Genomic DNA, 144179 nt, shown 5'->3' with positions numbered 1-144179 from the left:
ACTGGAATTAATAAATGTATGCAACATATGTTGTACATATACTAGTTTAAGTTTCTCTTCACGCCATTCATATGGGTTTGGATGGTGTTTATCATAAAAAGAATGAAAAACAAAAAGTGCACAATAAAGAAAAAAAATAAGCATAGAACAAAAACTAAATAAGAGAGAATAGTGAATGCTGAAATAAACACATTAATAAAGAATAGATGAAACTGGTTTTAAAAGAGTTTTAAAAATAAAGAAAAGAAAGGACCCCTCCCCATCCAGGTCCTCATACATTTGATGATACAATATTATTTTCTTTTTGTAATGCTCAAGTAATTTTCAAGTTATTTTACTGTTTTCGAAATGTTATGTCATATTTTTCAGGTAATGAGGGAAAATTTAAGGATTATTGTTATACTACACATACAGCAAACAATATCCATGTTTGTTTGACAACACAATGGAGCAGAGTGGAAAAGTGTTCCTTATAGAGCGCGGCACATAAAAATCATTTTGGCAGATTTTGAACGAATCATTAGACTATTTTGTAAAGATTATTTGAAACTAAATGACGTGATTATTTTGACAGTGTGCCATCTGAATCATGTGACAACATCTAGCCTGTTTCCTATATGCGACTTTGCTGAACACTTGGACGTGTTAATGGTACCCTCTTAGACTTTTCCATCAAGAAGACATAAAGCACTAACAGTTACAAGACAGTTACAAATCAGATGTGAAAACTTATGTCTAACTGCAGTGATATAATACCACCAGACAACATTCAAAATATCAAAAGTTGAAGGTAGTGTCTAGATTCACAATAATTCACATGGTAGATTGGCGTCGTAGAAGACCTGTGTCATACAAGATCAATGACACTCAAAACAAAGGATGTCTTAAGGAGTTGTCTTTTTTAAAACTTTATCTGTTTGGCGGTTCTGTATTCTAAAGTGCCTTAAACAAAGAGGAGAAAGTAAATCCAAAACTGAAACAAATCTGAAGACTTTGTAGTTTGTGATTAAAATAAATATTGCAAATAGTACGTTGTAATTTTGATATACATTATAGTGATTTAACAGTTTCATTAATTCTTCTTTTTTGGATAATATTCACTTCTTGGCGCACATAACTTTGATTCTTGTGTAACTAGATTATATTAATATGATTTTTATCGAAACACATATCTAATAAAAAACAGTAAAGGTTAAAGGGATACAAGGTCAATATAATGGATTGTTTTTTTGTGAATGTCACACAAGTGAGATTTTTAACTAGCTATACGACGAAGTTAAACTCACCGTTTTCTACCTTAGAAAATATCTGTTCCAAGTCATAAATATATTTTTTTTTAATTTAATTCTTTATTTATTTAAAGAGGATTGCCAACAGCCAGAGGCTACGCGTGGATCTCCTCAACATAGATATATACAGATTCACAATTATCAAAGTATTTGAATACAAACATGTTAAACACAAGACAAGACAATATGTACAGGACAAGACATACAAATACTACACACCCATCCAATCACTCGCTCATTCTTACTCACATGCACACGAATTAACAAACATGTATGATTCAGTAATATAAAATAGTGATTAAGTTGATACGGAATTTTAATCATAAAGGTCTTGGTATCTTTCTATTATTCTTTTAGAAACAGGACGAGGCGATTTTTGACATTAACATGGCTCATCAACTTTCTGCTCAGACACGTTGATGTTTTATTAAGTCTGAGAGCAAGCTCTTGAATACCGAATGAGTTGGGAAAAGTATATCCCATAAGCTGGTTAAGTTGGCATATTGCTGCTTAGGCGGGGAAAGTTTATATTTTCAAAATTAAAATCGTCTTGCTCGTCATAGATTCTCTTATTGAGATGACTACGTATGTCAAATTTAAGGTGGAAGTCTAAAAATGAGTTGGAGGGAAGACTTGTCTGTTGTGTCTTTAACTTCCATTATAACGATTACAATTACTACTAGGATATTGGACAATAGAATAAAACAACACCAACAATCACGCAAATATATAAGAAACAAAAAGACTTGATCCTGATATCTTTATGTACATGGTGCAGGGACATGATTTTTTTTTGGGGGGGGGGGGGTCCTTTCCTTTTTTAACCACTATAAGTTGGACAAACAATCAAAAACCTTGAAACAACAAAAGTGATCAGCAATACAAGATCATAAAAGAGTATTTTGTCATGCTTTTAGTAAACTAGTTTGGTTTTCAAAATCTGTAAAGGTATAGGACTGCTCTATTTCTATACCGCCAGATGTGTAGAAACTGTATGACAGCTGCCTTTCAACCGTCATCAATGGTTCTCAAGGGTCTCACTAATTAGCGACAACAAGCGACAACAAGCGTCAACAAGCGACAACAAGCGTCAACAAGAATTATTTTAGCGACAACAAGCGACATGAAGACTATTTAGCGACATTATTAAATATTAGATATTAGATATAAAGAAATTTGTATGAAATGTTGTTTTTTTTAAATTTACGAGCAGATATGTCTAAATAAACAAATAAAAAGATGAAAACATTCACATTTCAATTTTCTTTTCCTCTTGTTTGATTTCAGTTCTTTGTATTTCACAATTTGTATCAATATTTTCAGGACAATGATGCACAAATAATTCATTTTGCGAGCTTAATATATATTGCACGAAAAGAGTTTTAAAAAACAAATTATAAGATAAATAATATGTTCTAAAACACAAGGAAAAGTAATCTCATAATACAATAATAAAACGTAATACTGGCTGTTATACATAATAGATGATAGAATAAATATGTAAATAATGTTTCATTTTTTTCTATCAATTTTAACTTTCTTGTCGCTAAAATTATTTTCTTTTGCATATTCTTTTAATATTTATTGCAATAATTAATTTCAATTAAAAAAATATGTTTTCTTGTCGCTAAATAGTTTCTTGTCGCTTGTTGTCGCTAAAATATTTCTTGTTGTCGCTTGGTGTCGCTTGTTGACGCTTGTTGTCGCTAATTAGTGAGACCGGTTCTCAAATATTCGCATATAAATTCATATAAAGATTCACGACTCGGATATTCAAACACGAACCTTTCTTATAGAAGATATTCACAACTTAGTAGTTAATGTGAATAGAATGATTGAATTTCAAGTAGTATCAATAATAAAATCTGAAGTTAAAAACGATGAAGTTACTTTTGCAATGTTCTAGTTTTTCTATCAACAAAGAGACGATTGTCAATGAAATTACTCTCCAACGAAGTTCAATTTGGGCTATTATAAGCTTTCAACCCTGAAAATCTCATGTTATGAAGTCTTCCATAAAAGGTCCGAAATTTGAAATCTATAACAATTCAATTGTGAACCCTAACGGCCTTATTTATTAACTAGAATAATATAATGTGGTACAAAGACATTATTACATTTATGGTGAAATGTGTGTGCACGTTAATTGGTTTCCTCTAGATTTTAGAACATGATTTTAGCTTTTCCAGTCTTAAGGTATCAATCCAACGGATGTCGGGTTTTCTGGTTATAATCTATAAACCAAAGACTACACACAATTGCCATCATGAGGGTCGTATACACAGAACTACACCTAAAGGACGTTTCATGATTTAGATTACAATAATCATCATAACATGTGGTCTTCTCCACATCGGCTCCTCCTGTTGAGCAGCCTCTTATGATAAACGTGAAAACAAAATTATTTAAACCGTGTAGTTTAAATTATAAAACTAGTTTTGCCAAAAAGCACTGCAGCATGGTAACCAATATGTACAGATGCGCTGAATTTAAGAATATCCGTAGACATGTTCATGTTTTATTTGTTAACCTAATTATTCCCGGTAAACGCTTGCTGAAGAACGTTCAATTATAAAAAAAAACACAGAATAACTGCAAAAAACGAAATCCTACACACAAAAGTGCATAAACAGAAACAAAAAAGTGCTTAAAGTAACTAATTTCTTCTTTGAAAGGGTATCTACTTTGGGGATTATATAAGCGTGTCTGGTAGATGCGACATAAATCGATATATACATGTAATAGAAGTTAGATCAATCTTTTTAACATATGACTGATATATCACGATTGGTTTTATTGCACGTACAATTTACTTGTATTTAAAACTGTGTATGCCAGTATCTCATGTATCTATATTGCATGTAAAATAAACATATCATATCTCTCCTTGATATAACATATCTAGATAAATTTGCATTGATTAAGATATAGTATTTTGATAGATACCTGCTTATTCCCCTAAATCACACAGCTTATTTTCCTTTAATATGTAGATATCAATTAACAACATGCGCAATTTCTGACGATTGCCTGCCTGATCTGGTTTTTTGATAACCTATTTTAACTAGAGTTTCAATTTTAAAAATTTTACCCATTCCTTTACTTGATAAAAATATTCACGAAGGACACGTTTTATTTACCCGTTCTGTTTTCTATAATTCGTCTACCGTCAAAATCACAAATTGGTTACTATGCATGACTTATCGTTACATACCTTTCGACATAACTACAATCCCCTCCCCTTTCATGGATGGAGGTGACCTACCGAATAAGACAATTTACCGGATTTGTTATCACATACATTTGTAAGTAACACGACGGGTGCTACATGTAGACCAGGATCTGCTTATCCTTCCGGAGCACCTGAGATCACCCCTAGTTTTTGGTTGGGTTTGTGTTGTTATTAATTCTTTAGTTTTTTTTGTAGTGACATTTGTGCTTTTGTTTGTCTGTTTGTCTTTTTCATTTTTAGCCATGGCGCTGTCAGTTTATTTTCGATTTATGAGTTTGACTGTCCCTTTTGTATCTTTCGTCCCTCTTTTGCAATGGTGAAATCTATATTTGTATTTGGCAAAACTTTTAGGATTTTTTTTATCCTCAATGCTCTTCAACTGTGTGTGCTTTATTTGGCTTATTCATCAATTTCTGATTCGAGCGACACTGATGAGTTTTCTATAGACGAAACGCATGCCTTGCGTAAATGAAATTTCAATCCTTGTATCTATGATGAGTTTATCTATATGTGTCTGTATTTTTTCACATATTTCTCAGTGTTATTTATATTTTTTGTCTCGCCTTGATGAAGCCAAAAAGAAAGACATAGGTATGCTGTTTCCGGTGTCGATGTCAACAATGTATAAGTTACTGATTAGGTCTAGTTTATGGTGAACCACAAGTGGTAGGTCATTCATATTTGGTATGCATTTGTATAAACATTGGCACATCACATTTACATGGAGATCATTTAGCCCTACCCCCTCAGTCATGGTCTATTGACTTTTTTCTAAGTTATCATGTATTAGATTGTGATTAGGTCAATTTAAGGGGAACCATTGGTGGTAGGCCAATGTTAATTGGTATTCAGTGATATAAGCATTGGCACATATTTCCATGGATAATATTTGGCCTCGCCTTTCAGTCACAGTCTAATGACTTTGAAACTTATCTTAGTTTACATGTATTAGTTTGTGATTAGATAAGTTTAGGATGAACTGCTAATGCTAAGTCAATGGTAGTTGGTATGCACATTTATTGACAATTGCAAGTATTGTTCCCATGAATATTATCTAGACCCACCCCTCTTCATGGTTCATTGACTTTGAAACTTTATTTAGTTTACAAGTTAATGTTTGTATTTCGGTTTGTGAAGGACTTAAAATAAGTCAATGGTATTTGATATGCAGTTATTTTAGCATTTGCACATCTCATTTACATGAAGATTGTTTAGCTATGTAACTCAGTCATCATGGTCATGGTATATTGACTTTGAATATTTGCATAAGTCGTGCAAGATGTTTCTAGTTTGATTTCAAAATTTGCATACTAGTATTCAAAATTACAAAAAGTCGAGACAAATCTCTGTGATAACAGTCTATGTACTGTGGATATATAGTAAAACAGTTAGTACCTGTCACACCGTCATGATCAATTCCCATCATGAAACAATCATAAGAACACCAAACAACTGGAAGATATTGTAGGGCTTCATGCATATTAACTGTCGTGGTACACTGATTATTCGTCGAACTAGTACATTTGAAACATCTCATACCGTCTGAAAAGAGAGCACTTGTTTGTTTCTAAAATCTACCAAATGCTTTGTTTCACATTGGCGAATACAGAAGGTTTTTTTTTAGAGGGGGAATGTAGGGTCCAGTTTTGTTTTTATTTGATACGATCTGGGTTTTTTTCTTTTCTGATGTGTTGTTACGTCATCCATTATGTTTGTTTGGAGCTGGAGCACCTAACTCAGACTAAATTGTGCATAGTTCTATCTAATCAAGACATTTTTTTCAAATATGAGTTATAGGTTCGGCTACGAATTTATCAGCTCAAAATATGGGATAAATACATACATTGTATATATTTTATATAATTCATGATAACTTATAAAGATATATAAATCATATTTAAGACGTAAAAATCGAACGTGATTAGAAATCGCGGTTATAATAATAACTGTATATCCTACTAAACACGATTTTTGTATAAAAGCAGTCCATATATTAAAATAAGAAGATGAGATATTTTTGCCAATAAAACAATTTTTCAACAAAGTTAAAATAAGGTGGATGTTTGCAATTATAGGCAATCGTACGGCCTTTAACTATGAGAAAAAAAACATCGTATGATTGGGTAAAACAATGCAACAATTAAATTGAAAAAACTACTGACCTAATTTGAAACAAAACAATTTCCAAAATTATTGAAGAGACATGAACGAACGACTTCTACTTAACTTCAGGCTTCTGACAGGCATTTAAAGAATTATGGAACACATTGATAACTTCTCTCGTTAAATGATTTAATACCGAGGTGAGTGTAAAGTGACATGGAAGGAATTTTAACGTTGCGTCGTTTATTTTCTCTTATTTTTAAGTGTAAATTCACATTGCGATAAGACGTGTCACAGTACTTGTCTATCCCAAACTCATGTATTTGGTTTTGTTGTAATATATGTTATTCTCGTGGGATTTCGTCTGATGCTTGGTCTGTTTCTGTGTTTGTTACATTTTAGTGTTGTGTCGTTGTTCTCCTGTTATATTTAATGTGATTCCTCGGTTTTAGTTTGTTACCCCGATTTTGTTTATCATTCAAGGATTTATGAGTTTGAACAGCGGTATACTACTGTTGCCTTTATTCATAGCCCAGTTACTATCTATGTAAATATTTGAAAATCACGAAAAGGGAAGAAGGATGAAAAGGTCGTTGGTCAATTTACGAGATAAATTACTTTTTTAGGTATATTACCTTTCGGTGTTGTTGTCGGCGGAGTAGTGGTCACCAGGTTCGCATTATATAAAGTAGGGATGCTGTTGGCAGTCAATATCGAGAAGAAGACTGAAATGAAATATTTCATAAAGTTGATAATGCAGATAAAAATCAAAACAAAACTACAGTGCACACGAGGTTCTTCGGTGAGAAACAAAGGCAGGACATAAACTCACAACTGCTTTTATCGCCTATATAGCGTTTTGCAAAAAGACCCAATTGAGTAAGATATTTATCAATCGGATTTTTTTTAGAGAATATAAGTACGTTATCACAGCTTAAATGGATAAAAGAAGAATTCGAGTTAGGAAGATATATAAAAGTCATGATATTTATCCGTTGAAAATTTAGGAGTTTTGAAGTAGATCAAATGTAAAAATGGTGAGTAATAAACTGTTACTGATATGATTTATATATTATATGCCACGCATCGTCTATTTCTAACTTCATTGTCGTAGTTCGTTGGTCAATATGAGTTTTTGTAGATTGATTAGCGTCTTTGATACTTTATACAAAAAGTCAACTATATTGAAGGATTTAAGGTATACAAATATATCTTCCGGGTGTATCTGACCTTCACCTTATTTTTATCGACCTTTGATAGATTAAGGCTTTATGTGAGTCTTTCACTAAATGAAATCAAATGTTGTTTTCCGCTGTACAAAAGTTTTAAAGCGATTAAACGAAGACACATCCGGATAACAAACTAAAACCGAGGAAAACTATGGAAGAACAGAAACACTAAAGCGCCAAAGTGACAAAAAGGGACATAACAATGAACAACTGCTATATTCATGACTTGGCAAAAGACATTTTAAGTGAACATTCTAAGTTTAGCCTGGTTTTATGTCTAGCCAAACCTCCCGCTCAGGTGAAAGAAAACAGTATACATAAATGACAGAACACCGAGAACAGAGAAATACGTAAATAGAAAAATAACAAAATATCGAAATTCGAGAAGTTCAAAACGGAAATTCTCTTATTAATACACATTTTTTTTGTCATTATTATAAAACTAGGATAATTGATTCCGCTACACCATACTAGTAGTATAGATACGTTTGTTGTTTTATTTAGATAGTTTGATCCGATTAGTGATAAAGTTATAAAAGGTTTATAGATTAAAGTATGAACAACAAAATGTCTTTGAATGTAAAATAAAGAGTATGGCCAAAACTACTTTTATTACATGGCCGAACTGTTACATGGTCAAAACGACCTAGATCGAATCAACAAAGGCAGAATCATCTTCATGGCCGAAACGACTTATTTTCGTTTTACTGATTGTATGCCATTCCTGATTGTGAAACTTGAACTGAGTAGCAGTTGAAGTTTGCATAACACAGGACAAGAACTCAGTTGACACAACCGGTTTGATATGTTTTTATTATTAAAGCTTATCTATAAGTATAGTAGAAATTGTTTATTTATTTTCATCCTGAATATGCATACAAAATTTAAAAAATGGCTATAAGCATTCATAATTCTATCAAAACACAACATGCGTTCTACTATTAGTATCTAAAAAACGAATTTAGATATAAATAAAACAACCTAATAACATCAGTCATTTCTGGTGGGCCTGTTATAGCTGACCGTTATTCATTGTTGTAGGCCGTACTGAAACCTATAATTGTCAGTTTTATAGATGTTTCATAACATTAACATTAACATTAAAAAATTGTTCTTCACATTGACAACTATATCACATGTTCGTATTCCTATGTACAATATTATTGAGTTTCGGTCTTTGACCATATGCTCTCAATGTTCATGGTGAAGGTAAATCCACAGTTGCAATTGTTTTATTATTATTAGTCGATGAAAAAATTAGTCTAGTAACTAGATTATTATTTAATAATTACATTAGATGTATGTTTCATTATGATACTTTATTTTGATTGACAAACTGCACATCACGTGTTATTCTGTAAGCAATTGCATCACTCAATAAAACTTTTCATTCATGATAACACGTGGTCCCACAATACAGTGCACAGGTGAATAAAAATATTAAATTCGTGTTTTCATGTTCATAGCTAAAAAATGTAATTATAAGTATTGAATGCTTCTTTTTGTAACTTTATAGAGTTGTAAAAGCGTTGACCGTGCGCACATTTTTAGTATGAAGCGCTTCCGCGCTTCATACAAAATGTACTTCGGTCAACGCTTTTACCCCCCAATAAATTTACAAAATGAAGCATTCAATTCTTAAGTACTAAATCAATATAAAACATTCATATGTTTTAAAACGTCTTGACAATCAAGTCGTGCTCTACTTTATTGAAAGGTTTTAACAATTATTTCATAAACGAAAGTCTGCACAAAATTGCCATAATGAGCGTCGTGTATACAGTACTAGTTCTAACGGAAGTTCCATGATTAAGATTACAATAATCTTTAGTACACGTGGTCTTCTTTGCTTCGGCTCCTCCTGTTGAGCAGCCTCTTATGACGTCTGAAAAATTATAAAGCTAATATGAATGTTAAACATTTTATTCAAAATGAGTATGATTTGTAGAAATTAATTATCACCAAACGACAATGCAACATGGGGAACAACAGACATAATGAATTGTATAATACTCGTAACAATGTTAATGTTGTATCTGTTTTATAACTTCATTAACTGTTATATCCCTTTTTAATTGTTATCGTATGCTTGTCAGTACTTGGGTTCGTAAGACAGTAACATTAGTAACATGTATTGTCGAAAAGCGCATCTGGTGCAAGAAAATTGGTACCGTTTATTAAATTACTACCACTGGGTCGATGCCTCTGCTGGTGGACTATTAGTCCCCGAGGGTATCACCAACCCAGTAGCCAATACTTCGGTACTGGCATGAAAATATGGATTTTTGTGTTATTAAAATTTGCTGTTACAAAAGGATAGAATTTATTATAAATTAAGGAATGTATCTCCCTCATGCAAAGCTCTGATTCCTTCATGGATTTGGCTATACTTTTAGGACCTTTTGGATTATAGCTCTTCATCTTTTATATAAGCTTTGGATTTCAAATATTTTGGCCACGAGCATCACTGAAGAGACATGTATTGTCGAAATGCGCATCTGGTGCAAGAAAATTTGTACCGTTTATTAAATTACTACCACTGGGTCGATGCCTCTGCTGGTTGACTATTAGTCCCCGAGGGTATCACCACCCCAGTAGCCAGTACTTCGGTACTGGCATGAAAATACGGATTTTTGTGTTATTAAAATTTGCTGTTACAAAAGGATAGAATTTATTATAAATTAAGGAATGTATCTCCCTCATGCAAAGCTCTGATTCCTTTCATGGATTTGGCTATACTTTTTGGACCTTTTGGATTATAGCTCTTCATCTTTTATATAAGCTTTGGATTTCAAATATTTTGGCCACGAGCATCACTGAAGAGACATGTATTGTCGAAATGCGCATCTGGTGCAAGAAAATTGGTACCGTTTATTAAATTATATCCCTTTTTAATTGTTATCGTACGCTTGTCAGTACTTGGGTTCGTAAGACAGTAACATTAGTAACATTGGTTAAGTACAAGATCCGACTTGTGCGAAAAAGGTCGTAACCTTCGTACCTTACTTCCTATATGGTATTTACAATAATTAAATAGTGCCTATAGAAAAAGAATTCTCAAAAGACAATAGTATCTATTTAAATGTTGTACTTTTTGTCAACACATTGGTCATGTTGGTTCAGTTTTCATTGATTTCACTAGTAAAAAATGATAAGTACAAAAGCTTATTGTGAAATACTAACAGTCTTTAATAAACAATGCAATATACAGACTTTTGAGCATTTAGGATTATAAAGGTGTCGCTAGTAGATACGTGTGTAATATTGAAACCACCATATCATTTATACTTTATTTACCTCAAGTAGACGTTTTCTACGTGACATTTATAATACAAATTACATGATTGATAACTGATAATTCCTCAAAACAAATAACTCATAAATCGTGGTTTGATTTTATTACACCTATAATCTACTTGTTTTTACTGCTTCGTATATAACATGTATAATGAACTATTTTTTCGTATCTCTCCTTTGTAAATACGTATATAGATATCGTTAAAATCATATTGTTGTAGCTATTTCAATGCAACCTACCAAATCTTCCTTAATAAGGATTTTTTTTCAATTTTAGGGAAATGCTCGATTACTGACGATAAGAGCATGAACGAAATGTTTTTTGTGATAACCTCATCTAACTACAGTTTTAATGTTATTCACTATCTCAAGAATATTATCTAAAAAAGAAGGCAATTTTTTTCAAATGACTCTATCTTGTCCTATAATATTACTTTTGTTGTTGCATTGTTTAAAGTAATGATTTCTCATTTTATACTATTTAAATCTAGTACTTGCGATTCTTATGATTATCAATTTTGACGTTGTTTGAACATTAAACCGACTTTTGTAAGGATTGATTGTTTAGTCTTAGAGGCATGATTTTTTTTATTAGTTGTTAGTGTCTTTGAACTAGCTGTCAGATAACTGCGAGTACTCTCAGATCTGTTCATTGTGTCTTTATGTGTCGGGATGTATAAGTACCCGGCCACGTCCACTTGTATTTTTTTTTTTGTCTATCTGTTGAGTTAAGCCCTTTTCAACCGATGTTTATGGTTCGTTCTAATGTTGTACTGTTATACCACTGTCCCGGGTTAGGGGAGGGTTGGGATCCCGCTAACATGTTTAACCCCTCCACATTATTTATGTATGTGTCTGTCCTAAGTCAAGAGCCTGTAATTCAGTGGTTGTCGTTTGTTTAGGTGTTACATATTTGTTTTTCGTTCATTTCTTTTACATAAATAAGGCCGGCAGTTTTCTCGTTTGAATTGTTTTGCATTGTTTTATCAAGGCCGTTTACAGCTGACTATGCGGTATGGGCTTTGCTCATTGTTGAAAGCCATACGGTGACCTGTAGTTGTTAATGTTGTGTCATTTTGGTCTTTTGTGGATATTTGACTCATTGGCAATCATACCCCATCTTCTTCTTTATATTTTGAATAACGAACCAATATCATGATAACCACGTAAAAGCATCTGTAGTGATTTAGGATACCCTGACTCAACATAGTTTTAAATCAACCCGTCTTAAGTGGAACTAGTCGGCAAGCGAGCTTTTTCGCCTATAAAAACTATGGGTGTCCTTCAGGTTTTTTTTTCTTTCATTAGTGTTTTCTATTTGATTAATGCAAGTTGACTATCAGTAAACTACTTTTGATTCGCGGGATTATATTGGTTTATGTTTTAAACAGTATGTTATATTGAAAAACCATATCATATTCACTTTATTATATACCTCACGTGGATGTTTGTATATGACATTACGTCATACAACTTAGGGTGAGATACCGCCTTCTGTTTTGAAATAGTTACTGACATCTATTTTATGACGTCACACGTACAGTTAGAGTAGTGACAAAGCCTTTGGTAAAGTTACTGATATCGTGAGCGTCACAGATGAGTCGTATGAAGATGAAAAGCGCGTCTAGCGTATTAGATTATAATCCTGGTACTATCATCACGAATAGCTGATACAGGAGATTGCGTTGATCGTGGTTTTTTTTTTTTTTTTTTTTTTTGGCATCCAATTTATCTGTTTTACTACTAACTATATACATGTAATAAACTAATTAGTACCTGTAACACCGTCGTGATCAATTACCATGGTTATACAATTCCCAGAACACCAAACCACTGGAAAATGCTGCAACGCCACAGACAAACTGACTCTCTGCGAACAATAATGGTTCTTCCAGCTGGTACATTTGAAACACTTTATTATTCCTGAAAAGAGAATATAGGTTTTCTCATTGTTTCTTACATCCACTTCATTTGATCTTCTATTGATACCTTTAATGGGTGTTTCTGTTTATTGTTCGTGTCTTCCTTGGATTTGTATGTACCTTGAACTGAAACGCCATAACCGGATTAAAACTTATGCTTAATTCTAACCAATACAAATAGACCTGATTTTTGTTATCAAATATGAGTTTAAAAAAACAATATGTGTAAATTACCTTCTTGCTGAGGAGTTGTTGCCACATTAGCATTTGTTGATGTATGGATGCTGTTGGCAGACAATGCTGAGAAACAAACTGTAAAATTTAAGAAACATAGTACTTTGATAATAATTGAACAATATATTGTTTTAAATACTGAATTTAGCAAAATAAACATTTTTAAAATCAGGTTTGTACCAACGAGTATACTAAGACTAACACTTAAATGTGACTATGACCAGACTATTTATCATTTAAAAGGCAAAATTAGGAGGTTAAATTTGATGTATGCCATTTATGTGATTCTTTAACATATTTGTCTCGTTTTTTTTTATCAAAATTATAACACAATGTTGACTGCTATATCCCTATTTTTATTGTGTCTGTTTGATTTGTACACGCATAGTTCTTAATATAATGGAATTTGATGCGACTGTCATATAAAGGAGAAGTTTAGCTAGCTATAAGACCAGGTTCAGTCCACCATTTTCTTCACAAGAAAATGCCACCATTTTCTTCACAAGAAAATGAAGAAAATAAGAAATGCCTGTACCAAGTCAGTAATATGACAGGTGTTATCCATCGATTGATGTGTCTGTCCAAACCGACCGGCATTTCTAATAACACTACTAACAATGATACCTCTGATATTGCCTCCATCTAAAACAGTCTTCAACGAATATTCCAATAAAGGCAACACTAGTATACCGCTGTTCGAATTCATTGATATAAAAACTTATCAGGGTTACAAACAAAAACTGAGGTTAACACATCAACTATAAGAGGAGAAAAACGAAACAACAAAAACACAACACTAAAATCAAGACACACAGAAACGAGCTATATAACAATGGCCGTTTTTCGGACTTGGTACACACTGATTTACTGGTCTTATTACTATTTTCATCAACTAATATTTGTTGTAACATTATAACATACAATTTACATCTCCAATTTACCCCGTTGTTCAATTACGAAACAAAACAAAACAAAAATATAGCCTACGTATCGTTTGTTATTTTCTTGTAATTGAACAACATTGGTATTTATAGGTATAAATTTCAATCAATTTCCGTAACAAAATATATAGATAAAAACGGTTTGTACTTTCATATATAGTTACTCATTAACATATGTTAATTTTCAATTGAGAATAGACTGAATTCCTTGGCACGTGACACCAATATACAGTATACCGTATAGACCGTTTATAATGAATTTCGAAATAATATTCATGGAAGTGATATACTCACCAAAATTAAAGAAAAGCATAATCTAATTAATATACTCACCAAAATTAATAACAAACATAATCTGATTAATATACAGAATCTTCATATTCGTGATACAGTTTAACATTAGTATTCACTGCCTCTAATCTGCTACAATAGATATGCGTATTTGAATTATCCAAAAAGTTATTTTTAATATATATATATATATCTTGAAAATTGTCGAGCAACTCATAAATTTTTCTTATCAGTAATTGTTTGGTCGTAGTTTTATAAATCATTGTCCCGATAGATATATAGAAAATGATGTTATTCATGAGAATTCATGCCAAATTGCATCAAGATATATTTAAATCCATATAAAAAGTAAACATGGATTTGCCTTTATTGTGTTACGCCGTACTTCCTCAACTACAATCTTGTAAATATATACAAATTTGATAGATAGACTCACATGACTCATCATATATACTATATTTTTAGTTCAGTATTTCAGTAAAATTATCTCGTGTCCTCTGAAATTGACATTCATTTCATTATGAAATGTTTCATTCCTGATACCTCCCACAATGAAGTGCAAAGGTTAATTAAAGAAAATTTGATAGAAATCGTGTTTTAATGATCCTTGCTAAAAGATGTAATTATAAGTATTTTAATTTCATAGGGTTGTAAAATCGTTGATCGTGAGCACTTTTTATAGAACGAATCGGTATCAACAATATCACACCAGAAAGAATTTTCAAAAAGAAGTATTTAATTATTACAAGAAAAAGAAGATACTTGTACATAAAGAAAACACTCAAAAACAACTACATGACGACGGAGGACAAAAATACTGCGAAAACAAAGTTGTTTACTTTGATTATAACTTAGTCTTTTATTTTAGTCGGGAGTCACTGATGAGTCTTTGAAGACGAAACGCGCATCTGTCGCCAATATCAAACTGCAATCCTTGTATATATGAGTTTATTTATAGATGATATGATAACGCTACGATATAATATCTCATCTGACTCAAATAGCAAACCTCGGTAAATTGTTAGATCACAGAACGTGTGACAAATGATGTCTGACTCAATCGGAAAACCTCGGTAGATCACACTCCCCTGCAACAAATGTAAGATTGTTATAGCTACCGACAGTGATGTCTGCCTGTAATTACTGTTGCACTCTCTGCCTTAAATTCAGAATCAATTCCGGACAGTTCGCTTTCATTTAATAAAAGGCAGTCATGTGATTTTGTATAGAACCTGATGCAACTAATTTTGAATTCATAGATATTATTTGCCTCTGACTTAAAGACAGGCAGTATTATGGCAATGCGGTCGACTGAAAACAACCGTGATGATTTGAATAATGAAATGATGATTACATTCGTGTCACCAGCAATTTGAAGTAACTGTTGCAAATTTGTTTTTCACTTTCAGACAACGTTACGCTTTGGCTACACAAATATATAAACAAATCTGAAGAATTTTGATTTCCAAATCATGGACTATTGTGTTTGCATTTTCAAAAATTATATTCTAAAATAAAGGCAAAAGATCCTTATGTAAAATAAAAACGAATGAGTGTGATAAAAAAGACGATTGATTGATTTACTAGTATTGATTGGCGTTTAGCATCCATTTAAACATTACTGTGCTATTTCGTGGCGGTAAGTTGTTATTGGTGGAGAAGACGGAATGCCCGAAGAAAAACCATCGAGCTTAGAAATAAAAACTTATTTGTCAATTTCAATTGCAGTCGAGCGCTTCTGCAGCTTGCTTATGTAACAACGGCGGACGTATTTGCATTATTTTTCTCTAATTTGCTCAATCAAATGTAATTTTGCCAAATCGAATGTTCCTTTTCAAATCCTCCACGGAAACAATTGATCAGTAATGGACTTTAATTAAAATATATAATGATATTGAAAAGACCACCAACGGAGTTCTACGCAGCCAGAAAATTCGGCGGCGGGATTAAGGTGGCACTTTAAATAAACAGTACGCGGCCACGTTCGCTCTGTGTTTTTGTTAGTTGTATTTTTATGTGTATCCTTCTGCTGAGGTAAGCCTTTTTCAACTTATTTATTTAGTTCTTTCTTATGTTTTACTGTTACATCACTGTCTACTGGTTAAGGGGAGGGGATCCAGCTAGCATGTTAAACCCCGCCACATTCTAAATGTATGTGTCTGCCCCAAGTCAGGAGCCTGTTATGCAGTGGTTGTCATTTGATGGTGTGTAACATATTTGTTTTGTAGTTAATCTTTTGTACATAGATTATACCTTTAGTTTTCTCGTTTGAATTATTTTACATTTTAAATCTGGTTATGCTGTATTGGCTTTGCTCATTGTTGAAGGTCGTACGATGACTTTTAGTTGTTAATTTCTGTGTCATTTAGTCTCTTGTCGAGAGTTTTCTAATAAGCAATCGCACCATAACTTTTTTTTTACAAAATGAAAAAAAAAACATACATGACTTACAAACCAGAAGCTGGTGACTTAGGATAGATGCACAAATAAAATGTGGCGGGATATAACATGTTTTGTGAGATCTCAACCCCTTCCCCCTTATACATATACTATGCAGAATACACAAACACACAGTTATACGTCTGTTAAAATCAGTTTAAAAAAGTCTGAGGACGACGTTAGGAATCTCAGAAAAATGACAATAATGAACATAAATTTACAAATACCACACCTCAATTAAACTGATTGAAGATAATGTCTCATGCAAGTTATAACAAAGAATGACTAGAGCAACTGGACGTTAACGATTTATTCGAGTACTTGAGTGCTCGCGAGTATCATGACCGAGTATCCGAGTTTTAAATTTCAGATATTTTGCCATTCCTAATTGTGATGTAACAATATTGTTTCAGATGAGGGTGATAGATTAGCATTAAAAATCCGATGCAAATGTTTGCACCTGTCTTAAGTCAGGAATCTGATGTTCAGAAGTTGTCGTTTGTTGAGATGGTTTATAAGTGTTTCTTGCTTCTCGTTTTTATATAGATTACATTGTTGGCTTTCCCGTTTGAATGATTTTTAAATGGTATTTTCGAGGCCCTTTATAGCTTGCTGTTCAGTGTGGGCTAAGGCTCCGTGTTGAAGAGTGTACTTTGACCTATAATAGTTTACTTGTATAAATTGTGACTTCGGAGTAGAGTTGTCTCATTGGCACTCATACCACATCTTCTTATATCTGTTACAAAGCCTAATGTATGTCTCTATCTACGAGACTCATTTATAGTGACTGTCTAAATTTCCCCTACCTTCATCCAAGACGGTCTCTTTGGCAACACCTTCATATTGTTTGTATTGCTAATTTGTTCTCGTCTTCAACATATATAAATAGTTTTCTATTGGACGTGAACCAACCAACAATCAATCGTGTTTATACAATGCAATTTGATCATCAGTCGTTAGTTTTCCATTTACAGTTTTAAGTTTTCGTATATATTCTTAAGAGGTTTAAATGACCAGTTTAGATCTCTCGCCTCCGTTTGAAATTCGAATAAATATTTGGAAATAAACAAAAATATTATATATTCAAGATATTTCAAAACGATTTTCCTAGGTTTTTTTTTAAACTTGCATAAAAATTAATTTGACACCTAGTAAACAGGTGATAAAGAGTAAAATGGCAAACACAAGATATCAAAGAATGGATAGCAACTGTCATTCCATCATTTGGCACTATACAGGCATTGTTGTATGTGGAAAATAGGTAACAGAAAAATAACATAATATTATTGTTATTATTCGGAAGGGGATCTCATACATAACTCACATATTTTGTTATGCGGCATTATTTTGATGAGTTGATTTTTTATTTAGTCTAATACAAAACGAAAAAGGTACACAAAATTGCTGTAATCAGAGACTTATATATAGTTTTAAAAGAAGTTCCTCGATTACAATGATCCGAGTCACATGTGTAGTCGTCTGTCTCGACACCGGTCGAGCAGCCCCTGATAACACCTGAAACATGACAATGTTTAAGTTAACAAGGATTCGAGATTACATTTCAAGTCATATTGAAACAAACATGTATTGCAAAAACGATATGGATAGGAAATATTCGACCTCGGTCCGGAATAAACTATTGGATTTTAGATTGGCATTATAAAACGCAATATGAAACGCATATATTTTCCCTTAAAACAGAAGTGCAAATAAACCGTATAGTCATCGTTAGATATTCGAAATTGACATTAGTACTTCCTTTGCTGCAGCTCGGCAGATTATAAATTTTATGTTCCGTGTCAAGTTTTGCAGAGGTTTATCAATTCATAGTTGCTTCAATTTAAAAAGTGTTCATTTATTCTAAATCGTACCTGAATTAAGTTGTTTGAATCACAAAGTGTATTTCATCAGGGTCAATTCAAAATTGGCATATTTACGAAACAGATCATAACTTTAGTATGGTTACAAAGATAAACAAAACAAAATACACAACATGTTTCACTATGGCAACAGAAGTATTTTGCACTTTAATTTCATCCAATTTTGACGCTATCGGGGTTTTAAGGAACGTTTATTTTCTTTTTGTTGACCGCGTCATCTCGATAAAAGTATGTTTATTCGAACATGGATTTTCTTTCATTCATGAAAATTGCTAAATGCATGTACCTAATTCTCCATCTAGTTTTATGACAAGCTTGATGCAATCGTCTGAACAGGATACAACCGGAAACAAACGATAAGCAGTTGCTGTGTAGACAGATAGTCCACATTCAGGAGTATCCCAGCTGTTACATTTGAAGCATCGTATCCCCTTAGATCCTGAAAAGACTATAACATTTTATGTATGGTGTTAATATTGAAAATCTGTTGGTTGGGATTATAAGCAATTATTTCAAATTTAGTCATGTCGGGTTTATACTTACTAACCGATACATCTTATTGCTTATTGTTGATGATTGTACGCTGATCCACAGCATTAGGTTTTTTTTCTTTATTCATTGATTCTAGGGAGAGTTTTATCCATTGTATTGGGTCTATTATCTGGTTAATATTCAAATAGGCTCAAATGCAACCGTAGCATCTAAAACGTTTCAGTTCAATTATTATGTTTACTTTTAAACTTGTAATGTCGTGGTATTGTTTAAACAGGTAACGGAATTGTCTTTTACTTTGGTTCATTTCGATACTGTTGATATTTAAAAACAAAAATACCTTAATAGCTTCTATTCTCTATCCTTAACTCTTAACTATTCAAAACTTATAAAATAATGTTAACCTTCAGGGTTCAAACTGAAATATTTAACCTTTCATTATCTCTTTTAAGACGCATGTACGTATTAAACGTGTTGTTTACAATTTTTACTTCACTGGGTCAATGCCTCTGCTACTGGACTATCAGTCCTCAATGGTAACATCAGCTCGGTAGTCTGTACTGACATAATTTATAAATTGTCCGTTTATAAATTTTGAATTTATAAAAGTAACTAAGGTTTCAACTCCCTCACGCAAAGTTGACCGTAGGTGAATTTGGCTATTTATTTTAGGTATTTTTGTCATATAGCTCTTCAACTGTTTCGGTACTTATACATCTTCGGATTTCAAATGTTTGGCTTTGAGCGTAACTGATAAAGGTAAATCTAGAAAAACGCTTCGGACGAATGAGTTGTTTTCATTTTTTTTATTATTATTATTAAATTCATAAAAAAATATAAATATCAAGTTTAGAACAAATAAAATTAAATTCAATCATGTGTACAGCGTTTTACACTTCGATGATTATTTTTTCTTTTAAATTAAAAACACAAAATAGAGGCACATTGGTTAAAAGTCATATGATTTTTTACCAAATAATTTGAATTCAATAATAATTGTGCTTGGGAAACACATACTTTTTAATGAAATAAATAAAATAAAAAAGTACTCACCAGTTAATAACACTGCTATTATTTGGATAAGTTTCTTCCCTTCCATTATTTTTTCTTTGCATTTATAAGAATCGCGGTCAAAACTTACTTGTTTAAACAAATTGTCATTGTGATTTTTCTGAAGCTGGTATGGTAGTTTGGCCTTTTATGTCCCTTTTTTAAATTGGTAATTTTGGGGGAAATTACATTATAGAGGATGTATGTCAAATTTCATCAAAATGTTAATAGAATTCTAAGAATATCATACTATATTTCACGAATTTTATGTTGGAACAATTAGATACTTCCTTGTTCTAATAATTAGACAATCCACAAAGACCTTTTGAGGTGAATAAACTCATCATAGATAACAGGATTTAAATTTTATATTAACGTGTTAGACGCGCGTTCCGTCTACAAAAGACTCAGTAGTGACAGTCAAATCAAAACATTTTACAATAAAGTAACTACCATTTGAAATTATGGTAATTGTCGCCTTTTGCCTGTACAGACTTAATTTCAAAATTAAAATCAAAAACACATATATTATACAATAACAATTGTCATATTCTTGACTTGGTAAAGGCATTTTCTTATGTAAAAAATGGTTGAACAGTTCTGGTTTTATAGCTAGCTAAGCCTTTCACTTGTATGACAGTCGCATGAAATGTCATTTTACTGACAACGATGTGTGAACAAACTGACATAATAGGTAGAAATGCCAAAACTATGGATACAGTAGTCAACCAATATATAAAACGTTAAAACGAGGTTGAATATCAAACATAAAATGAAATGATGATATTCAAATAAAAATTATCAAAACTAAAATTTATAGATGCAAAATAGAAATGGACACTTTTGAACTTTTTTTACAATAGCGCTGTGCTAAGAAACCATCATGCTGTACCTCTTTAACTTGTCGAGCTTGAGCGAGTGTCATAAATTTATGGTTTTTAATATCAGTAATGGCATTCATCACGAAAGAGCAAATGATATATCAATACTACTATTTAACAACGTGTTACATTTTACACATTATAAATACACATTGAGCAATTTAACACAAGACAAAGGATATATCAGATGGAATAGACAATTCTATATTCTTTGTCAATGTAATACGCATCTCAAACAAAGAATGATGATGTAATCTTGGGACATTCTTTCAAGTGGAATGTTGGCTAGTGTGAACAAACATAACTGCCATGTAATGCAAAATAATAAAATAGTACACAGATATTTTGTATGGGTTCTGTACTTTTGAATTATAGACAAAATCACGCGAGTTATGGGGTGATAAATTTAAAATAAATGCAACATTCAAGTTGCGCGTGATTTCAATAATATCGTTACAAGACAGAAGATGAATATTCATATTTTGGGCATTTAATAGTGCCATTTGATGATGGATTTCCGTTGTGATTTTCACTGGGAGTTCGGTATTTTTGTTATTTTACTTTTTTAAAACAAATCAAATAAACAACATCGCAATACTTGTAAGTTCATTTTTTAGCATCAAAATATAATATTTAGAACATTTGCTTCTTTGATAGTTTTGTAGGGGACGAACATGTTTTGATCATGCAATGCACATTTTGTTTGAAAGTTTTGAACAACAGAACTGTTTTATGTATGACTAAATGTTAAAACCTGCCATTTAAGAGTTTTAATAATCAAAAATAACTTTTATTAAATTAATCCAAATTCACAATAAAATAGAACTTTACAATTATTTGTTATTTCTCAAAATGTTAGCATGATGTTCTTTTTTCAAAAACATGGTTTGGAACTAAAATCTGGTTTTAGCATTCGGCCACATTTAAATAAAACTGGATCATGATACCTTCAGCTTTTTAGTTACTTTGATTGAATGTTCTATAACATTGGGTTTCGCAATGAGCGCCTCTTTCATATGTTCCCAAAAGATTCAAAGTACATTATCATGATTAGTTTGACTTGTATCGTTTGGCTTGTATGTTTTAACAGACTGAAGCAGATCGACCCATGAAGGGTGATGCATCTAGACCAGGAGACGCTTATCCTGTTAATGCACCGTTATTTGTCTTTTCTTGGGATTAATTCGTCGGATTGCAAAGACCAACTAATTTACGTGAGACGGTGAAGACGAAGATAATCATATATTTGCATGACAACCAAAAAGTAAAATCACAAAAATACTGAACTTAGAGGAAAATCAATTCGGAAAGTCCATAATTGCATGGCAAAATCAAATAACAAAACACATCAAAAACGAATGGAAAAGAACTGGCATAGTCTTGACTTGGTACAGACATTTTCAAATGTAGAAAATGGTGGATTAAAACTGGTTTTATAGCGCTAACCCTCTCACTTTGGTGACAGTCTCATCAAATTCCGTTATATTTTCAATGATGCGTTAACTAAACAGACACACTAAATGAAATAGTCAAAATATGGGTACAGCAGTCATCATCGTGTAACAATTTTAAAAGGAGCAATTTAACAGAACACAAAAACATCTATCTACAAACACATTCATCCTGTTATGGCTAAATATATGCTATAGAGGGGAATTTTGTTTGGATGTGGATGTATTATATTTATTCATTTAAATTAAGTTACCAACAACACATCCCATTACCATATTTCATTCCATTATTGGAAGAAGTATTTTTTTTAAAGCAATGTAAGGCACAGACAAAAAGACAGGTGATATTCACCACTGGGACCTGGCTAGACAGTAAATGCTGAGAGGAGCACATGCTATTTAGATATAATGATACGACGTTACAAATTTGAATGCACCAGATTCGCATTTAGATAAAAAATGTCTCTCCAATGATGCACGAGGACAATGTATTGGAAATTTCAAAACAAATATCAGAGAACTGATTTGACCAGATAGAAAGTATAAGATGTCTGTGTAGCTTATCTGCATCTAATTTCCTCTTTAATTATCATTAGACAAGAGAAGCATGCTTGACCAATATTTGTTTACTTAAACAAATGTCGCCAATTTTTGGTTTCTCTCTATTTGCTTTAGATTTAAGGACTATAATTCCTGAAGGGGTCATCCAACTTTTTGGTCATATTAGAGCTGAAGAATGATTTGGTGTGACTTAAAAACTTTTGTTGTTTAGTTTATTTATCATTTCTATCTTAGCATATTATTCATGAGAAGAAAAAAAATATCTAGTGCTTCTGATAATTTATGCTGTTTACAATTTCTCACCATCTACTCCAGTTTTTTCTCAGAACGCAAAAAAAAAATCCAAAATAAAATCCATCATCTGAAGCCTAGCTGGCCAGTCTTTTGTATTACTCATTATTTAAAGGATGTGTACTTTTAAAAAGGAGGAGCAAATTCCAAATATGAAATATCATGGTTAAAACCACTACGTCCAATGCTCAAGGCTAGCACACTACCAAGAGACCAACGATGTGGCTAACATAAAATAGAAAATTAAATTGTCAGCATGGCCCCAGGACGCATGGAAGTTTTTAACACCGTCAGTTTTATTTGGTTCTCTTTATTAAGTCAGCTCTAGATTGACTAGTACTGCTTGTTCCCCTGCCAAAACCAGGTGGTACTATGTAGATACTTTTTCTAGCTCCACCAATAACAAATCGCCACCCTTATACAGCTAAGTATGAAGAAAAATGAAAGCAACACGTTGTAAAAATTATGTATCCAAAGCCATTTTCTGTTTTTTAGAAACGCTCAAAGCCCAATATTTGTAAGACAAGGATGTATAAGACCTGAAAAGCTTAAGAAAGAAAGTGTTTAACACAAGATAATTATCAACCAAGCTTCATGTTCTTTGAACCGTTATTTTCTAGCATATATCTTTCTTGCTCAAGATCTTTGCCTTTAACATTGCTGTTTTAAATTCTTTTATCAACATACTACAATGATATTCAAAATATTAAATAAAGCTAGATGACAGATCGACAAATAACAGTAGATTGTAGGTCTTGACAGAGTTTCTCTCAGACATCTCTGCCTACCAGTAGAGATTGACTATTGTTTGATAAATGGTTAGTGGCACTTATCTAGAGCATGATAGAGGATAGGCATCAAACCAATCAAGCTGTAACAATCTTGGTGCCTTCAAATTTGTTTAACACCGCCATATTCTGTATGTGCATGTCTCAAGTCAGGAGTCTGTAATTCATTCATTTGTTGCTGTGTAACATATTTGTTTTTCGTTCATTATTTAATACATAACAATTGGTCTTATTTTCTTGTTTGAATTGTTTTACATTTGTCATTACAGATCATTTTATAACTGATCGTGTGGTATGGGTTTGGTTCATTGATGAATGCTGTACTGTGACCTACAGTTGTTAATTTCTATGTTATTTGGTCTTTTGTTGAGAATTGTCTCATTAGCAATCATACCACATCTTCTTATTTTTTATTAGTAAAAAAATAACTATTCCTGATTAACTGCTGATGTTGGAAACAAAATGATAATGAATACCAATATCATCGTAATAGCTGTCCAGCATTCAAAGATCTGATTATAATTGGTCTTTTACAAATGTTAAATAAATACCAATTTATTAATATTTTTTATTTTTCTCTCATAAATATTTCGAGGTATAAATATTTACAAATAAATATTATAAATTAAAAACATAAAAATATATTTGATTCACAATTTAAAACACATTAACATAAAATAAAACAAAAACAATGAAAATTACAGATCTTTAAAAGTAAAATGCCGCTCTAAACTTATAGAATATAATTTTTTATGGATTTTTTTTCTTTTTAAGATAAAACAAATCAATTTACAATTAAAATGAAAGATGAAATGTTCCATGTTTGAAATTTGTAGAAGAAAAAGGAAAAAGGAAATTCAATTAAATTTTTTTAATAAGAAGAATAAAATAAGTTGGCAGAAAAATGAACCAAGAAAAACTTCCACAGAAATTAAAAGGAAAGTAATAAATATTGTTTTGAAAAAACAAATGTTATCATCTTGCGATGGTTATTTAAGAATTCCAAAGCATCTCATGATTATTCAATATCTACTATTTGAAAAGTTAAATAAGATTATGATAGTTACATAAGTGAAATGTGCATAAAACAAGTGCATGTATAAATGTTCGTATAACAAGTGAATGAGATTAGTATCCTATTAAACATGTATGATCAGGGCGAAAAACGAAATGAAGCTACCAAAGTCAACAGGACTCTAGGGTCATTCTTCCTTGTCAGTCGTGCAAATGATGATTGATATGAAATTGCACTTGAACTCAAGTTTACAAAATTTGCTTTTATAAAAAATCTTGACTTTAAAACAAATTTAATTCTAAAATGTTATTCCAAGATAAATTACCTGTTTTAACACTTTCCTCTTTTACTAAAATACAAAAAAAATAGAATCAGTTTTAGCGGTGGTGTTTTAAAAGAGGATTGTCTTTCCAGAAAATTAATATATCAATGGGAACTTTTCAAATGTATTTTGTGTCCTTAAATGTGCACACTTTCAATTATGTATTAAACACAACACCCTAAACCATCCTTTACATGACTTTGGTAGCAATATAAATGATCATTATGTTATGAGGTGATTTTTTAAGATAATTGTATTTTTTTTCTTATTTTTCCAATAAAACACAAATACCAAAATCAGAGATTCCTAAATATCAAACAAATAATTGTGACAAAAAGATATGAAAAAAAGTAAAGAAAATAATGAAAAATTTAATTTTTAAGGTAATAATAACTTTTTTCTTAGAGGTAAATTAGTAGTACTGAGTTTCAATAATATCTTATTAATCCAATAAAATAAAATATATTTAATGTTTTTTTATGAACTGAATTCATGATGGAATCATGTAATTATTAGAATGTGATCTGAATCATTATTAGAATGTGATCTGAATCAGAAAATAAAAAAACAATATAATGGACGGATAAAACTATTAACATTGCATGATCATAAAGACATGAAAGAAATAATAAAATATGTCCATTTAAATGCATAATTTTACAATATCTGCAATATCTACAACTACATGTTTGTCTTAATTCAGTTTCAAAACTGCAGAAATACCTGCAAATCCTTTCCTTTTAAGAATAAAAATTAATGCTACCAGCAAAGACACATGAGCAAGAAAAATAACATCTGAAATAATATATAGAAACCTTCCGAAAATAATTTTTGGCTAGGAGATTGATGTTTCATTTTTCTCTTCAGCTGAATAAGAAATAAGACATTGGATGTAAATTAAAAAAAATTAAAAAAATTAACATTCATTTGAATAATTTAATTTCCATCAAATTTCTTGTACTTTAAACTGATATTAAATTAGAGTTAATTTAACTTATTTTTTTTCAGGAGAAGAAGCTTATTGTATACTGGTATAAAAAAAATCTTAAATAAACTTAAATCCATTCATGTGAGTATAAAATGAAAAAAGAAATAAAAGAAATTTGTCCATGATGACAGTTTTTAACACAAGAAGATTTATCTGTTTTTACAGAATTTGAATAAAATATTTTGACTGAACATAAGTTGTAGATATAACAGAAGTTTTTATAACTACATTAATATATTTGTACTGGCATTACATAATAAAAACAAGCATTCAATACTTTAGCAGCATCTACAGTCCTATGGAAGCCTCAAACATATTAAACAGACTGGTTCAAACAGGAGTTATCTTCCTTAGTTTAGTCACCCAAGAGTTTTCTTAGTACGTTTACATAAGAATTACCCATTTTTCACATAATTTTAATTTTCTATCACAGATATTTGTTAACTTGGACACACAATTTCGTTGACTGATTAGAAGAACAATACTACATAAATTTAATTTCACAGAAAAATATTTCAGAACAAAAAGAGGTTGGTGTAAAATCATTAATTTTGTGGTTTCTGAGTTAAAATGTTGACATACTTTAAGTGAATTCTTGAATCAAAATTACATTTCTAAATTAATCTAAGAAACACATTCCTTTAAATAAAATTTGACAAGGAATAGCCTTAATAATAAAATGTGAATGTTTATGGTTTTCAAATATGTGGTCCAAGTTCAAAATGGCAATAATACTAAAACTAAACAACACCAGAAAATTGTTCTACTAGATTCCTAACTGGTTTTGTCTTTGTTCCCCCGTGATATCTGTTAAAATCTCTGTTGACTCTTTCCTGGCTGGACATATTTTCCTCTCTCTCTAAACTCAATGGCGCTATCTTCCTCCTCAGTCTAGGGGTTCCCATCGGGGATTCCCCTGCATCATGGGCTAATTTTTCAGGGGAGGGATTAAATTTTCTTGGTGACCTTTCCAGACCAAGATGATGGAGTCCAATGTCTACACTCAATGCCTTTTGATTTCTGAAGGCAGTATTGTTTATTGGATAAGATCTCAAGTCTTCTTGGGATATGCTGCTATTTTTAGCTGGTGAGGTAGCGACAGGGGTTTTCCCCAGGGCATCTCTCAAGGACGTGTATTTATAACTACCAAGGCCAGATTCTCTCAATGAAAATGGCTGTTCGAATCCAAAACCTAACTCTGGTTGTGAACGAGCCTTGAACAGTGAACTTTGTTGGTGACTTATTGATGGAGTTGTGTCCCTTGGTGACAAATAATCACGAGGAGTACGGTTTGATGTAAATACAGGCTGAACTTCTGGTGAAGACTTTTTACTTGTCTGATTTGGGCGAGGATCAAGTGCAGAGAATTTTTCTTCTGCATCATTCTGTGCTTCCAATGAAGACAAATATTCTCTGGAAGCAGGGTCACCGGAATGAACGGAATCAAAATGCTGAAGGTTGTTCGTACGAGAACTATGACCGTTTTCATGTCTTGATAGATTTTTACTTAAATCCTTTGTAGGGGTGAAATGTACATTTTTGGAACTTTTTCTAGCTGTGGAACTTGGTTCATGTCTTGAAGACTTTCTTTCATGTCGATCTACTCTCGACGGATCTTCATGTCGACTTCTTCGCGATGACCCACTTGTTGACCTCTTTTCATTATTCTCATTCATAACATACACATTTTCCTTCCCTTCATTTCTTCGTGAACTACTGTAAACATTTTCTTTCCCTTCATTTCTGTGTGAAGAACTACTATATACATTATCCTTCCCTTCACTTCTTTGGGAAGAACTACTAACAGGTCGATCATAATCGCTTTCACTCCTTCGTGAAGAACTACTTGTTGGTCTATGTTCATAACTTTCTTTGTCCGTATCACTTTCTACAATGCCACTTCTAGACAACTTCTCTTGGACACTGTACAACACATCTCTAGGTGACGACTGACTAGTTAGCTCCCTTGGGGACTTCCTTCCAAGATTTGTCTCCCTTTGGTTTCTATCTCGCACAGTAATATTAGCTTCAGCAGGGGAATGGTCACCAGATTTAATATTGGATAAAATGTTAGGTTTGAATTTGAAGCCGTTTTCTTTCTCATCATCAATGTTTATGTCAGAAACCCTATAGCCTGAACCAACAGGAAAACGCTCACATGATCCTGCTATCGAGGAAGATCTTGGAGTTGGGGTATTTGTCCTTGAAATCTCATCTCTAGGTGTATGTGACCTTGAACTATTGACTGATATCATTTCCAAAGCTTGCTCTATGTCTGACAGCTTAGATTCAATGTTTGCACTGAAAGTAAACAAAAACAAATTAATCTAATTGCGAAAACAAAAATCACATTTCATAGGTCAACAAAAGCAGATTAACCTGCATTAAAACATTTTAATTAAATCAATAGTGTTATAACATTGATGTGTATTTTACACAGAATGCCTGAATAAAATCGATCACTTATATGAATTATCACGTGGAGTATATCTTTTTCATCTCCCCCTGGTGGGCAGTCACACTTCATTTAATTCAAATTTAAATTATTTAAAATGTTAATCAAAAGTTTAACTTGTGTTTGTGTATGTTAAGATCTCTTAATCAAAAAAGAAAATACAGTTGATACAATCATGAAATTTTTCTCATTCTATACCAATTCCAACAGTGGCCACATAAATTGGACAGCTCTAGTTTATATGTGCCAAAAACAGACTGCAATATTTTCATTCTTGATGCAAAGATTGCCTAAATGTTACCCTTCTGGCTTCATGTAACATAAAATCAATTTTGAAAAAATGATTCAGACCATTTTTGACATGCTCTTCAATCAATTCAAAGTAATATTTGTCTGTGTTTCTTTTTAAGTTTTATTAGAAAATTATTTTCTACTCTACTTAAACTTTCTTTTTTCCTATTAATATTTTTTTTTACTATGTGTCGATAATGTACAAGACAAGAAAAAAATATATCAAATAAAAGTGTTTTTCTCATGTACTCAAATCCTGTTGTATAGGCAGTGAAGAAGTGAAGTAATACTATCCTAGAAATAAATGCTGAAATACTGAGAAAAAAGTGAAAATAGTGTGATCACAACTAAAGCTGACAGCAACACAAAAACTAAACTGAAAATAAAGGGGGGTTCTGTTACATTTGAGCACACAGGTTCTGGTAAAAAAAAAATCTGTAAAGACCAGAACATGAAGAACAAAATATATCAAATATGGTTGAAAGTGTGTTTCAGTTTGTAAAGTGTTTTTATTAAGTACTCAAATCCTGTTGTATAGGCAGTGAAGAAGTGAAGTAATACTACCCTAGAAATAAATGCTGAAATACTGAGAAAAAAGTGACAATACTGTGATTACAACTAAAGCTGACAGCAACACAAAAACTAAACTGAAAATAAAGGGGGGTTCTGTTACATTTGAGCACACAGGTTCTGGTAAAAAATCTGTAAAGCAGGCATATATAACCATGTATTGTCAAAACTTTTTTTTATAAATATTTTATTTTCTTTCAAATATTTTTGAATCAGTTAAGATAATTGTTCAAATACTTACAGGAAAATTTGACAATTTCTAACTAATTTAGAAAATTGTGTTCAGTTTCCATGAAAAACGTCAAACTGAAAACTTCTAATTAGTTGTTTTTTTGTTGTTTATTAAATCTTACTTTATTGAATGCCAGAGATAATATCAATTCAAAAATATTCTTGTGTAAAGATTTTTTCCTAAGGCATAACATTACATTGCACAAACATCATTTTAAAATTATTATTAATCAGTTAAGGATTTTACAATCTTTCAAAAACAATTGACTGGCCTTTAAATAAAATCATATACCACTTATCAAATTAATGATACGGAAAAAAAAAGTATACATGGTTATAATATATGCAAGGTGAAAGGTAAAAAGGGGGAGTGGCAAATCAAATCAAAATAATGAGTGACACGACACACTGGTTGTGATTTATACCGGTACTCTTCAACTGTTATGTATTTAGTTTTCCCATCCTCTGATATTCCATTTAATAAACTGTAATGGTCATATAAAATGTTAATCATGATTATGTTCATTGAATACTATCAATTTTATCATGATTATATTACTCAATGCTATAACACTCATGTGTTCATCAAGGTTCAAATTGTATCCTGATTATCATGATTAAGTACATTATATGCTATAGAGACTATGTTTTATCGTGAATAGGTTCACTAAAAACTGTTAAGTTTATCATGATTATGTTCAATGAATCGCAACAAGAGTAATGCAATTTGAACAATAATTTCTTAGTGCATTTCTTTTGGTGATTATCTCAAATAAAATAGTTTGGTGTCCTGTTTTGCTTTATATCAAATTATTTGTAATTATTTTGTACATAATTGAGGCAATTACATTTTTTTTTAGTTTGAATTGTCATTTCAAGGTCTTTTATAGCTTGCTGCAAAGTATATTGTTTGACATTTGCTCATTGTTGAAGTTCAGTACTGTGTCCTATAGCTGCTTATAGCTGCTTATTGCTACGTTATTTGGTTTCTAGTGGTTAGTTGTCTCATCTGTAATCATACCACATCTTCTTATTTTCATAAATAAATCCAGTTTCTTACGGCAACCCTTTATTTGCCCCAAATATAATCTTTTTTTGATAATTTGTGTTCCTTCTATTCACAAATGTTAACTTTGGAAAGGTAGATCACACAAGGTAAAGTCAATACACAAAAGATTTACCGTTGTCAGGAATGTTTAATGGGTATTCAAATAACAAACTTTGAACTGAATTTGAATTGAAAATCAATTGGTTTTAAAATTAATGTAATGACTGAATTGGACTGTAATATAATGGTTGAAATTAATGAAATTTAATGGTTAAACTAATACATGTAATGATTAAATTAATGTAATTCAATGGTTAAATTAATGTAATGCATTTGTTAAATGTAAATGTATGAGGACGATAAGAGGCTGAACATCAAAGGTGGAATGGATAAGAGGTTCACAATGTTTACCCCTTCCAAATACCTTCTAATCCAGAGACACATTAAACGCACTGTTTCTGATTAATAAATGATAAAAAAAATTGTAATGAATTGCATATATATAATTATATACAATGTGCTATTGAATGATGCAAATATAAAATACCAGGTCAGACGAAATCCAACTTGAAATGAGCTGACAGTAGTTTTTCTATGAAATATATAGCAAAATTTGTAGGTTACGAATACTTATTGCATAAGGTATTGAACCACTAATTCCTGCCCGGACAGATAGAACATTGACGAAACAATTACTTTTTTAAGCAAATAAATTTGTTCAATCCAATTCAACACACTATCATTTAGTTTTATTTTCCTTCTGATCAATAGATTAAAATACTTTACATGGTAAACAATTTTAGTTGATTCATGATTATTTTTTTTTATATTTAATTTAGTTGTTTTATCTTACATACAAGTCGATCTATGAAAGTTAATATCCAACAAAATATTAGGATTCCAGATAGAATTCTATACTAAGCACACAATATTTCTATTGTACAAGAATCTAAACCTACCCAATAATCTCATTTTGTAAGACTTTCCTAACATTATCCATATAGATCTGTTTCAGTTGTTTTAGGGTAGCGTTTCTTTCCTTTAACATTTCACATCTAACTGTTTCTGCTGCCCTCATGTTGGTCTCAGTGATGTGTTTCATAACATCCTCTAAAAAAATACAAATATTTAAATTAGGAAACAGTTGTTAATGAAATTCGAAACTTCTAAATCTGATTTTCAATACTGACTAAAAATTTATATAACTGAATTGGGGTAGGCATTAGTTTATGATGTCCACCTTCATAACTCTTCATTGTTTTTTTTTGTTTGTTTTTTATTTTTGTATACATCCTGCTTCTTCATAAACTCGCCTACCTCACTGTTGTTGTATGTTAATATCTCACAGCAGCATACTACTGTTAACTGTATTTATTCACCCCTTATTTTATGGATTTTTTAATTTAATCATTCATTGCATGTTCACTTGTGTTAATATGTCTGATGAGTTAAGCTATTTCAATTGATACAGTATAGTATGTCTTTCTATGTTGTGATGTTACACTATTGTTTGGTGTAAGGGTGAAGGGGATCAGTGTGTATTTAATCAAATATCTTTATCTCACCTTTAATTTTGGTAACAGTATCTAAGTACTGGCCTCTGATCTGCATCACATTTTCTTCATCCAAATCCTCAGAATCAGTCTAAAATAAAATGAGTTGACAATCGAAATGAATATTTGTATTCAGATATCGCAGATCAAATTTATTCGTTCATTGTGTAATCATACGTTTTTTGATTGAGTTAAGTCTGCCAATTGATATTTTATCGTGTGTTTTTCTATGTTGTGATGTTATGCTATTCTTTCAGAAAAAGGGAGAAAAACCTATAATGGTTTACTTTTTAAATTGTTACTTGGATGGAGAGTTGTCTCATTGGCACTCACACCACATCTTCCTATATCTAATTACCAACAACCATCTCATATAAAATGCATATTATTTTAAGTGATGCTAAATAACTGTCATGTCAGCGAGTTTTCAACAATTAAAATGAATATAACAAACAGTATTGTATTATGGTCTCTGACACATAAAATATTCTTCCAAAATAATTTTTTACTAAAGAAATCAATTTGGTAAAGCATTTTTATCTTGTTGATGTATTAAAACAGATTGATTTTTTTTGTGTCGGGTAATCAGAACTTGACATGTTTTATTAACACCTGTCTACTGATGAAGTTTGTATGTTTGAATTTTTTAACTGTTTCATTGACAATTATACCACATCTTATAAACATTGCTCTCTAAAATGCCTATAGAAAATTCAACTGTGGTAACATGAATGTCTTATCAAAAGAATTTGTCATATTTTCTTAGAGAAACATTTACCTGTACTTCTGTTGAATTCAGACTCCTTTCTCTCAGATTTTTCACTTCATTATTAATCCTTGTATATTCTAACTGGAATTGCCTTTTCATGCTTTCCAAAGTTTTCTTATGGCTGTGTTGCATGTCTACCATTTTGGATTTCATCGTATCCATGGCGCTATTGTTTTCTGTTTCCAGACCCCTTTTGATTTTCTCCATTTCATTTCTATAGTAACGTTTAGTTTCATGATAAGCTTTTTCAGTCTTTCTCAATTTTTCGTTAACTTCATCCTGTTTTTGTTTTTGAGAAGCAAGATCCTTTTTGTATGCTGTCTCCAAGTTACGAATGTTGTCAACTAATTTCTCTTTCTCCGTGATAATGTTCAACAGTTCCGACCTACATTTTTCGTACTTTTCACCTTGATTTTTCCTCTGTTCTTCAACAGCCTCCTGCTCAAGTTTAATTTGTTCTGACGCCTGTCGTAAAGTTTCAACTTCCTGTTTCAGAGAATCTAGTTCTTTCATTTGGTCCGACTGACTCCGTAACTTTTCATTCAGTTCATTAATTGACTTTTTATAGTTTTCTGCAGCTTCTGCTGAATTCTGGGAAACTTCCTCTAAAGAAGATTTGACAAATTTATTTTCTTCTTTTAAAGTGTCAAGGTCATTTTTCAAATTCTTAATTTCTTCTGTATTTTTCTGATTTTCTTCCTTGAATCTAAGGCTATCAGCTTTAGCTTTTTGATTATCTAACTGAACTTTTTGATTTTCGAACTTGACCTTTTGATTTTCTCTCACGACCTTATCAACCTCTGACCTAAACTTTTCAGTGTCTGTTTTCAACATTTCATATTTTGAGAGCACCATTTTATTTTCTTCCTCTAAATCTTTGTTCCTCTTTTTCAACTTTTCAACATTGGGGTCCTGAAGTTTCAATTTATTTGACTCATGATCAAATTTCTGCCGTGCAGTATTAATCTCAGTCTCAAGCTTAGTCTGATAAGCTTTCTCAATTTCTGCAGTTAATTTTTCTATTTCATGAGACAAATGGCTGTCAGCTTTTTCCAACAATGCATCTCTTTCCTGTACTTCCTGTTCCAGATTGCTTTTCTCCTCCTCCCACTGCTTTCTCTGAGATTCCATGTTTCTTCTGAAGGAATCATTTGCCTGAAATTAGAAATGACTAGATTATGATTTGGATTAATAAAGTAGAAACGATGTGTAAGTTAGAATCCATATGAAACACTGACTTTAATTGTTGCCTTTATGCAACATTTTGCGTATAATTTCAAGGTACTTGCAAACAATGTATTAGGAGTATACCTGAATAGCTTATAGTTATATACTTTGACTAACTTTGTAGAAATGTTAGTATTTTAAAATCATCATCACCTTTTATAACTTTTAGAAATTTAGATATTAGTGTAGACTGTGTGGTATGGGCTTTGCTCATTGATGAAGGCCGTAAGGTTACCTATAGTTGTTTATGTTTGTGTCATTTTGGTCTTTTATGGATAGTTGTCTCATTGGCAATAATATCACATCTTCTTTTTTATATCTATTCATTGTTGACTATAGATGATGTGTAGATGTCTATTGGTTTGGGTTTTTATTAAATTGGGTTGCTGTCTAATTGGTGTCCAAACCCCAATTTCTATGACTGAAAGGCGTGAATTTATAAATTTGAAATTGAAAAACTCTAACATACAGTGTCATCTTCCTTCTGTAAGAGTTCTCTGTACTTCTGGATTTCTTCCTCATGGCTTTTCTTTAACTCATTCTGAAATTACAATCAAATGTTTCATACATTTGTATGGCGTTCATTATCACTGAACTAGTATATATTTGTTTAGGGGCCAGCTGAAGGACGCCTCCGGGTAAGGGAATTTCTCGCTTCATTGAAGACCTGTTGGTGACCTTCTACTGTTCTTTTTTTATTTGGTCGGGTTGTTGTCTCTTTGACACATTCCCCATTTCCATTCTCAATTTTTTTTAATATTGTTTTGAAATTGATGCGATCACTATAAGTAAGAAATATATCAAGTTGGCTTCATTTGAACATCTTGTGAGAAAATAGCATTTGCACTTGCTTTAAATAAAACATTATTAATAAATAAATCAAAAAATATTGAAAATTTTGCAGTTTTTCCATAAATTCAAATTGTTTAATGGCTATATCTATAAGTTTTTATAATATAAGATATTTTTTTTTTAATTGTTAAGCAAAGATTGAACAGTTAAATCATGGATTAAAGCCTGAAGTTGCCATATAGTATACTAAGGGAAAATACAGTATGACCTATGGTAGAAGTGGGGGCTTTATGTTTTCTGGTCTCTGTCATTCTTCTGTTAATAGGTTAATGTTTTTAAGGTACTGTAAATTTAGAAATTATTTTGAGTTTTTTTAATGTGAATACTGCGACTTGGTAAGTATTGAAATAGTAAGAACTAGCATTTTCGTTGTTTATCTATAATACTAAAATTACTAGGTCCAATTTGTCAGCCGTCATCATGTAAAAACGAAGAATCAAAGAATTCAACTTTATATATAACTAATATAGTACAAAGGTATAGATTAAAAATTACACCACTCCAGGCCCTTTTGTTTTCCACGTAATTAATATTGCCAATAATTAAGAAGTTCCTGGCCGAGTCCGATACCGATACCAATAGGATATTTACCTGTTACCTATTACCTTATCTGTACGTTCCGCATCTGACAGGCGCACCACCAAACGGTGTATTCAGGATAAATATGCATAATCACAGGGTAACGTTGACACTACTAAATTGTCAAATTGTTACCTATTGTAGTGTTTTAATCAGTAAGACTTTCTAAGATAACAATACGAATACTAAAAATCTGTACTGAAAATACGGCGCATATGTACAGTTTTCAATTTGTTAGCGGGCATGATGAAAACAGCAAATCAAAGAATTCAACTTTATTTATAATTTATATAGGACAATGCTGTTGATTAAAAAATACTCCATTCCAGGACCTTTTGTTTTCCAAATAATTAATATTACCTGATTACCAATAATTGATAAGTTCCAGTTCGACGAGTTCAAACAAAAAGATTTGAAAACAGAGAAAACTGTGTATCTTATAATCGGCATGACTTTATCAGAATACAAAACTAATACTGAAATAAGGCTTGCGCATAGTTATTTACTTTAATTCAGTTCTAGTATAAAGTTTAAGTATCTTACCACTTCTTTGAAGAATTTTTCTCTGGCCTGTTTCAAAGCCTCAGTCAATGTCTCATGGTTCTCCTTGACCAGTTTGTCATGTTGGTCTTGTAACTCTGATATCTCCAGTTCTAATTTCTTCTTAAACTCCGCCTCCTTCTGCTTAGTTACTGCCTCTTTCTCCGCCTTCCATTGCTCCTCCCTTTGTTTCAACTTGTCAATCAATTCACCATTCTCATCTTTCAAAGTTTCTATCTCCTAAAATTTCAAATCATATGATAATTTGTCAATTAAATAAAATCTAAACATTTCTTATATTTTTTTTTTTTTATCTTAAAGTTAAATAGTATTTGGAGAAAAGGGTTTTAATTTTAGATCTATAAAATATAAGAAGATTTGGTATAATTGTCAATATCTTTATGTCCAATTGCAGAACTTTGTATTTTTAATACCAATTTGTTACTATAAACACATAAGGAAGTGTTCCAGCAGGAGAATTAAATTACTTTTTCTGTGATCTTTATTTCACCCAGAGGTTGCTCATGGCAAGGTGGGTTTGACTCTGATCTTAATTGTGAAGCATTGCCAGATACCACCTTTCACCAGCAATAAAACTAGCTGCCATGAAATTGTTAAATGGGCTGAAATTTGAGATAAGCACTAACAACAATTCAATCATTTTTTCATTGGTGTACTGTCAACTATGCTTGAATACTGCTTTTTCAGTGTTGTGATGATGAATTCAATACTGCAATCAAGTACCTTACAGTCATAAAAATAAATCTAGTGGAATAAAAAATTTGCAATAACTCAAATAGAAAATGTACATTGGTTCTTATAATTATATAAGCTAAAAAAAAAAAGAAGTACTAAAAATATTAAACACTCTGTGGATTGAGTAACATAAACATGCTGCTAAATTACTGTGACTTATTGTGATAAATTAAAAATGTGAAAATCAGAATAGAAAAAGCTAAAAGGTATGGTCAACAAGGTCAAAGGTCAATATAATCAACTAAAGTTTAGCAAGCTTTTTTATCAAAGGTTTTCTATTTCATTTAAGTGTGTTTTCTTGAATTGTGTGTTGTGTCATCATAAAGGCTTGTCCCAGCAAAACAAATCATGCAGTTCATTTAAATAAAAATTTAATATTTTGATTTGTCGTTCATATCTTCTTTCTTTTGATTTTTTTATACCCTTTTTTAGGGTAAATATGGAGAAAACATAAATAAAAATTTAGCAAAAGAAAATTTAATAAAAAGCATCTAATTGAAACACAGAACACAAAATACTTACTCTTTTGTCATCTAAATACTTAGGAATCCAAAAAGGGAGATAATTAATGTTTTTCTTCCTCAAGTTTTTACTAGTGTAAGGGAGATAATTATACATTTCCTCTAGTTAATGTAATGGAGATATTTCCTATAGATCTCTGTCTGTCTTGTTTAGAGTTGTCTAGTATACGGGAGATAATTATATATATCTTCCAAGAACTTTGTCAAGTATAAGGGAGATAATTATGTATTTTCCAAGAGCTTAGTCCATTTCGTCTATTGCAAGGGAGATAATTATGTATTTTCCAAGAGCTTAGTCCATTTCGTCTATTGCAAGGGAGATAATCAAATTTCCTATGGGTCTTTTTCTAGTGTCAGGGAAATAACATATTCCTTATAAATAAAAGGCTATTTTTCAGGAGATAATTTACATTGTCTTGACAGAACGATTATTTGTAAGCTGGTGATTCTATGTTAGCTTGTATCAAAATTTAATGAAAACGGCCGGGCAACATTTTTCCTTTAAAAAGTATACATTTGATGTAAAAATCTTATTCATGTATTCCTATAATGTATGGTCCAGGCTGCCAGTACAATAATGAATTTGTTAAGAACATGTATTTAACACATTTAAAAGTACAAGAAAAGATAGAAATGTAGAAAGAAAGAAAAACACTACTTTTTTTGGTTCAGCATGTGTTAAAACTGTGTATGCTATTCACACAAAATTAATCATTACAAGTTATGACATGTGAAATGTTTATCTTATAACAACTTACACTCTGTTTAAGTTTTATCCTCTCCTTAAAAAAAGGTTTTGCATTAATATGAGGTGTGTGGTTCTTTTTGTGTGCTTTGCTTTTTCTTCTTTTTTTATTCCAAAGGAAAGATGGTCAAAACAATTCAAATGAAGTAAAAATATATATTTTTAATCAAAGTTGTACACCAGTTTCAGTGCATTATTTATATGGCGAATTCCATAGTTTAAATGTAATATTTTCAGCAACTATGCAATGATTAGATAATTATACAAATAGAAAAATATAATGAGATAATCTAGATGTATATATATTTTTCTACTTAAATAAATCATTTAAAATAAATTGTGCCAAGACTGAAGAATTAATTATTTTTGTGATAGTTACACGTGTTGTTTACCTCATATTTAAGATTATTCTAAAATATAAAATTTCCAAACTTAAATATAATAAATAATAATTATTTACCTCTTTTTAGGAATTTATTAGATGTGGAACCAAAATAAAACAAAATATTCAGAATTTTTATAATTCAAAGGGCATCAAAAATAAAATTTTACACAAAAATAAGTCTATGAAGTATTATTTTATGATTTTTGAGAAAATTGTAAAATAAGAAATAAAATTATAAGATCGATAAAAAAAAAACAAAAAAAACTGAAGAAGTGTGAAGAGAATGAAATCTCATAAATCAATTTAATGTAGCTCTTTTCGGTCACATCAAATGCAAATTTCTTTCATATTACTATGGTAACAAGTTCCCTAAATATCTGACATATTAAATGATCTAAACAAAACTAAGAAGCATTTAAAGATCTTTTCTGGAATAATATTTCATCTAATTCAATCTTATTTACTTATTTTCATGTTAAGCTAAGTCACATAATTTAAAAAAATAAAAAACACTACAAAATAAACGCCGAAAAAAAGCAGTAACCCTATAGTAGAATAATCAGACTGGAGTAGGCTGCCACCTGATAAAGTTAAACATGGAATTGTATCCCTTTAATTACCTCTTTTATAACAGACAGACTGAGTTCCTCACTAGCAGACCTTTCCTTTTGTTTTTCTTGTAACCATTCCTTTCTAGCCTCATCTATTGCTATGGAAACCTGAAAGAAAATAAACAAGATGTTATATGACAATAAAGTGAATAAAAATAAATAAGATTATTATGTCCACCAACATTATGGCAAGCAAATTTATTTTCACTACAGGGAGATAACTCTGTAAAATCAGCTAAACGTTTTAATTACGTCGCATTGTTGAGGGAATATTAAGCTTCTCAGTGATCAAAATTGGTGTTTGTCAAACTGCTATATAACCAGTGTATTTTTTCTGACAAAACTGTTGGTTCAAAATTTTTGAAATTTTTAAACTTTTATTAAAGGGTCAAAGTAAATACTTTGACAAACTTTAATGAAAATTAAACGAGCCAAATTAATTTTAGTGAAAGTGTTGGGTACCTGCTTAAAATTGCAAAGTTTGTTAAAATGAGAATTCAACCAAAATACTGTAAATACAGATTTTAATATTTGTTTATTTATTGGAATAATTTGACTGGGTAATAAATGATAGTTTTCCTAAAAACGCAATAATCTCTCATTTTTGTAAGTTTTGTTGAAGTGTTTCGGGTCATTAAATCTACTCTTCTGTGAATTTCTTTGTTTTTGTAGTTTAAAAGACATAAAAAATCAAAAAATGACAACTTCAATCTACAATGCTCTATTGCCCTCAAACTAACCTCAGCAGATATTCTTTCCTGAATCTGTTCCTCCATGGAATTCTTTATCTGCTCAACACTGTACTCATGCGAGTCCTCCCATTCCCTCCGAGCATGCTCTATAGCTTGCTTCAAATCCTTCTTCTGCTCCACCTCTCTCTGCTCAGCTGTCAGTTTATCCTTTTCCTCTCTTTCTCTTGTCTGTTTCTCCAGATTATTCTGCCATTTTGTTCTTTCTTCCTCTAGAAGTTCTTTTATTTCTATATCTTTTTTTCTGTTCCATTTTAGTTTCTCTTCATGAATTTTCTAAAAATGTTAAAGAAACATGTTATATATATATATGTAAAACTTTTCAAAAATTATTGTGTGCATTTATCACTGGTAATTTTATGAAGACATGATAAAAATGTAACATAAATCTGCTTATGTTAATATATTAGAATGTGAGTTTTCATTAACAAAAAGCAAGTAACAATTTTTTAACTGACATTTATCACTCATTTTGTAGCTTTTGCTTGTATCTATGTTTCTTGATCCTAGAATATTTCACATGTATATTTTTGATAATTTCTGTAATTATTTTGTACATTTATCAATGCAAAACACACACAATCAACAACAATGCAATCATCATCTATATATATAGATGTAGTTTAGTATACTGTAAATGCATAAATTGTTGGCTTTGCGTGTTCCTCATGTAAAGTTACTTTTGACAAAAGAAATTAATAATCCAGAAAAGTGTTTCAGATGCACAAGATTATTAACATTTTATTTACATTTATCATATTTTTAGTACAAAATACAGCTATTTTGTATATCTAATAAAGGTTGTTTTTCCAGTCTGTATACCTACCCTGTATCCCATACCCCGTATCGTATGGTAAAACCCTTATCGCATACCTTTTTTTTTTTGTTTTTTTTTTTACATAAAGTAAGTTTTTTTGGGTTTTTTTGCTTAAGAAAAAATTTCCTCAAAATAGGTCATTTTTTTTAATGACGTCATTGTTTGGTATGTAATGTCACGAACGTCAAGTTTTCATATTGAAGGTGACGTCACGAACGTCAACTTTTCATATTGTATGTGACGTCACGAACATCAAGTTTGCATATTTTTTGGCACACTAAATGCAACTATACAAAATACAAAACACTCAAATATATACAATAATAAACAAAATATTTTTTAAAACAGCAGCAGGCAAATGGTAAGGTAACCCAGGTGCTTTGTATAAGCAGTTATTTTAAGGCTTTGAAACAAGACAAAAGCAGAACTGAAGGTAACCCAGTGCTAATCTATAATGGATCAGAAAACAGTTCATATAATATAATACTCTTCTGTTGAAATATATGATAAAGCGTATAATACATGGCAAAATCCGTATCACATGCCGTATCACCCTCGACCAAGATCATCCCTCGGGCCTAAAGGCCCTTGGGCTGATATTGATGTCTCAGGATGATACGACATATGATAAGGATTTTGCCATGTATTATTCTCTATTTATCATTAATTATTTCCTTTTACCTGTAAAACATCAATTTCATTGTTCTCCTCCCAATCTGTCTTCTCCTTCTCCAGTCTAATCTCCAGATCCTTCTCCATCTTTAATTTCCATTTCTCCTCCTCCTTCTGTACTGCCACTTCTCTATCGACCTCGGCCCTGTTGGTAGCCCTCACTCTCTCTTTCTCTACAGCCTTCCTGACATCTGAATCTTTCTCGTTCTCCATCTCCTCTCTCACTTTCTTCAACTTCTTTTCAAATTCCGTCTCCATTACTATTTTGATATTCTCTTTTTCTTTGGTCAGTTTACTCTGAAGTTCCTTGTCAAATGAGGTCTGTCTTTCTTTTGTCCACTGTTCTTTTGCTGTAATTTAAAATCAAAATTTGAGATACGGTGGATTCATTTATTTTCATGGGTATCAATTTTCGTGGAATTTGCTGAAAACTTGCATATTCGTGGATATTTGATTTGATGGTTTTGTAGATCTCTGTATATAAAGCCTTTTGAAAATAGGATATTCGTTGAACAATTGAATTCATGGTTCACCTGTACCCAAGAAAATAGATATCCAAGGAATAATAATGGATCCACAGTATATCAAATTTGCTGAACAATTCACTTGAATATGTCATAAAAGAATTTTTCAGTTACAAAGGGGTCTTTAGAACAGTATCAATTGTGGGTTCATCATGATGACAACAATTATGCAGCTTAAAAAGCAACAACTATGTCTTCCCTTCCAAGACTTTAGCACCAAAATAAAGAGCCCTTTTTTAATCATCTAATTTTAGGAATCTGATGTACAGTGGTTGTTGTTTGTTTATGTAATTTATATGTGTTTCTCGTTTTTTATATAGATTTGACCTTTGATTTTTCCATGTTGAAGGCCGTACATTGACCTATAATGGTTTACTTTTATAAATTGTTATTTGGATGGAGAGTTGTTTCATTGGCACTCATACCACATCTTCCTATATCTATAAATCACTAATTTTCATTGTTAACTGCTCTCTCACTGACAAAATATATCCCATACAGAAGATTTTTTTTTGTGAGTACCATTTTTTATGATAAACTTACAATGTTACATGCTGGTTCATATTTGTTTTCATGATTTTGCCGAAGTTTGCATAGAAGTTCATAGAAAATTTGTCATTCAATGAACGTTTCATTTTGAAATCGCGGAAAAATGGCATCCAACAAATAATAAACCTAACTATACCTTCTGTCACACGAATGTCAACTTCTGTTTCGAGAGCTGTTTCCAGTTTAGATTGCCACTCAGATTCGGCGAGTTTCACAGCATTTTCTACAGCTGTCTGTTTGGCAACTTTCTGTTCTTCAAACCATTTTACTTTGGCCATAGCAATCTAAAATCAAGATATCAAAATAAAGAAAGCATGGTTTTAATAAAAATCAAAATAGATGTATTGATACACATACACCTGTTTGTAATTCAAATTATGGTCAAAAAGAAAGTAGTAAGATCTGAAAAGTGCTCACGCATTACAACTTGCCACTGCCAAGCTGATGACAAATTAAAAATTTGTTCTGTTCAGCAGTTTTTAAGAAACTTATCAATGTCAAGCATTTCATTAAGGTAGCACAATGATTTTTCATCCCCATTCGGACATCTTTAAACTGATGTAATTCCACTCATCTTTCTTTAAATCTTATAAATGAGGTACCAAAAGAAAGAAGATTTATCTTTTAAATATAATTAATTGTTATGTAATATTAGTTGCTACATTGTGATGTCCATACTTGAATGAATTTAGCTTCTTTGTTATTCATAGCATCCCAAAATATTTCATAGATTCTTGCACACAACACAGTTTGACCACTAAAATCATGTCTCCGGTAAGAACCCTGACAATCCTAGTCAATTTAAATTGGAGTCAAGGGCAACTTCAAGTTGCAAGATTTAAACTCAGATCCTCGCTCAGTATTGGATAAAAGAACGGAAAGAAGAACCAACGAGACCAATGCAATAGATCCCCTTAACATGTTTAACACCGCCACATTATTTATGTTTGTGCCTGTCCCAAGTCAGGAGCCTGTTATTCAGTGGTTGTCGTTTGTTTATGTGTTACATATTTGTTTTTCGTTCATTTTTTACATAAATGAGGCCGTTAGTTTTCTCGTTTGAATTGTTTTACATTGTCTTATCGGGGCCTTTTATAGCTGACTATGCGGTATGGGCTTTGCTCATTGTTGAAGGCCATACGGTGACCTATAGTTGTTAATGTTTGTGTCATTTTGGTCTTTTGTGGATAGTTGTCTCATTGGCAATCATACCATATCTTCTTTTTTATATCCACTCCTAGATTTTCAGACATCAAATAATTGCTAACATGAGAGAAATAAATAGAGGTGCCATTATAAAGCAGCATTTATACATACACCTTTTTATTTATTTAACCTTAAAAATTGTATTCTTTTATAATTACCCAATCAGACAAGATAATAACACTATTTAAATACCCAAATTATGGCTTTTATTTTTACCTGCTATGTCCAATTTAAATGCATTTAAATCCATATTCACAATTAAATTCAACACTGAGTAAAATTCCCTTATCTTTTTTGTAAGAAATTTACAATACCCTTGTGTTTTACAAACTGAAATATTTTAAAATTTTGTACACAAATTTTTCACCCTGGCTACAATATCAAAATTCATTGCTGAGATCTAATTTTCCAAAACAAAAGCTTTTAATTAAGAGGTGTATTTAAAGATCACTCAAGCATGTCTTTGAGGAATGCAATGAATTATTTAAATCTATATTTATCAAAGGTATGATCCCTTTAAATGTAATAAACTGATTACTATTCAATTGTATATTATCAATAATAAAGATATTCATAATTAAAATTACATTGTATATCTTTAAACATTACAAAGAGTAGGTTAAAGCTGTTAAAATACTTAATGTGTTATGTGATAGGATAAAATATAGACAACTGTCCGAATATTCACAATATCAGTCTTAAATGATAAAAGACAAATCAATAAAAACTGAATGCAAATTGTAACCATGATAACCAATTGTAAAATATTCAACAGATTTGAGGTTGATACAATGGGTGGTTGTCAAATATTTAATGTGTACAAATCTCTCTTCCCTTGGTAGGATGCATGATTTAATGAAACATTCTTTCTTAACGTTGAATAAGGGGTAAACTATGTATTGTTACGCTTGGTATTACTGCTTCTTGTCCACCAAAAACGTGATTATAAAAAAGCAATAATTTTCAAAAGATTATAAAAAGACCGTTTACACGCATTTTAATGCATAAATCACACACTAATTTAAAAATTGCTGATAATAAGTTTGTATGTGGTTCAAATTACAGATTTGACACAGTTGTATACAATATCAAATTTCGCCAGGTATTTAAACTAAGGTCAAGGTGACACAACACTAGCCTATTTAATAATAGCAAAACTCTTCTTTCGTGTCTTTATTGTTTACAAATATGTTGAATTTATGTTTTTGTGACTGGAATCAAAAAATTTTCTTTTGCTTTTAACTGGATAATCCTTGATACTCTCTAATTCTTAAAAAATGTGAAAAATGTGTTTTGCCCTGAAAAACAAATTCTTTGCAGTTTCTGAAGATTTTTGAAAAGTTTCACCAGTAAATACTGACAAAGAACTACTTTAAAAATTACTGTAATTTTTTTTCAGATTTTTACAGAACATTTGAAAAGTAAACAATATAATTATCCGGTCTTAACCAAATATTCATTGGAAAATTCTAATGAAATTTTTGAACAACTAAAAAGTATGAAAGCTATAAACAATGCTTTGCTGTAAGATACTGTAAGAAATAAGTTTAAACCAGAGTTAATTAAGTCATTCTGTATAGAAAAATCTTCTTTGACCCAATGATGATGCCTCTGAAGATGACATTTTTCTGTTTAAATGTTTAAAGTCTGATGGATAGATAGAAACAAGGAACAACAGTTAACCAGTATATCCCTCCCTCAAAGAAGGGGGTATAATGAGGAAAGATGTCTTGCAATTCATGGAATTTTATGTGACTGTCATACAAGTAAAAGGTTTAGCTAGCTTTAAAACCAGGTCTAATTCACCATTTTCTAAATAAAAAAATCCCTGTACCAAGTCAGGAATATGACAGTTGTTAATAATTCGTTTGATGTATTTGAGCTTTTGATATTGCCATTTGATTCAAGACTTTCTGTTTTGATTTTTCCTCAGAGTTAAGTATTTTTGTGATTTTACTTTTTTTTAACAAACAAATCAGGAAACATTCCACACCAATACCTACCTCAGTTTCTACAGTTTTCTTTGTCTCCACTTCAAACTCTTTCTTTAGTTGTTCCCTTATTTTACCGTTCAGTATATCATTAGCTTTAGTGCATTCGTCCTTCACCTCTTCTCTCAATTTACTGACTTCCGATTCCTTTTCCTTCTCAAGGCTTTCTTTTAGCTGTAATTCCAAAGTTTAATTCATATTATTCAGTTGAAGAATAGGTGGCAGAACAAATGGTACGTAAAATGCATTCAGATTCAAATCAAAACACTATTTAAAGTCAAAGACTTCAATAATATACAACTCTGGCCCGTTGAAGAGGTGAATATCCAAAATTGTCAACACGAAAAGGTTATTTCATTGAGGGCGCAGCCTGAAGTGAAATAACTTTTGATGAATGACAATTTTGGATATTCATAGATTCTAAGGGGCCACAATTATTTTATCATACCAAACTAACAGTGGAAGGGCATTTCGAACACTTACTATATAGTCTTTATTTTTAACATAACACACAGACTGACGTTTGAAAATACATGTGTTCGTTTTTCTCGAATTTACAACAAAAGTAGAATCTTTTTGAAAAATATTGATGGCCCTGAAAAGGACCGTTTATAAAAGATATCATCGGCTGCTGGCACTCTCAGCTCTATTTATGTCCAAAGCCATATTTCCTCGTCTCTCGATAGGCTTAAAGTGTAACGTGAACGCTGCCATTTTGTTTATTTACGTCTGTGACGTCATTTTCATGGGAGGTGACTCAAGTACAAATAAAAAACTCAAAAGGTTATTCACCGTTGAATAATAGGGTTTTTAGGGTTATTCATCCTTCCTTGCAATATGAATGAAAATTAACTGAATTATTCCATGTCACTTGATTACGTTTCACCCAATAGAATTGTTTGAAATATATGTAAGGTATAATAATACATTTTATACCATTCTGTAAACCTAAAGGAACAATCCAGATTAAATTACATTTTGGAAACACGAAAAAAAATTTTAGACTCAACTGCCGATAACACAAAATTTGTACATTATCTTTATTGCCCAATATTTTTCTATATCATGGACAGGACCTGATACAAAAAAATATAAAGCAATGCAGTTATGTTTAGGTGCATTAACTTCATGTGCTCAAGTCCATCCACTTCAATTCATCAATGAAATGAATTCATCTTCATTCACACAACTGAAAAACCATCCCAATGTTTTGAACATGTAAAAGTAGTTTTACTAAGGGACGAAATCAAAAGATCGATGTAAGATAAAAAAATTAAATCAAATAGTTTGGGGTGGTTGGTTTACATTGCTGCAAGTTTTGTCAATCCAAAATCGATTTTACATATATCCATGTTGGTCATTGGTCAATCAATTTTTCCCAAATTAAGTTTAGAGGGGGTGTGGGGTCAGTGAAAAAACTATGTGAATTAAGTTTTTTATCCTACATTGAACTTTTGATGTCTTCCCTAACTATTTCATTTTACTTCAAAATCTTACCCAATTCTATAGTATACAGTGAAAACAAAATGCAAATAAAAAGAAAAAATGGCTTTTTATTTTCTTCATACAGATTTTATCAGCATGAATATCAAATCGCCTTTATAACAGACTTGCTTGATATTCTTGATAAGTCAAGAACAAAAAAGTGATATTCTTACAAAATTCATATTATAATCTAAAGTAGAGAAATCATACTTTGTTTCTTTATAGTACAAATTGATTTTAATTATTATCCATAAACTTTATCTGAAGTTGGAAATGAATGAATTTATATTTTCCAAGTTATCATTCTGTAACTGCACTAACCTCTAGACACTAACCAAGAACACAATCAATGTAGGTTTTTGTACTTTTTACTTTCAGTTACTATAAATAGACTTACCGTTTTAAGTTTTTCAGAGAGAGACTCATCCATCTGTTCTTTCAGTTTCTGTTCTAATTTGTCTTTCTCCTCACAGACTTTGACATACAATGTTTTACAATCATCTACTTCTTGCAGGGCATTGTTCAAGTCATTTCTGTAATAAATATAAAACAATTATCAAATTTTGTGTTTGGTAAATTTCTCTGTGCAATGCCTTCTGCAATCATAATGAAATTAGTCACACATTTTATTTCCTTCAAAAGAATTTAAATGTATTAAGTAGTATAATATCTTTGTAAATAATTAAGTAAAAAGAAGATGATAATTGTTATTACAGATTAACTAAACCCTCTGATATGAAACTTAATATATTTCATAATAAAAATTGTTGAACATTTAATTTTCAAATTTCTAAAATTGTATGGCAGTCAGGGTTGTGTTTTTTTTTTAATGAAACCAGAACACATACAAGTATGAAATTTAATTCTGACTCATTAAGGGCTACTTCATGCAAATATGACAGCGAAGTTAAGGGACTTTAAAATCACCCTAATTGCTTTGCATCGATTAATTGACCTCAAACAAAAAAATCACCCACAGACCAAATCCAGAAATAATCTTTCTTCCTATCCCCAGTGTTCTCACCAGCGCATTAAAGCACTGTAGCTATCTTGGATGAATTTATAATAGAATGTATAGGGGCCAGTACTTTGTTAATTTCCATGGTAGCCCAGTGTAATATATAGGTGTGCTGTAGCTTCATATACGATGAATTCATTTAATTGCATAGATCAAAGGAAAATGGCATTTTTTTTAAAATTAATAATTGATTCCAGGCATATTCTTGGGGCCCTTTATAGCTTGTTGTTTGGTGTGAGCCAAGGCTCCGTGTTGAAGGCCGTACTTTAACCAATTATTGTTTACTTTTTAAATTGTTATTTGGATGGAGAGTTGTCTCATTGGCACTCACACCACATCTTCCTATATCTATATATTCTGCATGTAAAGCAATAATATAGTTGTTTTATGAATACTGAAATTCATGGTTCATCTGGATAACAGAAAGAAGTTACCCAAATAATACTTAAATCGCTGTATTCTTAATTTCCCATTACTGATATTCAAATTCTGGCTAACTTCTATCACCTCAATATCTTACCTGAGTTTATTACATTCAGTTTCATATTTCTTTATAAGGTTGGCCTTCTCTGAAGAGAATTCTTCTGAAAGTTCCTTTCTTAGGTTATCCCTCGTCTTTTCATGTACAGAGTCACTGGCCTTCTGACACCTGAAAAAGGTCAAAGAATATTCTTAAAATTTAAACATTTAATATTGAGGGCAGAAAAGCAGAATGATAATATAAAATATGCAAATGATATCAAATTCAGGAAAAGATCAAAGGGTATTTATAAAATTGAATATTTAACATTCAAACTACAATTGCTGCCAGAAAATATATATGCTTTGCAAATATAATCAAAATTCAGGAAGAAAGTCCAGAGTTAATTCTATAAAATTTAACATTTAAAATTGAGGGTACAGAAGCTGAAAGGCATTATATGTGCCTTGAAAATGAAATAAAAATCTGGTAAACATGGTAAAGATAAAAAGTTATTTATTAAATTGGAACATTCAACATTGACACTACCTGATCAGAGGTAATATATGTACCGTGCAAATGAAATCAAAATCTGGAATAGGTAAAAGGTTATTCATAACATTGAACAATTAACATTGACACTACAGTAGGGAAATCAAATTCTGGAAAAGGTCAGAAGTTATACATAAAATTGACCATTTCATATCATATTATGGGTCAACAAGCAGAATAGTAAGTGCAAATGAATAGATACAGGAAGATGTGGTGTGAGTGCCAATGAGACAACTCTCCATCCAAATAACAATTTAAAAAAGTAAACCATTAAAGGTCAATGTACGGCCTTCAACACGAAGCCTTGGCTCACACCGAACAACAAGCTATAAAGGGCCCCAAAATTACTAGTGTAAAACCATTCAAACGAGAAAACCAACAGTCTAATCTATATAAACAAAACGAGAAACGAGAAACACGTATACATTACATAAACAAACGACAACTACTGTACATCAGATTCCTGACTTAGGACAGGTGCAAACATTTGCAGTGGGATTAAACATTTTAATTGATCCAAACCTTCTCCCTTTTTCTGAAACAATAGCATTTCATTCTTAGATTGGACAAAATTACAAGGGAAGTGAGGGCTAAGCCTATCAATCCTGATTTTACTCTTACAATAACATCAGTATGTAAATCAAAGAAATCAAGAATTTGTTCCTAGTACATAGATTCCCCATCCGCACTATCATTTTCAATGTTCAGTAGACCGTGAAAATTGTGTAAGATCTCTAATTTGGCTTTAAATTAGAAAGACCATATCATATGGAACATGAGTTCTAAGTTTCAATTGATTAGACTTCAACTTCATCAAAAACCACCTCAACCAAAGACTTTAACCTGAAGCGGGACAGACAGACGAACGGATGCACAGACCAGAAAACATAATGCATAATAAACGGGGCATAAAGTTTACCTTTCTAGAGCCTCTCGTTTATCTTGATCATAATCTTTGACCATTTGTGATATTTGTTGATTCAGATGATTGTTTATTTCAGTCAACTTCTCCTCATTCACAACAGCTTCATTTAATCTTTTCTTTAATTCCTGAAAAAGTTGGAAAAATTCAAAAGAATTAAGAATAAAATCTAGGAGTCATATAAATGGTGTCAAAAAAATATTTAAATTTAAAAAAAACTTAATATTTTATCCTCACAGAATTTGCTTTCTACAATTCGTTTTTAAGATAATGAAATATTAAGACTCTCCATAAATAAAAGAATAGAAATAAATTAATCTAAAATTTTAAGGAAAAGATAATGTTTCTCAATCTGTAAATAAATAGATTGTTGGTTTTCCTGTTTGAATGGTTTTACACTAGTAATTTTTGGGGCCCTTTATAGCTTGCTGTTCAGTGTGAGCTAGGGCTCTGTGTTGAAGGCCATACTTTGACCTATACATGCTATAAAGGTTAACTTTTTTACACAACTTGGATGGAGAGTTGTCTCATTTGCACTCATACCACATGTTTTTATATCTAATAAATTTGAGAAAACACACAGATGACTTACATCTATATCCTCGTTTAGAATGACTTTCTCTCTCCTCAAATTTTCTGCCTCCTTCTTCAATCTGGTTTCTATGGCATTGGACTTGTCCCCTGTTCTCAGCAAATCTTCCCACTCTTGTACTTTACCCTATACAACAGAAAAAATCTTTTTATAAAATATCCTACTTATATTTCATTTTTCCAGAAAATTTAAATACAATCTGCCATTGAAATAAAAGTACTGTACATGCTGTAAGTATACAATTTTAACAGAAATCTTGTCAAGTCAGCTTTGATGAGAAAGTTCTTTCTTTACTAAGGGCTATTCCAGAAAAAAATGTATGGTAGGGTTGGAAGGCAGTTTTTGTCAGCACCCGCCACCCATACAATTGTAATTGAGAATTATAGTGCATTATAGTGTGAAAAGTTGCTCTGATACCCATCACCAATGTATTATTAATACAATGTGCCTTCCAACCCCCCCATACATTTTTTTCTGGAACAGCCCTAAAATAGAAAATCTAATTTTACTGATCATACAACATTGACTGATTTGCTCTATATTTTAATATTAAAGTTCACATTTGCTCGTCTTCATCTGACAATAGTATTCATACTGCCGTTAAGGCTAGTAAAGAAAAAAAATACACCTACAGACGGTTTGACATTATTCTGTTGGAAGCAAATACGGGATGATTACAATCATATTGCATTAATGAGGGACGGGGTATAAAAAGAATACCCCTTAAAAAATTTCATCTCATCAATGCATTTTTAGTCAGTTATTTTCTTTTCTAAGTACATTATAAAAACTTCACAATGTTTTAAATATCAGTCTAAATGTCTTTCCCATAAACAACCATACATTTGAGTTTGTTCTCATTATCAATCATAAAACAATGTATCCGTTCTTACAAAATGTGAGTTTTTTTCAATGATTAATGTGTTTTGTTTTTAATGATATACAATGATAACTATTACTGTTGTTAATGCTTTAATGATAAATGTGACTGTTCTTGATAAAATAATGATTGATTTTATTGTTGGTTGCTTAACGTCCAATTAAATAATATGACTTTTAATATCAATACATTTGATAAATATGTCAGTTTCCTGACGTTACCTTATATTCCTCAGCAGTTTTCTCAGCTCTCTCACACCTGATCCTGTATTCTCCCATCTCCCTCTTAAGCTTTCTTAGTTCTTCCTGCTGATTGGAGACTTGGATCCTCTTCTCCTTGTTACTGAGTAGACATCTCTCTAGCTCACACCTCAGACTGTGGACAGTTCCATCATCAGCTGCTGAGGCATTGGCACCAGTTCTGATATAAATGAGTAATTTTAATATTAACAGAGATATATGACAAAAACATTATGGTACACATGTTGTGTAGAGTCAATTTTCTAAAGTCTATACCAACAAAAATATTGGTTTTTTTTCTTATATCACAAAACTTGATTAATGTTTCACATTTTAACAACCTTTGAAATTGTTCAACATTTTAACAACCTTTGAAATTGTTCAATCTTTTGAAAATTGTTTCAGACTTTTAAGTCAAAATACAGATCTGCTCACAAGGACAACACTCTAAAAATCACTACATCGGGAAATTAAATTTTTAAAGTTGTATATTTGTGGGTATTGTTGGTACAGGTTAACCACAAATTTAAGTGTTCAACAAATTAATAATGTTCTATAGACTTGTACGGAGACATTGGTAAAAGCATGAAGTCAAGTATCCATTAAAATTGATAGCTACGAAAAGTTGAATCCAACGTGACTTCTTTGTGATTTGGTCTCTGGTGCAGAGTAGCCCCATTGGCAATCCTCTTATTTTAATAATAACACTTTTAACACTATTTCAGTCATTTTTTAGTTACTTACCTAACAGAAGTGTCGGGTGTCTGAAAGTCCAGAGTTTTCCTGATGCCCAGGTCCGACAGTGAGTCATTACAACTATCAACTTGCAATGTGTTAGAACTAAGGACACCCAGAGCTGAGGCTGCCTCAAACATGTTGAGCTGTTCCTTCAGGTCTTTGACTTCATCTTGGTACGTCTGACACATCTCGTCACCAATCTTCCTTGAAGCTAAGGCTTGCTGTAACTGTATCTTAACCTGACTCAACTCATGTGATGAAGCTGAAAAAATCAAAACAAGTTAAATAGAAATTCAGTTTCACTTTTGATATCAAATTTCCCCCAACCCATCCTACATGGGAAATAATGCATTAAGATTAAGATTTTGCATATAATGCATTAAGAAACTGATGACTAATGATTTAAAAATCCTGTTACTCATTTTACAAATAATCTTACAAGAGAAAATACTTTTAAGTCATGAACATTTCTGCATAACTTGCAATTACCTTTTATCATAATTATTATGAAAAGAAAAGACCCCCAGATAATTTGAACTTTTGTAACAATTTCATCATGTGATCTTTCTTTATCTAGCTATGGTAGTATGGTAGTATTCCACTATTTTGCATCACCAACAAGTGAAACTGCGAGCTACTGCTCACTGATGATACCCCCGCCGCAAGTGGATAATATTAATAGTGTAAAAATATGCAAGTGTTCGGTAAACAGGAAGTTGACGAGTGATGAATCTGAAAACGCATCACACGGTATAGCTGACTTATATAAATCCTGAAACCAAATTTCAGAAATCCTTGTATTGTAGTTCCTGAGAAAAATGTGACGAAAATTTTTAACTTGGCTATCATGTGTAAAATCATACAAGTGTTCGTTTAATAGGAAGTTGTCAAGTGATCAATCTGAAAATGCATCACACGGTATAGCTGACTTAGATAAACCCTGAAACCAAATTTCAGAAATCCTTGTATTGTAGTTCCTGAGAAAAATGTGACGAAAGTTTCATGGGACGGACTGACTGATGGACGGACTGACAGACAGAGGTAAAACAGTAAACCCCCCCTTTTTCGGGGGTATAATTACTTCTTTTGATTGGACCATATTTTTTGTTACAAGTCAAAAAATTTAAGTGCAGAAATTTACATATGGTCTTTTTACAATTGAATTTTGTAATAGTTTTATATAATGGTATAACTTTTTACAAATTCAGAATATTTAAAACTTTGAAATACAAGTGCAGTAACCTGTATTTGTTTAAAATTGTTAATTCCCCATCAACAGAAAGTTAGTAGATTATAGAACATACTTGATTCAAGTAAGGCCTGACATTGTTTCTGTGAGTCCTCCAGACTTCTCGTCAGTCTATTTATAGTTTCAGCTCTGGATATCTGAGCATTCTCCGCTGCCTTGTAACTCTGGTCTAGTTTTAATCTCAATGTCTCATTTTCAGAATTCTGTAAAATATCAAATACATATTTGAATATAAAAAGTTATATAATTGCAACCAACCCATTACTAAACACCATTTTTCTCAATTATGTATTATTTTAAATCATTTTCAACCCAAGAAAACTTCATTCTAAAACTTTATTGAAATTCTTTCAGAACTTTTAGTATTAAAACTTATGATAATTGTTTCATCTATGACTTCAAAACTTTCAGCTCAAAGTGTTTATTAATGACTGCAAAATCAGTAAATTTGATTTTCAACTAAATAGTTGAAGTCAGAGGGAGAACATTTATGTATACCCATAAACTATGTGGTTGCTGTCTTCTTGACACATTCCCAATTTCCATTCTCAATTAATGGTCCTTTTAAATAAATGACATGTATTATATGATTTGTTTCTTCAGGTCACTTACAAGATCATTGATTTTTCCATTTAATTCATCAATCTTTTCATTCTGAACTTTGATTTCTTTGTCATACTTCTGCTGTACACAGGCAATCACTCTTTCATGTTCATGTCTCGCCCTGGCTAGGCTGTCTGAGTTACCCATCTCTGTCAGCTGTTGTGACATGGACTCTATAGTTGATTCTGTGGCCTGTAGCTTCCTCATCAACTAGAAAAATAAAAATAAAATCATGAGTTTGAATGAAAGGAGTTGTGGGTATAAAAGGGGGATGTGTGACACCAACAAACAAAAACAAAATACAAAAAAAACAAGAACTGTAAATTAATTATTTTTTGTGGATGGGGAATTTACATTTGAGGAAATTTCAATTCTTGGTTAATAGTTATCAAAAGTACCAGGATTATAATTTAGTACACCAGACGCGTGTTTTGTCTACATAAGACTCATCAGTGACGCTCAGATCAAAATAGTTAAAAAGCCAAACAAATACAAAGTTGAAGAGCATTGAGGACCCAAAATTCCAAAAAGTTGTGCCAAATACGGCTAAGATAATCTACTCCTGGGGTAAGAAAATCCTTAGTTTTTTGAAAAATTCAAAGTTTTATAAACAGAAAATTTATAATATGACCATTTAATTGATATTCATGACACCTATTGCCAGGAAATGCATGCAAATTGGTACCTCACCATTTAAAACGGCAAAACATGACAATTTTTTAAAATCATTTTAAAAGTAATAAACCAATTTTGGTGAATTTTTATATATCATATTGATAAACATTAGGATTTACATCGCAATGAATTTAGTTTCTTGCATTAGATTATCAGGATTTTTTTAGGTGTAGATCGCTACCTGTTTTAGGTAGGGTTCATATTGCATTAGTTTTCTATGTTTTGTTTCATGTACTGTTTATTGTCTTTTGTTTTTACTTTTTTTTTGCAATGGCTTTGTTAGTCTGTGTACGCCTTATTAGTTTGAGTATCCCTTTGATATCTTTCGCCTCTCTCTGTGACATCTTACCTCATCTTTAGATTTCTGAAGACTTTCCACTTGATTTTCAGAAGATCTCAGTTTTCCTGTAACCTGGGAGACTTCACCTTTAGAGTCAACCAGAAGATTTTGTAGCTGTTCCATATTTGTAGAGGCTCCTGCTTTTTCTCCTATAAAAAGATGACATTAAAATAAATGGAGAATATTACTGACGATTCATCTGTTTTCCTGAGTACCAGTTTTATTAATGGAAATATCAATCTGATAGAAATACTGATTACTACAACAGTCATTTATAGGCCCTTTATAGTTTGCTGTTCCGTGTGAGCCAAGACTCCGCAATAAAGGCCGTTCTTTGATCTATAATTGTTACTTTTTATAGGTTGGGACTTAAATGTGACATGAGACTTGTGAGACATTGCGAGTTGTCTCATTGTCACTCATACTCTCTATAATTGTAGGTGTCCAAGCTTTGCTCACAGTTATTTTTAAATCAGATTGTGGAAAAATTTGTATACAAGTCAATGAAAAGTTCAAATTTTGTTGAAAATGCAAATTTGTGGTTTCCCCAATATCCACAAAATCAAGAACACCTAGCTTGACCTATAGAGCCATACCTTGAGCAATAGAGAGCTGATGCTTGAGTATTCTGTGTTCCCTTTCTTTCTGAGCCTTAAAAGTATCCAAATCTTCTGTAATTTCCTCCAGTTTTCTGCCTCTAGCTTTGTACAAGGCCTGGAGTTGCTGGTACTGTCTATTGTCTGAACTATCAGTGTCTAAAAAACAAATTATAACTTTTTTTAAATTTAGAAGACATATTTACAAAGTGATGTTTTGTTAAGCCATAATAAAATATATGTCCTGCCTCATGTTGGCTTTTCTATTTTTTTCTTTGTTTTTTTTAGTGTGTGTGTTTTGACAAAATTCAGAATAAATCATCCCCCCCCCCCCCCCCCCCCCCCCCCAAATTTGTCTAATTATCCAGTATTTCAGGCATGCATGAACAATGATACATTAGTAATTTCCAATACCTTTGAATTTTTTTTCAGTCGATTTTGGTTTAACTAGTTACATATTTATTTGGTTGACTGGGAATTTGTAGCTTACACAAACTACTCAAAACATAATAAAAAGGTCATTGAAGGTGGCAAACAATCAGAACATTTACAAATTTAGTATTTTTCAACAAATATATGCTATTATCGCTATTTTGCACATTTTGCCTTTGATCTTTTTGTGTGATAATTTTTCATATCATGCTACTATCTTGAGACGGATTATCACTAGAAACTATGCAGGCGCGTGGTGCTGCTAATGAAATGGACATGAAATTGACAACGTCGTCAAATGTAAAACAGTAATAAACATATTGTCATTGGTCATCTCAACTCGATTGCCTTTCTAGCTTTTGCTATCCTGGCTCAAGCGAGAAAATCAATTGTTGAGTTGATCAAAGATAATCTTTAATTATTGACACTCCTGAAATGAAGAAATATCTTCTCAATATTAGATATCCATACCTGAGTAATAATTTCTTTCTGCTGCAAAATTTTCTTTTGTTTGCCTGGGCATATTATCTCCCTTTGACAGTCTAGTTAAATTATCTCCCTTTCTGTCTTCATTCTCTTTGTCCTTCCCATGTTTATACTGAACTTTGTAGTCTTCGGTAAAATCTTGTTTCCTTGGTGACAAGGGCTTGCTGGGTAGTTCATCATGACTTTGAGTCTGCTGTAAGCTGTATAGGTCATGGTGACTTTGTGGAGTGACCCCTGTGGCCATAGAGGTCACTGTGTGGTATCCAAGGTCATTGGAAGGCATAGTTTGGTATCCCTGAGAATATGGGGTACTCTGATATGGTGTTACAACTAGAGAAATAGAAAACAAATATGATGTTGTTTACTGCACATAAAAAATCCATTCTTGCTGTAATAATATGATTAATCAAAATCAATTTTTAAGCAACATAAGCAAATGACTCATATTAATCATAAAGTTTAGTGTTTAGCGTTTCTTTTTTGGATTTGTTGATTTCTTAGTCTGAGTACAATAACCGTATTAGAAAGTTTTTATGAATGAAAGGATGAGGAATGCCAGAATTTCAGTGTCAATTACTCTGTTCATGCAATATATGATATTCAGAGTTAGATCCTCTAGTCTACATTAGCAAAGGGCTTATCTTACAGTTGATGTGAGTGATTTGTTGTGACTACACTTACCGGTATATAATTGTACACAAAAAACATTCTGATGGCAGGTTTCTTATTTGGCATATTTGCACATATTTGAAAGTTCTTGAGTTACCTGTCCTTGGTTGATCCTCTTCCTGATAGGTGTCTCTGTAAAAACCTGGATGAAACTGATGCTGCTGATGGGCATAAATGGGTGTGGCATAATGATCTGTGTGAGCATGCCCAGTGTCTGTATTCCCACCTTCTGCTTCCTGTCTTTCTGGTATAACACCAAATTGCTGACCATAATATTGTCCATACCCTTGACCAAGATCTGAATACGCATTCTGTTGACTTGGTGGAATCTGACTGGTGGGAATGAAATTCATTTGGTTACCATGGTGATGCATGTTGTATGCATCTTTACCCAGCCAATCAGAACCTTTGTCATGTTGAATCACATGACCAATAGCACTGCCTTCACTGTTGCTATGGTAACCATCACTAGTAGTTCCCCCATCATGTCCGTCAAGTATACCTTCCTGAGAGCGACGTAACATTTCTTGAGACTGCCGAACAGATTCTTGTGAACGTCGTAAAGAGGATGCCACCATTTCTTGGGACTGTCTGAGTAAGTCCTGTGATTGGCGGGTAGATATTGTGGGCAGTTCTTTTGACTGTCTAACGGGTGGGACTGTGTCATATGGCGTGGGGGAATCTACTTCCTGGTGTGTGGGGAGGGGTGTAGAGGTAGATCCAGGGAAATATCTTCTTCCCCATCCATTAGCACCATTTAAACCTGGAGTCTGTTCAGTTTCTTTGTCTCTGAAATTGACAAATCAATATTGTAAAAATATTTATCAAAATAAACATTCTGCTAAGGTTGAAAGTAGACTTTTTTATACATAGCTCAAAATATGTGCAAGTGCAAAATTGAAACCCAAACCTTTATTGTAAATAATTAGGTATCCATTGTCATAAATTAACCAAAACACCATAATGTGTTTTTCATCAAGTCAAAATTAATCAAAACACCCTAATATGATGACATGTTTTTCATCAAGTCAAAATGTATATTTTTTCAATCCCAACAGTGTCTTGTTACCAAGAAAATTTATAATCAATCTGAAAATTACTAAAACATAATTGGTTATTTTTCAATTTGCAGCCAGTGACTAAAGAATGAGCTGAAACTGCACAATTTAATATATTAATTATAATGAAATAATTTTCTCTAGTTCTATGTTCTGTTGATTTATCCCCCCGCCATTCCACCCAAATCAGGTTAATTAACATTCATTTGTTTTCCATTATCAGTTTATGGCTAGTTTGATCTTATTTTTTCTTGGTCACAATTCAATTGTAACATCAAATTTTCTCTTTTTTTAGCTATTGTGATGCTACGGAAAGATTCCTGATGATGTCACATAGAAAGAGCACTTTTTTACAGATCTTTAGATAAACAGATTCCACAACAAATCTGGTGCAATTCAATATCTCTGAACTCTACATGCTCTAGACAGTAAATAATTTGAAAAATTAATAATTGTCTTCAGCAGTGATACATATTGTATGGTAAAAAAATCTTAAATAATCAGTTGTTGTGAATATTGTTGTCTTAAAGATTGAAAACTAGTTATATTTTGAACTATTAATAGACTTACTCTTCTTGTCGATTATTTTTAATATGTATACTGGAGTTTCTGGAATCATTTCCTTCGTCGGATGTCACAGAGAACTCATCATCTTCCATCAAATCATCAAAAGCATTGGTCAGCAACTGTCGTAACTGAAAAAAAACACACAATTAGTTAGGATTGATTGATAAATTGGCGCTTGAAGCCACTCTCAACACTATTGGCTGCTCTGTAGCAGTCAGTTTTTATTGATTGGTAGGGGGAGGAGATTGAGTGGCTAGGAAAAGCGAAATAATGCAAGAAAATTGTCAATTAAAACTAGATTTGAACATTAATACCACTGGGGTGTTCAAACTCAGTTTTTCAGTGTTGAAAGCCTAATCCAATTTTTTGTCGTCAGAGGAGGGATTGAGGTGAAGATTCTAAAGGAAGAAAGCCCCACAGCCTTTGAAAAGAAAATCTTTGTTTGATTATAAAATTGTTCTAACAGGCACTGTTTTTACTAATACATCAAACACTGTACTCCAAAAGATAATCAGTTGGACTAACAGATCTTTCACTGAGCAAAGTAAGAAGAACATCTGTCAATTAATTATCAACAATTGTCAGAAATTTCAATGCTATATTTACATTCAGTGTAAAACATAAGAACTTTCAATGCTATTATTACATTCAGCGTAAAACATTAACTCTCAGCTGGGTTATAAAAAAAAAACATTTTCAATGCTATTTGTACTATCAATGTAAAACATTAAATCTCTGCAGGGTTTCATTTTTACAACTTGATAAAACTTTTCGAATTGTTTTTTCAACACTTCAATCAGAACTTTCTTAATATAACTATTTGTCTACGGATTTAACACAAAGAACAGTAGCTTGTCACCCAGAAACAGTGAAACTAGTATTTAGTTTAAGCAAATAAATCTTTCTAAGTTTTACAATTGTAATATAGATAAATTATCTCTTAATTGTACAATAACATTGTTAAATATTTGCTAACATGTCAAGCCGTATTTGCATTACAGAAAATTCTGATACTACGTTGTACCTATGTATTGGTAGGTTTAATGTTGATTCAGATTTAAATATATTATTTCTAAATAGTCTCAGAATTTTGTAACATGTTTCGAGATTTTCTTTGCATATTTTACTATTTATTTCATTTTGTAGTAAAAATATTTGTTAAGAAGCATTTTTAGACATCAAAAAGATATGAAAGCAGTTGTTTTTTTATCAGCTGAATACTAATAGCTATAGTTAAGAAACAGTTTCAACATTGAGACTTCACTTTTCAATTCTAGAGCTTTATATAACTACTCAAGATTGAACACAAAATGTATGTTTAAGTCAAATCTGGAATATAAAATGGTTTACAAGTATTTATTATTAAAATTTGCCTCTTTATTTCAGATAATATTTTAAATTTTGATCTTTGTAAATTCTTTATTATTTTTGCATAAATTGTAGTTTTTCTGACAGGTGAATTTGATTTGCCAACAATGGAGTTTTGTTACACAAACAGTGAACACTTTGAATGAATAAGGGTTGCAGAAGCGTTGACTGTGCGCTTCATACAAAATGTACTTCGGTCAACGATTTGACAATCCAATGAATTGACAAAAAGAAACATTCAATTCTTAAATAATGCAAAGAAGTATATAGTACTTGTTTTTTCAACTGTTGTCGACTGTTTAATTTCATGATGACATACACCTCCTTCCTTGGCCTCAAGAATCACACAGCTAATTATAAGTCACGGTATGGCCTTCAGCAATGGGCGAATCACATACTATAGTATACTATACATATCCACTCAAACTTAACTTAACATATCTACTCCAAGTCATTTCGTGAATTTATCAAACCATTCCTCGCTATAAAGACCCATGATAGTTGTTCCTTAAGAACTTTATAAACAAAGGATCTACACTACAGGATTAAGGGGATTTATGGCATTGATTATTCAATATGATTTTGGCACAACATGACAAATTACAAATTCTTTCAAACCATAAACTGAAGTCATGTTGTATATATCATGTATATCCAGAATACTTAAAGTTAAATCGAGGTTGAAAGTAGATAATATAAATACATGCTATCATATATGATATCAGCTCAATAGTACATTTTTGGTAAGCGCTTCTGTACTGACATGATTTTAACCAAATTCACATAAGTTTTCTTCAATTCATTGGTCATAAGTTTATAAGTAATTCAGAAAATCAAATTTCACCTCATAAAAATGGTCAAGCAAAGTTGAACGTAAATGAACTGGGATATTCTTTTAATTATCAATGAGTTCCTTTTAGTCAAATACATAAAATGTACATTGTAGCTCTCAAATTATTGGCTAGAAAGCATTAGAAAAAGTAGATCCTGGAAAGAGCTTCTAACGAAAAAAACAATTTTAGTCTTATTTTCAAGATCATTGAAAAAGACAATAATTGACATCAAGCTGAGGTGCTAAAAAAATCAATGTTTACAAGGATTAAGTAATCCTGTAGGCGATACAAATTTAACAGTATAGTCTACTTATTAACTGATTTTAATCCTAAGTCTGGTCAGAACAGGTTAAAATACCTTGTACATATTTATATATGTATTTACCTTTGGGGTTTGAATGCTACAGCAAATCACAAGTGTTTACAAAAAGTCAAAATAAGTTTAAATGACATTTACACTATACTAACATTTATAAGTAAGCATGGCTAGTGTAGGCTTTTGTAATGTTTAAATTATTACTTTAAAGTATTACCAGTAGAATGACCTTTGAGTATGGGATTTGCTCAATGTTGAAGTCAGTATGGTGACCTACGGTTCCGAATTTCTGTGTCATTTAATTTGGTCTCTTGTAGAGAGTTGTCTCATTGGCAATTATACCACTGGCACTTTTTTATTACCACATCTTCTTTTTTATATTTCCACAATATTGTCAGCACTGGGATACACAATCTTTAACTAAATTAAATTTTGTTTTCATGTTCTTGAATTTTTACTATTTTATTTTTTTTATTTTTCCCATGTTTATTTTGTTATTTCATGTATGTCAGGCACACAGCACATTCATTTTAAATTCAAAACTGTAATATTCAATTGTAAATCAAATTAAACAGCCACACTTAAAGTTATAATATTTTGCATATAAAAAGAACTTTAAATGTTATCATTTAAAGTTTATGATTATTTTATAAATCAAATTTATCAATATCACAGTTAAATAACTCAATAGGCATGATAGTATTCCTTTAAAAAGTTGGTGAACAGTTTATTTATTTGACTAACTTCAAAAGCATTCATGAATCTAAATCATGAATTTTAATCCACATGACCTATTTAAAGTTCAAACTAGCCTAATTAAAACTTAACTTGGATTTATGAATTATAAAATGAAAAGGCAAGACCAAAAACCTTGAAAACAATACAGCTCTTTAATAATTTAAATAGTTGAATTAGTTTGTTCAGTATAAATGATTATGCATACATTTACCATGTAACTTTACATTTCTCTGCAGTGTGGACTAAAACTTCTACATGGATACTGTTTGTTGAGGTTTTACTTTAACATCTATCATCATCATACAACATCATATATGTATTTATGTTACAAATGTATACCTCAACAAACAGCATCCATGTAGTTATCAATTGATATCAGAGCTGTTGAATACCTCCGATCATTACTTTATTCAGAATAGACAAAGTCACAATATATGTGGGAAGTTAAGCCTCAAACTAGTGTTTAGAATCTGCTGGACAATCACAAACAATATCCATGTATCTAAATGGTCTGTATTCATGGTATTCAAGTTATTTTCTTCAGAAAGTGATAATTTTACTTTATTTCTTTAAACCACACACAGTGATAATAAAAGCAGGTCCAAACAAACTGGATGTAAGTTGAAAAACGAAACCAATATAGGCATGATAGGGTCACTCTATAATTTGGGGTACACATTTAAAAATATCTTTTTTGTTCATTAAACATAGTTAAATATGTGATTTTAACCCTTGTCAATCATGTCAAATGCTTCCAATGTTTGTGCCTTTAACTACAAATGTATTATTACTAACCATAGTGATTTTGCTAGCGCTCGTCACTTTCGTAATTTACGAAAGGGTTTTTGCATTGATGAAAGTATTACAAATCAATTTCGTCACTTAAAATTTGAAAGTGTAAAAATATTTTTGCATTAAAAAACTATAAATTTACCTGTCTTTATGTTTTTGACAAGTTTATGAAATGTTTTCACAAGTCAGACGGGTGCTTCCTGTACGGTGTACTATGCATGCATGACAATATTCCTTTGACTATTTATAGACACCAAAAACGTAAAATACAAATATATATCTCTTACCAAAGGAATTAAAATCGAAAAATTATAATTTCCTGATGAATCCGGACTCGTTTTGAATTTATTATCCAACTATTATACATTTTTACCCTTAACAATAACATATATCCTTATGAACATTATAAAACCATTACTTTTGCTTATATGTGACAAAATCAAATTAAAATGGCCTCTATTGGCTCTAAAAAAATATAAGTTATCATATTTCATTGATTACTATAATAATTTGAAATTTCTTAATTATTGTTCAAATTTATTGAGTTTTCTAATTGATCAAACATAAAAATGTTTAAATTCAGAATAATTACATGTTCTTATAATACACATATTTGGCAACTTCCAAATTCCTCATTGAACAGTTTAACATAACAATAAGTAACTTGTTACCTATATACAATAGAAGGAATTTTAATAGTAATTTGATTATCTTAACATATCAATCATGCCAATATAGGATTATATTATCAGTCAAATTTGGAATTTTTACAAATACTATGTATAATATAAAAAAGAAGATGTGGTATGATTCCCTATGAGACAACTATCCACAAAAAACCAAAATGACACAATAATTAACAACTATAGGTAACAGTACAACACTATAACACTGTTTTTAGTTGCGGTACAGCAACAGGGGTTCAAATTAATGTGTGTTCGAGGTCTGGGACTGGTCTTTTTTAGGAGAGGACTTTTCATTTTTAATTAACAAAAGTGAAGGACCTACCATTTTTAACACTGATACTTTTATGCATGACCATTCATATTTAAAATGATCCTATACCTTTCTCTATATCATCAGTGGCATATCCAGAACTTTTCATAAGGGGTGATGGGGATGCTGACTGACCTTAGGGGTGGGCCAGCTGCATGACCTTAAGGGGGGGGGGGACGCTCAAGCCTTGCTTTGGTGATTCCCTATCTAATCAACTAAATATTTCTCACAAAAAGGCCCCCACTGGATCCGCCAATGATCATGTAAATTGTAAAATGTATATATGGACCATAATTTGCTATTGGGCTCCGTTTCCTATAACTATAGAAAAGTGATAAAATGTGAATTACTGTAAGAAAAGTTGCAACTACATCTAAAGATGCCATTATTTTTATCAACATACAAGTGTATGCTACTCTTCCCTAGAAAAAAAATTAAAATATACGAATTATTGCTTCCGAAGAGCATAACGCTGACTGATTTATAGATAATCTTCACCGGCAAATTCCTAACTTTTGCTTTCAAATAACAAAGAACATCGACCAATAAGACAATGTAAGAATAGTGAGAAGAAAATGCCGAGAACTAAAAGTATTTATGTAGCAGATGTAAGAACAGTGGCGTGATTTGTGTGTCCGATTTCGTAACGCAATTTTTAGATGATGTAATCTGCTTTGTTGTAATAGAATTCTTAAAAACAATATGCAAATATGAACTCTCGCGAGATGTTCAAACAGGTAAATCCGAGATGATTTACATTCTTGTTTTGATCTTCGTAATAATTAAGTAAGAAAATTACGTTGTCGTTATGCGTTACATTTCACACGAAATAGAAGTCCAGTTATTTATTAAAATTGTTTTTGTCCTTAAGTTTTAACCATTTCCGGTCATACGTGAAACACGTGACTAACATGTGATAACGCCATTACGGCCGGATGTACGAAATACTAGGTCTAAACATTGTTTTTGTTTCCAACGGGATGTTAGCAAACATAATCTGTAGACTTGTTTCGTCTTGTTTAAAAGAGGAAAATACAATTGTCAAAGAGATTGCGCCGGTGGTCTGTTATTTTTCCTATGTGCATAATGTTACATACGATCCTGTGTGAAAATAAATGCCCAATGACTTGACAAAATCGATTTCATATTTGACAGACGTTAGAACACACTTCGTTTCCCGATAATGACGTGAAGAGTCCTTGGAAAAATCAATCGAAATTACGTCTCTTATCATTGTACCAATGCTCGTTGGATTGATTTTACTTCAGCAGTAAATATTACTGGATATTTTAGGTGAATAAATATAATTTAATAACAAATACATGTTAATATACCGTTACACTTAGAATGTACAAAGTTGGAATCCTGTCACAGTTTTTAATTAATATTTTTTATTCATGTTCTGCAAACACTTATCAGAAACGCAATAAACTTGTCAAAGGAGAAGTAAACTTTTACCATGCATGACTTGAAAGGAAGTACTTTATTGATTTTAGCCCACTAAAGTAGGTTAAAATGTGGAAACCATGTAGATGGTGTACAGGTCACAAGTATCACATTGTGCCTATTTTAAAGATTTTAATTCCAAGTTAAAAGTTTTTTTCTTTACTGGATTTAAAGAATGTTACATTGCCAATGATTTGGAATAAATTGTATATAACTGGAATATCAAAACCAAATATAAATACATTTTTTTTGCTTAAACATCAAGATACAACGATTATGGTATCCTGTATCAATGGAGAAAATATGGAAAATTCTGAATAAATTGTACTAATTGTTTTCAAAACAAGCACATATTTAGGAGTTTTATAATACTGTTACATTTAAGATGGATTTTAAGAAAAAGTATACTGTTCAGATTATTTTAAGCAGATTTTGCAATAAAATAAAACTAAAAAAATGCTTTCGGTTTCTTATGGTTTCCTGTCAGGTTTAAAAAAAAACTTTAATAGAACATTGAAAATAGATTTTAAATATTAACATGAAGCAAGTAACACTAGTAATGGTGTTTATTTATGCCTTTTGAATTATATTGTGCAAAATAAAGAAAATAAAGATTGGTTTCCTGTTTGGTTTCATGTCACGTAAACGGTGAATCAAAATGTATTAATTTTTTCTCGAAAAACTCAATTGTTCCATTCATACTATTCTAACACCAACACAACCCACAAAATAAAAGTTAAAATTTTAGAACTTATAAAAAAGGATACAAAAAGAAACCAAAGGCCGAATACCAAATTATGGTCCATATATACAAGAAATATAAATCAAAGGTTAATCATTTCTTCATAATTTCTATGATGTTTGGTCAATTTTTGTTGAAGGGAAAACAAAAAAAGTTTCCTGTGCCTTAAACATTTTATTGACAAAACAAAAGAATTACAAAAAAAAAGTTTTTAAGAGTAATTTAAGAAAAATCTGATTCAAAGTATTTCTGCTGATCTGCTCTGTTTAATCTGTGAAGAAAGCAACAAAAATCAAGTCTATTTTTGTGACTAAACCCCCTCAAAACTCCTAGTTGAAACCTTTGCAGTTTACATAAGACAAAGATTAAAATGCCCTTTTTGAAATATAAATCATTGTGCTAAAGTGCCTTTTTCATGGTTGCCTCCCTGCCCTTTTGAAATCTTAATCATTGTGCTAAAGTGCCCTTTCATGATTGGCTCCCTGCCCTTTCGAAACACCTTGTGACCTACCTCATGTTCTTGTTCCTCTTCCTCTTTCCTGTACTCAGCCTCCTGGATGTTCTGTAGAGCTTGTCCGTCAAAGTTGATGCTGGTTCCACTCATGTTACTCATGGTTCATTTCATTAATGTACATTCCTTCAAAAAATATGTATAATTTTTTTTAATTTAGGATGAAAAGTTATCTGAGAAATTGGTTAAAGGACCTAAGCGGTATCATGATGGTTCTAAGACTTGAATTTTTAATGACTTATAATCTCAAAAAGATATTTTTATGAGTCACCGTTATGTACAAATGTACATGTATCTTTTATGTTTTGTTGTATAAGGTGTTTTGTGAACTTCATAACTTGACATCACAGTTTTCATGTACATGTATTATCTTGTGTGGTAATATCAATCAATAAACTTTAAAAGAAAATTACCAGACTTAAGGATATATAAAGATTATGATAGTGATACCTCTGTCTATTGTTGCAGAGCCAGGGTATGAAATTAGCAGGGGCACAGAGGCCAATGACCCATAAAATTTGGTGTGGGCTACTCAAATTTCTGCTTTTCTTGTATAGGACTATATATTTGGGCTACAAAATTTAAGTGGGCTACCATTGCCAAAACCTTAGGCCAAATAAAATAATATGTGTGTTTCCTGTTTCCTCTTTGAAAAAAATAGGGTAGGTAGGTAGGGATTTTTTTTTATTTTACCATTTTTTTTTACATTGAGTCTATGGGAGAGAAATCCTGACTTTAACAGTGCTTATTGAAAAATGACCAAAAAAACTTTAGGGTAGGCTATTTCTAAGCTTAAAATATAGGGTAGGTAGGAAAACAGGAAACACACATGCTTTTTTATTTGGCCTTATGTTTTAACCCTGAGAGCGAATGTTGGCCTCTACATGAAGATGTTTTTTAAAGACAAATAGTATTTAATTTTTTTTCACACAGTCTGAGGTTAAATTTAAATAGACTATTTCTGGAATGACCTGAAACTTTATTTCATAAGGTCCCCAACCTTCTCATAAGGGGTAGAACAATGTTATTCAGACATGTAGAATTAATGCATCTTATTGATATTTGTCGGCGCCATTACTGGACATCACAAAAGTTCCCGTAAAATTTTGACGTAATAATAGAAAATATCTCACAACACAATAGAACAGATTGTTGTATATATGAGGGGGGTAGGAGGGTGTCTGATCCGGGGATTAAAAACATAAAGTCATGAGGTCCTGAATTTAAAGTACAAAATGTAATCTAAATCACAACATCACTAAATTCATAAAAAAAGAATTTCTAGATCCCTCAAGGATCAAACCAGAAATCCCAAGCGTAAAACGCCTGATCTGGAATTCAAATAAAGGTCCTACCCTACTCATATATGACATCAAAAAAGACATATCATCTAAGGCCGCCCAAGACCTGGGCTAAGGTTCTACTAATATTGTTTTGGCAATTTCCGGACTTGGCTAAAAAGCTTCATCAAAATCTTGATTCAAAACATAACAGAACTTAACCCTTACTCAATGATTTGTTCTACAATGATAAACAAATGTACTGCATGTAAATGATGAATGTGTCTCTATCAACATCATGAACATGCTTTAGTCTTTATGTACAAAATGTAAATAAAAACTTATCCAAAAATAAAGTCATCAAAGATTTTAGGTTTGCATGTAAACTTATGAAAACATGTAGTTAGTTACTTTGTAAGTTCAAACCTACCTTAAAAATGTGTATGTTTATGACAATCTAAATCTCCATTGGGCTGATTCTACTCAGTTTAAATGTTTATTTACATATTTTCCGAAAGAAAAATTTCTAAATAACGATCAGACAATGACACAAATAACACCGAAAACAATAGACAGTTTTTTAAAGATATTGATTAACTCCACACAACAGCATGCTATACCAGTCAACTCCAGTGATCATGATTCAACGTGTGACTGGATTTAATGTTCTCTTTTTAAAAAGGTCGATGTCGTGTTTTGACTTGTTTTCTTGATGTGAGATGCAGGTCGGTCAGTTTTATTGCGATGGACAAGGGAATTTTTGTCTCATAAAAATGAAAATAAAGGAGGATTTTGATTAAGCTTTAATTTTGTTTAGTGTAATTTTAGGTTCTATCTATCAGCAGGTCTAATTAAACTAACTTTGGCAAACAACTTTTGCAATTTTAAAGTCGCCGCCATTCACAAACAATTCCCACAATGCATTGTTAGAAGCGGAAATTATTAACTTTTGTAGAAAAGTTAACTATCCAGTCCCGACCACAAAAGAAGGTGTACCTATAACAGGTATTATAAAATAGAGAATTAAACATATTTAAATAAAAATGATAATTATTAAAAGAATAAAATTAAAAACATTAAAGACAAAAAATTCGAAGCTAAACAAGTAAGTAAGTAAGTAAGTAAGTAAGTAAGTAAGTAAGTAAGTAAGTAAGTAAGTAAGTAAGTAAGTAAGTAAGTAAGTAAGTAAGTAAGCAAGTAAATAAGTAGTAAATACATTTTGTTTAGAGTCGGGCATCATAATGTACAATTTAACAAGGTAAACATGAGCTCTGTAGAGCTCTTAACTGACTTATATTAATTCCGAAAAATGTTTACCATGTTTACTAGACGGAAACTTTTATTAGAGACTCATATGACTAATAATAAGTAATACAATTTATGAAACAAAGCGATGCTACTTCAGTCCTATGAATGCTCGAGTACTAACGAATGCTCCACTGTCTTTCAAGTCGGACGAGTCTTCGCCATTGTGTTAAAATCAACGCTAAAAATGCTTTCAATACTCATAAATCAATGAAGACAGACACCATGTGCAGAATTGCACGCATCATATTCTATGCAGTGGGACGGCATTCGGCACAATTTAGCTATACAAGTCCTTGATCAAATTAAAGCAAATTTTATTATATTAAATGGAATTATTCAATTTAGGTTCGAAGACTGTTCTATTATATATGGATGGTGTACTAGAGGTAAACATATTTCTAACAAAGAATTATATAAACATATTTCCTGATTATCTTATTATCAAAATCCTAGAGAATCTTTATGTATGTCTATAGCAACCCTCGAATCTTTTAAAACGCATGCAGGTATTTCTTCAAAAGATTTAACGTTAATTTAACGTTAATTTCCGTGATTGCAAAAAAAACAAAATCATTTTTAAAAGATTTGTGACATTATAGTACACACAGATAACATACATGTTACACTATTGTTTCAGATAGGGTGCTGGTTGATATACCTATTAAACTTGATCGTCATTTAAAACCGCTGCATTTATTCGCACCTGTCCTAATTAAGTCAAGAATCTGATGTTCAGTAGTTGTCCGGTTTGTTGATGTGGTTCATAAGTGTTTCTCGTTTCTTTGTAATTAGACGTTGGTTTTCCAGTTTGAAGGGTGTTACATTAGTCCTTTTTTGGAGCCCTTTAATTATAGCTTGCTGTTCGGCGGGAGTCAATGCTCCGTGTTGAAGACCGTACCTATAATGGTTAACTTTTACGTGAAAAATTGTGACTTGGATGGAGAGTTCTCACTGGCATTCATACCAAATATTCCTATAAATCTATGTATAAACATTATATATTTTGATATTATAATATTAGTTTTTTCTTCATCACTGTTATCAATAAAATCCATGTAAATCATATGAAATTGAGAATAAAAATGGGGAATGTGTCTAAGAGACATCAACCTGACCATGAAGCCGACAACAGACGAAGGCCACCAATGGTTCTTCAATGCAACGAGAAACATCCCGCACACGGAGATGTCCTTCAGCTGGCCCCATAACAAATATTTAACTAGTTCAGTGATAATGGACGTCATACAAAACTCCGAGTTATGAACCTAAAATTAAAAATCATGCAAAACTAACAAAGGCCTGAGGCTCATGCAGAGTTTTGAGAGGGGAAAAAAGTAACAAGATGAGCAACTTGACAAAAGTATTAAGGCAGAATGAAAATCTATGGAAAAAAAGCCGGTCAGGGTAAACTGAGGAAAAAAGTGAATGTTATGTTAACTAGAACATGTAGAAGAAAAACTAAGTACATTTCTATAAAATACAGATACACAGGTACAAAATTTTAACGAAATTTCCTTCTAGATACTAGCTTTTGATCATAAGCAAACTTCTGTCCAAGTTTGGTACAAATCCAAAATAGTATAAAAGTTAACGTTATTAAAATTTTAAAAACTTTAATCACAGGGTGAATGTGTTGTTCCTGGCAGAAAATATAGGTCCATTTAAAAGTAAAATACGGAAAAAATAGACTTTTATTTTTACAAAATTTACTTCTGAATACTATATTATGATCATAAACAAGCTTCTGTTCAAGTTTGGTACAAACCCAGAGCTCTAGGATAGTTGAAAGTTATTAAAATTTTTAAAACTGTAACCACAGAGTGAATGCAATGTTTACTGGCAGAAAAACTAAGTTAATTTATAAGTAAAATAGCGGATTTTTTTTTTATTTTTACAAAAATTACTTCTGAATACTATCTTATGATCATTAACAAGCTTCTGTCCAAGTTTGTTATAAATCCAGGGGTAGTTAATAAAGTTATTAAAATTTCAAAAACTTTAACCACAGAGTGAATATTTGTGGACGCCGCCGACGATAACGCCGACAATATTTTTCATCATAGTCTCCCTCCCCATAAAAATTACAGCCTTATATCAAAAGAACATGTATACAGCATGAGCTGCATGATTGCCAATGCGACATCTTTCCACCAGAGTTCGATTGATGTATATGTTGGCAACTGTAGATCACATAACAGCCTCGAACAATAAGCAAAACATATACCTTCTCAGTTGAATTGAGGCACGTTCATAGGTGGACCCAGAGGGATAATGAGGGCTGGCTCCCCCAATTTTTTTGAAACATAGGTTGATTATATAGTCAATTACTGAAGCATGTCTTAAATGGGACCCTTCATTTGGGCTGTCGGGGTTCATAAAAGCCGTTTTGGATTCACCAATAATGTAAACTATATTATAACTATAACATTGCACAAGGTCGTCTTTTTCTCTGAATGTTCATGACGTCTTTACACTAAATCTGATGAATGTTGGATGTATACCAACTATTTTAACACATGATTTTTGTCAAACCTGTGACTTTTGTGCACATAGGGATAGTGATCCGGCAGCGGCGTTATCAAACTTCTTAACAGCTATATTTTAGAAGGTGGACGATCTGGATGCTTCATACTTTGTATATAGATGCCCTATGTTACGAAGTTTCCGTCAGTCACATGTCCATTGTCCTTGACCTCATTTTCATGGTTCAGTGACTACTTGAAAACAATAGGGTAATTATATTTGTTATGTGTTTACTTTGCAAGGTCCTCATGCCTGTCACTGGACCTCGAATATTTCATGGATTAGTGAACAAGGTTAAGTTTCGGTGGTCAAGTCCATATCTCAGATAATATAAGCAATAGGTCTAGTTTAGTTGGTGTATGGAAGGACTGTAAGGGTACATGTATATGTCCAACTTCCAGGTGTCATCTGACCTTAACCTAATTTTCATGGTTCAGTGGTCAAAGCTAAGTTTTTGTGTTTTGGTCTAATTTTTCTTATACTATATACAATAGGTCTACTATATTTGGTGTACAGATTGGTTGTTAGGTGAACATGTCTGTCTGGCAGGTATTATATAACCTTGATCTCATTTTCATGGTTTAGTGGTCAAAGTGAAGTTTTTGAGTTTTGGTCTTTTTTTCTAATACTATATTTTTTATGTATATGCATTTGGTAAACTATATTTGGTGTATTGAAATATTTTTGATGTACATGTCATCCTCACAGGTTTTATTTGACTGTGACCTCATTGTCACATTGTACAGTGTTTAGTTTTTGTGTTTTCTTAAACTATAAGCAATAAGGTCAACTATGTTTGTTGTTTACGATAATTGTAACCTGTATATGTCTGCCTGGTATGGTTCATCTTATGTTGACCTCATTTGCTTGGTTCATTGGTCAATGTTTAGTTTTCTTGGTCAAGTCTGTTTCTTGGAAACTGAAGGCAACAGGTCAATTATGTTTAGTGTATTGAATGATTGTAAGGTGTACATGTATTTCTTGTTTGGTTTATATGACCTTGATCTAATTTTCTTGGATCATGTTAAGTTAAGATGATGGTTGTAGTAAAGCTTTATATTTAGGACTATTAACATTATATCAATGATCATCATAAGTAGGACATTTCAGTGTGTCCACTCCACCTTTTATTAGTTGTAAGAAGAAGCTTTAAACTAGCTGTAAGTAACTGTGAGTACTCTCAGATCTGTAATTTGTGTCTTATTTTAATATTGTGATAGTTTGAATTGTTTTACATTTGTCATTTTGGGACCTTTTATAGCTGACTACTACTATGTGGTATGGGATTTCCTCATTGTTGAAGGCCATATTGATGTTAATTTATGTGTCTTTTTTTTTATCTTGATAATTTCTGTGTCTTTTGGTTTCTTGTGGAGAGTTGTCTAATTGGCATCAAACCACATCTTCTTTTTTATAGTTTAATAGAATTACCATTATTCACAGGTTTTAATTGGGCTGAAAAACAACACAAAATCGAACCTAAAGTTATATTATTATCTAGGTGACTATTTTGGCACTACACAATTCTAACAAAGATATAATATAACAAACAACATAAACTTGTGATTATTGTAACACATTTGTACATATGTCATTGAAGAAAAGTACACATAAGTTATCTCACTTTACAAAATAGAAATATAAGGGAGATAATACAGGATGGTTGTGAAATTGTCTCCCTTTTAAAAGAATTATTTCTAGTCCAAATATAAAAAGGATGACATTTTTCTAAAAATGCAGCAGTAATTATGTATAACAGAAATATTTTAATATTTCACAATACAGCTTTTTCAAGTATGATATACAATTTCAAAGAAACCAAAAATATCAGAAGCAGATGTAATGAATAATTCGCGCAAATGAATAAATGCACTTTGTTAAAATAATTTGTCAGATCTTGATTCTTAATATGTTTATCTTATAATACTTCAACTTATTCTTATGAAATCAATTAGTGTTAAAAAAGTTATGAATGAAAAAAATGTAAATTCAGAAATTATTGCAATGTTTTTATATTGCAATATGTGATAGGATTATAATTGCAATAATTAAATTTTGCATTTTGAAATGTTTATATGAGTAAAACAGGATTTTTCACAATATTGCAGAAATTAAAATCGCAATTTAGTCAAAAATTAAAAAATGCAATATAAATGCAAGCAATAATTTCTGAATTAACAGTAGTTTTATTTAGTCATTTGAATAAGTACAAAAGTATTTTGTTCTTTTTGTATCAAAAAACCTTATATTTCTTGGAAGTACTCATAATCGAATTGGAAAATAAGAAAGAACCACCAAAAGTCAATATATAGTTTTAATTTCTTTACCACATGGTGGCACCACTTTTCATTTCATGGCTAATGACACAAAGCAGTTATATTATATTTGCATACATCTACGTCACACACAAACAGAATGAAACAGTAGCCATGCCTTAATTTCAATTTATGTTGTTTTTATTTATATTTGAAATGGGTTTTAGATTTTAGACTTTTTAGATTTATAAAAATAAGCACTTTACAATTTCAATTTCCAAATAAAAAAAAATGTATTTGTTAAAGATGCACCTCGTGATGTTTGTCAAGGTGATGATTAGGTTAATCAACAAATTTATGCAAAATCCCCCCCCTAACCCACCCCCAAAAAATAAAAAAAAATAAGGATAATTTTGATTCAAAAATATCATATGAATTGTTTAGCAAGGATGAAGGTTTTTGACATGTTTAGAAATTTATCATAAAAATCTTATCCCCCCCCCCCCAAAAAAAAAGTTCAACTGTTCCTTTTTTGCTGTCAAATGTATCAAATCCAACAAAAGTTTCATAAAATTCTTATTGAATTTACTATCTAAATCGAAGCAAAAAAATAGTTCAAAATTTGATATAAAAAGTACAAAAAGTATAGCATGCATAAATTAAAACCCAAAACATGTCTGTTCCCAAAACAATATCTTCAAAAAACATAAATGAAAATTTTATTAAGGCTTGACTTCTGTTTCATCATCTCTTGGAAAACTTAGAATTTATCTCTTGCAAAGTGTGTTATGCCTATACAAATAATAATGATCAAGGAGTTCAACTATAGTATACCATAGTTTAGACAATAAAGTTCTATTTAACTTATACTTGTACACCATGAGCATTTCAGTCTATATAACAATTTAAATCTTTATAATATATGTTTTTTTAGTATGGAAAGTTAAAATTATCCAAATGATGGTTTTTTGTTTGCTCTGGTAATATTTTCATTAAATAAATTTGAAATAATAGCTGTTTGAAAATAATTCCATCCATGAAAACTTTTGTTGCAGTAATTTAGTAATTTAATACTTTCCTTACTTTTTTAGGGGATAAGGTCAAGAGGCACGATTTTCAGCCTTTAATAAAAGTTAGACTGTTCTGAGAATTATAGAATTCTTGACAAAATATTCACTTTTTTCAATGACCCCAATACAATCTCTCATCTCTTTATACTCAATTTAAAAATTGACATGGTATTATGGTGTACTTAATTATAACATCAAATTCCCCCTTTTTTTCAATTTTTTTATTCAATATAAAAATTGACAAGGTATTATGGTGTACTTAATATTAACATCAAATTCCCCCTTTTTTATTGGAGACCAATATCTGCAAGAATTGTTGGACATTTTTATTATTTTCTTTTTTATAACATCAAAAGTCTACCCTGAAAGTTTTTTGAACTCCTGACCAATGAAATCATTATAGTCCAAGTTTATAGCCCTATGTGACACATGGTGCTTACAGGAGTTGTAAGTTGTTAAATCATTATATAGTCTAAGTTTCACAGCAGTAAACTAATTGGTTTGTAAATGAAAAAAAATTCTACTTTCCTTTTTAGACCATCAAAAGTCTATCCTGCTTGATATTTGAACTCCGGACCAATTAAATAATTTTTTAGTCTTAAAAAAAGTTTCACAGCAGTAACAGTGTTAAATTCTAATTTTTCCTTTACAAACATAAGAAATGTGTAATGGTCACCCTTATATAACTACATATATAATTTGTCTACCACTGTATAACATACAATTAATCAGGGTCAAGTCTGCATTTTACAAAAGTCACATGGTTAACAACCAGTAGAAACATCTAGCTGATTAGGGATTTACATCTGCTTGTAAGTCACATGACCAAAGTGAAATGCAGCTTAGGTCATTAACAAAAAATACTGGTAAACATGACATAACATAATTAAACAAAAAAATATTTTCATCAAATCAGTAACAGATATATGTGGTGTAATGTTCATTATAATTATTTACAAAGAGTTTATGAGATTTTATGAGAAGAAATGTACAAAATGTATTAAAACACTAGATAAGGGTCGTCAGAAAAATAATTTCCTAAAAGCAGAAACGATATAAATGTGTTAGCTAATGATTAAAAAAATATATTTATAGAAAGCACTAATACATTAAATACAATAAAATATCACAAAATTGTTGACTTTTTTTATTTTTTGCGTAATCAGAAACAATCTTGCAATTTGAAGATTGTTATCATCTGTTTATAAAGATGGGCTTTAATAACTTTCGCTAATTTTTTGAACTGTGAAAATAGTCTTATTTGCAATTGGAGGCGATCCACTTATATGCTGATACCCGGAATTGATATTAACACTTGGAGAGAACATTTTAATGGGTGTTTAAATTCACAGCCCCCTTTTTAACTAGATAATTGTTGCCTCTGTTTAAGAAAATTAAGATAGCTAGATATGAATTGATTTATTGGTAATAATAATATAAAAAACCAACAAATAACATTTCAACAACAATATGTAAATATTTAAAAAATTAGAAAAAATATTAGGATCAAATCTGATTTTGAAAATGTTTTAGAAAGGTGTATGCTTTGTGTACCTGTGTAAAATGTTAACAATTCCAAATGAAAAAAAATCAAAAAAAAAATTCTGAGTGTCCTACTTTTTTGAAAATTTTGAATTTTTCTTTTAAATCAAAGGGAGGTAATTCATTACAATGTTCTTATATTCAAAATACTAAATTATTAAATTTTCAGATGCTTGTTGAATAAGTGGTAATTTGTGACATTGAACTAGAAATTGTAATTTTTTAACAATTTGCCATACAGAATAACTAACAGACATAGATAAAATAAAACAGATTAACAAAAATAAACATTTCTTTTATGATAGCTACAGTCAGCTTCACATTGTCAGTTCACAAATATTCTATTTTACAAAATTAACAAAATTGGCATTTAAATACAAGGCCATTTAAAAAAGTAAAGACAAACTGTATTTTCCTTCAAGATTTTAACATAAGATTTTTTTTATCAAACACTTCTATGTTACCTCATATCAAGGTTTAATACTGTATCATTGAAAAAATAAATCTTGTGTTTAAAATTGCCAACCAAAGTTATTAATCTGAATTGAGGACCATCAGAACTAATTTTATGCTTAACCATGTTTATAATCCAGTGTTTATTATTGGCATATGTGGTACATAACACTACAGGGAGATAACTCTGAAATTATTAAGCTTCTCAATGAACAAAATTAGTGTTTATCAAACTGCTATATATCAATTGAATTTTTTCTGATAGTGTGTGGTTAAAGTTTTTTGAAATTTAAAATTTTTGTAAACAGGTTAACTAAATATTTTATCAAAATTTGATAAAAAATTAATCAAGCTAAACTTATATTATTCAAGGTGTTTTGGAAACACCTCAATTTGACACATGAACTATGTTTAATTGGACCATACTAATGTCCTTTATCATACAGTTTAAGTTATTATCATTGTTCTATAGAAACAGATCTTGATGATTTTATCAGATAATAAATTTCAACGGTATTTTAATATTCAGTGTAACAGACAACAAAATGATGAAATATAATGAAAGCAATCGTACTCTGCATAAATAACAATATTAAGCAAAAAAAAAACTTGTCGGTCAAATATATTTACAGCTTTAGTCAATCATACTAAATTGATTATGAACCCTTAAAACTAAAATAAAATAGTTACTTATATTGAAAATATTCTACGGATTCATGATTAGAATAAAATATATTATACAAGTTTTATTATTATTAATAATAAATATGATTGATAAATGACAAAAATATTTTTTATTATTGGTTTTGTTTTTATCATGATGAAAGATTGAGTATGTTATTTATACACTACTTGTATGAGTTTACTTTATGAAATACTTTAAAGACGTGATAAATTCATCGTGATTTTGAAATTTATAACAAAAATACATTACAAGGTCATTCTACTACATGTATATTTCATCAAAAATAAATGCAAAATGTTTTCACGATAATACATGAAATTCATTAGTGATAAACGCTGTACAAATTATACAATTCACGACAATAACAACAACAATCTAAGAACTTTTCTATACAAAATTACAAATTCATCAAAATACACTAATTCTAAGTATTGCCAATTTATAACTGCATGCACAGATGCAGTTCTGTAAGGAAAAACTATTCATAAATTGAAACACAATCGGTTTCAAATAATTTGATGTCATAGAGTGCAAGTTTCAGGTCGTTTTTTGAATAGATATTATATTTTATATTAAATACTCTTGGTTATTGGGACATGTTTCCATGACTACTGTGGTTAGTAAACTAATGTTTAAATAAGAAAAAGACATTTGAATTATAATTATGCTTTTTAAAAACCAGCTCATCTTTTTCAACCTATATTCAGCAGAAAAATAAAAACTGCATGTATGGCACTTTCTGAAACAGCCCTATTCAAAACTTGGTAGACATAATTTGCAAAGTTCAAGAAAAATGTAACAATAAAATAATATGAGCCATTTCCTATTTCCTATCCTTGTATTCAATGTATGTAAGGTTTGGGGGAAGTCTTAACACAACTTTTGTAATATTCATTATGCAAGAAAAAACTGTAAGTTTAACAAAAATAACCTGTTCATTTATGGCAAATCAAAACCAAAATGCTATTATAGCATTTTTCATGTTTTGTCTAAAAACTTATTTTAAGAAAAGCAAGACATTTATATACTGTGGATTTATCATTATTCGTTGGATACCAATAATCGTGGAATTCATGAGTACACATGAACATTGAAGTTAAATGTTCAACAAATGACATATTTTATATAGGCTTGTACACAGACTTTTGCATAACCACGAAATTAAATTTCACAAACATGCAAGTTTTTCTTAATCCACAAAAATTGGTACCCACGAAAATTAAGGAATCCACAGCATTGCAAATATTCATAAACTTCATAATTAACATAAACTTGTGTTTAAACAAACCTACAAATGTATCATTTCAAAATAATGTACACAGTTATAACAGTCATGGCAGATAGTGGCTAAAATACATGAAATATGTCGATCACCAAAGGCTTGTTAACATGTATCTCACTTATAACAGGTAATATTTATTCAAATTGTTTTGAAAGTGTTAAAACATAAAACAGTGATATGTTTTTTTTTGTAATCAAAATTAAAAGTTCATATTGAATTCAAGTTGATCAAAATTTATAAAAAAGATACTAGGGACTTTTTTTCAAATTGTTAATTTCAACTACTAGTACTAAATAGTTTTTGTATAAATGTAGTTTCTGCTTAAAAATGTATTAGGTCCCACAAGGGGTCAACTCTTTCTGTATTAATGGTAACATTTTTGGGAACCATTATATAAGATAAAAACTTAATTAAAGCACTGACCATTCTGAGGCAGCATGGGGATTTAAAAAACAATAAATTCTTTGGTTCTAAATTTTGAAAAAGAAAGAAAAAGTTAAAGAAGGTATAAGATTTTTAAGTGTTAATCATTATTGAAAATTATGATGAAAAAAATAACATTGTGTTTCAAAACATATTCTTGATGATATTAAAAACAATAATTTGCTTATGAAAATTTTTGAAAAATTGTTTAATTTTGTCACAATTATAAAACCCATTTGTCTCCCCTCCCTCCCCCTTGAAAATAAAATTAGATAAATGGTTGATGCATAACTTTACTTCCATCATTGCTCATATTATACCTTTTGAAAATATTCATATTGAAAAATATTAGAGTGATGCACTAACTTTAAACATTAACAAATTTTCATATGTACCACATTGTTTGTACTGTCATGACAATAGACAGAGCCGTCTTAACTATATAATACAAAAAAAAAACTATACAATTTTTCATGTTTTAAGCTTGTGACACTTCTGTCATTTCAACATCATTAGATATGACTGTTTCCTGTCCTGATTTATCTGGTTCCCTGTCCAGCTCCATTGACTGATGAGATTCTCCAACTGTGGACTTGGAACCAGTATTTGAATTGTCTATAGTGTCTGCATTATTGTGCAAATGTTCATTCCTTGAACGACTATTCTTCAGTTGCTTGGACACATGTTCTTCATGCTCTGCGGACACATGTTCATCTCTAGTTGAATTCTGAACAGCATGTTCAACATTGGCTGAATTTTGCATCTGTTCTTGCAAAGCTCGTTCAGCATTCGCTGAAGCTTGTAACTGTTCTTGGACTGCACGTTCTGCTTGCAGTTGTTCCTGAACTTGACGTTCTGCATTAGCAGTAGCTTGAATCTGCTCCTGCATTGCTCTTTCAGCGTTAGCAACTGCTTGTAAATGCTCCTGCATCTGACGTTCCATGGTAGCAGCTGCTTGCATTTGTTCTTGCAACTGCTGTAATGCAATGGCGCTATCGACACTTATTGATCTAGATGCTAAAGCTGCTGCAACATTTGTATCAAGCCCCGGTGATTTTGCAGGTTGTGCAACTCCAACAGAACTATCAACACTTAATGACCTCATCTGAACTAATCCGGCTGAAGACACATGCTGCATGTCGACTCCAGGAGGCATGATTTGTGACAATGCAAGAGGATTATCCAATCCCTGCGCTTGTGCCATCTGAGCTCGTGCCAGCATCATTTGATATTGAATATTATTTAGAAATTGTTCATGACTGGCTGTTTGTCTCAATTCTGCTGATGCTTGTGGCTCTTCCACATGTTTCTTAAGGTGATTTTGTAGTGTGCCAGACTGTGAAAAGACTTTACGACAAATATGACATTTAAAAGGTCGCTCACCTGTATGGACACGCTGGTGAGATTCTAGGTGTTGTTTTTCGGTAAATCTTTTGCCGCACTCATTACATTTATGGGGTTTTATACCCATATGAATCATCAAATGTCTTTTAAGTGAGAAAGGCACGGTAAAATTCTTGCCACATATTTCACATGTTCTATTGTTTCCTCCTGTGTGCATGATCCCAAGATGTTTAATTAAAGCTTCATGATCCATAAACAAAATGTTACATATTGTACAACGGCATTCTATTATCTCCTCTTTGCCACCTGAAGATTCAGATTCACTTTCATCTAATGAAGTATTAAGTCCATTTCTGGGAGGAGCCACCACTGGCTCACTTTTGATTGACGATTGACTGGTTGAAGCAGGGGGCATAACAATATCAGTTTCATTTTCAGATTCTTGATGTTCGTGATCATGATCGCTTCCATGTCCATCTTCATGGTCTTTGATTTCTTGTAAAATGTCGTCTTTCATAGAATCAGAGTGTACAATGACGTAATCTCTACCTTTCAGTCCCTTTTCAACTTTATGAACGAAGAGGAGATGACGTTGAACAGCGCTATAACGTTGAAAATGTTTCCCGCAACACTGGCAGATGTATGGCTTTTCTCCAGTGTGCACACGTTTATGTGTAATAAGATGTGTTTTAATACTAAATGTTTTACCACATTCATCACAGCTGAAGGGTTTATGACCATAATGGTTCTGAATATGATTACGCAGTGTATACAGTGTGCTTAGAGTCTTTCCACAAACATGACAAGTAAACGGAGATTCTCCTGCTTTAGCCATCTGTAAAAACATGTTCCCTTCTCCCTGAGAGGAAGCTGATGTCGGTTCTTGATTCTCCCCCTCCTCATCCTCATCATCTCCATTTTCATGATTTTGCTGTGCCTGTGCTTGTGCAGCATGTGCCTGTGTTTGTGCAGCATGTGCCTGTGCTTGTGCAGAGTGTGCCTGTATTTGTTGAGAATGTGCCTGTGCTATTGCAACAGCCTGAGCCTGGGCTTGAGCTTGTGCTTCAGCCTGTGCAACTGCTTCATTCTGTGCTTGTTGTACTTGTGCTTTGGTTTGCTGCTGCCCATGTGTATGTCGAAGCAATTGTTCTTGTAGTTTCTGTTCAAATTCAGCATCTGCAGATCTTGCTGTTTCAAGTCTGATTGGTGAAGACACGCTTGTTGTTGGATTAGGAATGACAATTGGTTGACCAGAATCCACAGTCTTACTTAAATCTATAGTTTGTGTAGAAGTAGGAGGAGCTCCCTCAGAATTGATTGACAGAGATCTTTCCCGTTCTCTACTATGAAACGTTAGATCAAGGGCATCTCTATTCTCATCGGGATTGGCTACAGCTGGAGGTACAAAAACATTGTGTAGATTAGGATCCCAGTAAGCTTTTTGTTCTGAAGTTGGACCATATTCCATACTCTTTGTTCTAGGTCGAAGCATTTCTATACTTTGTGCAGCAAGATTTTGGTTAAATCTGAGTAAATCTGCTTCATTAAAGCTCAATCTTCTCCTTAATTCCATAATATTTGCCTCCGTCAAACTTAACTTAGCATCAGGGGATGATTCCATTTCAGCCGAAGTATTCAAACTTTCATTCATTTCTCCCTCCTCAGTTGAAGATCTTTTGCCGCCATCTGCTCTTTGGTGAACTCTTTGGTGAATTTGCAAGCTGCTCCTCTGGGCAAATTTTTTTGGACAGAATTTACACCGATAAGGCTTATCTCCAGTATGTGTTCTCATATGACAGGTAAGGTGTTGCTTCTCAATGAAACTCTTTCCGCATACGGAGCAAACATGAGGTCGTTCACCTGTGTGTATCATTTTATGGCGACGGAGAACGAAAGGTGTTGAAAAACTCTTCTGACAAACATCACAAGTGTGTTTATTATGAGTTTTAATGTGCGCTCTCATCTCTTCGTAGGATGGGACAGAAACCTGACAGACGGAACATTTAATATCTCCCATTTCAACAGAACCATCATCTTCCCCGGCATCACTTTTCTTGTGTGCTAATTTTTGAAGAAGGTTTTTGGTTAAACTCGTAAATGATTCCAATATTTGGTTATTTGACATTGATTTGGAATCTTTTTGATTTTCTGCTATTGTGTTTGGAGGTAGTCCTTGGTGAAACTGTTGAACTGCTAATGCATTGGCTTGGGCCTGTGCTTGCATTGCAGCATTCCATTCTTCTACAAGTTGCTTTTCCTTCTTAGCTTGTTCTTCTAGGGCTGCAACATCATTAGTATGTGGCGGTGCTCCTTCCTGACCAGGATAGATATAATTTGGATTAGCTAAAACTGCCTGTGATGTTAATAAATTCAATGAATACTCTGGGTGCGTTACATCTAAGCTTGGAGGAACTCGTGGAGGAATTTGAGGTATATTCAATGGACTATGTATATGTGTCTCTGTTTTTTCAGGTGCAGGTTCTGGTTGTTTGGTTGTGGTTTCAGAGCTAGGCGATTCTGTGTTGTTTTCTCCGTGATACATATACTGATACTGTGATTGCTGGTGTTGATGATGTTGCTGGTCGATTGATTCTCTTTCTGTGATAGTACTCAAATCGATTTCTTTCTCATTCTTTTCATGCTCTTTTTTGATAGCCCATGGCAGCGTTTCTAACGAGTTCACAGATATATGTTCTGGTCTTGGTTGCGGTACTGGTATTGCTGATTTTTGTTCATCGGATGCTTCACTGGTTTTCGGCCATGCACCTTCTTTGGTACCACCACCTTGTCCATAAATCTGCATTGGATTTTGTGGTCGTTGGAAGAGCAACTGATTATAACGTTCCAGCAGTTCAGGTGTAATTCCTTCCTGTGCCAGTAACTGTTGCGGAAGAATACTTTCCAATGAGGTGTTTGGAGATAACATAACATTTGGTGGATACGATAACTGTTGCTGTTGCATTGATGGAAAGCCTGACTTTTGAGAATCTTCAACAATAACTGGTGAATCAGCAGTTTCGGTGCTCTTTGTAGAGTGATTTGACTTAGCATCACTCTGATCGCCACCTCTTGGTGATGTTCCGGGTTTCTCATACTCGCCATTTGCTTCATGTTTCTTCTTGTGACGATAAAGTGTTCCATATTGAGTAAATGGTTTGCCACATACGTGACATTTGTACGGCTTTTCTCCAGTGTGTATACGGATATGAACAAGCAGATTATTGCGGGAATTGAGAACTTTTTGACAAACTGGACAAGCAAAACTATTACTATCTATATGTGTCTGTATATGGTTATTCAACAAATTGTAACTCGGAAAAGTTATTTTGCAAATACAGCAAATTATTGTTTCGTCTTCTGATTCTACGACTTTTGGTGACAATTCATCATTTTTATTCATTTCTTCCTGACTGAGATCAATTAATGAAACATTCTCTGGCTCATTTTGAGGTTCAACTGTATTTTCAGCAGATTGTACTGTGACCTCTTGCACATACTCTGGTTGCCTGTACTGGCCATCATCCTGAACTGTCTGCTCCTCAGCCATTGTGTAAACTGGTAACTTGTCATTATGAACTAGCTCGGTTTGGTCCTCTTTTGAAGAAGGAGTTAAATTAAATGAATTATACAACGAAAACTGGTCCTCTGTGGAAAGAATCTGACTTTGTTTTAAATGGTTAAATTGTGCCTTCAGCACTGTGTTTTCACGTATCAATATCTCTAAGTAGTTTTTTAATGACACACCGAATTGATAAAGCTCCTTTTTAGTATGAGTTTCAATGTGATCGTTCAACAATTGTAAGTCTTGGAAAAAGTTGCTACAAATTTGACACTGCAGCGATTCCATTTTGGGTTTTTGCGAAATCTTTCAATTATACTCCAATGAAATTTAAATGTTCTAATCCATTTTGTTTTACACTATTGATCAGCTACATGATTCTATATGGTTGGTTTACATTGTTGGATTTTGATATGGATCCACCATTAGAGAAAATCTTTAAATTTCCTGAAGAATCCTGAAAAATAAAATAAAAACATGAGATTTTGCAACATGATAGACGACATTATAAATCAATAGTCAGGAATGCAAATATTTGAAATTTTGTATACTTGAAGATGTACTTTTTCTAAAGTAACAGAGTCATAATAAAATTCCTTTTCTATTTTTATGAATCTTCCCATATACTTCTCTATAATTTTGTTTTCACTTTTATTAATAACAATCCCAGAAATTCTCAAGTAATAACATGTCTAAGGGATTTTTCTAATTTTAATTTGAGTTCACAACTTTTGTATTTGAAACTAATTACTGAACACAGATTTCAGAATCTTCAGGTACATGTACATGTATATATTTAGCAGTTACAAAAATATAAGAATTGTTCTGTTGATGCTTCATTGTACATCAGTGTTCCAGCTTGAATCTCACATGACATAATTTTATCAAAAGAAAAGACAACTACATGTGTTTAAGGGCATACAAAACAGTTAAGGGGAGATAATGAAAATGGAAAAGACGTTACTAGGTTGTAAAACTTGTGTCTAATCCATTTGTCATTTTGAATAATAAAATATGTTTAAACTGAATGAAATTGATGAACATAACATGTCATTTTTCTTGATGTCTTTCTGTGAAACTGTGACTGATTTGGAAAATATGCATTTTTCGACTCATTTCCTCATCAGCTTTAAAACAAGTGCAACATGTGCAATGACCCTTATTTTTTGAAAAAAGACAATTGCCTTGATTATGTTTGAAGATTATATGTACATGTACCAAATTGTATGAGCAAATCACTGATGGAATTTTTATAAATAAGATAAAAAATACCACAAAATATGCTGAAATTTATATGCAAAGTTGATAAAATGAGTTATTTCCCTTTAAGAAGTATTGCATAAACTTAAGGCTTATACATGTACATGTAAGGTATTCCAAATGTTTTTTTTATAAAAATCCTTTTATAAATCTTTTGAACATGTTGAAACAAAAATGTAAGATATGTCCAATGAATAGTAATATTGTATGCCCTTAAGGATTCTAAACTAGAGGCTCTAAAGAGCCTGTGTCGCTCACCTTGGTCTATGAGAATATTAAACAAAGGAAGCAGATTGAAAATTGACTACAAAGGTCAATAACTCCTACAGGAGTCAATTGACCATTTCGTTCATGTTGACTTATTTGTAGATCTTACTTTGCTGAACATTATTGCTGTTTACAGTTTACCTATATCTATAATAATATTCAATATAATAACCAAAAACAGCAAAATTTCCTTAAAATTACCAATTCAGGGGCTGCAACCCAAAAAACAGGTTGTCCAATTCATCTGAAAATTTCAGGGCAGATAGATCTTGACCTGATTAACAATTTTACTTCATGTCAGATTTTCTCTAAATTATTTGGTTTTTGAGTTATAAACCAAAAACTGCATTTTACCCCTATGTTCTATTTTTAGCCGTGGCGGCCATCTTGGTTTGATGGCCAGGTCACGCCACACATTTTTTAAACAAGAAACCCCAAAGATGATTGTGGCCAAGTTTGGATCAATTTGGCACAGCAGTTTCAGAGAAGAAGATTTTAGTAAAAAATATATAAAATTTACGAAAAAATGGTTAAAAATTGACTTTAAATGGCAATAACTCCTAAAGAGGTCAACTGACCATTTTGGTCATGTTGACTTATTTGTAAATCTGACCTTGCTGAACATTATTGCTGTTTACAGTTTACCTATATCTATAATAATATTCAATATAATAACCAAAAACAGCAAAATTTCCTTCAAATTACCAATTCAGGGGCCGCAACCCCAAAACAGGTTGTCCAATTCATCTGAAAATTTCAGGGCAGATAGATCTTCACCTGATTAACAATTTTACCCAATGTCAGATTTGCTCTAAATGCTTTGGTTTTTGAGTTATAAGCCAAAAACTGCATTTTACCCCTTTGTTCTATTTATAGCCATGGCGGTCATCTTGGTTAGTTGGCGGGGTCACCGGACACAATTTTTAAACTAGATACCCCAATGATGATTGTGGCCAAGTTTCAAATAATTTGGCCCAGCAGTTTCAGAGGAGAAGATTTTTCTAAAAGATTACTAAGATTTACAAAAAATGGTTAAAAATTGACTATAAAGGGCAATAACTCCTAAAGTGGTCAACTGATCATTTTGGTCATGTTGACTTACTTGTAGATCTTACTTTGCTGAACATTATTGCCTTTTACAGTTTATCTCTATCTGAAATAATATTCAAGATAATAACCAAAAACAACAAAATTTCCTTAAAATTACCAATTCAGGGGCAGCAACCTAACAACAGAATGTCAGATTCATCTGAAAATTTCAGGGCAGATAGATCTTCACCTGATTAACAATATTACCCCATGTCAGATTTGCCCTAAATGCTTTGGTTTTTGAGTTATAAGCCAAAAACTGCATTTTACCCCTATGTTCTATTTATAGCCATGGCGGCCATCTTGGTTAGTTGGCGGGGTCACCGGACACAATTTTTAAACTAGATACCCCAATGATGATTGTGGCCAAGTTTGGTTAAATTTGGCCCAGTAGTTTCAGAGGAGAAGATTTTTGTAAAAGTTAACGACGGACGACGACGCCGGACGCCGGACGCAAAGTGATGAGAAAAGCTCACTTGGCCCTTCGGGCCAGGTGAGCTAAAAAGCAATGAAGTCTATGCAGTCACGGGTTATGTTCTTCTCATATATGTTATGATGGTATGATACTAAACCCCAAATGGGAAGGATTGTGCCTGATATTCATATAATGAGATCATAATCTTTCAATCAGTATAATTGAAGTCCGGAGCTGGCATGTCAGTAAACTGCTAGTAGTCTGTTGTTATTTATGTATTATTGTCATTTTGTTTATTTTCTTTGGTTACATCTTCTGACATCCGACTCTTGACTTCTCTTGAATTGAATTTTAAATGTGCATATTGTTATGCGTTTACTTTTCTACATTGGCTTGAGGTATAGGGAAGGGTTGAGATCTCATTTTTGTGCCTGTTCCAAGTCAGGAGCCTCTGGCCTTTGTTAGTCTTGTATTATTTTAATTTTAGTTTCTTGTGTACAATTTGGAAATTAGTATGGCATGTATGGCGTTCATTATCACTGAACTAATATAGATATGTTTAGGGGCCAGCTGAAGGACGCCTCTGGGTGTGGGAATATCTCGCTACATTGAAGACCTGTTGGTGACCTTCTGCTGTTGTTTTTTCTATGGTCGGGTTGTTGTCTCTTTGACACATTTCCCATTTCCATTCTCAATTTTATTCTAATAATGGAAGGGGATGATTGCATTTAAACCAATTTTTACAAAATCCATATGTTCATTTGTGCCACTACTGACTAGGTTATATTTTAATTTGCGCCAAAAAATAAAACCTACATTGCGCCATTTTCATGATTTTATAGGTAATATATAAATGTAACAGAGCATATCATATTAATTGCAACATATGAAATAAGATTTACTAGGAAATTTAGTAAATTTATACTTATTTCTTTTATAAAACTGAGTCACTTAGGGTTTACATGTTGTCAATTCCGAGTCAAACGTTTTCTCAATAGGACTGTTTTATATTTTTCATGTCAGGTTGATTAAAACCAACTATACAGGATGACAGTGTTTTCTCAATTTTGCAGACTCATTGCCTTTAAATGCTTTCATCTACTTCATTGGAACTTTGTTTGATAGTTGTTGCATAGGCAATTTAACCAAATAGCTTTCTTTATATATCTATAGAGAAAATAAGTCGTGTCATGTTTTTGACCACATGTATACAGTGTAAGTTATCTACATGATGTGTACACCAGTACTTCAGAGTTGCAGCTTAGAAATCTTGTGTCGGCACAAACTTTCAGGTTTACTCCCGCTGCAGGTTTGGGGTTTTCACAATCTAGTTAACATGTTATTATGAAAAGTCTCTTATTAGGAACGTATCAGTGTATAGTGGTTTCATTATGGTTAAGATGACTGATTTTGGAGGAATGTGTTTTTTTTATTGCAATCAAAAACTGCATTTTGTAGGGTTTCTTTAAAGTCTCTCAAAATATTTTATACATCATGACCATTTTATACTTGTATTATTGTGACAAATAAAATGTTTTATTTTGATGCAAATGAAATATGGTGTGGAGCAAATGAAATATTATTTTGACACAAATGAAATTCTAATTGATGAAAAAGCAAAGCACTGCCACTGTTTAAATATACCTCAAAGATATTGAATTTGGCAAGTTAAGCATGATAAGTGGAAAGTACAAAATGTATGAAATCAAAATTTGGTTGGTGGATCCATTTACAAAAAATGATTTATACCCACAACATAAAACAACATTTTTTTTTACAATAAACTAAAAGAGACAATATAAAAATGAAGATATGGTATGATTGCCAATGAGACAACTATCCACAAAAGACCAAAATGACACAAACATTAACAATTATAGGTCATCGTACGGCCTTGAAATTTTACTAGTCTGGGGCATCGGACTAGTGGCTAAGGCCAAAATAAAAATATGGTTTGTTTCCCCTCGCCCGACCGACTCAGAGAAATCCCGCCGACTCAAAAGTTTTTATTCCGTTTTTTTGCAACATTTTTTTTTATTTCCGGAAATTTTTCGGGGTTGTTTCCGGTGCCGATGCTCATTTATGGTGACCGGAAGTTTCTAATTTTTCATCGGATTCTATTAAAAGTCAAGAAACGATACGAATATTTAGGTGGTCTGCTATGAAATGTCGTCTACACGAGGGGACAAAAGAGTTAAGGGTGGCGGAACGTTTACCTTGTGTTCTTCAGTAATTGTAAAATGTGGTAATGAAATAAAAAACTTGTGCAAAAATCACCTGTACGAGTATGAGGATCAAGAAACATGGAACGACGTGCTGCATGACGTTTTGGAAGGAGAAAACTTCCTGTTTCACAAAACTGACACTATTACTCCATGTGTTTCCGATAAATTAACGGGAACGGCAACTTTTAAGCCAGATATGGAAGAACCCATCAGAATCGTAAAGGAATTTGACAGAACATTGAAATATGTAACCTTTACTATAAACAGAGACGAAGATGTTGGTTTGTCCAACCCAGACAGTAGGAAAACCACTTCTACAACACAGTCGGCCTTCACTGTCATGATGAATTCCTGTAATTCTAAAAAGGATCCCAAACATAAGGATACAAAAGCAGCAAATTTCACAGGTAGGTAAATTGAAACATCATCATTTCTCAAAGAGGGGATTGGTTTCTTTAGGATAAGGGAAACCTTCTCCCATCTCCTCTTTTTTGTTGCATCTGACAGTCCTGGGTTAAGGGTTGGGGGTAAAAAGCTTTAAAATGGGGGGAACCCCTGCTCAAATTTTTTTTGGTTACAGCAAATTTGTTCAAAAAAACTAGTATACCATACAGATAAAACCATATATCCAGTTTTTGTTTTTTTTGCATCTTTGACAGTGAATGATAACCTGGCAGTGGTAAGAGGAAGGGCTTGTTACTGAATAGCTGCGGAACCGTAGCTCTTTAGGTCCTTGTGGTATTTTTTTATTTTTTGCAGACTCCGCTAAAAAATAAAAAAAATAACATAAGGACTTTAAGAGCTATGGTTCCGCAGCTAGTTACTGAAGGGTTATGGGTTCGACTCTGGTCACCGTCAATATTGTGTTGTTTAATACCTTGAGCAAGATATTTTACTTTGCCTGTTCCAGTCTACTTGGCTGTATAAAATGAGTATGTGGTTAATGGTAGTGATGAACATGATGTTGAATCCTGTATGCTTCTGATAAAGGAGTTACTAAAAATAGACTACATAGCTGACTATGGATCGGCTTTGCTCATTGTTGCAACCGTACAGTGACCTATAGTTAACAATCTCTGTGTCATTTGGTCTTATGTGAAAAGTTCTCTCATTAGCAATCATACTGGCACATCTTTTTTTTTTTTAAATATTTGTTTTTCAGCTAAACACAAACTGTTCAATGGGATAGTGGACATGTTTCTGGCATCTGAAGATAAGTTTCCAGTTGTTATGACAGACAATGTCATTAGTGATCAGGTGATAATGCCGTTGACCAATGCTGTGTGGTATATTAGTGGAAATATGGGGACAATTCAGGAACGATCCAAACATTTGCCTAATGTTCATGGAATTCCTGCAAGGTACTTAATATAAAATTTACAGTAAAAACACCCAGGTTCATACTTATTTCTGAATACATTGATGAATATTGAATTGTAAGAATGTGTAATTGAAGGTTCACAGGTCAAAATCTAGTGAAACTTAGTTGAGGTACCGTGCCGACAAATTTTGTTTTTGTGTTTATTGGAACATGTCTGGCATTGAACTAATTGAAGGGTGTATCCTTTGTCTAAACCTGGTAGAAGGGCACTCTGTGTCTATAAGTTCTAGTTGTATGCACTAGTCTACCAACAAATATTTAGGAATTTAATAAGAATCATAAGTGCATATTAAATACAGATTGTTGTTTCAATTTTGAAGTTAACCATTTTGAAGATGTGCATTTTATATGCATTTCAATTTATTTTGCAGGTTTCTTGCTTATGATGACATAAATGACTATAAGAAGAAAAAACATAAAAAACCTACTTTGAGTGCCAAAGAACTAAAATTGCATGGCCAAATTGTTTTCAAAATTTTTGCAAAACCTTTCACTAACAATTGGAATATTAAAGATGAATTGCGTTTATTTGCACTCTGCTTAGACTCATATGCAGAGTACTTAGAAACAGCCAATCAAAAGCAACAAAGCCGTCAGTTAATGATGCATCCTGTTCGTCAGGTAGATGTTGATGTGTCAGTACAACATGTTGAGAAAACTAATGCAGTGTCCAACACATATGCTAAATTGGATTTAGCCCTTTCGGAAATGTCATTTTTTGAACCCTTATATTTTGATGAAACAACTCTTGCTTCTGAGAATATGAATAGTTCACAGAGATACAAATTTTTGAACAACCTTGCTTTATCTGTAGATGTGCACATTCTCCACTATGATCCAGGTGCAGGCTTAGGTGCATTGACTTTTTTTTGGAAGGTCCAGGATAACATTTCTAGCAAGGATATGTATATGATAGATAATCAAGTCATTCACAGTCTGCGCCCAAAGTTACCCCAGTATCACACCAGAAAAATGCGCATGGAATTTTATTCCATCTATGAGCGGATTTCAGGTATTAATATACCACCGCATGTTCTAAGGTCTATCTATAGCACGTTGACTGGAGATGCTAGTGCGGATCAAAATCCAGGGATTGACCAACGAATGCGTATAGCAGTGTTGGCTTCTGATCCAGATCTTATTATAGATTTGCGCCATCTAAATAAAGGACGTCCAGCTGACACCTTTGAAGTTTTTTTTGATACCTTAGATCATGAACTTGAAGAACTGAAGGCAGCTGACGAGCGAAGACATGGAGTTGAACACATTTCAAGATTTCTGTCTGTTAGGGATCTGATCAGTCAAGTAAAAGCTAAACTACCAGAAAATGTGCCAATTCCAAGTGAATCTACAGTTCTTCTGGCTTTTGTACCCAAGAATGCCCATGCAAATGTTTCAAAGTTGTATAAAGGCCGTGTACCTATGAAAATGAAAGTGCAAACACGACAACTCAGAGCAAGCCATCAAGATGAGCATTATTGTGCCAGCTTATTTAAGATGTTGAGAGAATATGCAGTAAAGTTTAGAGAACAAACTTCTTTTGTATGCATGGATGACAAATCAAAAATTGATTTTGGGGAACCAGGGGTCCATATATCATCTGGTGTTCGTGGCAGGAAATCTATTGTGCCAGTTGAATCTGCATTATCGTGTCTAGATCATGACGTCTCCAGTAAAGGCTCCCTTACACCATCAGTTGTATTGCTTGTTGACATACCAGAGGATGTATCAGAGACATTTTATAGAGGACAAGTAGCACTCACAATGAAGGACAGTATTTTTCAACCAAGTACTCCCTTTAGACATGCTATAGAATTAAAAAATGTTCTTGATGTCAGTGAGAAAAAACCTGTTCTTTTTCTTTACACAGATGGTGGGCCAGATCACCGTACTACTTACAACAGTGTAAAAATGTCTTTAATTGTTTTGTTCAAACAATTAGAGTTGGAGTTCTTAGTTGCCTGCAGAACAGCACCAGGACATTCCTGGGCAAATCCGGCTGAACGGATCATGTCTTTGCTGAACATATGTTTTCAGAATACAGCTTTGTCTAGAGAGGAATCAACATCTGAAATTGAGCAAATTATTAAATCATGCAATGGCATGAGTGAGATTCGCCGGAAATCTGAAAAAGTTGACGGTCTGAAGGACAAGTGGATCGAATCCCTAAAACCCATGATGAATATGTTGGAAGATCGTGCCAAGCGGGTTCAACTGAAAGGAAAACCTTTCAACGTCTTTCAAGCTGCCGATGATATCGATGTCGAACAGACAGAGGCAAGAGTAACTCTGATTGACCCCACTATAAGTGTTGGAAAATACCAGCAGACACATATGACTAAGGCTAGAGGCTTTAAGGAATATATTGGTAAATATAAAGCTCTAAATTTAATATTGAAAATAATTTCTTTAGTTACTGTTAGATATAAATTATTGAAGATATTAAGGTTTATTAAATAATTTTGTCATGCATGATAGGTGCCAGGCTGGAAGTCTTGTCAGATGTGTAAACTAAAACACATGTAAAGGTTCAAAATATTAAAGCAATACTTAGTATGTAGTATGAAACTCATTTTTATCAAGTTAGTGTCGGGTACCTAAAAATGTTAGAATGTAAATGTGGTCAATAGCTCTTGATTTCCTTTTGTATTTCATTTAGTGTCAGAGTTTGTGATGTCTTTGTGCCATTGACCCATATCTGTTCTTTTTAATATAGTATAAACAAAAGGATTGTACAGTCTTTTATAAAGATATATATTTGCTTAATACAGGTTGTTGATCAAACTTGTTCTACTCTGAGTGTAAATGTATTTATGATGGTATTTTGTTTTCAGAAAAGCACTGTCAAGAACGCCATTATGTCTTCCAAATTCGAAGATGTTCCGATGCAGAATGCTGCCTGCCACCTTCCAGAGAATGGCAGTGGTTACCAGATCCTATTTTGGATTATACAGGAAAACACTATAAACCATTTGAAGCAGTATTGGGTACAGTCACTACAGAAAAAGATAGACCCTCATCCATGAATCAGACGATAGCAGCAGTTGCTCAGGAACAACAAGTTAGTAAATTTATAAAATAAGTTGTTTGTTGTTCAATGTAAATCAGGAACAGGAATGTGAGGATTTTTCTCATCCTGGAATCTTCACCTTTATCTTTGTCAGACATGTGTGTGATTTGTAATATCTTGCTTAATATCTCTTCTCTGACAGATGTAGAGGTTTAATACTAAGTTATAACTCTGACTGTGTCTGACATGTAAAATGACAAATTTCTACCACTTGATGAATATATCTCTTTAATATAAATGGAATGAAATATTTACTCTTTTGCAGGGTTGTGAAAACAGGATACTTATTGCCCAGAATGTTAGATCAACAGTAACATGCACTGAATGTGACAAACCCAGATGTGTCTATTCCAAGTTAAAGTTGACTCCCAGAGATGTAAGAGCATTAAAGCACACCATTGAAAAATATGACTACAATTGTGGAGCAATTTTAGCACCTGAAGGTATAAATATTTGTTATTCATGTTCATTAATCCGACAGCAAAATAATTTTGAAAATTGGGACACTTGAACCAAAATTATTTGATCAGTTCTAAAACACCATCAACACGGACCCAAACAGCAAACCATCCACAGATCTGCTCAGGACGAGCGAGCCATAAATGCCACTTTTAAATAGCCATCCACTTTAATGAATGTGGTAAATAATTGAATTACTATCCAGACTGAAGACACACATGAGAGAATACATTCTGATGATAAAAAGAAAAATTTAATGAATATATAAAATATTTTAATCAAATTCAACATTGCCTGGCAGGACCATACACCTTTTTAAAGAACTTTAATATCTGACAGAGGTCAACTGTTTATAAAGGCCATGGTACATGTATATTTGTTTTATTTATTTATATAATGAATGTATCCTTGTACAATTTGAGCATATGCCTAGATCAGATCCTTGTTTGACATTAAATTATGATGAAACTTTGCCTAAAGGAATGACACCTAAATAATATGGAGTTGTTCATGTAGGAAAATAATTGCTCTCATATCATTGAAGGGAAATAATTCGACTTTAGACATTTCAGTTATTCAAGTCAAAGATTTGCATCTGACATTTAAGCATTGGTTCAATACTGGTACTACAGTTGTAAATATATTTTTCAAAGAAATTTTAATTAGAAAACAGAATACGTATGTCATGTATGATAAAGATTTCAAATCATTCAAATGAACACTTTAATGGTATATAGGATTATTTTAAATTTTGAAATTTGATTTTTTGCAGGTGATGTTCTACAGTAAGACTTCAATTGTCATGCTCTAGCCACATTGAATTTGCCTTTTATGCCTCCAATATTGGTAGGGTGGATCTATGTGCTCATTGTGCTTCACCTGAAACGAACAAGGATCAAGAACTGCTAAAAAAATTTAAAGTCGTATTACCTGTTTGTGGAGAGTGTATCCAAAGAAAGAAAGATATCCCCAAAAGAAATCCCAAAAAGTGAAATGTTGACATTCATATTTGTATTTTCAAAAGTACTTAATGAAGAGACTCTGACACCCAGAACCTCAACAGTTTTTCTGTTGTTTTATTGATTCATTGTTTGAAGTTCTGTCCGACATTTGTTTTATTTCTATTAATTTGTTTTCAATCTAGTCATTTGTTTAATTCAAAATTCATTAAAGCATTAAAATCTGTCTGATGTATTGATAAATAAGTGCCAAGGCTAAAGAATCTACCCCCTCATTACTCAGGACTTAAACATCACTTTGTATCTATTGAGACTATATGCATATTAGTTTAGTTTGTTATCTTTTAGCTCAAATAAAGTTCATTCTAATAATTTTATTAATATTGGTGATTTCCTCAATGTCAGAAGCAAAATCTGAGTCCTGAGCTGTCAGAGGGTAAATTGTTTGATGGAACATTCTTCAGGTTGAACAACTACAGTACATGCATATATATATATTTAAAACAGTTTGCTACTTAGTAGTCACTGTCAAAGAGGGAAAAAAATCACAGTCTGACATGAACAATTCTGAGATACAAATCCAAATAAAATCAAATAAAATTAATGTCAAGTTGACACCTGACACAGAGAGCTACGAACATTTAGACAATTTAACACGTACATTTAAGTTGCTACAGATGGCTATATATCGATTTGTTTTGCTCTGTTGGATATTAAAAAAATATCAAGATATAAAAAAAAAAAAAAAAACCCTACCTACCTACCCACCTACAAAAAGGTGGGTAGGGGTTTGGGGAAACATACATTCTTTTAATTGTGGCCTAACCGTGCAGACTGTTATATTAAATAACATTAACACTTGTATGCAAAATGAAATTACCAAAAAGTTCCTGCAAAATTTAGCATCAGAATTTTAAAATTATAATTACATAGTGTTTGTTGATTGGTGTCAAAAGGTTACTCTGAGACAGATCAAGCGTCACCTTGAGCCAATTCAGCTAAGGCTATGGTCATTTTTTTACCGCTGGGTCATTTAATTTTTTTGTAAAAAATTTTTTTTTTTTTTTTTTTGCAGAGACATCTTTTAAAAGTGTTGAAAATATGCAAACAACATAATAGTTCCGCTATGGAAACAAAGCATATAGATGTAAAATAATGCATGGTTATAAAAAAAAAGCCTGCCTGCTGGGTCTTTAAAATTTTCCCATGTGAGGGAAGACATACAATTAATTTCCCATGGCCTAAATACCCAAAATCTTGCAAAGTGAAAATGCATCTGACACTACAACATTTCAAGTAAAATACAATAATCAAAAACTGTTCAATACTACAATAGAATTCTTTTTTTGTTCCACAGTAATTCTGTTTCTGTGGGGTTGTTTATTTGATGTGTGGTGCCAAACCTGACAAATATCATATAAATGCATTTTATCAACATGCAAATTAGTAAACAGGAAGTTTATAAAAGTGTATTTTGACCTCATATGGTTATCAAAGTGTATTGAATATCATCAATTTTGCATGTAAGTTTGTTTAAATGCAAACGCAATGCATTTAATTTGTTTTTAGCTTGATTTTTACAAAAAGTTAGTGTATGGGACAACCCATTTGTGTTATCCCGCCCATATGCATCTTTGATTGGTCAAAACATCGTTGGCAATGTTACCAGACACTCATATATATGATAAGTTTATCAAAAGCACATACCAAATTATGTTATTTTGTGTATTTTTGGACGCATTTTGCTTTTGAAAGTGATGTCGACGCTTTTCTATCAGCCTCTGACAAAGGGAAGCAACAAAGGAAGTAAACAGTTTGATCTAAAATTAAAACGATGACGGGTTAATTTTCCGGAATTTTACAACTACGCTAGTGTACGTAATAACATGTATATGTGTATTTTGTGTAATTTTTTTAATCAGCAAAGGTGATACAATACACGTGCTTCGAAAAATAACAAAACAAGCAATGGGATATTTTCAAATAAGACTAATCATGATTGTCTATTGGTTGGCTATCTTAGAATTATTTTTAAAAATCAATCCAGATGTAAAAAATATTTTTCATATATTAAAATGATTTTCGGTCACGATTGGAAGCCAAAATAAATGTACGGTAAATCATCAAACTTCATGATAAAGAAACAGTCAAAACACGAAGAAACAAAAAATAAGAGGTGTATAAACACACATCATCTAATTTATTAAGTCAAATAGCTAATTGTCGAGGATACACACAAGCATATACATTACGGCAAAAAATAAATTAAAAAAAAACGTCCTAGATTTGTTTAAAAGCTTAAAAGTCAACGGCATATTACACACAATATCACAACATAAGCTCTGTGTATTCTTACTTAAATTTGAATACGGAGTATTTATTAGAATTATATCATAATAATAACTTATTTTGACTGATCATTCAAGAGAAACGAAAAGGGGGAATAAGGAAAGATATCTCAGCGGAAAAGTGGTCATAGGTCAAAAATCAACTATTAACATAAACATGTAATTATTTCAGTTTAGAAATTAACAAAAAAAAAATTTGATTAAATTACAAAACAAATCTTCATCTAAAGAATTAGGACTCTGGGCTCCTTGCTGCGCCGATATATGACACCGGATTAGACTAATAGAGCTCAATTTGGCAGTAATAGTACCCCTAGCAAGTCGGTAATTCATTGGCTCTTACATATTTTGAGTCTACATGATCCTACATGCGACCTGATATGACATGCTGAATTCCTAATAAAATTAACGGTACCAATTTTCTTGCACCAGATGCGTAACTTAGCGTGACTAGTACTGGAATACGTTTTTTGATTGAGTTAAGTCTGCCAATTGATATTTTATCGAGTGTTTTTTCTATGTTGTGATGTTATGCTATTATTTCAGAAAAAGGGAGAAGGTTTGGATCCATTAAAACGTTTAATCCCGCTGCAAATGTTTGCACCTGTCCTAAGTCAGGAATCTGATGTACAGTAGTTGTCGTTTGTTTATGTAATATATACGTGTTTCTCGTTTCTCGTTTTGTTTATATAGATTAGACCGTTGGTTTTCCCGTTTGAATGGTTTTACACTAGTAATTTTGGGGCCCTTTATAGCTTGTTGTTCGGTGTGAGCCAAGGCTCCGTGTTGAAGGCCGTACTTTAACCTATAATGGTTTACTTTTTAAATTGTTACTTGGACGGAGAGTTGTCTCATTGGCACTCGCACCACATCTTCCTATATCTATTGGTTCATATGCTATATTAGAGGGGATGGACAGGGATAAGGAGACAAAGGAATAAGGGATGTTGGGGGCCGGGGGAGGCGATTGGTAGAAAGGGTTGAGTAAACATAGGTATATGCATATGTACATGAAAAAAAAACCAGTTTTGAACTATTTTTGTCTATGAAAAAAGGGGTTTTTGCATGAAGTAAGAGTTGGGAATGAGAAGAAGGTGGGAACCAGAGCGAGCCGACCCCGCGACCTGTCTATCCATCGAACTCATAATAAGAATATAATCAAATGTATAATATTTGATTAAAAAAGTTAAAAGACAAAAAAAAGTTATCCAACACAGTATTGTGGTTTAGACAGAGTTACTTGCTCAAAACAAGAACATAAAAGAAGCCAGATCATTTAATTTTACATTCAAATACTTTGATAATATTTTTTTCATTAACAATCCAAAGTTTTAAGAACCTACTAGTTTTATAACTTCAATCATGTTTCAGAACCTGGTTTCATATATTCGCTAAGTCATCTACCCCCCCCCCCCCCAAAAAAAAAAATGAAATAAAATAATTAATTAAATAAATAATAAAATTACCTAACTAGTGACTGGTGCAAGGGTAAAAAAAAAGGGGGGGGGGGGGCTTGAGGTTAAAACTATAATTCTTTTGAGTGGGAACATATATGAATATACATCAGAAGTTTATTTTCATTACGTACAGTCGCGTGGTTTCCATATATATGTGTTTGGTGTGTTAGAGTTTTTGGTATTGCCATTTGAAAGAGACTTTCTGTTTTATAATTGTAATACAAGCAGTTTGTCTCTGATTGGGTGTCCAATAATAAATAATATTTCCTCGAAAACTGTAAAATAAGAAACAGGAGACATGGCTCCCTCTGCCTCATCTCTTAACTTATAGTTCAAAATTTACCTCGAATACGAAGCGGTTATCTCAGTACCGAGATATATGATAAACGAGACTATTCTAAAAAAAAACTTGTTGAAAAATATTCTGTATCAAATTCACATAAATAATACATGATGGTCTTGCAGTATAGACCCAAGGTACTGGCAATCTGAATCGTGTGTTGACGTGTTCTTTTTAGTTGTCTTCGTGTATATTTTCAACCGTAATAACATGTTTAAAGATATAAGAAGATGTGGTACGAGTGCCAATGAGACAATTATTCACTCCAGTGTTGTTTTCTGTGTATTGAATCATACTTGGTAATTTCATTTTTGTTTTATAAAATAACAAAAAGCAAATAAAAAACCAGGTCCTGAATGGAGGCTGATAAATTGACACCTGATTGGATTTTTGATTCGTATTTCAAATTTGGAAAAACCATTTGACAATATTAAAAGCGTTTTCAAATAATCGTACCTTCATATAACTTATCTAGAGGCTCTCAAGAGCTAGTGTCGCCCACCTTGGTCTATGTGAATATTAAACAAAGGACGCAGATGGATTCATGACAAAATTGTGTTTTGGTGATGGTGATGTGTTTGTACATCTTACTTTACCGAACATTCTTGCTGCTTACAATTATCTTTATCTATAATGAACTTGGCCCAGTAGTTTCAGAGAAGAAGATTTTTGTAAAAGATTACTAAGATTTACGAAAAATGGTTAAAAATTGACTATAAAGGGCAATTACTTCTAAAGGGGGCAACTGACCATTTCAGTCTTGCTGACTTATTTGTAGATCTTACTTTGCCGACATTTATTGCTTTTTTACAGTTTATCCCTATCTATAATAATAATATTCAAGATCATAACCAAAAACAGCAAAATTTCCTTAAAATTACCAATTCAGGGGCAGCAACCCAACAACGGGTTGTCCCATTCATCTGAAAATTTCAGGGCAGATAGACCTTGACCTGATAAACAATTTAACTACATGTCAGATTTGCTTTAAATGCTTTGGTTTTTGAGTTTTAAGCCAAAAACTGAATTTCACCACTATGTTCTATTTTTAGCCGTGGCGGCCATCTTTGTTAGTTGGCCGGATCATGTCAAATATTTTTTAAACAAGATACCCCAATGATGATTGTGGCCAAGTTTGGAATTAATTTGGCACAGTAGTTTCAGAGGGAAGATTTTTGTAAAAGATTACTAAGATTTACGAAAAATGGTTAAAAATTGACTATAAAGGGCAATAACTCCTAAAGGGGTCAATTGACCATTTCAGTCAAGTTGACCTTTTTTTAAATCTTAAATACTTTGCTGAACATTATTGCTGTTTACAGTTTATCTCTATCTATAATAATATTCAAGATAATAACCAAAAACAGCAAAATTTCCTTACAATTACTAATTCCGGGGCAGCAACCCAACAACAGATTGTCCGATTCATCTTAAAATTTCAGGGCAGATAGATCTTCACCTGATAAACAATTTTATTTCATGTCAGATTTGCTCTAAATGCTTTGATTTTTGAGTTATAAGCCAAAAACTGCATTTTACCCCTATGTTCTATTTTCATCAGTGGCAGCCATCTTGGTTGGTTGGCCGGGTCACAACACACATTTTTAAAACTAGATACCACAATGATGATTGTGGCCAAGTTTGGTTTAATTTGGCCCAGTAGTTTCAGAGGAGAAGATTTTGGTAAAAGATTACTAAGATTTACGCAAAATTGTTAAAAATTGACTATAAAGGTCAATAACTCCTAAAGGGGTCAACTGACCATTTCAGTCATGTTGACTTATTTGTCGACCTTACTTTGCGGAACATTATTGCTGTTTACAGTTTATCTTTATCTATAATAATATTCAAGATAATAACCAAAAACAGCAAAATTTCCTTAAAATAGCAATTCAGAGGCAGCAACCCAACAACAGGTAATCCGATTCATCTAAAAATTTCAGGCCACATAGATTTTGACCTGATAAACAATTTTACTTCAGATTTGCTCTAAATGCTTTGGTTTTTGAGTTATAAGCCAAAAACTGCATTTGACCCCTATGTTCTATTTTTAGCCATGGCAGCCATCTTGGTTAGTTGGCCGGGTCATCGTACACATTTTTTAAACTAAATACCCAAATGATGATTGTTGCCAAGTTTGGTTAAATTTGACCCAGTAGTTATAGAGGAGAAGATTTTTGTAAAAGTTAACGACGACGGACGACGGACGACGACAGACGACGGACGCAAAGTGATTGGAAAAGCTCACTTTGCTCTTCGGGCCAGGTGAGCTTAAAAAGCAACCATTTTCAGTTCAGTATAAAATAACACCATAGGTAATAGAAATTATTTTATAAAGCTTTTCGATTTCCATAAAATAGTACTTTTCATCGAAATAGTATGCTTCTATAAACACATTGTAAATGCTATCCAGTTGCATACGTTTAAGCAATATCTATAGTGTTTGATATTTGATTATCTCGTTACTTACTCTTTCTTTTATTTCTGGTAATCTAACCATTGTCTATTCGTTTGTAGTGTGCAAGGATACTTTTGATAAGACTAATCCAAATAGATTTACGAGTATATATTATTTAACTTCTGTTGTTTTTAATTTCTTAAAATAAACGAAAAACAACTATTCCAGAAAGCATCAAACGACAACAACTGACCATGGCTTGTGGCACATATGTCGTTTGTGACGTTCTGTCCCTTTACAACAGCATTATTTTGACAAAAAATGTAATCTGTCGTTACCAAAACGGGTGAGTGACCCGGGATATATACTGCTTGCAAGACACTAGTGAACAGTCTAGTTACATCCAGACTTGATTATGGGAATATTCTGCTGAACGGTATTAACAAAACTACGATGAACAGATTACAAAAGGTACAAAATACAGCAGCTCGTCTTATCACCAGGACAAGAAAACATGAACATATTACGCCGATACTTGCCAATTTACATTGGTTACCCGTCCAATACAGACCACAATTCAAAATATTAACTTATGTGTACTGCGCTTTGAATGGCATTGGTCCTGCGTACATTCGGGAACTAGTCAATTTGCACCTACCAAACCGATCTCTGCGTTCAAGCACAACTAAACTACTTACCGTTCCAAAAGTGCGCACAAAGACGTACGGTGAAAGACAATTCGATTGGGCAGCGGCATCTCTTTGGAATAATCTCCCGAACAGTTTAAGACAATGCAAGTCCTTGGAGTGTTTTAAATCCAAGCTAAAAACTCATTTTTATCGCATTGCTTTTTAATCAGACTTTTTCCTTTCTCTTTTACGGGTTTTTACTAGTTTATGTAGTTTTGTATAAACTTTTAATGCATCTTATTTGTGATTTTTGCTTGTTTTGCATGTTTTTAACCTAGATTGCTATTTATTTTTTAATTTGTTGTTTTACAATATTTCTTTTGAATGGACCTTTTATATTATGGTAGGCATTTTTATTTTATTTTTTATGTTAGTACTTGAATCTAACACAGTATATGTTTTATGTTTTTGTCTTTGATTTGTTTTTATTATTATGCTTAATGTACAGCGCCTTAGAGTAATTTTTATTTTTTATATAGGGCGCTCTATAAATTTTCATTATTATTATTATATTAAAAGGTATACTATGTGCTGAACAGGGGTTATGCTATTTGTTATTATAAGCAACCATGTCAATTTTGAATATGAACGTTCGTGCCCAGAAAGTACCATTCTTTTTGCACGTCTTGATTCAACTTTTCATCGGTCTAAGAAAAATCCGTAAGTGACAGAACTTTTACCATTTTAAAAAAAATAAATATGACATATGGCTTAGAAAGTCAAAAAGGGGAGGTAAATCTGATTGAGCACTATAACCATTTGTGCCTATGTTACATACGGATTTCTTTACCAAGTGACCAGAGGTGGATTTAGAAGGGGGCCCAGGCTGGCCCCTTCCCCTTTTTGGTAAAAAAAATGGTTGCTTATATAGGGAATCACTAAAGCGTGACTGGAGCAGGCCCCCTTTTAGGCAGTCAGTGGGCCCCCACTTATGAAAGTTTATGGATGTGCCACTGGTGACGTTCATTATTTTTTGTCTTTGTTTTATCGTATTGTTTTTCTCTCTCTGATTTAAAATATTGTTTTAGGTTACTTCTGCAGAAAAATGAGTCAAAAATAAATAATAGAAAATAGGCACAAAACAATAAATTATCGGTAATGACGGGTGTTCTAAAATAAATAATAGTGAATTACTATTACTTATTACTTACTATCTACCAGTTTATTATTACTGACATATTCCTGATTTGATACATTAATTTTGAAAAGAAAAATGGTGGGTTAAATCTGGTTTTATAGCTAGCCGAACCTTCCATTTTTATTACAGATCTGTTCTATTGAGAAAAAATATTTTATAGTTAAAATTTTATAATGATTACGATCCAGCAGACTAACTTGTGTAAACATTCATATCCGATCAGATTGGGGAGCCATAAACATTTATGAATAGGCAATGCCCAAGTTAGCAACAACTAAATTACTTTCAAAACCTGGAATTTGATTCAACTGTCATACAAATGAGAGGTTTAGCTAGCTATAAAACTAGGTTTATTCCATCAGTTTCTTCATAAGAAAATGCCTGCACCAAGTCAGGAATATGAAATTTGTTATCCATTCGATTGATGTGTTGAGCTTTTGATAATGCCAATTGATTAGGTACTTTTCGTTTTGAATTTTACTCGGAGTTCAGTATTTTTGTGATTTACTTTCTGATACTTATTTCTTTACCGTATGCGTGGTTCTGGATGCAGACAATATTCTGAATGGGAGTAAGCGTATTTGGTTTTTATTCTGATATAATAATCATTGTGGTTTTGGCAAGACTTCCTTCAATCATTAGGTTAAGAATATAGTTCCTGAACCACAAGATATGGCATTATGCGTAGATCAGACAATGATCGGGTTTGAACGTTTTGTTTGCTTGATTCTGTCTACCCAGTATGCTAAGTGCATTTACTATCTGCTAAACGTTTCTGCATTTTTGAAATAGTTGACGGCAAGGTTATCCGTACTTTGTGTTGCCTGAAAATATCAACACGCTTATTGCATACCTTATACAATAAGTGTATATGCTGGGTCATGGCTGTTAAGCAATAACGGACTTTTTTGTAAATTTGTAAATTTTTCATCATCGATCATTATCATTTATGTCTGCAAAAAAAAAGTAGAATAAAAAAAATACCGAACTTAGAGGAAAGTCAATTCGGAAAGACATGACAAAATCAAATAACAAAACGTATAAAAACGAATGGACAAGAACTACACTAGAACTGCAACGTTCTACACTGTTCAGAAAGTTCTAACGTTTCAACTCCTCTGTGTTACTCATTGTGATCTTGTAATCACTCTTGTACTTCTTGACCCGTTTTAGAAACCTCGGTTTGCTTTGTGTCATATCCTGGTTTACTTCCTATACTCTTTTTTGTCTACTGCATAACTGTTTTCAGTATTGTTATTGATTAAGCAGCAAAGCCATTCGTCATCTAAATTTGTTCAAATATTGTAAAACAATTGCAAAACTTTCCGTTACAATAAGCTTTGATAACTATTCTAAGGTGACTTCTCTTATTTTTGTTGCTGTATTATAATGATATATAAAATTATGAGAAATAGAAAACAAAATAGGAAAGTAATATGTATATAAATTAGACCGTTGGTTTACCTGCTTTAATTAGTTTTTACATTTTTCTTTTTGGGGGCTTTCTTTGCTTGCTGTTCGGTATGAGTCAAGACTCTGTGTTGAGGACCTATAATGGTTTACCTTTTGCAGGGTGTGACTCGGAAGGAGAGTTGTCTCATTGACACTCATGCCACATATTCTTATATATATGCATACGTTGTGTACATGTTACTACTACAAGTTATTACCTGTACAAACACTTTGTAATAGTAATTACCTGTACGATGCCATCATACAAGTTATTACTTGTACAAATATAATTGTACGAGCAAATTCCTGTACCATTTTTGTTGAGAAAAAGGTAATTACTTATACAACACAATATCTTTGAGTTAAATTTGTTTCTTCCTTCCATCTCCTTTTAAGAGATAACTTCAGCTAACATGACACCATGAGCAAACTGGAACTGGTTGTCACTTTAAAGGGGCACTAGCTAAGAGATATATTGCAATCTTATGGATGTTTGTTTTGTTCAATCATTAATGAAAGTGAAATAGTAAAAAAAATATTCGCTTTTAGCAGCCAGTATGGTTCAATTTTGTCAAAATAAGCGAAAAATCAATGATGATGAATTATTCACTTACAAGTAAATAATTTGACCTCATCTAATTCGTATCCGTGTGAACTTCAATTAAACCCCTTTGATAGAGACGGATAACACTCGAAGTGTATGTGCAAAATTATTTAACGAACAAGATAAGAATGTCAACATTAAAATTGAAACAAAGGTATATCATTTGATTGCATGATGCGATCCACAAGAAATCATTCTTAAACAGGTAAACACGATGATAATTATATATAAACATTTATTTTTAAATCAAAAATATGAAATTAAACAGACCTAGAAATATCTTATAGCACGAGTTTGCTTAATTTATAACTATATTTTTTTTTACATCGCTTATATATGGTAATTATTTTACATTGTTATAAATCAAATACGAAAATTTGAGTTAAATCGGTGAACATAAACTTGACAGCTAGTGCAGCCGTCTTATACGGACTAGCTTAATTATTATTATTCTGATGGTTTCTTTTATGGAATTGCACTTCTCTAAATCATTCAGACCAATGTCAGATGTTCTCATGTGCCCATGACTTTATGTCAGCGTTCTCTCTTGTAATGGATACCTGACTTTTAGGGTTTAATTCAAGCCCTGGCCAACGAAGTTTAGGTTCTATAATTACATAAGCCGTAAATTCTCTTCCATTATCACTTTGTAGGATATGAATTTCTCCCAAAAATAAAATCAAATGTAAGTGCGTTGCATGGTAAGCCATTTGGCTGCTCTTAGCATTTTTTTTTCAAAATGTTGACACACCTGATAATTTCTCTCCTGATATTGAATTTTTTTGTTTAACTCCTTACTAGTTTTGAGTATGCTTCCATGACCAACTTCATAATTTGCTGTTCTAATCAGAGGGTAAAGTTCATCAATTATACAAATAATTTCGTCTCCTTTGCAAATGATGAGAGTCGTGGTGTAGTGGTTAGTGCATCGGACTACTAAATATAGGTTCCTGGTTCGATTCCCGTTTTAGGGTGAAAATGTCAGGGACTGAATTTTCGGATCTCTCTTGAAACCATTTGCGAGTATGGTCTTGAGGAAACGATGATAGTCCGTCGGAAGGGAACGATAAATGGCTGATCCGTGTTAAGAGAGAGTCATATCTCTTGCACGTAAAAGACACCTTTGTAGATTTTGAAAAAGGGCAGGCTAATGCCGCTACAAGGCAGCACTCGCACCCGCAAAGTGGAAAGGGATTAATATAAGTTGCAAAACTTCTTTCCAAATCCACTATAAATAGATATGTTTAAATCAAATAATGAGTTTTTTAAAATCCTGCTACATTCAAAACATCATACCGTCTCAAGAATTATTTTTTAAGTGCTGTTTTTGGAACTTAAGTTTGTTGCCTTTACATTCCCTATAGTGTCTCTGTATCCTTCACGTGTACATACTGAATTATATAACTAGAAGACTTTATAGTCGGTTTTTCAATTTATTTATTTCGTCATGAAATTTCTTTTCTACGATATTTTCCATCTTTACACTTTAGTTATGCCCATTAAACTGAAGAGATTTGCTAACATATCTATTATATGAAACGTACTCAAATTTTACAAGATTATGCTTTTGCATTTAGTAATAAATTAGGTGTTAAAGGGAAATTTTGACCTGACCATCAAATAGGCCTAGTCCTATAATATAAGACTCTGCATGTTCATATCATTTACATTCAACGTTTTTATCGAATATTTTTTTCTATCAATGTTGAACCTCAGACGGATATTTTTTTTAACATCAATGTTGAACCTCTGAGGCCTAACTAGGACTACAAATAGGCCTAGGTAGAATAATGATAACACATGTATTTGTACAAGTTATAACTTTTATGATGGTATCATACACGTAATTACTTGTATAAAATAATAACCTGTACAAAATAATAAAATGTACAAAATAATAAAATGTACACGACATATAGATATATAGAGTCATTTAGGTTACAATCTCAATGATACATATCTTATGGCAATTATTGATTTATCGAAAGAGAAATGCATGTATTTACTCTATCAAAGATTTATATCATATATACATATAGGTATAACAAAATCGAATTGATCTTGACTGTTTTATTACATCTTCATTTTTATTAGATAACCTCTATCGGTTGTGATATAAATCATGACTTCCTCTTTTATGTGTAAATTTAATAGATAAGCGTGCTGTTGAATGGTACTGCTGTTTTTCTTCTTCATGTGATTGATTGTCTGAATGTAAGAAGTGGTGAACAATATTTCAAGTTTCTCTAATAAGGTATGTATATGTTAATTTAGGATTAATTCTCCAAAACAAATAAAATTAAATTTAAAATTATAATTTTATTTAACAAATTGAGAGACTTCCAATCTTAAATCATAGATCGCAGAATGAAGAACTACACATTTGATAAAAAACTCATTAAACTATAGAATTTACAATCTGCAAAATAATACAAATAAGATTTACATTGATGAACAAAATTCTCTTCAAAATTTGATACTTTTATTTAAAACCACTGGTTGATACTTTTATTTAAAACCACTGGGTCGATGCCACTGCTAGTGGAGTTTTTATTCTCCTAGAGTATCGCAAGCCCAGTAGTCAACACTTCTGTGTTTACATGAATAATCGTTGATATTGTCATAATGAATAAACTAACTGTTCCAATGAGAACCAATTGTGTCCCTCTTCTTGCCGACTTGTTTCTTTATTATTACGAGACTGATTTTATACAGGAAATTCTTAGGAAGAAAGATAAGAAGTTGCAATATCCTTTAACTTTACGTTCCGCTATATAGATGATCGATGTTCTCTCACTGAATAATACAAAATTTGGTGACTATGTTGAATGAATCTATCCCATTGAACTGGAGACACAGTAACTACATATGCAGTTTAGTCTGCCTCATATCTTGACTTACATGTAGAAATTGACAATGAGGGTCGGTTGAAAACAAAACTGTACGACAAAAGAGATGATTTCAGCTTCTCAATTGTGAACTTTCCCTTTCTATGTAGCAACATTCAAGCAGCGCCTGCATATGGGGTATATCTCTCTTAATAGATACAATATTCCCGGGCTTGTATTTCTTATCATGATTTCCTTGATAGAGAATAGCTAATCATAAGGACACTATTAAATAGAGTTCAAAATAGTGAAGTTGAAATCATCCCTTCGTAAATTTTACGGACGCCATCACGAGTTGGTTGACCGTTACAGAATGAACGTTTCACAGATGGTATCGGATATGTCCGCACTCGCAACAGCACATGGGACAGGGATTAATATGAGTTGCAAAACTTGTTTCCCAATCCGCTTTAAATAGATATGTTTAAACTAAACTATGTTCTTTATATCGTTCCCTTTTCATGAATCTGACCTACCGAATTAGACTATTTACCGGATTTGAAATAACATAAGCAACACGATGGATGCCAAATATATAGCAGAATCCGTTTACCCTTCTGGAGATAATCCATAGTTTTTGGTGGGGTTTATGTTGCTTAGTCTTTAATTTTCTATGTTGTGTCTTATGTACTACGATTTGTCTGTTTTTCTTTTTAGTTTAAGCCATAGCGTTGTCAATTATTTATTTTTGATCTTTAAGTTTGACTGTCCCTCTGGTATCTTTCGTCCCACTTTTACAAAACTTTACATTTTTGAAATACCTCAGCAATAGATAACCTTAGCTGTATTTGATAAAACTTTTAGGAATTTTTGGTCCTGAATGCTCTTCAACATCGTACTTTATTTGGCTTTTTTTAAAAACTCTTTTGATTCGAGCGTCACTGGTGATTCTTCTGTAGACGAAACGCGAGTCTGGTGCGATATACTAAAAACCTATTTGGGGCGTATTACATTTTTAATTAGGTACCTGTGTTGGCTATTAATCGTTTGTTTCTCTATCCTATATTTTCTCCCATTCGTTTGCATTGTAGTCCTGTCATGTAATGTTGGCATTTTATTGTTATAATTAACATTGCCATTAAAGCGGGAGGTTTGGCATGCCACAAAACCCGGTTCATCCCACCACTTTTATCGTAAAATTCCCTCTACCAAGTCAGGGAAAGGACCATGGTTATATTACAGTTCGTTTCTGTGTGTGTTACATTTTAATGTTGTGTTTCTGTTGTGTCTTATATTTGATGCGTTTTCCTCAGTCTTCGGATTTGTTTTTTCTCTATCGATTTATTAATTTCGAACATCGGTATACTACTGTTGCCTTTACCTAGGCTGTTTTCTGCTCTTTTGCTCGCGTTCTTGTACCTTTGACACTTTCCTCATTTTCATTTGAATGAGTCGATTGCCTTGCTATTAGTCATCAAAGGTGTATTAAATTTTGTTGAGATGATCAACAAAAATCGATAAATCTCTCTCTTTCAAATGTTTATGTTTGAGCAGTCTCGAAATAGAAAAATTGAACAGAGCAGCAATAATAAGATCTTTTCATACATTGATTTTTCCTTTAAACAAATGTTGTAATTAACAAGATGATTACAAAAGTTTTTAAGACATATATTCATAATAAATATTGCCTAAGTTTTGATGAGTTACAATTTGTAATGTAGTTTCTCTTTTTTTCCAAATTTTTGAAATAGTATCTATGTCGTTCAAAACACTAATAATCGATACAAATAAAATATATTTTGGCTAGATATGTTATCAGTTGAGGTATTAAAGGTTTATTTCATAAAGTTCACATACGTTTAAAAATTCTTTATTAATGTATAATTGTTAAGGTAGCTTTGGAGTTTAATTAGATGTTCGACGATAGATCTTTCTTGAACATCTGTAAGAAAACTCATCATAGATACCAGGACCAAAATTTTGCATTTACGCCAGACGCGTGTTTCGTTTACAAAAGACTCATCCAAAAATGTTTAAAAGGGCAAATAAAGTACGAAGTTGAAGAGCATTGAGGACAAAAAAATTCAATAAGCTATGTCAAATACGACTAAGGTAATCTGTTCCTAAAGTAGAAATGCCTTAGTTTTTCAAAAGTTCAAAGTTAGGTATACAGTTAATTTATAATTAAGAAATAATTCATGGGGCTTGAATATATCGTGATTTTACCACGGGTTGGCCCTTTTTGTGACAAATATTGTACCTTGAGCGATAGCGAGGGGTAAAATATCAACATGAAGGGACAACCTGTGGTAAAATCACGATATATTCAAGCCCCCATGACTTATTTCGATACTAATATGACAGAAACGGCAATTGTTTTGGGTCGAAGCGCTCTAGGTAAAGGAATTATTTGCCGTTCCTTTAAAAAAACGCATTATTAAATTGACGTAAAATAACGGAGCAAACTGAATAAGTGACATGCTTAAACTATTTACAATAAGTATTTAGATAGGTTTGGATGATTGTAAATGATAACTTTACTTATTTGTCTTATATGTATACAAAACATGGCTTATATATCACATTTTAGCATTGTTTTCATGTTGTGATGATTTTCGGGTGTACAAGGGTGTATTTTCCTCTAAAATGCCTATATTCTTACGTCATCTTTCTATGACGTCGAGTAGCTCATTCATAAAAAAACATATGACGTGGGAGTACGATCGGAACAGCCCAAGCAATATATTCATATTTTACCACGGGTGTGTACTCAAACCATTTGAAAGACGTCATGATAGAATTATGAACATATCAATGACATCTCAAGTCAACACAGAAGTGCTGACTGCTAGGCTGGTGATACCCTTGGGGAAATAAATGTCTACCAGCAGTGGCATCGACCCAGTGGTTACAAAAACACTCATCGTAGATACCAGGACCAATATTTTATAGACCACAGATTCATTTTTATTCCTTCAAATTTTAAAGTTCACGATCCTTGTTACTTTCGTTAATACACTGGAATTAACAGAATTACAGTCAATTAATGCGGGTGCCACATGTGGAGCATGATCTGCTTACCCTTCCGGAGCACCTGAGTTTACCCCAAATTTTTTTGGTGGTGTGGTTGTTGGCGGGGGGGGGGGGGGGGGGTGTATCGTGTTGCACAGTCTTTAGTTTTCTCTTTTTTTCTTTTGTACTATTATTTGTCTGTTTGTCTGTTTGAGTCATGGCCTGGTCAATTTATTTTCGATTTATGAGTTTGACTGTTCTTCTGGTATCTTTTGCCCCTCTTTTATATGATTTACAGAGGATCGGTTTTGTTTTCGATTTATTGCGGTATCATTAAACGATTAAATTGGTTATACTTCAATGAGATAATAGGTTTTCTTGGTTTTAAAATTGGGGTCACTGGCCACATTTTCTTGACTAAAAACCACACTAATGTTCGTATGAAGTTCAATATAATAATCTGCTCTTAATATTATTATTATTATTTTTTTTTTTATCTAAAATGATTTACAGTTATCAAAGTTATAATTGATACGCCAGGCGCCCGTTTCGTCTGCATAAGACTATCAGTGACGCTCAGATCAAAATTGTTAGAAAGACAAACATTTAAAAGTTGAAGAGCATTGAGAACCCAAAATTCCCCAAAAATGTGCCAAATACGACTAACGTAATTTTTACCTGGAATGAGAAAATCCATAGTTTTTCGAATTATTTTCTCTTTTGCAAAAATTAATTGATTCAAATGACCACATACTTAATATTCATGTATAGACCAAAGTGCTTACTAATGGGCTGGTGATACACTCGGGGAAAAAAGTCCACCAACAGTGGCATCGATCCAGTTGTGTAAATAGGCTTATAATTTGATACGTCAGACGCGTGATTTAAAAAAACACTTAACGACAATTTTTTTTAAATCCTTATATCTAAAGTTTGTGTATCGAATGATATTTGGTAAAAATTCTTTCAACACAAAAAAAATTTGGCAACATGCCCAGAAGGAATAGACAGAAAAAAATCATTCTATGTAGGTATTTACTAGTAAGAGACAGTTGAATTTATGAGTTCTTTATGATTTATTTTCTTTCGATCGATATCAAACGTATAATGTACATAACCACCAAATAACGTTGTCTCAAGCGATTGACAAATATACAAGTCCAACTTTACATAACTCATTAACATTTTAAGTATATAGTGTATACATAGTTTATGGATACTAAGGCCGTGTTCACATTGACCTAAACTCGGTGTTGTGTTAGTGTAACTCACAAATAAACTAAACATAATTACGTTCCCATTGATAAAACGCAATGTTTACATGTAGTTCAAATCATGTTTTGTCTACTTGCAGTCGATAGTCGATGTAGGCCTTGTGTAGGTTCAGTGTACACAAAACTAGACATTCCGAACTGTAATTTTTCCATTTATATGTAAAAAAGAAACGATTTTTATATAAGATTGATAATTATAACACTTATTAATTAAGTTCTTTGCAGAAATATTTGTCTAAACTTGATATATTTATTTGTTATAAAAACACTTTACGTAGCCTTATTGACCCATAATCAAGACTCATCCATCATCATTTCCGAACACATAATTCCTTAGAAAAGGTCTTCCCGAATCGACTGGACGTACACACTGACAGACATATTTTTTTTCGATGGTACCAATTCAATATTTAACACTATAATGCCTGGGGAAACTTTGGATTCAGACTATTTTTTCATTCAAATCATCTGTATGACCCGATTTTTTTTCATTCAAATATATTTATTTGTTATAAAAAAATTTACGTAGCCTTATTAACCCATTATCAAGACAAAGAAGACTCATCCATCATCATTGCCGAAAAACATAATTCATTTGTAAAGGTCTTCCCGAATCGACTGGACGTACACACTGACAAAAATATTTGTCACTGGTCTTTACTCAAACGACGATTCACAAATAAATGCATTACTGAAAAAGGGTGAGGCTAATTTTTTGTTTGTGCAGTATCTAAAGTCCGTTAAAATACAGTTAGAAAAAACCATAACCCCCTCCTTTTGCTAAATACTAATTGGAGAAAAAGTACCATTTGAAACAAACAGAAAAGTTAGAAATGTAGTGATCCTTATTAACATTGCAATTCTATTTGTTCGTCAGGTATGTAAGCAGACTAATGCGTAATCGAGACATCTGAGTCAGAATGTTTTCTCGGGCGAAAGTTTATATTTTTATTTTTTTCTATGGTACCAATTCAATATTTGACACTATAAATGTATGGGTAAACTTAGGATTCAGAGCGTTTGTTCATTCTAATCATCTGTATGACCCGATTTTTTAAAATCAAATTGTGGTAAAATCGCCCCCTTTTTTTAAAAGTCAAATGGTCATTCCCTAACTGCTAGAAAAGTTTGAATTTTGTTCTACGTAATGAACATTTAAATGACATATAGTTTACAACTGTGAACAAAATTTATGTACAGGTAGCTTAACAAGGTGTATAGATGTGAACAAATTTAATGTGAAACTAGCGTGCATTACATTAAACCAAATGTAAACATGTTAACTGTACACAGCGTTTGGTGTAAACACGTTCTTAGTTTTGTTTACACTAATCCCACACAAGGCCTACATTGACTATCGACTGTATGTAGACAAAACATGATTTAAACTACATGAAAACATTGAGATTTATCAATGGGAACGTAATTGTGTTCAGTTTACGTGTGAGTTACACTTACACAACACCGAGTTAATGTCAATGTGAACACGGCCTTAAAGTCATAAGAAACCTCAAGTCCAAAAAAATTAATGCATATGTTTTTTATAACTCAATGGATAGTTTTCATAATAAAACTTATGTACATATACTTATTTATGAAGAAAATTATTTAATTTATTCATATTTAGAAGAAGTTTACTTTATTTGAATTGCTTCCTTCCAGCAAGCTATTCCCCCGACATATTTTCCGTATGCAAGGTGACCTCAGTGTGACCCATCTCGTAAAAATGCGGTGACCACAATACGCATGGATGTTCTTAAAATAAACTATTATCTGTATTTACATGTTAAACACGTGCTCAATTTCCATGCTTTTTTGTTTATTTTTCGTCAATTGTTGACAAACAGGTGACAATCGTTAAACTTCGGCTTCAAAACACGAACTTTAATTACCTGCCATATTTTCACAACAACACTGACCGATTGAAAAAAAAATTGACGATTGTACGAAATTTACACGAAAAAAATGATAAATTCGAGTACAGAAAACTAAGTTTATGATATTTGCATGCGTTGGTTCAAGAATTGGAAAGACATTATTTTTCACCGGTCACTCGTTTCTTATGACTTTAATGTATATTAAATTCTATACCAGTTATTGATGATAGTTTCAAATATAACATTCTGTTGATTCATTATTATTCGTAAGGTACCTTTTTTTTATAAAGGAAACGAAGTATAAATTGTGAAGAGTTGTATACAAAACGTTTGCTAAACCATACAATCAATTATGTTGTAGATGGACAATCTTTCGTCAAAAAATGAGGACTCTGATGAAGCACAAGGATTAAGCGGAACTGCAGACGGTGCGATTTTAATGAAATCAAAAATCCAAACGACGAAAAAAAGTGTTGGATATTTAGAATCTGTTATAAAAAATGACAAAGAATATACAGATTATTTAGAAAAGTAAATAAAGCAAATATGTTTTTTAGATATACATTTTTCAATAGTAAAATTGAGAATGGAAATGGGGAATGTGTCAAAGAGACAACAACCTGACCAAAGAAAAAAACAACAGCAGAAGGTCACCAACAGGTCTTCAATGTAGCGAGAAATTCCCGCACCCGGAGGCGTCCTTCAGCTGGCCCTCAAAAAATATATACGAGTTTAGTGATAATGAACGCCATACTAATTTCCAAATTGTACACAAGAAACCAAAATTAAGATAACACAAGACTAACAAAGGCCAGAGGCTCCTGACTTGGGACAGGCGCAAAAATGCGGCGGGGTTAAACATGTTTGTGAGATCTCAACCCTCCCCCTATACCTCTAGCCAATGTAGAAAAGTAAACGCATAACAACACGCACATTAAAATTCAGTTCAAGAGAAGTCTGAGTCTGATGTCAGAAGATGTAACCTAAGAAAATAAACAAAATGACAATAATACATAAATAACAGCAGACTACTAGCAGTTAACTGACATGCCAGCTCCAGGCTTCAATATGCAGACAAATGTGAGTAGATGCACAAAACCGACGAGGGTGAATAAAGGCAGCTTGTTATATCGATTGAAGGGATAATTCGCGATTTTTCCCTTTTCATCTTATTATGTTCATAAAACCATGAAAACATATTCAACAAGTTTTATTTTGATATGAAAGAAAATTTTATTTCTTGAAACTTTCTGACTTATGTGACGTAGTTTAAGTCTTTTTGCATGCCGGGAGTGAAATTAATCTCATTAAAGGCATGTTCGTTAACCATCTAATAACGCGATTTAAAGCGCATCGATGACTTTTGGTGTAGCTATTAACCAACGAAAAATAAGTGATAGCCATGCAACTTTTAAAATTAGATCGTGTGGATTTTTTTTAACGAATTTTAATAAAAAAAGTAACTTTTATGATTTTTTTCTACAAACATATGAAACTGACATGTTCGATGGTGTATTAAAAATACATGTTTGTAGTCTGACCGTTTTGCTTTATTCCAGCAAAATTTTTCACTTGCTTGAAATTTTTGAAATACTAAGGCTTTTCTACCTCAGGCATAGATTACCTTAGCTGTATTTGGCAAAACTTTTAGGAATTTTGGTCCTCAATGCTCTTCAACTTCGTACTTTATTTGGCCTTTTTAACTTTTTTGGATTCGAGCGTCACTGATGAGTCTTTTGTAGACGAAACGCGCGTCTGGCGTATACTAAATTTAGTCCTGGTATCTATGATGAGTTTATTTACGGTGGAAATAAAATATGTATTGTTTTGTGGCACTTAGTGAATGTTGAATGTGTAGTTAAACTCAAGATAATTAAAAAGATTAGCATTATGTAATTCTAATCTTTTGATCTTCATTCAGTGAAATCTAGGCGTCACGATTCACTGGCATTTCAGGAGTTAAAGAGTTAAAATTAATTAACGGGAATAATAAGGTCGCACAATAACTGGATAGCTGTTGTATATTTTTATATTTTGCATAAAATCACTTTTAAACCCGCTTTTAAATGAATTAAGACTTCTGATTACTTTTGTAACGATAAAATACTGAATTATTTTAATTGAATAAATTTATTTTAAATAAAAATAGCCTTCTAAACACAAGTGTGTGAAATAAAAACTACTTTAAATTAGAAACGGCAACCTTAAATATTTCAAACAGATCTTTAACAATTACAATTATATAATTTAGTCCATCCAAAGCGATCTTTATTTACCTATTTAGGAATAAATGTTCTCATCAAAATATTTTAAATCTCACACCGAATGAATATTTCAGCTATTTGAAAAAAAACTTTTAAGATGTTTTAAAAAATAGACAGGAAATTAAAGGATCTTCTTGGAATGGAATCGAACAATTACGAACACATATTCTTTTCAAGTGTGAAAAACATCAACAAAACTTATGCATAATCGGGAATGTCTTTATTAAAAAAAAAGTCTTCGTCTCACAACGTATAATACTTTAGCTATTTGACCAACGATGTTTATAAAAAAAACCAGAACGAATTTAATGTCATCTATCCCTATTTTTCTATTTCCCTACACTTCGGTGTTGACATGAATATCAATAAAGTGGTCATTTTTTTTTTTATAAATTTCCTGTTTACAACAAATCTGAATATTTTCGAAAAACTAAATATTTTCTTATCCCAGGCATAGATTACCTTAGCCATATTTGGCACAACTTTTTGGAATTTGGATCACCAATGTTCTACAACTTTGTACCTGTTTAGTTTTTTAAAATATTTGGACATCAGCGCCACTGATGAGTCTAATGTAGACGAAACGCGCGTCTGGCGTACTAAATTATAATCCTGGTACTTTTGATAACTATTATAATAAGTCTGTTTTAACTGACAATGATACCCCTAAAGCGGACAAGCATTTTTTGGAATATCAAGAAAGAAAATAAATCCCGAAATTGATTCGAAACGTTGATACTCTATAGTTTTTCTGGAAAATATTCACATCCCTTGGGGAATATTAGTGTACGCGTAGTTGCGTATATATTACATGCATGTCGGAACAATTTTGATGGTGACGAATTTCTTCCTTTATTCGAGAACAATATAATTGATATATAAATCTGTGATTTTACAATGTCCATAACTTCGATGAGCCAAAGGAAGTTATATATCGACCTGTATTTAAATCAAATTGGCTCTCCAGAACGTCTTTTTCTATTGGTATACAATAGTGTATTACATACTGTTGGCATACGTGGACTAGTCTATTTACAAAACTTTAACCCCAATTTACACAAAATGTATGGTTCTTTCTTATGTTAAATGTATATACAATCTTGAAATAGAAAGAGGTAGATACAGAGGTCTTCAGGCAACAGATAGAATTTGTAATCTTTGTAAAAATGGAGTGGAAGATGAACCACACTTTTTACTTAAATGTAAATCTTTAGAAAATGAGAGAGAGTCAATTTTATCAAATATAGTTAAAACTTTTAAAAAATTTTAAGAATCTAGACATTCATTCACAATTTATATGGCTCATGTCTAATGAAGATAACTATATATTGAATCAAGTATGTAATTTGATTAATAATTTAAATACTGTAAGAAAACAAATTCTAGAAACTTAATTAGAATTGCTAATATTATTAATATTTTATTTTACTTTTATATATCCATGTTTACTATGGGTACACTACTGCCAAAGGTTTGTCTGTTATTCGCAGCTAGATTGGATCTTATTTAATATGAACTTCAGGGCTAACTGTATTTGTCAATCTCATTGATAATAATAATAATTATAAATATATAAAAAAAAAAATGTATAGATATATATAACTATATATATATCACATATTGATGTTTTTGGGTTTTTTTTTTTTTATGATTTTCTTTTGTTTAACATAATCATTGTAATCATTGTAATCAAATGTACATTTAAATTTATCTTGATTATTCTGCTTGTAATGGGCGTCTTTAATTGACAATAAAATATTGAACTTGAACTTGTATATGTTTTAATTTTCGCTATAGTTCCGTATCTTATTATCCAGGCGTATAAATGAATCGTCGACAAGTGCGTACATTTTTTTAAATCAATATTCCGGGTGTGTTCCAATCTGTCCTTCACTATTGACAACGAGTTTATAATACATTTTACCAAATTAACCCTTCATGCCCCTGGAAAAAGTATGTATATAGATTTATATTTCATTAAATCTGGGTTTTTTATTTTTATTCTTTACACCAGAAACTTTATTTATAAACAAGCGTATGAGTTTATTAATGAGTAGTATATTATACCACTTTCGAACACACAAGACAGACATGTATATTATACACCTTATAGTTCAAAATAGAAAGTTATAAGTCACAGCCGTGTACACTGATCAATACCATTAGAAGTGAAACGATGCATGCACTTGCAAGCCCGACAGGAAAGCGCTTGAATACCTGGACGTGTCACCTCACACCCCTCACAATACCTTTGGGAGCAATACCTTGAGCCATGCGGGTTAACAGTTGAGAGAAGATTCGAATTTATTTGAATAAAGTTTATTACATAAAAGGAATTATGAACAAATTAGATTTTCGAAAACAATTCAATTTTCACGGAACACTCATTTATGATTTGAACTTTGACTTTAAAACTAATTCCAATATTAACAGTTTAAAAATAACTGACCATGGTTATTTAGAAAATAAAAGAAATTTTCCGTATCAAGTTAGTTAACTAGTCGGATAAAACAACCGTACGATTGACAAGATATCGACTACATCAGGTTACTGTAGTTTTGGTCCTTAGACATATCGTGGTTCCAAATCGGAGAAGATGACAAAATGGCCGAACGCAGAGAATTGATACTCTAAATTTAAAATCGATGGTTATCTCTTATCTAGCAGAATAAAACTTAAATATCTATGAATTTGAGCGAAGTTTCCCTTTAATTGGATCGGTCCCCAATTATATTTATTTTGTTAATGATACACTTCCCTTACTTACACTAGAGGCTACGCTAATATAGAGAAAAACGTCCTATTGAAACAAAACAACAAACAAGTCCACATAACAGTTAAAAAAATCTATAATCTCAATAACGCAAACCAAACTAAACACTGATACAATCTCCTGAAAAGTGGCAAGTTATGCTCCAGCAGTTGCAACATTTTTATAATCATGGTAATTATGAATTCGTATGAAAACATAACTTTAACATATTTTAAGAAAGTCTTAACACACGATGAAGCTTGTTGTATTATTTCAAATTCAATTTTTCATTTTATATTCTAGTTAATCGTTGAACGTAAGATGATGTACTAGTATTGTTTACATTTAGAAGATTATGGGACGTACTTAAAAACACATTCGTCGGCAAAACAAATGATGATCCACCCTCCCCTTACTTTTTTTTTATAAATGTTCAACAGTTAAGAAATATGTAAATTATATGTTATAAAACAAATTCTTCACGATGAATACCATTATGTATGTCTTCAAAAAGCGAGTCAGACTAGTTTCCTCCTACATTTTGTATGCACAATATATACTGAAATATCTAATTTAGATCAATCATCAATTTAACCAACCACTTTCGTATCATCGCATTGACCATTTAGCTTTGTTATTGTAAGATAAAGACAAATAGTATTTTCACTGACTTCTTCCATTTGTTTATTTTTAGGACAGATAAAAGGTAACTGGATACAACAATGATTTTAAAGTTAAGTTAAGTACTTTACTGCATTGACTGTTGTTTTATCTTTTTCATTTTTTTTAATCTCAATTGTGTTAAACAACTCTTTTTTTCTTAGGTGAGTTTGATGTTCTATGTTAATGCAGTATCGATCTTTTAATAATTATTTACTGTTTACTTTTATTAATTGTTCAAATGTGACGTCACTTTGTGCGTTGATGGCTTTGGATAACTCGGCTGTGTATATTTTTGTGCAGGTTTAGGTTGCTTTATGTATCCGTTTTTTTCTTCTGTAGTTAGTCACCACTTCGGTTTTATCATTAATATATATTATATAGTACATTTACTGCGTGCAGTGATCTATATAGTTATTATCTTAGGTCAGCATCTTTATATACCAAGGGCAAAGTCTGAATACAAAAAGACTTTTCAATATTCTGGTCTAATCATTTGGAACAGTGTGCCAAATGATGTATAGGATTTACTACATATAGGAAGCTGAAAGATACAATTTGCTAATCTTTTTATCACAAAACAAAATGAGTAGACAATTAAACTTTTTTAAAGACATTCTTGCCAGGTTAGTTTTCATGCTTGTGTATATACATTTGCAATGTAGTTGATTACATCTCTATTGATTATTGTGAAATATATACATTGATTCTTATATGAATTGTTCTTTTAAATGTGTGAAGGCCTTGTGTTAGATTAACAATTGTATATTAAATGAATTACTTTTTTTTAAATAAAGAATTTATTATTATATTATTATAGTCATTTCATAAAAAATTACTGATTGCAAAAGTGTGAACTATTCTTAATAATAAGGATGTTCTTATCCCAGGCAGAAAACCGTAGCCGTACGCGTATTAGGCACATTTTTTTCCTGAACTTTCAGTGCTCTTCAACTTTGTACGTGTCTTTCGAACTTTATTTGTCTGAGCGTCACTGGTTAGTTTTGTTAGGACTAGACGCTTGTTTGGCATATTAAATTTCAAACCTGGTACCTCTTATTAGCTTTAATTCGTCTGTTTTTCTGTCATATATGTTCTCCACTTCATTTGTATTGTAGTCCTGACATGAAAGCGGGAGGTTTGGCATGCCAAAAAACCAGGTTCAACCCATTATTTTTTTTCTTAAAATGTCCTGTACCAAATCAGGAAAATGGCCATTGTTGTATCAGAGTTCGTTTCTGTGTGTTTAACATTTTAACGTTGTGTTGCTGTTGTGTCTTAGTTCTCCTCTTATATTTGATGTGTTTCCCTCAGTTTTAGTTTGTTACCCGGATTTGTTTTGTTTTCGGTCGATTTAGGTAGCACTCCACAGTTAGGTGTGTAGTTTCGCATTTTGGCCCCTGTGGATTTTTCAAATATGAGAGCTAGTGTGCAATAAAAATCATTTTTGGATAGCTGAGTACTAAAATAGCCTTTGTATTGGGTTTATATGATCATCAAGGTTATGTAATGTATGTAATATAGGCTGTTTTTTGTATGACAGTCCGTATTTGCATGTCCCTACCATACATTGGTCTGGTAATTATTGCAATGTTTTTTTCCAACTTTTTATCGCACGAACTTTGTGATTGGATTTTACGAAAAAATGAGGCGAAAGACCCCCATTTTTTATTTGATCATTAGGAAGATTTAGGAAAACAGTTTCTAAAAAGGTATCACTCAAAGGCATTGAAATTCTAGTTTGATCCAAATTTTGGGGGGAAATGAGACATGTTCACCCCCCTTTTTGCCATATTTTATTGGAAATAAATGCAGAATGTTGCCATGGATACAGATAAAAGGAATTTATTTTCACCCTTTTAACTTTTGAAAATCAAATCTATGGAAGATACTGATTACATGCATATGCACATGTACAACACAAACAGTAAGGTTAATGTATTAGAAATCCAGGAATAGGAGATGATAAAACATTTTGGGGCTCATTTTTATTTTTATTTTCTAACTGTGGAGTGCTACCTTATGGCACATCAGAAAGCACAGAAATGCACTTTTTAAGATAAAATTTAACACAAATCTTTAGTCTTTTATGTTCATGTTTTAGTTCTGAAGGTAAAAAATCTGCTAGGAATGCAATTTATGTTAATTTTATTGTTTACTGTCCTTAGCAACCAAATATACACATTTTGACACTTAGACATGTTGCGCTCTTAAATTTATACTCCATTAGCTTTGTCCTTGTAACCAAAGATTGCGCTTTATATGATAATCTCAGAATGTAACGCTTTATATTTTTGAATGCGAATAAGTCAAATAAACATTTTTAGCAGGATTTTATATTATAATTTGGCATGAATTAAATTTAGAGATGCCAGTATTGTTAGAAATTTATACCCTGCTTGAGAGCTTCTAAACCAAGGTGGGGTATGCTATTTACAGCAAAAATGACCTATGAGTGCTTTCAAACACCTAAAACTTGTACAATTTGTCCTTTTTTAAGGTAATTTTATAATTTTAAATAAGAAAAAGGGAAAAGTTTTAGAAATGTACCCCAAAATGAGACAGATTTGAAGTTTTTCACTATGATCCCACATTTATTTTTAAATCACTTTTTGTCGCGTTTCAACATCAACTGCTAACCTTCACAAAATTTTTATTACTGAACCAATTTTTAAAACTAAGGTACCATTTTCATCGTAACAGCTAGTAGAACACAGAACACATAAAAAAAATTGAGAAAGGAGGGAAAAAATTTCACCTTAAGGTAGCACTCCACAGTTAGGTGTGTAGTTTCGCATTTTGGCCCCTGTGGATTTTTCAAATATGAGAGCTAGTGTGCAATAAAAATCATTTTTGGATAGCTGAGTACTAAAATAGCCTTTGTATTGGGTTTATATGATCATCAAGGTTATGTAATGTATGTAATATAGGCTGTTTTTTGTATGACAGTCCGTATTTGCATGTCCCTACCATACATTGGTCTGGTAATTATTGCAATGTTTTTTTCCAACTTTTTATCGCACGAACTTTGTGATTGGATTTTACGAAAAAATGAGGCGAAAGACCCCCATTTTTTATTTGATCATTAGGAAGATTTAGGAAAACAGTTTCTAAAAAGGTATCACTCAAAGGCATTGAAATTCTAGTTTGATCCAAATTTTGGGGGGAAATGAGACATGTTCACCCCCCTTTTTGCCATATTTTATTGGAAATAAATGCAGAATGTTGCCATGGATACAGATAAAAGGAATTTATTTTCACCCTTTTAACTTTTGAAAATCAAATCTATGGAAGATACTGATTACATGCATATGCACATGTACAACACAAACAGTAAGGTTAATGTATTAGAAATCCAGGAATAGGAGATGATAAAACATTTTGGGGCTCATTTTTATTTTTATTTTCTAACTGTGGAGTGCTACCTTATGAATTTCGAACAGCGGTGTACTACTTGATTGATGCCACATAATTATAGACTTGTGTTTTCCTTCAATTATTTCTGATTTTTTCTGGCCTAATCCATGTATGGTTTTCAGTTTTCCATTTGTGAACTTTACATCTCTAAGTTGCAACATTCCAGCAGCACCTGCATACGATGTATATATCTCCCAATTGATACGATATTCACCTGCTTGAATTTCCTATCATGATTTTTTTGATAGAGGGTTGTGGCTTACAATGAAGCTATTAAACCAAGAGTTCCAAATGGTGAAGTTGAAATCATCCCTACGTAAAATTTACGGACGCCATCAGGAGTTGGCTGACCGTTATGGAATAACCGTTTCACAAATGATATCGGATATGTTCCTTACGTCGTAACTACAATCCCCTTCTATTTCATGAATGTGACCTACCGAATTAGACTATTTACCGGATTTGTAATTACATAAGCAACACGACGGGTACCACATGTTGAGTAGGATCTGCTTACCCTTCCGGAGCACATAAGATCACCCCTGGTTTTTGGTGGGCTTCGTGTTGTTTATTCTTTAGTTTTCTATGTTGTGTCATGTGTATTATTGTTTTTCTGTTTGTCTTTTTTTCATTTTTAGCCATGGCAATGTCAGTTTGTTTTAGATTTATGAGTTTGACTGTCCCTTTGGTATCTTTCGTCCCTCTTTTAGTAACACCACGGGTTTCGCATTTAGAGCAGAATCTACTTGCCCATTACGAGCGTCTGAAAACAATACAAGTGTGTGTTTGGGTTAGTGTTGTTTCTTTTTTTTAGTCCCCAAGGATGACTGGCGAATATATATCTACAAGTCTTCTTTGGACGACCGATAGGAACACCATTGCTTTTGTCTGCTTAGCTGTGCGGAATGAACAAGTACACAGCTGCATCTTGTTAGAATGTTGACGTTAGATCTAATGCATCGTATTTAAAAATCGCAAAGCACTCTGTACGTTAATGACACTTTTAACAACTCTTAAAATAACCAATTTGTAGTAAAAAAAATCATTAAAGATATATGTATATTTTAAGATATTGTTGCAGTGATTTCTAGTAACCATTTTTTTTTTTTTATATAAAAAAAAATATTGGATTTACAATTTTGTATCACTAATGACATTTTACATTAATAATAACAAGTGTAACATTATTGTTTTAAATTGACAGTATTGACGGTAAAAGGGACGATGCCGTTAAAGAGTTGGAAGATTTAAAACAAGCTTTGGAGGCAGAACAAAAAAAGATAAATGAAATTTCTGGAAAGGTGCTTTAACTTCTGCATTTATATGAAGTTTTGTAATTTTTTGTAATTTTTTCTTTTCTACTTTTTCTATTCATGTTTTTCCTATAAATTTATAAATCGATAAATTAGAAAAATAAAACAGCGGCGTCAAAAAATTAATGCAGTTCATTGAAAAAATGGCTAGTCATCACAACGGTTGTATACAAGTTTGAAGGATAATTTTCACATTTTGGTGAATATTTGTTTTTATGCTACATCTATGAGCATACTGTTTTTCGGTCTGAACATTCGTTTGTATGTCTGTTCGAATGTTCGTCTGTCCGTCCGTCTGTCCAGCTTCAGATTAAAGTAGTGTTTGCTGAAGTTGTAGTCAAATCAACTTGAAATTTAGTACATATGTTTTCTTTGATAGAATCTTTCTATTTTGAATGAAAAATTGGAGGTTTTTAACCCAATTTTACGGTCGACCGAACATAGAAAACGATAGTGCGATCGAGAATACGTGTAAATGAACACATTCTAGTTTATAATATTTGAAAATAAAATTGAAATGTCCACTTTTGCATTGCATACAAAAAAAAAAATGATCAAAAAAGGTATAATTTCAGATTGAAAAGCTGGTTGGTGATAAAACTAGACTTCTTAAAGAACAAAGAATAAAAGCTCAAGCAATTCAATCGATCCAGTCTCTCGAGTTTGAAATTGAGCAGAAATCGCTTATTGTAAAAATGCTACAGTATGAAGTACTAAAGAGAGACTTTGATCAAGGCAGGTAAACGTTTGTAAAACACGGAATATTATACCATGTTATCGGAGTTTCCATCCATTATTTTATCAATTATTAGAAATAAAATTTTAATTTGAAATTTGTTAAAAAAACAGTATGAAAGATGATATATTATCTACTATCCTGATTCTTAGTCCTCAGTTTTCTATGTTTTGTGTTCAGTACTATTATTTGTCTGTTTATTATTTTTATTTTTAGCCATGATGTTGTCAGGTTTTTTTCAATCTATGAGTTTGGCTGTCCCTCTGGCATCTTTTGTACTTCTTTTATCAATTTTAACAAAACGGTGAATAAAGTACAAATAGGGATAGTACACTTTGCTATAAAAAACAGTGTTCATTTATTACATTAATTATTAGAGATTTTATTTTAAGTTGAAATTCGCTAAAAACCATTGAAAGATGATATATTATCAAGTTTGACGAAACGGCGAGTGACATAAAACAAAATTATACTTTTTATGCCCCACCTACGATAGTAGAGGGGCATTATGTTTTCTGGTCTGTGCGTCCGTTCGTCTGTCTGTTCGTTTGTCCGTTTTTTCGTTCGTCCGTCTGTCCCGCTTCAGGTTAAAGTTTTTGGTCAAGGTAGTTTTTGAAGAAGTTGAAGTCCAATCGACTTCAAACTTTGTACACATGATCCCTATGATATGATCTTTAAATTTTAATGCCAAACTAGAGTGTTTACCCCAATTTCACGGTCCATTGAACATAGAAAATGAAAGTGCGAGTGGGGCATTCGTGTACTGAGGACATATTCTTGTTTCAACAAACGTTTGTTAATACTGTAACACAATTTATTAAAAAAAAGATTGGTTTGTCTTTCCTAAGAAAATAACTATTAATGCTTTTTCTATTATAACATTCTTTCAAGCTTCAAGAATGAAAAGACCCTAGAGGATCATATCCAAGAAGCACAACAGCAAATAATAAAAGCTAAACACGACAAGAATACACAATCAACAAGATCTCCAGAAAATGAGTTTTGTCAACAAAGGTGAATAATTGAAAGCGCTTCTGTATGTTTTATAAATGTATTTATATATCAATATCATAGGTATGGCTAGATTAGGTATACGCCTCATTTTTATTATATTTTGGGGTTTGTAATTTCTAACATCTACTTCATCGAATTTGTTTCCAATCGTTCATGGGTTTTGAATGAGAGCTACCAAATTTTATATGAGACTACAACCGAAGTTCAGGTTAGAAAGATTACTATTTTTAGGTTTTAATTACGAATGTTACGATTTGTATTGGAAACAGGGTTTCCGCTGGCATTTGCGAAAAAATAATAATTTTGGCGATTAAAATTCGTCATTGGCGAAAGAATTTGGCGAAAGAAATATATATAACGATTTATTTTCACCCATTTTGTTTATTTACTTTTTTCGGGTTTCTCTGACTTTACCGATCAAACAATACTCGGAATTCATCTTGAACTCATTAAGATTTTGACAGAAAATCAATAATCAGCTGATTGCATTCATAGCTATCGACATCAAAGGACTAATTAATAAAGGTGTTGAGATTGTATGATATGAAAAAAATGATAGGGTTAAATGGCTTCTGTCACATGTCACAATAGGGATTTTATTAACCACTTTGCGACGCACGTGTTTGAAGCAAATTTTTTACGCTTCCTCTCCTTCTTTTAATGAAAGTCAAGAAAAGAAAATTGTTGTTATGACGAAAAATGTTCCAAAGCAAGAAAGGTCTCTGATTTAAAACTTTATCATTTAACTTTCATTTAGATCTTTGATTTTAGTGGGTATTTCAAAGTCGTTTCAGTGACACACGTGTTTCAAGCATATAGTTTTACTTATTTACGATGGTCTAGAAAAGAAAACTCGTTATAAAGAAATCTATTCAAAAGGTTGGCATGATAGCAAGCCTTAAATGTAATGACTACACCTTACACGAGGGATCAATTCCAAGTGATAATAAGATGCGTCGTTTTGTTATAAAAAAAACACTTCTTATTTAGGGGGGGGGGGGGGCTGGAAGAAAAGTTATATATTTGTGTTACTTGGCGAAAAATATTATAAAGTGGCGAAAAATACATTGTTTTGGCGAAAGAGGTGGCGAAGAAAATAATTGACCCAGGGGAAACCCTGATTGGAAATATAAACTTTAGTCCCTTGTTAAAATTTATATTAGATGCCTATTTATACTTAAAAGAATCACAAACCATCATACTTTATTTGCATTATTATAGTACTGAAATACACAAGTTAAAATTAAAAAAAAGGGAGGGGGGGTTCTGAGGGTCAAAACGAAATTGATTAAACGAAGAACAACTTTCCACAATTCACCCAAAAGGAAAAGTAAAATTGAGCAATATGAGACCAACAAAAACTTGGGTGAATTCATATGTTTGTTTCCGTAATTTTCTCAAAAGCAACCTTTTTTAATTATCTAAGGTGTTGTAAATAGTTATCAAAAATACCAGGATTATAATTTTATACGCCAGACGCGCGTTTCGTCTACATAAGACTCATCAGTGACGCTCAGATCAAAATAGTTAAAAAAGCCAAACAAATACAAAGTTGAAGAGCATTGAGGACCAAAAATTCCAAAAAGTTGTGCCAAACACGGCTAAGGCAATCTACTCCTGGGGTAAGAAAATCCTTAGTTTTTCGAAAAATTCAAAGTTTTGTATACAGAAAATTTATAAAATGACCACAAAATTGATATTCATGTCAACACCGAAGTGCTGACTACTGGGCTGGTGATACCCTCGGGGACGAAACGTCCACCAGCAGTGGAATCGACCCAGTGGTGTTAATAGTTATCAAAAATACCAGGATTATAATTTTATACGCCAGACGCGCGTTTCGTCTACATAAGACTCATCAGTGACGCTCAGATCAAAATAGTTAAAAAAGCCAAACAAATACAAAGTTGAAGAGCATTGAGGACCAAAAATTCCAAAAAGTTGTGCCAAACATATTCATTTGCTCTGATTTTAGGTTTGATACTGGGCATGGAATTATCATTGAAGGGATATTTCCTAAAGATTTTACATGTAAGGTTGTACCCTGGACCTCAGATGAACGGTTAAACATTATAAATAGTAATGTTTTCCCCGAGGGATTTACGTTGGAAACTGACCTCTTCTTTGTTAAAAACTCAAAGACTGGAGACCCATTGGATGGAAATACAATTCCGGCTGAGAATATGTTATTGAAGGCCATACTACCAAAAGAGAAAACGTATGCAGATGTGTATTTTAAATACAAAGGTGCTGTTAGATTTGATAAAACCTGGAAATTGCTTGAGTCTAAGGTATGTTGAAGCATAAAGTATAAACTAGCAATAACCATTAACGCTTCCGATAAGAAATAATAACAAAATCATGATTAAGGTAAACTCTTAATATATGTTGGAGCCTAAATTACAGAATAACAATAGATGTTAACGTATTAGGTATGCTGACTATACTGTATGTGTTTTTGCTCATTTTTGAAAACCGTAAGGTGGCCTTCAATTACTCACTACTCATTTATTTTAACTCTGAGAGGTAGTTGAGCAATAAAACCTCGTGTTCTCATATCTTTATATAATTTAAATCAGACCAGTTTGGCATTGCATGATAGAATTTATAGAATCACTTCAGAAAGAAAGAAAATAAATGATATACATAACAGGAAAATAGCTCCAGCTTTATCGGTATTGACATTTTATTTAAGTTCAAAGTCTATTCTCTAAATTTCAATATCCTTTATCTATTCTCCTTACAACAACAACAAGTTTAAAACATATTATGATAATATCGTATACATTTTAATCTTCCTATGTGCTTTTCTGGAGTAAACTTCACCAGGAATGTTTAGAACCAATTATTACAACACAAAAGGTGTATGAGAACCAAAACACGGAAGTTAAAATTGGTTAAAATACCGAGATACACTTATCGATTCAAATACCTAAGTGAAAACTATTATAATACTAACAATAGATATCACATTACTACTCAGAAACTTAGATTGAGCCTTACAAATCCATCTAAAAACAAAGTTAACAATATATCAATACTTATATAACATAATTCATTTATTAACTTCATTTTATCAGGATAAAGATATTGTTTTTAAAGTCGATGGCGTTGAATCGTTTTGTGTTATATCCATTCTACCAGAAGAAAGACATACAATTTCTCCTTTTGGATGTCGGTTCATCAGCCCAATCGACAATGGAATACAAGTAGACTTTCCTTCGAATGTTGTTGACAAAGAGGAGAAGATTTGTTTTCAGGTAGTATGAACATAGATAATACATAAGATAGAATACCATATTTATTTGATTAGTTTACATTAAAACAGAAAACACCAATCAACAGCTAACTCCTCTGTCAAAAGTCACAAAAAAACTCAGAACACCACACATTTCAGATAACATGCAATTGTACATGTAAATATTGTTGTGGAATTATATATGTTTTACTTGCCAAAAATCTGGTCACGTTTGTTACGTTAGGTAAACATTAACGTAATCTATTCATATTGCCATTTTACGCTTACACTACGTGCTCATTTGTAGAATTATTTTCTTTTAATATTTTGTTCATGATGAGTTAATATGTAACTTATCATCAATAATTTTAATGGTATATACATTTCTTTTAGAAAAACTACACGTACAACATTATCTTATTCCAATGTTAATTTTAATTTTAGGGTCGGTAATGCTTTTCAATTTCGTACTGGTTATTGCCTATTCACGTTTTGATTCTAGCGTCACTGATGAGTCTTTTGTTTGTGTAGGATAAAAACTTTATTTCGTATTTATCTAATAATGTTACTCCCCTTTCTCTATTTAGGTACATCCAGTTGACATGACATATTTATCTGAAAGAAAATCGCAAGTTAATGATGAAAAAGTTTGTATTTCCGCGATAACACATGGCCTTTCGTCAAAACATAGAAAGTTCAAAAAGTCTTTGGAAATACAGCTGCCTCTGCAATATGGTTCCGGACCGTTCGAGGATGATTCTGACTACAGGGTTTTTAAGTGGAACGATGATGGCTCATTTGAATTTGTTGATATAAGACCAGTCATACTAAACAATACAGCTTCTTTTTCGGCAAATTCCTTTTCTGGGTAAGTGTTAAGTTGTAAATGAAAATGGGGAAAGTGGCAAAGAGACCATAACCCGACCAATGAGCAGAAAACAGTCGAAGGCCGCCAGTATACACCGGGTATATTTTTTATTGTACATGAAAGTAGATATAATATGCGGTTGTTTAAAAAGTTGATCGTGTGTAGAATTTTTGTATATAAAAATTTGCTTTCTTGCTTCATTCAAATGTACACACTTATATTATAAAAAGACTCACTCAATTCACATGAATATTCGTGACGTTTTGTTTATTCCTGTTTTAAAAAAAAAAACCTTGATTCTTGTGAAGTCTTAATATGCCAAAATTCATAAATTCAAAATGAATCAGAGTTTTAGGATTATTTTCAATGCTTAAGATTTTAAATAAACATGGTTTGAATTACAGACTTACTTGATAGCTTTATGAGTGCCTTTCATAAATCGCACTTAGATAAGAGTATATGGCAACTCTTATTCTCATTAACATAACGAAATCAGAGATCTACATTTTATTTAGATTGTACCTTTCTTTTGACATAATTTCAGTTATGGTTGCGTAAGAACAACCAAATCACAAAGCACTTCAAGTCTTGCATCCGTAGTACAAGAAGCCTACGGATTACGAAAATGGTGTAAAATCTTGTTTTTTGTTGGAAAAACTACGAATAACAATGTCCCAATTATGCTGGAATGTGTAGACCTGCAAAGAGTGGCAGAGGTTTGCGAAAATCGTAAAAAGTATGGCTATCGTTTTGTCTCGGAGTGGATCAGCAAAGACTTTTTCCTTATTCCAGATAAAACCATCATAACAGTAGATGTGAAAGGAAAGTTTGGTATCCCAAAAGAGTGTAGTGCTAAGCATCCAAAACTGTCGTTTATTCCTGTTGCTCAGGATAACTTTACACGTTTCCTTGTTGAACTTAAGACAAGTGGAACAGTTTACGGTGTGTTATCAATACGAGACAACAAAAGCGTTTTGGATGAGATATTCTATGATCCTGCCAGTACTAAAAAACTCCCTTCTAATAAGAAAATCAGAGATGAATTGCTGGGTAACAGGAATGACCATTTGGTTATATCACGATCGTCAACTACAGAAAATCGAATCGGAAAAGACACTGCAGACAACAGTTTAGAAGATAAAAAAGACGGTATATTTCAATTTTTGCATTCACATATACACAACAACAAGAATCTTACATTACAGTACTGCCAATCAGTATTAAAAAGTAGATCCGCTGTCCACACTCTGACAAGCATGCGTTGTACTTCTGTTCTGGTATTTATAGAAATAGCTTATATAATTCCAGCCTTAAATTCCTGAAGGTGTGTATCAGTAGAACATAACCAGAGGATCCCACAAGTTTTCTATAACCAGACAATATAATGGAATAGTAAGGGAAATATAGGCAGAGGATTTGCCTTTCAATCAAATTGCAGTACTGGAAACCTTGATAATCATTATCTGCCTTCTCTGAAGTTGAAGGATTCAAATATTGGCCTATGTATTACCCAATAATCAAAGTGCTTCAATAGCAAAACCGTAAGAAAAACAGAATAGAAGTGACCTTCAATTTTGTTCAAATCAATAATGTTTAATGTTTCAAAGCATTTATGGGAAATCTTGCTTTGGTGGCAAATTAAGGTAGATCCCGATACTAAGGGAGATAACAACGTTTCACTGATGTAAAACTGGTTCCCTGTAAAGATCGTAGGTTATATCGCCCATATATCTGTGTCACGGTAACAGTTCGGTTGTCGTCTGTTGACAACTTGTGTAAACAACTTACTTGTACAAGTGATAGCTGATCGGAAGAGAAAAAGTTCTTTCAAAATGAAGGATATAAATAGCTTCAGCTTGAAAGTTCACACAGTCTTATAAATGATTCTCAACTAAACCAAAAACAAAACCACAAACACTTTATTGTAAACATATATTTCTCACTTGATTTTCCATGATGAGTTAGCGGTAATTATCTACAAAATGTCTATAACTTCATTGACAATCCAAACCTCGTGCAGAGTCACTAAAGTCGTGTTCTCCTTAGAAGGGGTACTTGGATGTGTTTATTTTTTGTTCCGGTGCCATATTGATTTACCCTTGTCTGTTATTCCGTCATTCAGCATCAAACGATTAGACGCAATTTTTCCCTAAACGCCTTCCGATATTTGTCAGATTTGTGTGTTACAGATCGAGTTTAGTTTCGTTTCGTTCTGATATTGCCAAAAACTATGAGTTTACACAACATGAATATAGAGTAGTTATCTTCAACAAAAGAGGGACGAAAGATACCAAAGGAACAGTGAAACTCATAGATATAAAACAAACTGACAACGCCATGGCTAAAAATGAAAAAGACAAACAGACAAACAATAGTTCACATGACACAACATAGAAAACTAAAGAATAAACAACACGAACTAGGGGTTATCTCAGATGCTCCGGAAGGGTAAGCAGATCCTGCTCCTCATGTGGCACCCGTCGTGTTACTTATGTGATAACAAATCTGGTAAATAGTTTTATTTGGTAGGTCACATTCATGAAATGGAAGGGGATTGTAGTTACGACATAAGGAACATATCCGATATCATTTGTGAAAATCATACCGATATCATTTGTGAAACAAACAATACGTGCATCCCCCACCATGTTGATATTAAGCCTTTGAAAACACGTTTTTCTACCATTACTATGATATGTTCAAACCTTTATTTAGAAGGTCTAGAGCAGTTGATTAATGTCAGTTGTATAAATGAAAACCTTGAAAGCTTTTGTAGAAAACTTATTGGCAACATTTGAATATGCATTAAGAGTTCTATCTGTTCAGAAATAAATCCCACACACAACCATAGTTTGTAAAAGAAACCATAAGTAATAATCACAATATTAATCACAATTATCAACATCTAAATATTATACTTTGATTATAAAAACACACACCTCTCCAAATGGAAATATATATATAAACAGAGGTAAAAAAACATTTTGAGCTTTTTTTTAGGAAGTGTGAGAAACAAAGGTGAAAACCAATTATACACAATTTCTGGTTAATTGTACGTGTTGAAGATTCGTTTGCGTTAATACTGCAATTTGTCTAAAAAAAAACTTTCGCCACTGGAATTTTGGAAACAATGATAAAAACAAGCTGACAAAATGCTATCGATATTCAATAGAATTTGATTCGGATGTGATCACTTCTGATTGTCACTTAAATTAATGGTTGATGATTATACATTTCTTCCATTAAAGCCGCCGCAATTGTTAAAGACGAATATCAAGAGAAGCAGAAATTGATACATACTCTGAAATATGATTTGAATTGCGAAAAATCTATAATCTATGATGTTTTCAATACTTTAGTAAGATATAAATCGTTTAGGAATTTTGAAAGAGCATGTACTTTGCAAAATTATTTTATAGAACATTAACCTCAAATGTTCATTCTTTTTTCATTTCAGATTTCTTCACAGAAAAAGGTCTTTTGGCATTATCAAAATTAATGAGTCCTAGTACAATACTGGAAGTCTGTGTTAACATGGATGTACCTATAGCGCAATGTGAGACTATTCAGCAGAAATATGGGACTGGTTCCACGTTAGGAAACATAGCCTTACTACAAACTTCACTTGATCGGCAACCAGGCGACAAACAATTTGAAAAGTTGATAGATGCATTAAATTCAGCTGATCAACGATCACTGGTTGATAAAATACAACACTTGCATTCAACTGGAAAAGGTCTCCATGATGTGTGTAGATGAAAAAGTATGTAAAACAAAACATTGCTCTTACCAAGCATTTGTCCGTTGTAGAAACATTTATGAAATTCTGTCTAAATATTATTCCTAGAAATATAAAGTTCCTTTATTGTTATGTTTATGTCTCCATGGTTGCTATGAACGAGATTTGTTAAAAACTCAAAATTGGAATTATGTCTGGACTAACAGCATGAACGAAAAAGTTTAACATGATGTATTCTTTTGAGAAATTTTTAACAAGAAAGAGAGTAATATTATGAATTTTATTCTTAGCAATACCAATGTCCATTTGATTCATTTCACGTCGCTTTCAGTTTTTTACGAAGAAACTTGAAAAGTAAAATAAAAAAAATACTGATCTCCGAGGAAAAATCGGAAAGTCCATAGCTATAGTATATATGTATTTCTTAAATTAATCTATATGTATATCAAAATAAGTATAATAATACTAGAAATGTTATGTCATCATATACATAAAGCTGGTAGTTTTATTGTTAATTGATACGTTTCTGTATAATTTGTATTGATTGTCATTGAAATGAATTCGGAACTATCTTAGAAATCTCATAACATACATCAACATATTTTTAAATAGTTCAAAGTTGCAGTATACATGATTTATATAATTATCATAAATTTACACGAGCTTTTTTTACGGGATTTTCTCAGAAAAAAAGACACAATTTTTATTTTATTTGTTTAGCAGAATTTTTTCAAGTTTTTATTTCATGTTCAAATACTTAAATTATTAATGTGGTTACAGTTTTATTATAATAGAAATATGACACAAAGTGTAACATAACAATGAAAAGGCGTGCTCCATTCTGAGGGTCAGACATGAAAGGTGTGGAAATGAAACATAATAGTTAGAGCTAAAACATTATTCATCAGATCACGGAAGTTTCATTCATATATTGTTTTACTAGACTGACATGCTTTTGAAATATTTGTATTTTGTATATGTTTCTTATTTATTATACTTCATGCTAAAATGCAATATTTTGATGGCATAATATGAGGGTGTTAGTTTACTCTATCCCATGCTGAGAGAGTGACAAATCAAAAACCAGTCAGTTAAAGGACATTAGCAATCATACCACATTTTTTTTTCTATTTAACCAAAGTTTTTTTTAACTATTACATAGATCTTGATTTCGTTGGATTGATAAACAGATAGATTTAATTCTAATGGGTGCGATTTAGCGTTCCTTCTGACCGACATGGCTTTATGTACTTGAAAGGCAAAATTGAAACATAGACATCATCAAATAAAAACAACAAAAAAACACCGAAAACAAAGTATACAAAGGATTTCTTTGATTTCACTTTCAGATATGTTGACGATGTCCTGTTAATCTTTAACCAATAGTTCAGTGACAAGTTGTATCTTATATCCATATAAAAGAGGGACAAAACATACCAAAGGGACAGTCAAACTCATAAATCTAACACAAATTGACAACGCCATGGCTAAAAATGAAAAAGACAAACAGAAAAACAATAGTTCACATGATACAACATAGAAAAGTAAAGAATAAACAACACGAACCCCAAAAACTAGGGGTGATCTCAGATGCTCCGGAAGGGTAAGCAGATCCTAATCTACATGTGGCACACGTCGTGTTGCTTATGTGATATCAAATCCGGTAAATAGTCTAATTCGGTAGGTCACATTGGCTTGGAGTATCTTTCCTAATCAGGGTCAATCTAGCGTAGTAACACAGTATATGATATACAAGCCATGAAGATGGAATTATTATAGATCAGCTAAATTATCTATTGTAAAGGATCCTACAATTATTGTAAGATGCAGTCGCAGAAATTATAATACCATTAGTACGTCTTAACCAGTGACGACTTATCAACAAATGTTACCCATCGGATCACCAGCAGTAATATATACCAGAAAAAAAAGTTGACGGACACTTAACAACTCTCACTATCTGTACATGTCTTGATATTTGACTTCGTGTGATACCGATGGATAATATTATTAAGGAATCTATCACAAATATAATGATTACAATGACAACCTTTCCGATTCTTTCCACTAACATATCGTACACCTTGGCGTTAATATGTACCAAAAAGTTAAATCACAAAAATACGAGGAAAATTAAAACGGAAAGTCCTTAATCATGTTCATAATATGGTAAACGCACAAGCTCAAACATATCAATCGAATGGATAACAACTGTCATATTCTTGGTGTTTTAGGAATATCAGGTGATTTCAAATTATATCGAGTTTAACATATAAACTATTCCAAACTATTTATTTAATTAGCTTCTTATAAAAGAAGTACAAACAAAGTTAAATGAAGCATTATTAGAAAATCAACTAAATCACAATAAACAAAGTTAAATTTTATGCCTTATCACCATTTATGCCAATTAGTTTGACAGTCCCTGTACCAATACAACATATATTTGGTAGATATAGTTTGATGTAAGTTAATATGTGTTACTAGTAGTTTAAATCATAATATCTTCTTCATATTTAAATCTATGGTTGTTTCATCATACAGTATATATAAAAAAAAATGTTTGGTTAGTTGCTTTTAATAATGCTTATTCAAGTCCTGTGTTATTTATTGTTTCCAATTTTGGATCCTACATGTAATTCGTTACTCGTCTGATGGAATTGACAAACTGCAAAATAATTGTAAAATACTGAGTTCAATTCTTAAAATGATAGTTGTGAAAATAAATCGAAAAAAAATCATACCTGAGTGTTCTTGCATTTGTTGTATAGTATTCATTTCATGTAATTCTGTAATTTTAGCGGTATATTAATCATTGACACAAAGCTCGAGGTTTTGCTGGCCACATAACCAGCTTCAACCAACCATGTTTACTTAAAATTTGCTGTACCATGTCAGGCATATGGCAGTTGTTATTGATTAGACTTTAGTTCGTTTCTATTTTTGTGATGCAATGTCGTTTTTGTTGCACTTCAGTGTTTCTGTTGTTTTGTTGTTTTCCTCTAATTGTCGAAGTGTTTCCCTTGGTTTTAATTTTGTACCATTCATCTACAGGTCATTCAATTAAAGTTGACATGGAACATCGATCAAGTTGATTAGAGATAAAACTCAATGTAATAACCATTATTAATTTTGGCATTGAGTTTATTTTTGCTAAGGGATTCTATACAATTATTTCAAGACACAGACACAGATATTAACAAATATATGTCACTGTACGGCCTTCAACAATAAGCAAATCCCATACCGCATAGTCAGCTATAAAAGACAAATAAACAATATTTGTATATTTGATATAATTTGAACAGTGTCTTTTTATTTGAATCGAGCTACTTAAACGAAAACCTACCAATTTTCTACCTCATCTTTTTGCACCTTTATTCACATCTGATGTTTTTTTTTGGTGTTTTTTCTTGTCAGCTACACCAGTTGGTCGTCTTGATTTATGATGGAAATATGTTGTAGGGTCAAAACTAATTTCATAGATAAGTCCTTTGGTATTTCTCATACTTAAAATTCCAAATAATGGACCGCCAGATCTTCCAGAAACAAGAACTCGAAATGTATTAAAGTTTTCGTTTACATTTGGATTAAACAAAATTGCAGGTGATTTGCTCGTAATTCCCGTAGGCATACTAAACATGCCTCCTACGTCAACTTTAATGATGGTCTTATCAGGAATCATAAATACATCCTTGCTTGTCCATTCTCTCACAACATCGAAATTGTAACTCTCTTTTCGCTTGCTAATAACATCATTTACTTTTTCAAATTTAACGCACTCCAGCATAATCATCAGCGTATTAGATTCCTTTTGTTTTTGAACAAAGAAGAGAATTTTGCATACCGTCTCTGCCATGTGTGTGGCTTGAAATGTTGTTTGAACATTTCGACGTAATTCAGCTTTATCACGACCTCGAGCTGTAGCAACGCAACCAATACTGTAAGAAATAAGAAATGTAATTGAAAAAAACTGTTTGTTTATTGTGTTTTGTTTACATTTTTGCCTCTTTGTACGATTAGTTATGTGCTCTCCAACTATTGGAACTTGATAATAAAATTGAAAATGGAAATGGGGAATGTGTCAAAGAGACAACAACCCGACCACAGAAAAAACAACAGCAGAAGGTCACCAACAGGTCTTCAATGTAGCGAGAAATTCCCGCACCCGGAGGCGTCATTCAGCTGGCCCCTAAACAAATATATACTAGTTCAGTGATAATGAACGCCATACTAATTTCCAAATTGTACACAAGAAACTAAAATTAAAATAATACAAGACTAACAAAAATGGGACAAGCGCAAAAATGCGGCGGGGTTAAACATGTTTATGAGATCTCAACCCTCCCCCTATACCTCTACCCAATGTAGAAAAGTAAATGCATAACAATACGCACATTTAAAATACAATTCAAGAGTCTGATGCCAGAAAATGTAACCAAAGAAAATAAACAAAATGACAATAATACATAAATAACAACAGACTACTAGCAGTTAACTGACATGCCAGCTTCAGACTTCATTAAAACTGATTGGAAGATTATGATTTCATCATATGAATATGAATATCAGGCAAAATCCTTCCCGTTAGGGGTTTATTATCATACCATCATAATATATATGAAAAGAACATAACCCGTGTCATGCCAACAACTTGTTTTTGAATAGATGTGTTAGTTCCGATACAAAGACCCTATAAGTGAATCAATATTTACGCCAAAATATGCAATCTTTAATGACCTGACAACAGTATCGTAACTATATCCCTTCTTGATAAGTCTATTTAAAGGTTTTGTTAGTTTCTGAGGTAAATACTGACATGTTTGTTCTTTATAAAGAATATTTCCATAAAAAATTGAATTTGAAATACCTGAACGTATAAGATGTCTACATGTTGAGCTGTATTTACGAATGATGCCCTTATACCGATGATAAAAGTTAGTAAATGTTTTGACTAGTTTGTGATATCGAAAACCCTGGTGTAATAATTTTTCGGTAATACATAAATTTCTCTCGTTAAAATCTAAAACATTGTTACACACACGAGTTGAGATATATAAACACCGTAAGTTGGTGACAAGGGAACGTTCCCATCTAAAAATGGATAATTAACGATAGGAAATGAAAAATCATCTCTTTTATCATAAATTTTAGTATTAAGCTTTCCGTTAGTGATATAGATATCAAGATCGAGGAAAGGGCAGTGGTCATTGTTAGTATTAGCTTTATTTGAAGTAAGTTCAACAGGATAAATTTCTTTAGTATACATACTGAAGTCGTCATTATTGAGAGCCAAACTATCATCCAAATATCTAAAAGTATTATTAAATTTGTTTATGAGATGTTGTTTCGATGGGTCTTTGCTGATTTTTGTCATAAATTGAAAGTCATAGCAGTACAAAAACAGGTCCGCAATAAGTGGTGCACATTTAGTCCCCATTGGAATTTCAATAACCTGGCGATGTACGGAATCTCCAAAGCGAAGAAAAATGTTGTCTAGTAAAAATTCAAGGGCATATATAGTATCAGAGCATGTCCAATTGACATAGTTTTTTGTTTATTGCTACTAAAAAATGACCTAAAAGAGTTTGAACATATATATTCACATTCTGACTTTTTATTAAATGCCCATTTAATTAGATGGGTGATTTTTTTCTTAATGAGAATGTGAGGCAATTTGGTATACAGGGTAGAAAAATCAAAACTTTGAACAGATTCAAGATCACCAATATAAGCATGCAATTTATCAAGTACTTCCAACGAGTTCTTGACACTCCAAAAGTAATTAATTCCAATATTTTCGAAGGCCTTATTTGAACAATTTTTTTCAGGTTTTTGATTGTACCCAGTGGACTGGTAAAAGAATAGACAATTTAGTAGTGGAACAATGGCTTGAAGACGAAATAAATCTATATTTGTACGGTGTTTTGTGTATCTTTGGAAGCCAATACATAGTAGGGACTTTTATTGTATTTGGTTCTGCTTGTAAAGCGGTAGCTAAAAGTTTATGTTTGTTACAGATGTCGTTTTCTGAAAATGGAGTCAGTTGGAATGTTGGTGAATTGGTAATGTTTTTTTTTCAGAACCTCAATGTAAAATTGACGTCAAACTAATCTATTTGACCGCAAACGTCGTTATATTTCGCGTCTAAGGGATTAGAAGATTTCGATACCATCGCGGGAGCTACGCTCATTGGTTGCACCAAGTCAGGAATATGACAGTTGTTATACATTCGTTTGATGGGTTTAAGTTTTGTTTTTGCCATTTGATTAGGGATTCTACGTTTTGAATTTTCCTCGGAGTTAAGTATTTTTGTGATTTTTTTCTCTTCCACAGACGCAAACGTTTCGCTTTTATCACACCAATACGAGTCAAAATAAAATGCAAAGTGAAAAACATGTATAACCGACAAATTCCAAAACTGCTATTAAAAATTCAATGAAATCATTACCTTGTAGTGCTTCGAATGATTCAACCTTAAGAAAATAGAAAAATTACAGAAGAAACCAGATCAATGATATGCCATTGCAACGCAAAACAGCTGACTTTTGGGTTATTTATATATATTTATCGACTTTATATTTCAAAAACCAAGTTTTTCATTAAGTAATGCTTATTATTTTTTTCCCCACGGCAATAGTTATTAAGGTAACCTGCCTATAATTTGTAACGTCAGACGCGCGTTCCATATACATATGACTTATCAGTGACACTCAGATCGAAATATATTGGCGAAATAACTGCACAAAACAATCTTTGTGTAGATAGATGTCTATATAGTGACATGCAGAATGGACATCCTCTAACAAATTTACCATCAACTAGCATTATCATGATTGTAATGTAAAATATAAGGATGCCAAATAATATTTTATTGAGCATACTTACCACTTTGAAATGATATAAATAAAGAATGAAAAAAACAAAATGAGTTGCGCGACTGGCTATTTTTGTTCTCTCTCTCTCTCTCTCTCTCTATTTGTGTTAAAAAACGGAGAATAACACTGTTTTTTTGTGTAATCCTGTTTACAACTTCTTCATACACAGAACTCTTGAACATGGGTTTACCTTTTACTTATGCAAATAACAAACTGAAACATCATGGCACGTGACAGAAATGCGTGTCCATACTCACAACGTTAAACATCACAATATGTCATAGAAACTCTTACTTAATTACAAACATCTATTGCAGTTCTAATCAACAGCTGCTTACAGTTTTACTTGTATGTATATCAATCTTGAGTCAAATCCAGATCTAAGTAGAACTATTAACGTAAATTAAATGGCACGTTGAAGCTGATTTCTCTAACCATAGTGTTCCCCATTTACAACTTTAATAATGCAGATTTCAAAAAGCCAATCCGAGATATAGTTATAGAAAAAGTGCCAAACGAAATATTTTGAATGTGAAATCATTTTGTACTGTTAGATACGTGTAACAGAAGAGCTAATCAGTCTGTATCATATATAAATTGATGGTATGCTTGCTACGAACAACGACTAGATCTGTTATCCTTACAAAAGCAAGAATAAGTCACGGGTACAGGATGTTGAGCAGGATCAGCCCCTGTTTCTGGTTGGTCCATGTTCCTCATTTTCCGGTTTTCTATTAATTGTGTTTTGTTGGTTTTTGTTTATTTGTTGGTTCGTTCTTTTTAGTTATGACGTTGTCACTTCATTTTTGACTTAATTATTTAGGGGGCCGTTTGGTATTCTATGTCTCTCTTTCTTTCACTGTTTCAATTTATGTTTTTGAAGATTTGGGTGTCTGTTTATTTTGTTCTGAACTGTCATTTGCTTTGTGTCCTTTATAATGGTGGTGTATCATTCAAGATTCATGTTTGCGGAATAGTCATACCTATATCAATACATAATGTTTATTTTTCAGTTTTAACACCTTAATGCATAAATTTTGGTTGAGAAGCAGTAATCTTACCCGCTGAAAGAACTAACTGTAAATGTAGCTATATCTTGTTCTATTTCTACCTTGGTGTCGACAAATTCTATAGACCAGTCATCGTTTACTTTAAAAATCATATAATCCAATTGTTCTTCCTCTATGTCTCTTCTATCTATCCATTCCAAAGGTAACTGAACGGAAACAGGAACTTGGAAATCCAAATGAGACCCAAATAGGCAGTTTGAAAAAAAAAGAGCTTTCGGTGGCCATATGTTACCTTTCCACGTCAGTTTTAATCTAGCGGCGTACTACAGTACATGATATATAAGGCATGAAGATGTTATTGTTATGTTATGTTATATATATATA

At 32.1% G+C, this 144179-nt stretch overlaps 4 protein-coding genes across 5 annotated transcripts; 2 read left to right on the top strand and 2 right to left on the bottom strand.

Moving 5' to 3' along the window:
- Positions 1-26733: 26733 nt before the first annotated feature.
- On the bottom strand, positions 26734-69892 carry LOC134719034 (centrosomal protein of 152 kDa-like). Of its 2 annotated transcripts, none has more exons than XM_063581963.1 (28): positions 69351-69760; positions 67641-67766; positions 59902-60026; positions 58371-59062; positions 57590-57934; positions 56687-56845; positions 56100-56239; positions 55085-55285; positions 54528-54675; positions 53230-53485; positions 52468-52666; positions 51367-51492; positions 50772-50902; positions 49361-49489; positions 48220-48355; positions 46350-46511; positions 43277-43424; positions 42077-42417; positions 40570-40854; positions 39839-39937; positions 38847-38870; positions 36815-37051; positions 35310-35381; positions 33623-34768; positions 32857-32935; positions 32251-32401; positions 30669-30728; positions 26734-28997 (listed from the first exon to the last, which is right to left on the bottom strand). In XM_063581963.1, the coding sequence occupies exons 2-28, from the start codon at positions 67740-67742 to the stop codon at positions 27437-27439; spliced, it is 7254 nt and encodes a 2417-aa protein (XP_063438033.1). In that variant the 5' UTR covers positions 67743-67766; positions 69351-69760; the 3' UTR covers positions 26734-27436. The 2 variants fall into 2 exon arrangements, with proteins under 2 accessions (XP_063438033.1, XP_063438032.1); XM_063581962.1 differs by lacking the exon at positions 69351-69760 and adding an exon at positions 69782-69892 and having other exon boundaries at positions 26735-28997.
- Positions 69893-80250: 10358 nt separating this feature from the next.
- LOC134719033 (zinc finger protein 236-like) lies at positions 80251-98284 on the bottom strand. Its single transcript, XM_063581961.1, has 2 exons — positions 98197-98284; positions 80251-85821 (listed from the first exon to the last, which is right to left on the bottom strand). Exon 2 carries the CDS (start codon positions 85650-85652, stop codon positions 80940-80942), a length of 4713 nt encoding a protein of 1570 aa, XP_063438031.1. The 5' UTR covers positions 85653-85821; positions 98197-98284; the 3' UTR covers positions 80251-80939.
- LOC134718176 (uncharacterized) lies at positions 90333-91994 on the top strand. The gene is made up of 2 exons (XM_063580667.1): positions 90333-91027; positions 91783-91994. The coding sequence occupies exons 1-2, from the start codon at positions 90562-90564 to the stop codon at positions 91992-91994; spliced, it is 678 nt and encodes a 225-aa protein (XP_063436737.1). The 5' UTR covers positions 90333-90561.
- LOC134718175 (uncharacterized) lies at positions 92392-135927 on the top strand. The gene is made up of 12 exons (XM_063580665.1): positions 92392-94369; positions 94836-95062; positions 95337-95514; positions 96303-96315; positions 126204-126300; positions 126888-127051; positions 127940-128062; positions 130038-130353; positions 131143-131322; positions 131888-132168; positions 132713-133317; positions 135626-135927. The coding sequence occupies exons 1-12, from the start codon at positions 92602-92604 to the stop codon at positions 135925-135927; spliced, it is 4254 nt and encodes a 1417-aa protein (XP_063436735.1). The 5' UTR covers positions 92392-92601.
- Positions 135928-144179: the final 8252 nt, after the last annotated feature.

This window comes from Mytilus trossulus, chromosome 5 (genome assembly GCF_036588685.1).
Source record: "Mytilus trossulus isolate FHL-02 chromosome 5, PNRI_Mtr1.1.1.hap1, whole genome shotgun sequence".
Classification (NCBI taxonomy): domain Eukaryota; kingdom Metazoa; phylum Mollusca; class Bivalvia; order Mytilida; family Mytilidae; genus Mytilus; species Mytilus trossulus.
The sequence above is the reverse complement of the archived record's forward strand: the minus strand, read 5'-3'. Positions and strand labels throughout refer to the sequence as shown.

Coding starts and splice junctions, on each gene's coding strand:
- LOC134719034 (XM_063581962.1), bottom strand. CDS start 67,742: ATGAGTAACATGAGTGGAACCAGCATCAACTTTGACGGACAAGCTCTA. Junction 56,240..56,686: donor TCAGCTCTCTATTGCTCAAG/GTATGGCTCTAT, acceptor ATCTTTTTATAG/GAGAAAAAGCAGGAGCCTCT. Junction 40,855..42,076: donor ATGAAATTGATGTTTTACAG/GTAAAAGGAAAT, acceptor TAACATTTTTAG/AAAATTCATGAAGAGAAACT.
- LOC134719033 (XM_063581961.1), bottom strand. CDS start 85,652: ATGGAATCGCTGCAGTGTCAAATTTGTAGCAACTTTTTCCAAGACTTA.
- LOC134718176 (XM_063580667.1), top strand. CDS start 90,562: ATGTCGTCTACACGAGGGGACAAAAGAGTTAAGGGTGGCGGAACGTTT. Junction 91,028..91,782: donor AAAAGCAGCAAATTTCACAG/GTAGGTAAATTG, acceptor TTTGTTTTTCAG/CTAAACACAAACTGTTCAAT.
- LOC134718175 (XM_063580665.1), top strand. CDS start 92,602: ATGATGCATCCTGTTCGTCAGGTAGATGTTGATGTGTCAGTACAACAT. Junction 95,063..95,336: donor CAGTTGCTCAGGAACAACAA/GTTAGTAAATTT, acceptor ACTCTTTTGCAG/GGTTGTGAAAACAGGATACT. Junction 131,323..131,887: donor AGGAGAAGATTTGTTTTCAG/GTAGTATGAACA, acceptor TTCTCTATTTAG/GTACATCCAGTTGACATGAC.